The sequence below is a fragment of the Ochotona curzoniae genome, unplaced genomic scaffold (genome assembly GCF_017591425.1).
Source record: "Ochotona curzoniae isolate NIBS_2020 unplaced genomic scaffold, NIBS_Ocur_1.0 scaffold_4683, whole genome shotgun sequence".
NCBI lineage: Eukaryota > Metazoa > Chordata > Mammalia > Lagomorpha > Ochotonidae > Ochotona > Ochotona curzoniae.
Window position 1 is genome coordinate 1,931,779 of NW_024467121.1, and position 144,179 is coordinate 2,075,957.

At 38.7% G+C, this 144,179-nt stretch overlaps 1 protein-coding gene across 4 annotated transcripts; it reads right to left on the bottom strand.

Annotated features, from left to right (window-relative positions):
• Nucleotides 1-17,461: 17,461 nt before the first annotated feature.
• On the bottom strand, nt 17,462-99,969 carry MINDY3 (MINDY lysine 48 deubiquitinase 3). Of its 4 annotated transcripts, XM_040968321.1 has the most exons (15): nt 99,645-99,969; nt 86,296-86,375; nt 82,843-82,903; nt 79,920-80,093; nt 76,722-76,773; nt 75,695-75,809; nt 73,734-73,807; nt 72,752-72,831; nt 58,958-59,028; nt 55,022-55,102; nt 36,526-36,598; nt 28,799-28,871; nt 25,919-26,006; nt 21,949-22,020; nt 17,462-18,392 (listed from the first exon to the last, which is right to left on the bottom strand). In XM_040968321.1, the coding sequence occupies exons 1-15, from the start codon at nt 99,736-99,738 to the stop codon at nt 18,243-18,245; spliced, it is 1,338 nt and encodes a 445-aa protein (XP_040824255.1). In that variant the 5' UTR covers nt 99,739-99,969; the 3' UTR covers nt 17,462-18,242. The 4 variants fall into 4 exon arrangements, with proteins under 4 accessions (XP_040824255.1, XP_040824256.1, XP_040824257.1 ...); XM_040968322.1 differs by lacking the exons at nt 82,843-82,903; nt 86,296-86,375; nt 99,645-99,969 and having other exon boundaries at nt 76,722-76,799; nt 79,920-80,001; XM_040968323.1 differs by lacking the exons at nt 76,722-76,773; nt 82,843-82,903; nt 86,296-86,375; nt 99,645-99,969 and having other exon boundaries at nt 79,920-80,009.
• Nucleotides 99,970-144,179: the final 44,210 nt, after the last annotated feature.

The following is a 144,179-nucleotide window of genomic DNA, read 5'->3' on the forward strand; positions in this document are numbered from 1 at the left end:
TTATTCCTGTATGTAATACTACCAAGTATGATTCCTAGATCATATGGAAAGTACATAATTAGCTTTGTAAGAAATTGCTGGACTGTCTTGCTAAGTGGCAACCCCTCGTTGTATCCTCCGTGAATTGGAGTTTCTGTTGTCCCATACCCTCGCCACCATTTAGTGGCATGGGTGTTTGGGAGTTTTGTCCATTCCATTAGGCATGCAGACAGATCTCACTATAAGCTGATTCCATTTATCTTTTGCCTAGGTTTCCTTTTTAAAGAATTAATCATTTTCTTCAAGTCCTCATCCCCCCCCCTAGATATTAAGGCCTTTAGACTGTCACTCTCAGTTTTAAGAAATGAGATTAAGGTTTTAGATTAGAGAAGGCATCCATCAAGGGCATTTAGTGGGCATTGCTGGAAGACATTGATCAGCAGTACCTGATGTCTGTCCCCACCACTGTTATTTGCCATTTGACTCTATTAATGGTCATGTGGCTGTCCTCCTTCCTGCTGGTTCCTTAGTAAGAATAGTCTCCTTTACATGTTCCGTTCTCTACATAAACTATTTTAACTATCTTACACCACTAATCCTAACCTGAATCCTAGCCCCCTCGAGAAATGATTAAAACATACATGGCAAAGTAAAAAAAAAAATAAAATATATACTTTTACTAATAAGTTTATTAAGAATTAATAAGAACTAAAAAGAACTCCCCCAACCTGTGGGCAAAGGCCTAGGTTGCATTGTACCCACACAAGTGTTACATTTCTGGGAGGAAAGCAGCTAATAGCTGCTGGGCATCCTGGAACTGTCCTGGGTCCTTGTGTGGTGCATGCTGGTCCATGAATCCTAGGGGTGGGGGATGTAGTGGGGTCTGGGTTGGGAGGCCTGGGTTTCCCTCAGTGGAAAAGATGAAGCAGTGGATGGCAGGCCCAGATGCACACAGAGGATATGGCAGCCCATTGGGCCTGCAAGGGACATCTGGTGTCACAGCAGAGGAAGGAGGGCAGAACAAATTGGACAACTACCTCAACCAAGCAATGATAGCAAACATCTGGATGAATGGAGACTCTAAGGTCAACTGTGTCGGCCAATGGACATTGGAAGGATTTCCTCATCCTTGATTGAAGCCTCGGAACACGCTCCACATTAGGGACCCTGAGTTGGTCTCAGGTGACCATTTCCCATTCCTGGGTACTGGAGTAGTTGGGAGGCTAGGTATGGCTTCTCCCCTTATCTTCTCCCTTTACCCAGATATAGGAAGAAGAAAAAGAAAATTTGGAAACAATGGTCTCACTCATTTTCCCCTAGCACTTCATCCTTCTCATCCTGATCAACTAGGTAAACATAATAAAAATTAAAAATTTAAAAAAAATTGGAAAAAATTCATGAATATGACACTACCGGGTACTTGATTATCTAGAGCTGACTGTTCGGGAAGAAAATCAGTTCACACCCTTATTCTGTAAGCCAATCTACACTGAGTCACAACCATTTGCTTTGAATTTTGGATATCCTTGGAGTACCTGGTCATGTTTTAAGAAAATATTTGTATCTGGACTTCATATTCCCAAATTGTGATCTGAGGTACAGCCTGGGCACTGAATCTTTAGCTTTACATCAGAAACACGGAGAGAGCTTTTTTTAAAAGCACAGTTGCCAATGCTTTTCCAGACCAGGTAAATCAAAATGTGTGCTTACAGGTCTGGCATGGTAGCCTAGTAGCTAAATCCTTATCTTGCAACCGCCAGGATCCCATGTGGGCACCAGTACATGTCTCAGCTATTTCACTTCCCATCCAGCTCCCTTCTTGTGGCCTAGGAAAGCAGTAGAGGACAACTCAAAGCCTTGGGACCCTGCACCTATGTGGGAGACATGGAAGAAGCTCCTGGCTTCTGGTTTCAGATTGGATTGGCTCCAGCCATTGTAATCACTTGGGGTGAACCAGCAGATGGAGGATCTTGCTCTCTATATCTTCTTCGCTTTGTAAGTCTGATTTTCCAATTTAAAAAATCTAATTTGGTCAAACAATGGAGTTGTTTTGATTGAGAACTTGTCTCCCATATTGGAATATCTAGTTTAGTCCTAGCTCTGCTTCTTAGGATACAATTTTCTGCTAAGGTGCAATCAGGAAAGCCACAGTTGATGGGTGAGGTGCTTGGGTCCCTGCCCCTGCATGGGAGACCCAGTTGAAATGCTGGGTTCTTGGCTTCAGCCTGAGATAGCCCCCACTAATGTGAGCATTGGAGAGTGAACTAATGGATGGAGGGTTTTTTTCTCTCTCTGTATCTCAGTGTTTTCTTTCCTCTTTCTTTACCTCCTTCTGTTGTTCTACCTTTCAAACAACAAGAGAATAATGAATGAGTGAATGATTTAAATACACACATATACAAACAACATCTTTCCACTTGTCATTCCCTCTGCCTGGAATGCCTTCCTCCAATACTACCTCTGAGCAAGCTCATTTTTCCTATTTTCCTGCCTAATCCCTCCCTCTCACCCTTTCCTCTTGTTTTCTTCATAACCTCTGTATGTATTACTATTGTCATTAACATGATTAGAAATGACCATCTTCGCTCCGACTAGGCTGCAGATCCCACTGGTTTATGTGAGGGCCGAGTGTGTGCTGGGCAGAATCAGGCTGGACTGCAACACCCATTGGTTCGCATGGAAAACAGGGCTGGAAACAGAACCGACCCAGCGATTGCAACCACCAGCTGATTGGAGCAATGGACTATACTGGGCCCTGTACTTGCAAATACACACAAGAACGTGGTCTGGGTTCACCTCAAACAAAGTTTCTTTAGGGATCTCCCCAATCAAATTGCTGGACTCAGAACCCTAACCATGAAAAGACAGAGGACAGAACAAATCAATCAACTACCCCAGCCATATGTTGGCAGTAAAAAACAGGGCAAATGGAGACTCTAAGATGGACTATGTCAATCAGAAGATTCCTCAACGACCTTAATGTGCTTGGAATGGCGAGATTGGCAGCAATTCATTACTGTTGAACTATCAAAACCACTTGAGCAAGACTCTTAGAGTATGACCCACATAGGGGACCTGGGATGGGTGGGAGATTGGGTGGGGCTTCTCTCTTTATCTCCCCATTTATCCCAGATATAGAAAAAAAATGTGGAAATAATAATCTTACCCACTTTCCTGTAGTCCTTGAACCTTTGTGCCCTAATTAATTACGTAAAGATTGTCAAAAATAAAATTTTTAAATGGGGGAAAAAAGTCAATTGCCACCCCCAAAAGGAATGACCGTCTTTGCTGATATGGTCATAGTGGGCCTCTCTCCAGTAGAACATAAGCTCTCAGAGGGCAAAAAATGTGTTTTAGAATCTACAGAGCCTAGAGCTTAGAGTGGTGGCTGGCACATCGTGGGAATTAAAAGAAATGTCAGTTTGATGATAGATATACTTGGAATTGAACACATCCTACCAATAACTCATCATCCTTAGCTTTTTCCCTTACTTTACATGTTTTCCCCCTATAGTTCCCCTTCTTAATTTCCCTAGGACCCAGTACAGTAGCCTAATGGCTTAAGTCCTCATTCTGAAAGCTGGGATCCCACATGGGTGCTGGTTCCAATCCTGGCAGCCCTGCTTCCCATCCAGCTTCCTGCCTATGGACTGGGAAAGCAGTTGAGGACGGCCCAAAGTCTTGGGATCCTGCACCCACGTGGGAGACCCAGAAGAGGCTCCTGGCTTTGGATCGGTGCAGCTCTGGCCGTTGCAGCCATTTGGAGTGAATCAGCAAACAGAAGAACCTTCTCTCTGTCTTCCCTCCTCTCTCTGTATATCTGCCTTTCCAATAAAAATAGGACATTTTTTAAAGATTTTATTTAAGAAGTTCGGAATCACCTTTGCTCACTCTTTTTGTTCCCCATACCTAACACATTCCCCCAGCCAAGTTCCGCTGACTGGCCTACACTATACTTTCCCACAACCCTTCATCCTTTCTCTTTAGTCACGCGACAATCCTTCATCCTTCCTCTGGTCACAGCCTTCACCATTGATCTGTTTTCCCTTCTATGGTATTTCTATATTTTCCTAATGTTCTAATGAGTGATGCCAGAGTGATGTTTTCTAACACTTCCTTTCAAATTTTTATGCCCATATAGGGTACAATTCTGTTAGGAATTTGAGGCATGTACAAAAATGCAACTTTTTACAACCAGTGCTCAGAAAAGGCATCAAAAATTGAATGTGATTAGCCCTTAGGGTGACTAATCAGCTATTTATTATTATGTATATGTTTTGCTGTTGAGGCCGGTATCCTTGAATTTCATCCAGAAATTGCTAAGTAAACCTAGTGAATGATGTGTCCTTGGTAATTTGTTAGTATTTAATTTTGAAATAATAATTGCATGGAACCATATGAAGTATTTCAGAAAAAAGTTAGAAGGTAAAATCTGCTTTCTCTGTCTAGCATTGTATGCTATTTGGTCCCTTGAAGTGATTAAAATGGAAATGTATGGGGCCAGCACTGTAGCAAATGAAACCTCTACCTGTGATGCTGATGTCCCATGTGGATGCTGGTTTCAATTCCAGCTGCTTCATTTCAGATCCAGCTCCATGCTAATGACTTGGGAAAACGGTGAAACATAGCCCAAGTTCTTGGGTTCCTGAACCTATGTGGGTGAAAAATCCAGAAGTTCATGGATTCAGGCTCATTCAGCTCCAGCTGTTGTATCCATTTGGGGGAAAAACTGGGGACTCTACCTTTCAGGTAAATAAATCCTAGAAGTAAAGAAAACCACCTTAAAAAAAAAAAGAGAGAGATGGAAATGTACTTTGACTTGGTGTTAACATATTAGGTGTCATTGGCTTACTTTCACTATCCTTTTGATAAGTTTCTCTTTTTTGTGGCTCTTTGATCACCAGGACACTGCTAGCTTGTTGTGTTTACTCTAGCCCAAGGACCTGGTCCAGGTATATTTGTGGATTTTGAGTTACATTTATCAGGATTTCTTGCAAAGTTTGTGTAAAATGATTATCTGGATCAATCCATGCATGAATAAAGTAGCAAACTTGATGTGAGATGCTGAATGTGACCTGGTGCAAACACTCCCTGAGATGAGTATGGTAGACTGTGACTCGTACTCCCTGCTGCTTTCAACCACGTGTAGTCACCTCCCCCAGTCTGAGCTTTTTGTGGCCAGTGGAACATCAACCGCTGTACATGTGAATCTTCTTAGGCTAGTTGTCCTCTTAGACTAATCTGTTCTAGACCCTTGCTTCTGGGATATGGGGAAGCACCAGCAACTCCATAAGGTTCATTTAGAAAATAATTGCTAAGCTTTCTACTCAGTGAAGTATTAAGCTTTTTTCCTGTAATGTGAATTTGAAATGTTATCTAAAAAACTGAAAAGTGGGGGAGGGAATATCTCCATGTTCATATAATTGCATGTACAAATCACAACTAAGTAAAATTTAAAATACGTTGAGGAATCAAGAACCATGGTGGATACAACCTTCATTGGATTCTCTACTGGCAGCCAAGACCAGGGCCAACTCTACAAGCAAGGCCACTTGGAACTCTGGGTTACCCAGTGATCTCTTCAGTCTAGTCTGTGAAAATGTCTCTCCTCTTAGAATACTTTGGCATGCACATGTGATTTCAATGATATTTATTCTTCGTTGTAGAACTAATGATCACAGTCTTAATAGAAAACCATTATACAGCCTTGCTGTGACCGAGCATAGACAAAGCTAGTTGATGTCATTAAGGTTTCATATTTTCTCAACCACTAATTTTGACTATAGTTTTCCCAATTTCCTTTACCTATTCCTGGACTTAAGTATTTTACTTACTTCTAATTGACACATACATAATTATGGGATGAAGTGTGATGTTTGATATATGTTGTGAGATGATCAAATTAGGATAATTAAGAATATGCATCAATTTATATCCTTTTTGTGGTAAGAATTCAAAAATTGTATCCTCATTAACTTAAAATGTATGTTATTATTAGCTGTAGTCACTTTACTCACAGTAGAAAACCAGAACTTGTGCCTTCTGTGAACTGTGCCAGTAAACCCAGTTCCCTCATCCACCTCCCCTTCCCACCCTTTGGCAACCACTGCTCTATTCTCTGACATCTGGATTTTTAGGGTTCACCTATAATTGAGATCATGCAGTGTTTCTCTTTCTCTAATGAATATGTCCACCTCTCATACTGTTCTCCAGGTTTTACTCAATGTTGTGGCAATAGCAAGATTCCAATGTTTTTAATGGTTGGCATTATTCCATAACATGTGTGTCATATTGTCTTCTTATGTTGGTCACTTAATTCCATATCTTGGTTCTATTCAAAAGTCTTGCAACAGATGACAGATGAATTTCATTTCTTTTGGGCATATACTCCATAATATACCTCTAACATTTTAGGGTAAATGTGGAATATTTTTGTGCTAACAGTTTTGCTAATTTATGTGAAATGTGTGTTTTCTTCAAAAGCACAAAATTTAGATAATTGACATGGAAAGTGAAAAGTCTTTAATAGTGCCAATTTTTTTTTAAAGAAATCACATTCCTTTAAAGAAAACCATTTCTTGGGGATCACTAAAGACCTATATAGTTTCACTCAGTGAATCCTACAAAAAATATAAAAATAACAGCACAATAAAATGGATTAAAATATTTTTTTTAGAAAATAGGAATCAAATGCTTTTCAACTCATTTTTAGAAACTAGCATAACCCTAGTATCAAAGCCTGATATGTACTGGGAAAACTTAAACTTAGTCCCAACTAATACAGGTGAAAAAAACAATTAAATACATAGCAAATCAAATACAGAAAAAATGAAGATGATATGTAAATTAGATTTTCTTCACTATCTCTTACATTATTCAGGTGTATTAACATTGCACCTTCATTTATTTATTGTAATGATGGCAGTTCTCACCTTACTTCTAATGTGGCAACTCCCCGAAGTATTTCTTACAGAGCTGGTCTAGTGGTGATGAGTTCCCTTCAGTTTTGATACAGAACAGCTCTATTTCCCCCTCCCCTTCCCCACTCTGGAGGATACCTTTACTGGGGATAGGATGAGTCACTAGAAATGCTTTTCTCTTAGGAGTTTGAATGATCCACTCAATTCTCTCTGAGCAGTTAAAATTCAGCCAAGAAGGCTGCCATTAATCTAATGAGGATTCCCTTTTAAATTTTTGTAAGTGACTTTATTCTTTTCTTGTCTTTAGAATATTTAGAATTTTCTGTCTGGCTTTTTTTTGAAAGGAACTTTCATGGTTTAATCTATTGCAGTTTCATAGAACTATGCTTATGTCTTTTCCAAGATTTGGAACATTCTTAGCAATTATTTCATTGAGTAAGTTGTCTGTCTTCTCCCTTCTCTTCTCCTGGAATAATGATAATGTAAATGTTGGCCCACTTAATGGTGTTGCTAAGCCTCTAAGGCATTGTTTTAAATTATTTTGGGGGGCGATAGGTGGGAGATAGCTGACTGAATTTTCTTTCTTCCTTCTTACTCTCACTCACTCACTCACTCTCTGCCACTTTATCTTTTAAATACACAGTAAGAATGGGAAAGTAGCAGAGCAAGAGAGATCCTCCCATCTACTAAGTCACTTCTGAAATGGCTGCAATGGCTGGAACTGTGCCACGGCGAAGCCAGGAGCCATCAGTCTTGTAAGCACATTAGCAGGAAGCAGAATTGGAAATGGGGCAGTTGGAACTCATACAAGCAGCCCACTTTGGGATGCCAACATCATAAGTGGGAGTTTAAACCTGCTGTACCACAACCTGACCCCTGATTACATTATTTGAAAAAAAAAACCCTATCTTTAGGCTCAGAAAATGATTTAATTCTCTGACAATTCATGCACTTTCATTTCTGTGTGCTCTGTTGCTAAGGAGTTATTGTCTTTGGACGTGTCATGTTGGTTGTTTCTTCATGCTTCTTGTGCTACTATGTTGGTTTTTGTACATCTGGTGGGTCTGTTGTTTCAGCTGAGTAGGGTATTTTATAGTATTAGCTGATCTGTCAGTGATGTGCCATGACACTCTGCTGGTTTGGTCCAGGTGTGTGGTTAAGAGTAGTGCTTGTGTAACTTCTTCAGTTATTTTCAATGTCAGGAGTAGACAAGTGTCTCAGTGGCTTACCTTGCAGAATTGTAAGATGGCATTGCCCGTTGGAATTTAGCTCCCTTAGGTAACACAGGTTCACTGGCAAATCTCTACATAGGATACCTAACTGGGGGGGGGGGGGACATTAGTTTTCTGTGGGTTGTATAAGTGTGGGGCCACACCTGTTGCCAGTGAATGTAGCCTGACAACCTGGTAACCTGGTGCCTGTTAGTGTGTGAGGACAGCACAGGTAACCTCACAGGGTCTCTGAAGGATGGGTGCTTAAGGTATTCCGACTAGTTGCTTCTTAGGGCTGAAGATGCATGAACAAGGTCAAGTATCTGCTAGTCAGGGCTGTCTTGGTGAGTTAAGCTTCTGAGACTAAACTATCCACCTGCTTCCTGTGATCATAAGAGGTTGGGCAAGCTTTCTCAGTTGTTTCCCACGTGGCCTGGTGAGTCAGGCCAGTTAGATAGCACTATTTACTATTTGATTGGTTCCAGGGTTTTGGGTGGTGGAGATAAGTGCTTGTCTGATTCCCTGGGCCTCTGTGATCCAAGCCATGTAGGCTGGTTTCCCACTTGTGTTGTGGGGCTGAGTGTGATGGGAGAAGCCACCAAGCTGCTCCTGGAGCAGCTGAGGAATAGTGGAGCTACCCAATTTATTCTGGAGCCTCTTCAGCTTGAGTCACTTAATGTATGCCGTCTGTTATTCTTGGGACTGTGTAATAGTGTTGTAGGAACTGGACCAGAGGATGGGATTTCTAGAGCTGCTGGTAGCAGCACTTAATAAAACCCCAGGCAGGTGGGGGCTCAAACTGGCTCCACCCAGCTTGAGCCTAGCTTGGGAGGGAGCAGTGAGAACCAGGCTTTATTTTGGGGACAACATAAGAGGTATGGTAATCCAGCAGCTCCCCAAATCAGGCTTGGGGCTTGAGCACCCCCACGAGATTCTTTAGCAGTAGATGTCAGAAGGGTCTGCATGTGAGTGGAGACTGCAGATGGCTTCCTGCTTACCCCTTTCCTGCCTAGTGAAGTCCCTCTTTGTTCCCCATAATCACAAATGGTAGGAGGGCAGATGCGTTGTTCCTTTCCTTCTGAGGCCACCATGCATCTTACCTTGCAAAATCTAGTACTGTGTCTGCTCCAAGGCCTGAGTAGGGGGCTCTTCCTTCAGCCTGTGCCCCCAGAGGTTGGGAAAGGGGTTCTGAAGACAGTCCCTTGGCTCAGTCTGTGGGGTATGACACCATGGGAGGGACTTTGGGGCTCCCCCTAACAAGGGTTGCACTATGGTGAATCTGGACCTGCTCTGAGGCCTGGGCATAAATCACTCTCCTGTTCCAACTCTGTGCTGTTTGCAGTTGGGGAGCAGTAACATGGATAATTCCTGTCTGCCTGCTTTCTGTTATGTGTCTTTTCCTATTATCATAGATTGATACTGTGCTGGCTCCCCAAGGCCTGTAGGTTAGTATGTGAATAATGGTACTAGTTGGTATCTCTGTAAAGTAGAAGACAAGTAGAGGATCTTAACATAGACTCCATCTTCCTCAGACAGATTCTTAGCTAGAGTAATCATCCTACGAAGCCATACTGAGTTCTAATTGTGTGTAAACACTTGTGATACAGAGATGATCAACATGAGCATGAAAATCCCTGTTCTCAACTATTTACATTGTAGTAGAAAATATAGGCAATAACTAAAATGAATGAGTGCATCAGTTTGCTTAATTGGTGATAGTATGGTAATGACCTAAGCCAGTCATGACTGAGTTTATGTAGAATGGCTTTGCATGCTGCTGCCTTCTCTCTCCCGCAGGGTCAAGGAGCAGCCTTTCACGTGGGGGCTTGTGGTTTTAGGGTAGAGGAAAGAGTACTGGGAGGTCCCCCACCTTTAACCCTTATACCATCCAAGACAGGTCACATGAACAACAGTGATTGGGCAAAGGAGCAAATATTTGGGAGCACAAATATACTGTAACGAGTAAAATACATTAGCCATAAATAACGGCTGTGCAGGAAAATGGGGGAGGGAATACTGGGGTCTTGAAGAAGGTAAATGTAAAACTGCATGGTCAGGGATTGGCTACTTTAGAAGCTGACACTTGAGAGCAGAACTATGAATGGGACGAAAAGGAATCTTGGGGTGGCTGAATAAAAAATTAAAAGTGGAGGGAAAGTAGGGCAAGGACTCTGGGGCAGGAGCCTGCACCGTGGCCTCAGGGAGATGGCTGTGGCTGCGATATCTGAGTGTCTTTGTGATATGGTTACCGGCAAGGAGGTAGGGTGTGAGTGGGTAGAGATCATGTTTGAGACAGTTGTGTGGGGGCACTGGACGGGACGATGATGTGCTCTGATCTGTAGCTTCACAAGTCCTTCCAGGATGCTGTGCTACACAGCCTGCACTAAGGCAAAGCCGGGTGCCAGAATGCAGAGACCTTTCACAGTCCTCCAAGCAAAAGAAAACCGGGAATTGTACCAGGCAGTGCCAGTGTGGTGGCAATGTGTAAGCCTGGCTGTCCTCTCTTGATGGCTGTCACTGCAACTCCTGGCTGGCACCATGTTGCTGTGGATCTCCTCCCTTTGGTGCGTTCCCAAATGCTGCCCCATCAAGGATGTTGTTTAGAATGTGCTGGGGGGCTTCCCCTGCCTCTCCTAGGGTGATGGCTGTCGAAACAGAAGCAGAGCTGAGCTGGAAGAACTAACTAGAATATTTTAAGTCTGGGTGGCCAGGGAACTATATTGCAGAAATTGTTTGGGTGACCCCAAAGACTCAACACCCAGGTATAGTGCTACTGGCAGGTGCTTAAGTGGTGAACTCAAAGAGGGCCCCTCGAGTCATGGAATGCATGAGGGAGTTGCTTTGTAAGAGCCTGGCCATTCTCTTTTTGTCTGCTCAATAAGCAGTCTGTATTTGGTATTTGGTTACAGTGATGAAGAAATGGCTGTGACGTGTGCCATGTTTCTTAGAAAGGTATATTTCTGCCCGCACACCCCACGTGGGTAAGTGCAGTATGTTTCATCAAAAAGAATACTGCGTTGTCAATTGGCTTGTGAACTGATAATTGAGCATCATTACTATGCCTGCCGTTTACTGAATATTTATTATGAGGCAGGAAATTCACAACATTTACAAGCTTCACCCTCTGTACAGGTGATGAGAACAGCATGGAGTCTTGGTGGCTCATCCAGGGTGACCTGACAAGGGAGTGGTAGGCTTTCCTTTGCCCTCCCAGATGCCCACCATGTTGACTCCTGGCTCAAAACTCCTGCAGTGAAATGTTGTAGATCTGTTAGGATTTTGGAGCCCTCCCACATGGGAAAAGATAGTACCAAATTTCCTAAACCATAGAAATGAGTAGATACAAAGTACAAAGGCTGATTTTAAATGTGTAGGGTTGGGCTTTGTGGTACAGAGGATTAAGTTGTCAGTTGGCTTATACACATCTGCTGTCACAGCACCAGCTTGAGTCCTGGTCATTCCTCCAATTCAGCTTCTTCCTGATGCACCTAGGAGGCTGTAGGTGGATGGCTGAGCTGCTTAGACCCCTGCCACCTGTGAGGGAGACCAGATGGAGTTCCAGGATCCTTGCTTCAACCTGGCTCAGCAACGGGTGTTGCAGCAGCTTGGGGAATGAATAAGCAGATGGAAGATCTTTCTCTCCTTTTTCTTTTCTGATACTCTGCCTTTTAAATAACACACACATACATACATGCATGCATTTTTTTAAAAGCATGGTAGTAAGCAAATGATTACAAACAAATGCAGCAAGTAAAAAAACCACTATCTTGTTTTGCTTTTCCAGAGTAATACAATGTTGACAGAGCATCATATTATTTCCCTATTACATTTTAACAAAATTATATATGTATTTATAGACAACATGTTTTTATTTAATTCCACCAGGCAGCTGGGATTTGCTCACATTTTCTTTTCCACACAAACTATTTAGGATTAGTCAATTGACTTAATATGTAACATCAGTTAGTGTGAACAAGAAAAGACCAACTGACATGGGAGAAAATCCTGCATAATGTAACTGTTATGTTGATAGAGTTAGCACTCAGCAGGGGAGATGCACAGTATTAACTTTGATTTGGAACCCAGTTCCCAATTTTTGTACTGCTAGTTTGACTCAGATCAAAATGCTTTTATGACAAACTTTTTCACACTTGGAATTAAATTATATGATGTGCAAAAATTATTTTGGAAGTAACTCGTGCTTTTTTTCATTAAGTTGATACCTATTGTTTTAGACTTTGGGCTTAGCCCACTTTAGTACACATATGGAAGTGTCTACAGGGACCAATGGCAACGCTGTGTTCACCCCATTTTCTCTTCATCAGAGAGTTGAGCAGAGAGGACAAAGGTTTGTTGATTAGTATACTGTGTGAAAAGTGAACAGCTTTTAATTACATTTTTTTCCATGAAGTTTTCAAGTACCCATATGTGGGTTAACTTTTTTCTTTAATATTTTATTTAATATTTACATCAATGTTCAATACATTCTTGATAATAACATTTTCATTATAAGAGACTCAGCCCTTTGTTAATAACCAAAATTAACACTACAAGTCAGAAGCAAGCAGTGAGCAGCGTCATGGTCTTTAGTGTGCTGTGCTGTGCAAGGCCGTCGGATCTTGGAAGGTGTGGGTGACCTTAGTGGTTGTCAGGACTTGGCACTGCTGTAATCACAGGAGTCCTGAGAACCAAACACCAAGGCTGGGCAAGCCAACCTTGCCACTAAGTACGCCCTACACTGATTATGTGATTCTAGGCATTAACTTCATCTTCTAAACTTCAGGTGCTCCACCATAAAATGGGGAAACTTACAGGATTGTTGAAGAAAATCTTGTTACTGGAAGACTGTGAAATCATGGGATGTGTAATTAATTAGAGGACTGAAGAAGTAATGCCAGAGACCCCACAAGAGCTAATGCTGAAATTTGTCTTCCTTAATTGCTCTTATTTATGTTGATTGTTGCCTCTTACCTATCTGACTATTCTTTCATAATGGATGCTTTGCTTTCCTCCTATTTCTCCTTGTCAAAATACACTCTCAGGCTTGTTTAAGAGGGGAAACTTGGGGTCCAGTGCAGTGACTCAATAGGCTAATCCTCCACCTTCAAGTGATAGCAACCCATATGGGTGCTGGTTCATGTCTCGGCTGTTCCACTTCCCATCCAGCTTCCTGCTTGTGGCCTGGGAGAGAAGCGGAGACTGGCCCAAATCTTTGGTATCCTACACCTATGTGGGAGACCAGGAAGAAATTCCTAGCTCCAGCTGCTGCCACCATTTGGGGAGTGAACCAGTGGATAGACAATCTTTCTCTCTCCTCCTCTCTATAGGTCTGCCTTTCCAATAAAAATAAGCATATATATATATATTTTTTTAAAGATTTATTTTGTTTTATTGGAAAGGCAGATATACAGAGAGGAGAGACAGAGAGGAAGATCTTCCGTCCAATGATTCACTCCCCAAGTGAGCACAACGGCCGATGCTATGCCGATCCAAAGCCAGGAGCCTCTTCTGGGTCTCCCACGCGGGTGCAGGGTCCCAAAGCTTTGGGCCGACCTCTGCTGCTTTCCCGGGCCACAGGCAGGGAGCTGGAAGGGAAGCGGGGCTGCTGGGATAGAACCGGCGCCCATATGGGATCCCGGGCGTGCAAGGCGAGGACCTTAACCACTTGTGCCACCGCGCCAGGCCCAAAAATAAGCATATTTTTAAAAAACGGACCCTTGAACTATTGTTGCCCACAAACCATCTCTTAGCCTCAGCAACTATCTTAAATTTGCATATGATTTTTAATTGTGATGAAGTATGAGGAAACCTTCAAAAAGTTTGTGAAAAAAAAAATGTGTAGTAGGCATGGATCTTAATTTTCTGCATCAAGATATCTATTTTCCAAGAGCTTTTTGAAGCACTCTCAACTAAGTATGTTAGCATTTGAATCATTTTGGAAGTGCACAATTCAGAAGCGTCAAAGGTTTACAGTGTTGTGCAACCACCAGCACTAGCTCCATCATTTATCCTCACTCTGGACAGAATGCTGTTCCCCAATAAGCACGCATTTGTTTTTCAAATTATTTGAGAGGCAGAGACAGAGGAGCAAGCTCCTGTTGGTGGTTTCACACTTCAAAAGCTCACAACTGACTGGTCTGGACAGAGATGCAAGCTACGAGCCAGAAATGGAATCTAGGTCTCCCATGTAGGTGTCAGAGTCCATTTACTTGAGACATTGTCTAGCCTCGCAGGGCCTGCAACAGCAGAAAGCTAGTCAGGTGCCAGAGCAAGGAATGGAACTCAGGCCTTCTGATGTGGAACGCTAGACCCAATGCCTGTTTCTGCACACTGACTTGGAAAGCCAGAGGGAAAAAAAATGCCCTAAAGTCTCCATCAAACATCAGGCTCCAAGCAGCAGAAAACCTAGGGAGCGTAGCAGAGGGCATCATGATTGACTGCCTCCTCTTGAGCGATTCCTTCTTCCTTGTTTAGGAAATCCCGCCTGCTTTAGTTGTCCATTGTTTAGAAATGGTGCCCTCAAATGCAATTTACTGTAAACTCTGAGTCTAAGTTACTCCAAGGAATCAGTTCTTCTATTCTGTGTTTGCTTTAGGTTCCAGTATGTTGCCCAGCGCCAGCCATTGAAACACAAAGGAAATCAAATGCAGAGCTTTCAAAGTCTTTTTCTTAAAACAGATACATAGAAAAAGACAGATCATCTCTGTGTGTCTCTGGATATTAGTAAGGCTGCAGTAGGAGGTCATCACTAGATTGAGTTTATTGCAGATTATGTGAAGAACCCAGCCAAGTGCATGCATGCCATCTTCCTGGATGCCCAACATCAGGCTTGGAAACACCTTTCCCCATGCCTGGTTAGCAGGGGTATTTGAATCACTTATGGGAGGTGTAACTTGTATAGAAAAGTGTTAACTCTTCAGGTTGGAGCCCTGTGGATTTGTATGCCTGGTAGACATCAAGACCATGATAGAAAACTGTACTTGGGGCTGGGGTTACTTTGCCCAGTCTATAACACCTGAAAAAGCACAACTATTCCGATTTCTATCATCACAAGTTAGTGCTGCCTCTTCTTGATTTTCAGGTTACAACCATATGCATTTTTTCAACAGGCTTTTCCTCTCAAAATTGCATTTGTGAAATTCTTCTACATGTTGCATGCATCAAATTAATCATTTCTCATTAATGTGTAGTTATCCATTGTATAAATACTTCACCAGGGGGTATACCAATGGGTAGGCCTTTATAATAACTCCCAGCTGGAAACAATAAAGAAAACAATAAAGGAAACCACACTGAATGTGTGTATATGACTTTTGGTGAACACAAGTTTTTATTTCTTAAGTACAAACCTTGGAGTGGGAGGCTGAATCATGAAGAGGAGGTATCTTTAATTTCGTTAGGTCTTGGTGAATAGATTTTCCAAACGAATTGTGTCCAGTTATGTCATCAGCTAAATACTGAGTTCTAGTTTTTCCTCATTACTGCCAACATTTTTATTATACATTCTTTTTAATTCATTTGATTGAGCTAAAATATAGTGGTAGCTCAATGGTTTTTATTTGATAGCTAGTTAAGTTGAATACCATTTCAATACAGAGATCAGCTGGTGCTCCTATCTTGTGAAATACAATTTGATTCTCATCCATCTTTAAATTTGGTTCCTTGTGGTTTATAGGATTTTACACATTCTGGATACACGTCTGTCATATACTTAGTATAGCTATCTTTTTCTGGTCCTTGTGTTATTGTCCTTGTACTTACCTGTCTTTTAATGAATAGCTCTTAGTGAAATTAATTTATCAGTCATAATGGATTGTTTTGCATATCTTCCTTTAAGAAATCTTGATTATTACAACTGACAAAAATATTACCTAGGTTTATATTTACTTCTGAAGTTTACAAAGGGTTTGTTATTGATTTCAAAGTAATATTGTGCATAAGTGAGGTAGAATTTAAGGCTCATTGTTTTCCATTGTTAAGATTTATTTTTTATTATTTTTTTATTGGAAAGGCGGATAAACAGAGAGGAGAGACAGAGAGGAAGATCTTCCGTCCGATGATTCACTCCCCAAGTGAGCGCAACGGTTGATGCTATGCTGGTCTGAAGCCAGGAGCCTCTTCCGGGTCTCCCATGCGGGTGCAGGGTCCCAAAGCTTTGGGCCGTCCTCAACTGCTTTCCCGGGCCACAGGCAGGGAGCTGGATGGGAAGCGGGGCTGCTGGGATTAGAACCGGCGCCCATATGGGATCCCGGGCCATGCAAAGTGAGGACCTTAACCACTTGCGCCACTGCGCCGGGCCCTGTTTTCTAGTTTTTTAAAAAAAGATTTCTTTGAAAGACAGTTTCAGAGCGATAGCAAGAGAAAAACGCTATTTTCCATCCTCTGGTTCACTTCCCCAGTGGCCACAGTGGCCAGGGTTGGGCCAGAAGCTGGTATTCCATTCAGGCCTACCACATGGGTGGTAGGAGCCCAGGTCATCGGGTCATCTCCCTCGGTTATACCAGGTGTTATCAGCAGGATCAAAAAAAAAAAAAAAAAACTCAGCTGTGACTGGAACTTGCACCCATGTGGGATGCCAGTATCTCAGGAAGGGGCTTAACTTCCATTATTTTCAAACACATGAGTAAAACTTCATTAGCAAAACCATTTTTTCTTAACTGTAGTAGAATATTTGTTGAAAATCAAGTGTGTTTCCAAACTGTTTTTTTCCAGTTTTCCATCCTTGTATGAATACATTTAATTATTATAATTGAATATTCAGTTTATCAAATTAACAAATTTAAAAACTAGATGACACTTTGAAAAGCATTTCATTGAGCCTAAATTTCAGTTTGGGAAGGAATGATTTTTTATAGTTGTCATAGTTGCCAGCCTTTAAGTCTCTGAGCATTAAGTATGTCTCAGCTGTATGGTTTAGTGTTCAGCATAGAAACTTGCTGGCCTTGCTCTGGCTATTGTGGCCACTTGGGAAGTGAATCACCAAATGGAAGACCTTTCTCCTCTAACTCTGCTGTCAAATAAGTATGTAATCTTAAGAAACAAAAGCCTCTTTCTAACTATATAGATTTGAAATTGCTGGGCAACATAACCTATCAGAACACAGCAGTTATCTCTCTCAAATAGGAAACAGAATGAGGTTTGTGTATCTTTGTCCAGCAGTCTTGACAGTGGCCACCGGGTTCTCGGGCTTCTGGCTGTGTGCTAGCAGAGCTCTTGGATAGGTGGCAGTTGGTCTATTTGTTGAAGGCCCCAAGTCCATGAGGTATTTGCTGTGTTCTGTGTTCTGAGTTGGTGGACAGAAGCATTCTAAAATATTTTAAGTCATTAATGTAAAAAAAAAAATCAAAAATATAAAGAAAAAAGTGTTTATTTAGGTCAACTAGGATAATAAATAATGCAATTTACTAATGTAATAACAGATGTCCTCATGCACTTATCACATTTTTAAATATACAAGAAGCTGGCTTACAGGGCTGTTTGGAGAAACTTGGAAAAGTATATTTGGCAATACAGTGAAAGTTTAACAGTGTTAAGACTAGTAAACAGATTCTTTATCATTCTTAAAAATATATCACTTGTACATTTGAGTAAGAACTAATACTTTATAGATTTTATTTTTTGTAAACATGCCAGACTTAAGCCAATTGTCAAAGGAGCTTGGTTAATAATTTATCAATATTTCTAATAGACAAAGTTCAGAAGAGAATTAATTAACTCTTCTGCATTTCCATGTGGCAACTGATATATTGCAAGCTAAATCATTCAAACAATAAAATATGCTTGAATGAATTAAACCCAAAGTTTATAAACAGCAACTTTTATATTTAATATAGATTCAACAGAATTGATGTTTGCAATTTAATAAGTAAATGATCAATCATCTGTAAAGTGATAAACTTTGATAAAGGCTTAATTTTGTTAGTAAATTTCACACAAAGGGCTAAAATAGAATAATTTTAACATAAAGCTTTAAAAGAAATAATTTAAACATATCTCCATCACTGAAAATATGTCTTTGTTATTTACAGTTAATCAATGATACCAGTGTTTAGTTTAATGTAGCCAACTGCCAGTCTTGAATCTTCCTTTCAGCACCTGTCATTATGATTTTCCTTTGAAACACTCAGATTCATCAGTTTAGTGAAGGAGAGCGGTCTGCGGTCCACAGCAATTCAATGTAGGGCCATTTGGTTTGGAGACAGCGTTTAATGGGCGTGTCATCTGTCTGCAGCATGGGATCTTCAAACCCCATAACAACTGCAGTCCCTTCTACATACATTACCTGGAGAGCAAAATAAAGCCACCATGGTTAATTGATATTCTCAGCAAATTCCAAGGTGAAATAAAACAGTTTTGACAGGCTAGTAAATTTGGGCACTTTTGATTTGTTGTGGAACTTCTGCTTTGAAAGAAACTGTGAGCAAGAATATTTGCTTATGATTAGTATGAAAATAAATTTGTAAATTAATGACCGTTTACTTCCAAGCTGACCAGATATCATGTTCTAAGGAAAAACACGTCAATCACAACACACTTTATGATAAAAGAAAATTATCCCCCAAGTGGTATACAAATTCAGAAGACATTTTCTTGTATCAGCATATTTGCACAGTTTCTACTGGTTTAATACTGAAGCACTGAGATGTTTATGCTGCCTCATGAAATGGAAAACTATATAGCTTCATATTCTGAAGCTATCATTCTTTCAATTTAATTACTGTATTCTCAGAGCAGAATACAATTTGCATTTTTTGCCAATTAAATTTGTGAATTATTTCTTTAAAATTCGCTTTTGTAATGCATGAAAAATCATGAAGGAAAAAAAGGATTTCAACCAGGCAACTGCAATCACCAGTATGTGTGAAGTCTGATGCAGGAAACGACTGACGAGGCACATGTACGAGTCGGGTCTGTAATCAGCCCAGGTGAGGTTTCTTGGGGTACTCCCTAACTGTACCACTAGACTCAAAACGCTAGCCATAGACAACATCAAGAAATGTGTGGTCTAACTTTGGAATGCATGTGTTGGGACCAGGTTTCCTCAATTGCTGATGCCTGTGCTGTGGACAGCATGCCCAGGTGCACACGGGGACAAGATGGCCAGAGCTCATTTAGCCCTGCAGAGGATGGCAAGTGCCATGTCAGAAGATGGAGAACAAAACGAGCTGGGTAACTCTCCCAGCTGAGTTCTGGCAGCAAGTGTCTGGGTGAGTGGATGCACTGGGGTGGACTCCATCAAGCAGTGGACCTTGGAAGGATTTTCTCAACATTTTAGCAACAAAACACACAGACTCTTGGCACTAAAGATCACTCAAGCAACACCTTTGGAACCTTATTCTCTATATCAGAGCTTCTAAGATGACATCAAGTGGGCATCCCCATGCACAGGTAATGATGTAGTTTGGCAGATGGGAGCAGTCCCCCACTTCCCTCCAGCCCCTCACCCCACCTGCCTACATAAAGGAAAAAAGCATATTCCCACCCATCTTCCCCGATTTCTCGACCCTTCCCACCCTAATCAGTGGGTCTCATGAGTGTGCATCCTTGTCAACTGTGTAAACAATCCCAAAGCAAAAACAAATTTAAAAAATCAGATGGTAGACAGAGGTTAACACACTTTATATGTGATAGCTATGATTATAAACGGGCAAGTAAATGCCAGAACAAATCAAAAGTATCTATGACATAACACAAGAACAAAAATTTTATCACATCAAGGGCTCACTACTGAAGCACTGAGCCATTTATCTCTTGTACTAAGAGAAATTATAACTCTTTATACTTCAAAAAGAACAGACTACTTTCAATGCAAGGCATGTATAATTATTTTCACATATCAGTAGCTCATACACATACCTGTAATTATGTACAACTAATATAAAGATAAAACTTGATTGCTTAGTCAAATAGCTTATATTAGCGCAAATGGAAGTTCTTTTAAAAATGCATTAAATAGAAAAATATACAACTAAGCTTATATTTTGGTTTCATAAACCTCATTTTTTAGGAGGCTCTACAGACATCATTTGAAATGTTTCGAGTCCACACTGGTTAATATTAGTTTCTAGAGTTGATGAAATAAATTTATTGCCAGCACAGCTGCTGCTTTTCACTTCCCCCAAATAAAACTACCTTATCTGAAAAGCTGTCTACAAAGCTTGGATTGCAATCTCTTATACTTAGTAAGACATGATCAAATACAAAAATTTCACTTATTCATAGCAACATGGCCGGATCTAGCTTTGACTGTCATGTGGTTTAAGCTTTCTCCTACTTCACCAGCTTTTTTCCTTTTATTTTCTCAAATATTTTAAAAAGTACCTTAATATGTGTTCTACCATTTTTTTCTGGCTCTTGTAACTTTAGGATATAATATGCTCTACTTTATAATTTTTATATATTATTGTCACTGTAACATTTCGTTTTCTTCAATTATTGGTCTTTAGGTTAATAGGTCACTTTTCTATAATTTGAAACTTACTATATACAGGTAATGTGGCCAACAGACCAAGGACAGGATGCAGACTAGAAATCAGGATCTCGGTGCCAACCTGTGCTCTGCCAATGACTTGCCGGGTGCCCTTGGGTAAGTCACTTTTATCTCCCTGTCTCAGATGTTTCATCTGTGAAATACGGATAACAGTTGCCCTACTGCACAGAGACTGTTTACGCAAATGATGACTTGGTTTTGATCAAGTGATGATTCATTCCAAATCAAGGCTAAACTTTAAATTCTAGGCGAAGCACTCATTAATGTACAATAGGATGTCCTACATATACTAAATTCTAATTTCATGAGAAGATCTCTGAACTTAAAAAAAAACTTTCTTATGTTTCATTATGAAAATAAAAGTAAGCACCTTTTAGATTTGGCATACCTAAAATTATGTATTTGATTTACATTATGATCTATTTTCAATAGCCATCTGCAAATTAGAAACTTCTAAAACCAGCATGGATCCAATTAAAAAGGAAGGTCAGGCATTATTCCTTCAACTATCGGCTATTTCTACTCCATTACTTGAATAGATGAACATAACAGCCACATCACATGTGCACACAAAAAGGGTGAACTGGTGTGATCCCTCTGGCTAAGCCAGGTGACTAATGTGGAGATGGATCACTCTGCGCCTGGCACTGATTTCCATAGGAAAGGAGCAGGCGTAATGGGGGAGCGCACGGGCTCCGACTGACAAGCAGACAGAACCCCTGCTCTGCCCCTGCCTGCTGCTTGACTGTGGGTGTCTACCTCTCTGTGCTTCACTTGCCCTCTCTGTAAAATGAGAATGTAAAGTACATAGCAGAGTTCCAGAGAAATGGCCTGTAAATGCTAGCCATTATGCTTATTTATTTTAATCCTTTAATTTATCTCAGTGAAAACTTCACACTGCCCCCTTTCTCCATTTACATGGGTAACAATATTCACTGGACTAACTATAAATGTTGATTCAGAAAAATGTACATAGGTGAGGGTAACAATGTGCATATAGATCAAGCAATTCTATTAAGTTGAAAATCCTGCTCCAACTCCAAAGTAGAGTATCAAAGTAGTATCAAAAAGGTCATAGGAAATATCTGATATGGATAAATGATGCCTGAATTCCAAACTTATTTGCATCAATGACTTGTTTTTTAATTCCACTTTCCCACAAACTTTTTGAAATATCTTCTTACTATACTAGTCAAATCAAAATATGACCAGTTCTAAATTATGTTGTAATAGAAACAATTCTGGAATAGTCTTTAGATAGCAACTCTATATATGGAGTGAAACACTGTTATGCACTCATTTCTTTCAATAACCCAGTTGAAGATAAATTACATGTGAATTACCATACCTTTTCATTATAATTTGATTGCTTCAATCCATTGTAGTGGTAGACAGTAAAAGATTCTGGACCACTTGAGCCCTATACAAAATAAAATACTATTAAAACTTTAAATTATATCTTAATATCAGGTTAACTGCTAATAAGCAATTAAAAGTACAGTGAAATCTTTTAAAATCCTCATCTTTTGACTAAAGAATCATTTTATGAAGAAAAAAATCCCTCAACTTAGAGTTAACTACTATAAACCTCTAATGCTGGAAGATTTGCTTCTGAAGATGACACTGCGAACCAGGAAAGTATAAATTTCCATTATAAACTGTCCTGCAGTGTGTTTTTTAACTATGAGCACACATTACTATATTTGTAAAAGCTTATCCATTTTATTAAAAAGTTTTCCTTTTATAATAATTTATTCTGTTTAATATAGAAAAGCAGGAGTATTTTTACTCAAGTTACTAACATGTACCAATATTTCCATTTTGGTAAATAATACTGAACAAGAAGTTTCTGCTCCCAAAAAATTATTTGACTATTGTAACTTTTAATTAATGAACATATGTGGGAAATGAGAATACAGACACTCTTAATCTAGTATCCAGACCATTACCAGTTAAATCCCACTAAAGATGCTGGGCTCCCAGTGACTTCCTCCCACGCCCTTGACAGAGCCTGCCTGCACCTACCTCCCCTCATCCTCGTCTCCCTGGCCATATCTGGTGGATAACAAAAGCCATCCAAGCAGGATCAAAGCCCCCCTTTATGAATTTTTTTTAATTGCAACTAAAAGAAGAGAACTACTGACTAGTATGGTTCGTAGAGAAAGATGGACTGCGAGAATGAAGGTAACTTTAGCCAAGGAGCAGAGCGAGACTGCAGACAGCATGCCAGCCTCTGCTCCTTGAGTCCCTTCAGGGGCTTGTCTCTTCAGCCCCTCTGACACTCCCTGCCCATTTGTTCATCTCCTTCACTCAAGTCACTGGCAACCCAGAATCCTAAAAGAAGGCAGGACTTCATCTAGCTGTGCAGTCTCATCACCAATGATTTACTTTTCTGAATTATTTTAGACTAGCATATGACTCATTTCCCCATGAAAAGAACTTTCATTGGCTTTTTTCATATTCATGATCTTTTTAAACTCCTCTCCACAATATCCTTTTTCTTGTTTCTCATTTTTCAAGGCCTGGTTCAAATCTCGCTTTTTCTATACAGTTTTTCTTGAACATTCTAAGTGGGTTCTTGACTGCTTTATAAATCTCTGTAACTCAGCTGTCTGAAAAGAAATCCTCTACTTTGCATCATCTCTTCTGGTGTTATTTTTGAAAAACTACTTTAAAATCTTAACTGCTTTGATTCCTGTCTTACATTCCCAACTAAAACTAAAGCTCTTGTATAATTTTTATATTCTGCTCTAAATACTTTACACATAAGGAACTAATTCATGATTACTCTTTAAGTTTCTTATGTATACAGGTCAATGCAATTAGGTAACTAATTTAATTCCTAAGTTTTTTTAAATTAAAATATTACTAGATAACTAAATTTATATTCTCTAGTTTTAGCTTAGTAATTAGCAGTTGGTATAAAATATAGGAACACCAAAAAAAAAATAAAAGTTACATAACACAGTATTCAAAATGTTAGATTCTGGCATTAGGGAGAACTATGTTGAATTCTTGAATCAGTCACTTACTAGTTGTGTGTGATCTTTAAACAATTCTACTTTCTCTAACCTCCAACTTTCTTATGCCGAAGTGGGGAAAGTTCAAGACACACGGTGCCCATAGCATATACTCAATAAAGGGCAGACAAGCTATTATTCTTAATATAAACAAAAGCTTATGAATCTTCCATTTCTTCAACCTGCACCAGCCTCAACATCATGGCAAAGAAATGCTGTTCCACAGTATACAATTTTGAAGCATCTGTTAAGATGACTGAAGATGAATATTTTCCTACCCTTTTTATTCCAGGTTTAAAATTTTACTAAAATTATTCTGATTAATCACCATATTAATCAAAAGCAATATATGAATAACAGCCAAACTCAATGTGTATGTTGCGACTTCAGAGAAAAAAACTGACACGGGCCATGATTTTGAATGTCTGACTCAGAAGGGGTCTGAGCTCCTAATAAGTGAATAGATGGCAATGTGACAAAATTTCCTTTAAAGCAACTGTTTGCAAACACAACCACCATTAGAATCCATGTGCACATCGTGTAAGACACATGGTTATGCCACCGATTCTGAGTCCCTGCAGAAAGGGAGGTGACACCAGATTCCAGTATTTCTAACAAATTCTTAGACAACACTTCCGAGTCCTTTGCTCCAAGCCAAGAGCAGGACCACATGCTTTCAGTAAGGACAGAGCTATAAAAGGGCAATGAATTATACTGCAGCAATGAGATAAACCAGGCTACAGTGAAGAATTCAGTTAGAATAACAGGAAATAAGCAAACAGTGTCATGAACTCGAAGTAGACACAGTATAGCCAAACGGAAATGTCAACTGTATGTAGAAAAGGGTTATAATTTTTTTCATCACATTAAGATACTGCAAGTAAAATGTTAATCCTTTATACAAAGAAGTTATGCTAATTATGAACATCATCATGTAATAACTATCACAGTAACACCTTGTGTTATAACTGTTCACTGTGTAAATCTAAAGATTATCCAAGTACTTTTCAGAATCTTCCCAGAGTTAATTAAAAACAAATATTAACCCTTTATTTTATAATACTCATGATGAATAAATGTATTATTTAAATGTTCTAATAGCAACCTTGAACATAAAATTTGGGGCTCGGCGTGGTGGCCTAGCTGCTAAAGTCCTTGCCTTGAATGCGCCAGGATCCCATATGGGCACCAATTCTAATCCCAGCAGCTCCACTTCCCATCCAGCTCCCTGCTTGTGGTCTGGGAAAGCAGTTAAGGATGGCCCAAGGCCTTGGGACCCTGAACCCGCGTGGGAGACCTGGAGGAGGTTCCTGGCTCCTGGCTTCAGATCAGCGCAGCACCGGCTGTTGCGGTCACTTGGGGAGTGAATCATCAGATGGAAGATCTTCCTCTCTGTCTCTCCTCCTCTCTGTATATCTGACTTTCCAATAAGAACAAATAAATCTTAAAAAAAAAAAAAAAGTAAAATTTGTATCACTGCTTTAAGTTTAAAATGCTATTTATAAAGCACTTCCATGATATCAAAACATATTAAATTTAAAAAAAGCTTTCTAAATGGTCCTAGTAGTTGGAATGTGATTAGTGTTATACAGCATTAATTTTTCTAATGTCAGAAAATAACTTTCCAAAGCTTAAAATTCCAGTAGCCCATAGTGACAGTTTTGAATTTTACTTCACTCATCTTCTCTACTCTTAACAACAAAAGCAACAGGTTCAAAAGACAGAGGGTCCTTCCCCCTTTTTTAAAAATGAATGCCAGAAGGTATTCATTTCTCAGAAGGTAATTTCAATCTGAGATATAAAATGAAAAATTTAATCATTTTCTCATTAATGCATCTTTTACAAAAAAAAGTATAGAAATTGTCAGGAATCTGGCTAAGAATCTCTCAGAGCAATTTAATTTAGACTGATTAAGTTTGTCTGATGAAATGATGATATGGCTGACTAAATATTTTAGTTGTAAAATCCTTCAGTTAGATATGAAACCAAAAAGAGACAAGTAGAGAGAGTAAGACTGGCTTACTGATAATGCAAACTGAACCAAGAATTTTGAGAATTATATTGATTCTTAATAACTAAGGTCATTGGAAGGCAAGACCCAAAATGAAACAGCACAGCTCCATTCACAAGATTTCTCCATTCACAAGCAATTCATCTGAAACTTAATTACTAGCATTTCTTACTACCTTCTCCCCAAGTATCTAAAAAGTCTCATATTTGATGTAAGTATATTTTAAAAGGAGTAGGGAAAAATGCAATCATACTAGAATGCAAAACAACAAATGTTAACTATATTACCTGATCAGGAAAAAATTCTTGAAGAAATGGACCCAACAGTATGATTCCTAATCCTTCTGGATCTAACTTATTCTTCATGAGATTTATACTATAAGAAGAAAAAGAGAAAAATAGTGGATAGCAAAGGGGAAAAAACAAGGTTTGCTTTTCTTTTCTGATTAAAACTGGTACTATAACACATCTGCCTGCCAAAAATCCCCAAAACAGTCCTTTTTAGAACCGTAATGACAAATACACAGGAATGACATTTAATTTGCCAAAACTCAGTTATTTTTAAACCAGAGAAGTCATGAGTATGACTTTGGAATATTGTTCCTTATTAGGCAAAGTAATTTAAAAACCAAGACATAAATTCAGGCTTGTAACCTCTTGAAGGCGAATTTTATTTGCTTCTTAGGTATGCCTAAATTTACAATCAAATAAAGTATTTAGTTTCTTCAATATTTATTTGATACATCATTTTTTAACTCTAGTTACCTTACAATGATCAAAAACATCTCTTTCAAGAACTAAATTAGTTTTAACATTCTTAGATAATGTAACTTGGAGGTTAGAGATAAGATGATTCCTCAAGAGCTACAGTACAGTGAATTAGACTAAGTGGCCTATACTGTATGGCCCAGTGGCAGCCTAATATTAGCAGAGATGCTTGCATAGCCTTTACCATTATGTGTTGCCAAGGCTGCTGAAAGCACTGTTGTGTGTAATTAGAAATAGGGCAGAGAAAAATGGACTGCAGCTAGAAGGGTTCTAAAACTGAAAATAGTCTCAAGTCTCCATATTATCTCCAGCCATATTTAACTTGGCACTTACAGTTTATTGTCACAAAACACAATGTGTTGTGTTTGGGGGGGCTTCAGTTGGTCCTGGCTAAACAACTTCCCCTGGGGCAATGTCTCCCCTTGGGTTCCACTGCTGTGAGTGAGTGCTGGAGAACAGAAAGAGGTCAGTGGCAAGGACCAGATGCAGTGTTGGTCAGTTACAAGGAATTTCTTCCATACAGGGAACTTAGGCTATTCTTACAGCTGCAATGCTTTATTTTGAAGTTAACCAAAGTTGCATCTATTCCAGGGAGCTTTCTCCCCTGTAACTCTCAGGCCCATTACTACCTGGCATAGTATGAGGCACCTGACCCTAAGAGATGGTGGGGCAGGCCTGTTACTATCAATAATCCTAACTTTATAACCATCAGGTGATGTGTCTCATATCTCACAAGGGAAATGACATTTTAATAGGTCTGAATAAGTCAAGGAGGTTATGACTTGAAATATGTTATGACCTGTCTTCATTTGCTTCGTGTACTTATTTAATCTTCAGAAGGGCTCAGTTTATGAACCATCACACATTATAAAATGTGACTAGAGTAACTAACAGTCCAATCTTTCAACTACTTCTAGAAAAATAGACTGAATCAGTTATACTAATTTTATAATACAAGGTGTTATCCAGTCTAATGATCAAGGAAAATTATGTAGATGATATAAAAGATTTTAAAAACAAAAATTAATCCTTCTTCCTCTTCTCCATCTTAAGAATCATTTGTAACCAAAATTACCTCCGCTCAATTTTTTCTGCAAATTACAACAGTGTAAACAACATAGTTTCTACATGGAAATCAGCTGAAGAGAAACATAATTAGTGTTACAACATTTGCTGAAATAATTCAGCTCTTTCTGAATTTCTTCTCTTTAGGCTGGAAACTATAATGTCTAAATATTGAGATTCAATAAAGTCATGGCTCTAGATAGTAAGACCTTAACCCAAATGTTAGCTTAAATAAAAGTATACACTTCATAATTTTAAGAACAGCACTTTTAGCTGTAAAGACAGAATAGCACTAAATTTTACAAATGTTTTATGTTACCTATATTATATTTTTCCAGTAAACTAGTCTGTTCTTTGTCAAAAAAAAAAAAAAAAAAAAAAAAAAACTTCCACAGGGAAAGCAAATTGTACAGAAACAGAAAACGTAGGTCTTAAGAGATCATTTCACATCTGATCACTACTTCCAATTTGGCAATTATTTCCTCATGGGTAAAAATTACAAATCCTACACCTATGAAGGAAATTGTATGTGCAACAATGTATAAACCATAACAGAATAATGGCAAGATTTTAAGGAAATATTGAAACATTTAATGTTCTGTAGTGTTGCAGCTCAGGGTTTCACATCAACTAATCCAATCACTTAGCAGAGGCCTGGTGGTCATTTAAACAGAACTATCATTATTTTCCCTTCAGCCATTAGCAATTTGTTTAACTTTTTTTTTTTTTAGAGAAGGTCCCGGAGCAATGGCTCAACTAGCTAATCCTCCCTTTGCAAGTGCCAGGATCCATATAGACGCCGGTTTGTGTTCTGGCTGCTCCCTTCCCATCCAGTACCCTGCTAATAGCCTGGGCAAGCAGAAGAGGATGACCCAAGGCCCTGGGACCCTGTACCCACGTGGGAGGCCTCATGAAAGCTCCTGACTTCGAAATGGCTCAGCTCTAGTTAGTACAGCCATTTGGGAAGTGAACCAATGGATGGAAGACCTTTCTCTCTGTCTCTCCTTTTTCTCCATAAATTTGCTTTTCCAAATGAAAATAAATCCTTATGATTGTATTTAAAAGCTTAGAGGAAAAGACACTAATCTTTTGTACTTCTGAAATAAAACAGAACAGTGAGTACTGTTCTGGAAAGGAAATTCACTTGGAATATACTATGCCTCAGCTGTTTACACAAAATTCATGTGACTTTGTCCTAATTCGCCTTTGTACTTTATATAAACTGTTCTGATTTGCAGATGCAAGATTAGGATTACTGTTAAAGGTTAGCATGTATATGTTTTAAACTTAATAGAATCTGTAATTTGAGTAAGTAATAATTCTTATTTAACTTACTATTCAGGATCTGAAACAAGATCCAATGCTTTCATAACGTCTTCTAAAAGTGAATCAGGGATGAATCCATTTTCTGGGGGAAGAAAACAAAAAACAACTGCAATTAGAATGTACTTAAAGAAACACTATTTTTACTATCAGATTCCAAAGAGTTAAGGTATGCAAAGAGTTAAGAAAGAGCATAATGTTTGTTTTCAGACTGAAGACTATTATTAGATATTTCCTTATACTAGTTTTTTTGGCACACAAACATTTTTCAAGGTTAGTTTGAAATTTTTAAAAAAAGATCGTAAAATTTCTACCTGAGCACTCCAATGAAACTTTAAATTATTTTTCTTTGCATAGCCTTACAGATTTCTACTCAAAATCATAACAGTTTAGTAATCTTATATATATTTCAATCAACCAAGTAAACCTTTTAATTTCCAGCAATAATCCAATTAAAAGAATTCTCGGGGTGAGTGTTTAATACAGTGACTCAGGACTTTACCATCCCATATTCGAATGCTTAGCTGAAGTAGCAGCTACTGCAACCCAACTCCCTTCTCATGCACACTTGGAGAGCCATCAGTGATAGCTGAGCCACATGTAGGTGACTCAGATGGAGTTCTGGGCTCCAGGTTCACCTCTGCCAGCCCTGGCTGCTGCTGCTTTAAAGAGTGAAGCAGAACATGGGAGATGAATGTACTTTCAAATACAAATATAAAAGTTTCAATTCCTGACAAATGCCCCCTTTTTTTTAAAGCAATGTTATTCAGTTTCTCACAATAGTATTAAGTGATCCACTCTTATTTAGCTAAGAGGCGATATAGGACCAGAAAAATCATATTCATTTAAATCAAAGGAATAGATTTGGAGGAAAGTAAAACTTGAAATACAAAGCAGAGTCAGTTGTTGATGACTTTTTCATGGAAAATAGTCCTCTGGGTTTTGTTTTTTTAGTTGGGGACCAGCTTGGTGAGGAAATACATAGCATTGGTAAATGGTGAATTTTGATGATGCAATAGAATGTCACACACACACACCCCTCTTACAGGGGCGTTTGAAGTGATAGCAGTTTTCAACAAGCATGTCATTTATTCCCTTACATGTACAGTGCCTCAGCTGCCCTACGCTTTTACTCATTCCTGAAGACTGTTTCCACTTGGAATGAGCTTTCAACAAAATCTCTTTTACAGGGACTAGACAATTAGGAAAATCAATCTTGCTTGGGAGAACATGATGTCCAGAAGTCCTGCTCCTGTAATCAAACAGCACAATAAAAAACGCAGTTGCTCTTCCATGATGTGCAACTACATACTCTGTTCCTACCAGAAATGAGGGTGTTGTGACTGCAAGATCTTTTCTATTCTGAAATCTCACAAACAGTAGTTTATTCCTTGATGTTAAAAAGCTAAAAACAATGTAAATGTAAATGTTTAATTACCCTAAAAAATGAATTTGTTAAGCTACCAAAATTTAAGGTTTAAAGAGCAAATATCTTGCTTGAAGGCATCTGTGAAAACATTCAAGTATTTTTACTTTGGGAACTCAGCTTTGGTTAGTATGAAAAGTAGAGAAACATTTACTTAGTCAAGTCACAGACTGCTCAAATGTAAAACAGGCTTTATCTGGCTACCAGCAGATAGGAACAATTACCTGGATAAGTCCCTGCATTAATGGACTATCATATACATCTATCTTGTATCGCAGAGTTTCTTAGGCACTGTGTAGCATGTATTTTAATGTTGGCAGCCTTACACTAGAAACTACAGCCTGCAATTCACCTGCCACCCTCAGAAACAGTAAATTGGCTATATAAATAAAGATAGATATGAAAAATAAGTGGTTGTAAAATAATGCTTACCATACACATGATTAATGTGAAACTTAAATATTCCAAATCATTTTAAGGTAACTTTCCAATCTCCAGCTCAAATAGGCATTATGAATTATAATAAGGACTATCAAGTCAGAGACTACCTTTTGTATATGCTAATATAATATTTTAACAATTAAAGGTACAAAATAATTTCCAACACTTCAAAAAGCTTAACCTGTAATTCAAGACTAGAAAAGATTTCAAAACTGCTTATATTTTTAGGACATGTATGTTGAAATGTCATTTTATTCATTTGTATCAGCAAAGATAAATTACACAGAAATGGATGAAACCTAGTTCATTTAGTATTTAGTCCAATAAATTTCTAGACATTATGGCAACAGAAACATAAGAAAACTTCACTATCGCTAACAAAGGAAATATGAGAGCACAACTTGTAAGTATGCAAGTAAATCTAAGAAAAATTCAAAGAAAAATTAAACCTTGAGTGCATTATTATAAACTAAGCACATGATACAAACCAATGAGATTACAATAGTTTGATTATATTTAAAATATTTTAGAAGAGAGGAAGCTGTTTCTGAATTTTAAAAAAATAACAAAAACAGCAAAAACTGGATGGCAAAAAGTGCAAAGTACCTAGAGGATGAAGGGAACAACTCAATATGAAAGAATGCTGATGGAGCAGAGGGCAAAGTTAGCAATCTCATGGATGACAGCTTTACTTCATAATTATGAAAAAAAAAATAGAAATGCATTGTAGGTGAAAAAGAAATACCCACTGTGATTTCTGATTGAAACTATAGGGAGTAAATGGAGAACTAGCAAGTATCTTTTAACGGATGAGATACCTAAGCTGAGAACTTCAGGAAGACAGGAAATAACACAAAAGCAGAATTAGCAGAAAGGACGGTGGTTTGTGTCATTTGAGTTAAAAAAATAGCTTCTAAGGAGACAGGAGAGGAAAAGTACTTGGAATTGCAATACCTACCCGTCCTGCACAGGAGGATAAGAGATGTTTCTTCGGAATACAAAAGAAAACTAAGATTTAATTAACCAGGTTGATACTTTTTTTAAAAAAATCTTAATTTTACTAAAGGGTGTATTATATTTAACAGTCTATTAAAACTTTGATAAGATAAACTACAACTTACTAAAATACTTTCGTTGATAAAATCATGTGACCTTGTCCCTAGGCAAATATCTTCACATTCCAGCTTTCACCTCTTTGCTTCAGTCATTACAATTGGTCAGCTCATCCAGCTTCCCCAGCAAACGCTGAGCTGCTGGAAGGCAGTCCAAATCCCTACTTCAGGGCATACAGTAAGTGTCCAATAATATTTGTTACGTTGAGTTATTCAAAGTAATCCTAACTTCAAGTTCAAACAGTGCTCTATCCAGGGACTGTGGCTAAGCTAAAGTCAACTTTTGTGAACTGTATGATTATCTTCAGAAGAGATGATTAATTCACGGCTTGTTTGATAAATTCACTAGCATGTGGCAAAAAAAAAGTTACAAAACAAGTAAAACACGACAGATTGGGTAACAAACAGAAAACCAAGGATGATGCCATAGTAAACTGAAAACAGGTAGCCACAAAAGAGTGGGAAGACAAGCAGCAAAGATACTAGGAGAAACATGATTTATTCAACAACCTACATTTACATATGGCAGATCTTTTTTCTTTTTTTTGGGAATCAAACTATTTTCTAGTGTCTGCACTAATTCACACTCCTACCAACAGGTCCCAAGGTCCCCTTTCTCTGCACCCTTCCCAGCATTTGCTGTTTACAGTTTCTCAGATAACCATCCTGATGGAGTGCAGCTGAAAGCTCAGTGTGGTTCTCTGCATTTCCCTGATGGCTAGTTTTATCATACATGGGCAATTTTTTCATACATTTGCTGGTCACCTGTATTTTTCATGTGAGAACTAGTAAGGTTCTTTGCCCATTTCTTTACTGAATTGGTTGTTGCTTTACTGAGTTCGAGTTGTTGGTGGATTCTGGATATTAATTCTGTCAAATTAGTAGTTTTCAAATACTTTCTCCCTTTCTGTTGGCAGTCTCTTCACTATTGATGGTTTCCTTTGCTGTGTACCAGCTTCTGAGTTTGATATAATCTCATTGGTATATCTCAGCTTTTCCAACAGCTTTTTCCAACTTCGTAACTGCAGATCTTAAATTTAGATCTTTGATCTTGAATTGATTTCTGTATATAGTGAGTTCCTACCATTGAGTATATACCTAAAAGACATGAACACACTGTAACAAAGAAATATCTGTCCAGCACATTTATAGCAGTGCTGTTCACAACAACTAAAAGATGGAATCAACCAATCATCCATCAGATGAATGAATAAAGATGTTATACATGCAGTGGAATACTACTCATCTATAAAAAATAAAATTTGGGTGTTCATGCCAAAGCATAGTGCATTCCATCTGGGCATTGGTTTGAGTCCTGACTTTTCCACATCCAATCCAGCTCTCTGCTGATGGCATGGGAAAGCAGCGGAGGTTGGCTCAAGTACTTGTGGACCCTGCACCCATGTGGGAGACTTGGAAGAAGCTCCTAGATTCAGTCTCATCCAGGCCCAACTAACCATTTTGGGAATGAACCAGCAGGTGGAAAATCTCTCACTCTCCTTTTCTCTCTGTAAATGTTTTAATAATAACAATAATAATAAAACTCAGAGGAAAAAAATTTCTGTCATTTGCATCAAAATGGTTCTGACCGGAGGATACTGAAATAAGTGGAGCACAGAAAGACAAAATACTGCATGTTCTACCACATGTTGTAACGAAAATAAAACAAATGCCTGTGTGTATCAGCACTGTTGCAAATAGTTTTGTCAAACTGTTAGCAACCATATACAAGTTTCAATGATATGTGACTTTGTGCAGTCCTTGCAAATACTGCTCTTGAACTGTGATTTTTCACTTGAAAAAAAAAAAGTCCTCCAAAACATAAAATCTGCATTTACAACAGGACAATGTTTACAGGTAACATTCAATGAAGCATTGAAATCACTCAGACAATATGTGAACTTCAAATTAAAGTGTTTTTTAAAGCAAAATATTTTTCCCTTGCCCAAATATGACTGCTTTGTAAACTGTAATTCTATGAATGAGGAAGTGGGACAAAAGCAGAATAAAAGCACAAGCTATTAAATGCATTCTGATAACTCTTTTAAATATTACGACGCTTTTAAATACAATGACCATTTTAAATGTTATGCAGGGTTCAGTGTCTTGAGATTACTTTAGTCCATGCCATATATTTTTGTCTTTAAAAATTTTTTTTGGCCAATAATGTGGTTCGGCAGGGTAATCCTCTACTTTACAATACCAATATCCCACATGGGCACTGATTCTAGTTCTGGCTGCTCCACTTTGGAACCAGCTCCCTGAGTATGGCCTGGGAAGGCGGTGGAAGATGGCTCAAGTACTTGGGCCCTGCAGCCATGTACAACACCCAGAACAAACTACAGGCTCCGGGCTTTGGATTGGCTCAGCTCTGGCTATTACAGCCATTTGGGGAGTTAATCAGTAGATGGAAGATCTTTCTCGCCCTGCTCCTATCTGTATATCTGCCTTTCAAATAAATAAGTAATAAATCTTAAAAAAATATGGTCAATTTTTAAAAATATGGCCAATTTTTAAGAATATGGTCAAGCCCACTGAAGAGATGAGAAGATAGAGGCTAGCAGCTTACCTAACATCCCACATCTAGTGACATCTGCAGGCACTATAAAATTTTTGTTTTATATCTTTGATTGTACTAATCAATTTCCATCCATATCCTAGTGTACGAAAATTGTTATAAAGCAAGTACTTGAATACAAAGCACATATCCAAATGTTTCCTACTCCTTTTCTCTACCAAGGGAACATCTTTAAGCATCATTTTAGGGTTGGTTTGGAAGAAGAGGCATATTCTTTTAACTTTTCTTTACTGTGGAAGAATCTTCTTTCTTTTTCAAAGACAAAGGAAAGTTTTGCTAGGTACATTATCCTGGGCCAACAATTTTTTGCTTTTAGAATCTGGTATATGTTGCTCCATTCTCTTCTGGCCTGTAGAGTTTCCTGTGAGAGGGCTCCTGTGAGTTTAACTGAAATTCCTTTATGTCAATCACTGAAACACCACACCGTTGTGTCCACTGTTTTCCAGTGTCTTTCAGTCTCCAGGTACTCCTCTGCTATTGTTCTATCCTCTTATTTCCTGGACTGTGCCCTCTCTGCTTCACACTGGCTGATAATTCTCTGTCTGTTTAAAAGTGTCCTTAGCCTATTTCACCATCTTGATTCTCCCTAACTTCTTAGCATTGTAAATTTGTTTTTCTTTCTGTGGTTGATTTTGTTGTGGCTTTTCACTTGGGAGGATTTATAGTGACTGTGTAGTGGAGACTGCCATGTCCAGATGGGAGGATATGGTGCAGTGTGCCTATTTCTGAATCAAGGATGGACTCCCAGTGAAACTGTTGGATGTGTCTTGACAGTGGGATGCTAGACCCTCTGCCACTGTTCACATCCACAATGATGAACTCTTACTGTTTTAGGAACTATGCTGTTGTAATGATATGGGAGAACGAAGCGTGTGTGTGTGTGGGGGGGGGGTGTTTATTGCAGGAGGTAGGGGAAATACCAGGGCCTATGGAACTGTATCATAAAATAATAATAATAAAATGGAAAAAAATTTTAAATAATAATTACAGTTTCAGAATGGGTAGAAACATTTCCCAAACAAGTCCTGAAATAGCAGGCATTTCTGTGTCTATGTGCAATTTGCTCTAAATAAATCTTTAAGAGACTATGCCACGGTAACTCATTCAACACATATTATTAATTTCCACAGTCATTCCAATAATTTCTTTCCACTACTATTACTTGTATTTAGTAAATTCTACTTTATCATTTTTTCTTGTATCATCTTTTTCAATCTAAGCCAAATACCTTCCTGGCTTTGCACTGTATACAAATTGCTGAATTACCTTCTGTGAGACAGACAACATCCCTCTCTCTTTAATTCCACTTGCCTATGTTGTCTTTCTCTATTCAAGTCCTCATGAGAGCTCTTTTAAGTTCTCGGTAGTCATAATACTTTCTAAATCTTTTATTACACTTATTACATCAATTTTATTTTCATATTAACCTAAAGTTTCTAAAAACAATTTTGTTAAGTTTGAGTATTCATTCAAAATATATTAAAAATTAAGTGGTCTAAGAAAAGGTGTATTACTAGAATTTGCATGAATCAAATTCTAAAAGGAGAGAACATTCCTTAAGAGTTGCATTTCAAGACAGAAGAAAACAAAGACATTGTCAAAGTCAGGAGTCAGGAACTGCATATGGGCCTTCCAAAAGGGGGAGAGGAGCCCAAGTACATGGCATCATTCACTGTTTTCCCAAGTACATTGGTAGGATGCTGGATCAGAACTGAAACAGCCAGGACTTGAACCAGTACTCTGATATGGAATGCCAGCATGACACACAGTGGCTTAAGCCACTGTACCACAACACTGGCCCTTCTTCAAATTACCTTAGTATAATCAGTTATACAGAAAACCCTACATTATCTGTTAATTCACCCTTTACTTAGGTACAGAAATAAGGAAATGACTTAATTTTCCAAGAGTTTACTCAAAAGGTGCTATTTTCCCAACATTGAATTAAGTCAATGAAGCTACAATACTCCAAGAATCAAACCCTTTTCATCACAGAATTTGATGAGCACCTGTGTGCTCTTTTATTTGATCCTCTTTTCATCATTTTCCTTTTAAAATCTTCAAATGACGCAACCTATACTTTATTTAATAATTCAGATCTTTAGAAAAAAATTTTTGTAATTTTGTAATTACCATTCTTTCAAATATATACCAGAGAATCAATGTTAATAAAATCTTTTACCTTCTGGATCATAGGTTTGAAAAACTCTCCTGGCTTGTTCTGAAGGAGCCTCAGGGGCAACTAAAGCCATATCCTGAAAAAAGTAAAGAGCATTCTGTCAACCAGTGCAAAATATGGACATGAAAAATAAACAATACAAATATTAGTACCATGAAGAAGTGTTGACATCGGAGTCAGAAGACTCGGAGGCACATTCATATTGCAGGTGTATGACTAGGGAAGTCACCAGCTCTCTGTAATGTTACATCTGACAAACAGGAATAATGCCTCAGCCATAGAAAAAATTTTTAGAGTTGTATGTGAAGCTTTATATAAATAATTCAAAGAGCTAAAGTCTAAACTTATACAGGTATGTGTTATACAGTGAATTATTACAAAGTACAATAACCTATGAATTTATTTCATATTACTGCCCATTTAGGAAATCCATAACAAAATACGCTGCAGTTTTCAAGTATCTAAAAAAATCTATGACAATAAAGTATGACAGAAATCTAGGGTGATAAACTTGAAAAGTATTATCTTAACAGGCAATTTACAGCATTTATGGTAATATTCAAAATCAAATTTTGTCTCAATTTTAATTTTCCTTAAGTAAACAGCCTATATGAAAAATTATTTGTCTCTTTGAAACAAATTTTCTACAGTACACAGTATTTTTATCAAAATGTTAAGCAGAAAAATTTGTTACTTTGATTCTTCACAAAACTTTACTCCACATACTTCAGCGACTATTGAATTCCACCTGACTAACATGAATTCAGGAACTAGCTTCTTGTTATTTATCTATGGTCACAGCTTTGGTCTGGAGGCTATTGTCTATAATTGTGTTCACTCCAGACAAAACTTATCAAAGAGCAAACTTTCAATTTTGCATATCTCCCAATTTGAATTATCTTAAGAAGTTATGGGAGTATACATTTAAATAAAATCTAAAATTTTGTTAGCCTATGGGTTAAGGGCTTATAACAAATATACTTATTACTTTTAGACCTACCCAATCATCATTCCCTTAACCTGTTCACAGATGAAGGAACACACTACTTGAAGTAGTTCTTGCTAAAATGTAAAATAAACCTTCTGATACTTCATTACTTCAGCAAAAGGTAGTATTATAAAATCATTTCCCATTTAACCATTGCTTGGCAGGATCCCACTTTCAACGTAAATTTGCTGATTACACCCTTGTTAAGTGAGCTGTTTTCCTGTGGTGTACCTTTAAGTGTTTTGCTTATTTAATCATTTAGTTTTTAACTGTTGGATACTTGGATTGTGTCTAGTCTTGCTAGGGAGGCATCAACAATTTGTGGAAAACTCCCACTATCTTTTGGCTCCATTTTCCCACGACTTTTTGAAGCCCCCTCATGTGAACAGCACTGTATCAAATAACCTTAAACACAATGAGATTATTGGGTAAAAGAACAAACACATTTGTAATTTTGGTAGATGATGTCAGAATCTTAGATTGTTATTCTAGTCTACTTTGAACAATATTTCTTAAAATTCCCTGTCTTCTAATATATCACCAAGACAACCTTTGGCATATAACCAACCTTTTGCCAAAGCTAGGATTGTAATACTGGCTCTCAAATTTATGGAACAGTTGCTAAGACTGAATTATTCCTAATCTTCTTTGGTTGCCACATTAGCACTCTGGAGGGCTGCTGCGATGGTACAGTGAGTTAAGCTGCCGCAGCAGCACCCCTAACAGTGTCACTTTGAGTCCACATTCTGTTTCCAGGTTTGCCTAACTTGGCAAGAGAGGATGAGGCCTGCCACCAATGTGAGAAAGCAAGCAAGTGTTCTGGCTCCCAGAATCAGCTGACCCAGACCCGACTCCTGCAGCTACTTTGAGAACAAACCAGAAAATGGGTAGATATTCATTTATTTATTCATTCTTTCTCTTTTGCTCTTTTTTCCCTCCCACCTTCTCCTTTTCCCTTTTTTCTTCCCTCCCTCTGTCACTTTTTCAAATAAATTAACAATTTTTTTCTTATACTAAAAACTTTAGTCCCCTATCTTTTAACCCCATTTTTTTTTTTTCAATTCCACCCTTAGGAATAGTGGCTGGAATTTGTGAATGAATAGCATAACAAATTCTGGCTCAGGAGAAGGCAGTGAGCTATAGACAAAATGAGGTGCAAGAAAAGAGTAAGACAGAGTCATTCATTCTATTTCTCATCTATTCAAGTGTTCACAGAAGTGAAAAATGAGTTGTAAGCCGTGACTTAGGATTTTTAAATATTACTTGAAACTCTAATCTAGGGCCCGGTGCGACAGAGTAGAGGTTAAGGTCCTTGCCTTGAACGCCTCAGGATCCCATATGGGCGCAGGTTCTAATCCCGGCAGCTCCACTTCCCATCCCGCTCCCTGCTTACGGCCTGGGAAAGCAGTCGAGGGCGACACAAAACCTTGGGACCCTGCACCCATGTGGGAGACCCGGAAAGACGTTCCTGGCTCCTGGCTTCGGATCGGCACAGCACTGGCCGTTGCAGCCATTTGGGGACTGAATCATCAGATGGAAGATCTTCCTCTCTGTCTCTTCTCCTCTCTGTACATCTTCCTAACAAAATAAATAAATCTTGAAAAAAAAAAAAAACCTCCAATCTAAAGAGAAGAAAAGTGAATATGAAGTTTTTATTGAAAACAATGTTTTGGGGGATGAGGTGATGAAGAAAACAAAGGGAATATTACTTTAATATTCCTACATGGTGAAGCTTTGGGAAATTACTACTGTTTATCAAGCTGAAGGAGCCAAAAAAGATTCTAGAGGTTTCAGCCACAAAAGGTTTCACATGAAATCCTCTGTCATTAAAGATGGCAACAGAAAATACAAGAGGCCAAAGAATTTAAAGCAAACTATCTGATGGGTTACCTCTAGGCTTTAAGTGTTATAAACAAAAATCTATGCTAATATACAAGAGAATTAAAGTAGATCTTAATGAAAGTAGTCCATCTCTTGCCTCTGATTATGAATACATAAAAAGCTTTTAGAATATAAAGTATCCTGTTTAAATGTCATTCACACTAGCTATAAGCTGTCGCTCAGGTAAAGTCCAAGTGTACTCTAGTTTAACCAACACTCATTTACTGCCAAGGACAGGTAACTTTATCTGTAACGGGCCAGAGTAAGTATTGCAGGTTTTGCAGACCTTTTGTTGCGTCTCAATAATAAAACCGATCACCATGGTTATGCTCCAATGAAACTTTATTTTACAGAATAAGTGATGGCTTGGTTGGCTTGAGAGTCACTGCTTGCTAAACCATGATTTACAGAATATATTACATACTTTTCTCCTAGTGTTCTAACACTTATTGAAACATGGCTTCCTTTTTTATATGTGTCAAGGAGTAAAAGATGGGTAATATTTATGAAGAGAAGTAAAACAGATTATCAGAAAGAAAGATGCAGGGAAATCTAGCTGGAGAAACAAAAATAAAATGCAAGAAAAACATGAATTCAAGAAAAAACTCAAGAGTTAAATATGACAGGAAAAACGGATAAAAGGAGTAGTTAGAAAGGGAATTCAGCTTTAATGCATTTAATTTTGGACTTTAAAAGTTTTCAGGTAACAAACATTCACGTAGAACTTACAGAGCTATCTTAATGCTTGGCACAGTGTGAAAACTCACTGTTTACAACTTTTACGCTTACAGGCCATCAGAAACAGAACGCAGACATCAGAGAGGGCTGGTAAGCCTGTCAGGCAAGCTGCTGATGAAAGCAGCATAGTTCAAATAAGAACTGAATATCCTAAAACAGGAATCCAGTCAGCTTATTAAAGTTAAGAAATGTTGAAACCAGTATGTTAAACCCTCAGTGTGAAGACATAACGGTCAGCACTATCACACCACAGCTTAAGTACCTAAAAAAAAAAACCTACCTGCTTTCCCTTATTTATTTAATTAATTAATTGATTGATTGGTTTGCAAGATAGAGGCAGAGATACAGGAAGAGAGAGATGCCAGTCTGATGGTTCACTGCCCAAATGGCCAGAAGCACCAAGATTAGGCCAGGCTGAAGCAATGAGCTTCTTTGGGCTTCCCAAGGGGATGCAGGAGTCCAACCCCGTAGGCCATCTTCATTGGTTTGCCATGCACAGTAGGAGAAAGCTGGATTGGAAGTAGAACAGATAAGACAAGGAATAGGTACCTGTATGGGATGCTGGTTTTGCAGGCAATGTCTTAACCCACTATGCCACAATGCCAAACCCTCCCTTTTTCCTCTTATCACACAACACAGCAGTACTGTCAAGGTAGATACAATCACCTAATATTAAGTGCCATTACTATAAAGAAAATTGAGTCTTTGGTCTCATACTGCTAAGCAATTTGCTGAACTCCTTAAACATTAGCTTTTTAAAATCAAACCACTTATTTTTACATGTTTTTACATCGTAGGGAGAAAACAAAAGGAAAAAAATAGTGAATTCCAGTGAAGAAATTCTAAGCTTTCATGCATGTGTTCCAAAGTGATACTGGCTTACTTTTATGAGTGCTCACAAAAATTTTTTGCATGATTATAGAAAATTATTTCTTTTTTAAAAGAATGTTTAAGGGAGAAGACGGTTACCAATCTTTCTTCAGCTGCTTCACTTCCCAAATGCATGCAGCGATCAGAACTGGGTCAAGATGAAGGGTGGAGCTAGGAACTCCACCGCAGTTTCCTATGTGGGCAGCAGAAGCCCAAGCACTCCTGAGGCTGAGAGGTCCTGACTGGTGGCTGCCAGCTTCCCAAGGAGCGGCCTGACTGGTAGTGCCACAACTCTCGCCCCATAAAATCACCTCTTATGCTTTTTAAGTTTTATATAAACTTTAGTTGCAAAATGCCATTCCTGATTGTTTTATGAAGTGATTTAAAAATCACAAATTCAACCACTGATTTTGACAAATTAACGTAAATGATTCTCATTATAAAGATTTGTAGCAGAATAAACCTTCTGGCAAATCTTGCAATGTATTAATAGGAAATGTATATTATTACTATTCAAACTTCTTCCTTTTTATAAAAAAAAATATTTTTATTGAGAAGATAGGTCAGTTTCACAGAAAAGAGAATGAGAGAAAGATCTTCTATCTGCTGATTCACTCCCCAAGTAGCTGCAATTGCTGGACTGAGCTGATTGAAAGCCAGCAGCCAAAAGGTTCTTCCAGGTCTCCCATGTGAGTGCAGGGTCCCAAGGCTTTGAGCCATCTTTTACTGGCTTCCCAGACCACAACCAGGGAGCTGGATGGGAAGTGGAGCAGCTGGGACACAAACTGGCAACCATATGGGATCCCAGAGCATGCAAGTTATTCAGACATTGAGCCAATGCATCGAGCCCCTGCCGTTCAAATTTTCTATGCAAAAATCAAATACAGAATTACAGTCAATAAAATTATATGACAAATTGCTTCTACAAAAGAGGTGTTCTAACTACCATATGTTTTATTGTTCATAAAATGATTTAAAGGATGAAGTAAAATAGAACTTCAATAACCAAATGCATGGTGGCTGGTGTGGTGGATCACAGGCTACTCCCCCACCTGAAGTGTTGGCATCCCATATAGGACACCAGTTTAGTCCCAGCTGTTACACTTCTCATCCAGCCCTCTGCTTGTGGACTGGAAACGTAATGGAGCTGTGGCCATTTGGGGAGTGAGCCAGCAGACAGATGATCTCTTTCTCTCTGTAAATAAGACTTTCAAATAAAAATAAATCTCCTTTAAAAAACCACATGGTGTAAAGATTGATAGGAAGATTTTCTATCCCTTTGATTTTTCCAGTTCTAAGGTTCCATTCAACAACAGTTTTTAGGTTTTATGTTTAGTCAATTTCCCCAAATAACCATATCAATAATTTAAAAAAATACTGTCAAGCATATTAGAAGACAAAGACACAGGCTTTACACTTCATGTTACAGTCTAACAGAAGAAAAACAGCTGCTAGTGTTTTCTTCTATATGTGTGTATTAGTAAAACCTCTATTTCAAGTTCATATAAGCATGCACTAATCCTTCATCCCCCCACCAAACTACAAAGCACTGAATTATAAAGAAAAGCAATTACAATGATATAGTTCTAAGTTATTCATGCTAACACTCTTGTATTTTTTTTCATCCCTAGTTGTAAACATACAACAATTCATCGCTTATTCCATCTGAAACTCTAGGTAACCTCAGTAGGAAAATGTCCTAAAACTGACTCAAACATTTAAACTGCTTTAGAGTCTTCTTTACCATTAAAAATGTTTTCACTTCTAAATGTAGTCATCTACATTAGTCTGATATGACCAGATGCTTTGTTGAGAGGAACATTAAGAGTGAACAATTCCCAATGGGATATAGGGCAGACTGAACTAGGCTGTACACATGCTGACAAATCAGAGTAGGGGTAGGACAGGTGGGGTTATTGGGGATTGCTCCCACTAAGCTACGGCTCCCAGTGGTTGGTGTGATGGCAGAATACATGACAAGCAGAACCAGGACGGACTACAACACCCATTGATTTCAGTGGAAGTCGAGGCTCAAGACGGAACCAACCCAGCAATTTGCAACCACCAGCTGAACGGGGACCAGAGAAGGTCTCCCCAAGAAGCCATTAAACTTATCTGGACTATAAGATGCTGGACTCTATGCTTGGTTTATGCTTGCAATGAAAAAAAATCTCAACTGAACTTGAACTGTGGTTACACAATAAGGTGGAGGAATCCACCATGGGGGGGGAGGGCGGTTTGGGAGAGGTGGTGGGAATCCCAGTACCTATAAAACTGTGTCACATAATACAATGTAATTAATAATAATTTAAAAAATTAAAAATATATATGTAAAAGAGTGAACAATTCTAGGGCTTACAACATGGCACATCATATTAAGCCATTACTTGCAAGGTCAGTATCCTGTAACGCATGTCAGTTCCAGTAATAGCTGCTCCACTTCCAATCCAATTTCCTGCTAGCGCATCTGACAAAGCAGTGAAGGAAGATCAAGTACTTGGGCCTTGCCACTCTTACGAGAGACTCAGATGGCACTTTGATCCCTGGGGTTTGGGTTTGTTCAAGCCACAGCTTTTGCAGATTTTGGGGGAGTGAACCAAAAGAGTTCTGTCTTCTTTTTCCCACTCTATTATCCTGCCTTTCAAATAAATCAATCTTCTTAAAAAATTACTATTTAGCCAATTGACTGGTCAGCGACAATTAGTAAATACTGCTTTTAAAATTGTCTAGCCTTCCCCAATCCTACTTACTGGAAAAGTGCTACTGAATGAGGAGTGCAGGGACAAGCTGTAGTGGGACTATCCAATATCCCAACAATGATGAAACAAATATCTCTCTTTCATGAAGCTCTGTCTGCCCTGTCAGTATAATTCACTGTTTGGCAGAACCTTTTAAAATGTTGTAACATTAGCCGCCCTTCTAAACATCTACTGAAACATAAGGCCTATGTCCAGGGAGTTGGCTGGAATTAAGTATTTCACTACTGAAAAGGCCTTTAAAGTTTATTTAATGTACTTTTCATCATTATCAAGAGCAATCTGCTATCATGAATATTCAAACAAGTTCTGAGAACCTTACCTAACTTCAGGACTGATCACACATATCACATCATAGGTGCAGACAACCTACTGCTACAAAACCAAGAAGTAGTACATAATTTATCTTTAAACTGTAATTACAATTTTACTCTAAAATCACAATCATGTTTTGTACTGAATCTTTGTTCACTGATTATTCTTGTGAAAATGCTTTAAAATTTTTAGTTAAATGCTTTCAAAAGAAAGGTCTTTAGTGCCAGTGCTTAAAAAAAGAATTCAATAAATGTCCTCATATGGAAATGGGTAACAGGCTGATCTATTTTCTACTTTTCCATTATTTTGCTGATAGTGTGCAAAAGATTTAGACAACTGCAACACATCTGGTTTTTGCAGCTGTAACTAACACCACAGACTGGGTACTTAATAAAATGAGGTTTATTTAGTTCACAGTTCAGGAGGCTGGGATGTTAAGTAACCAAAGTACTGTGTGTCTTAAGGATTCAACATGAGGGCCTTCCTGGTGTATCCTAACACAGTGCAGGGCACCCCACGGTGAGACACGGCAAGTAGGGTGGCTCACGTCTCCCTCATCTTATTAATTCACTTATGCCATCCCAGAGACCCCATCCTCAGACTTCATCTAATCTTAATTATCTCTCAAAGACCCTACCTCCAAACTATCATTAACATAGGATTTGGGGATTAAGTTGGCAACACGTGAACTCTTGGGGACATGTTCAAACCACAGCAGCACCCCATGTTGTATGGTGCTGATTTGTGTTCCAACAGCTGAGAAGTCAAGGTACGAAACAGAGTTACTCAAGGTTCTTCCTCCAGAAAAGCTATAAACGCACAAGTGGGAGGACAGAGGGAAGAAAGATCTACTCCTCCTTTAATTGTTTATCAACATCAGTTAATGAACTTCTTCCTCTTCCTATTACAGCTGTACAACTTTAGTTATGTTTAATTATGTTTCAGTCTCTCAACTAGTTTCTGCCGGAGGATTCATCCCTAATGAATCCATTTTCTGCAGACTCTATTATACATCTAGAATGCTATCATTTATGGATCATCTTTTGGAGAATTGAGAGAATAATCCTGAAATCATTTTGTTCTCTCATTTATATAAAGAACCAGCTGTGAATAGCTATTAATATTTTAACTCTTCTTTCATTAAGAAAAAATTAGCCAGTAGAAGTTACTGTTTTCTGGGCACATGAAATAATTATCCGACTTTTTAAAAGTAGAGGAATAGACAAACACCTTAATAAAAAGTTTAAATAAGTCCAACACAAGCTACTTTCTTTGCAAGATAAGACTCTGTTTCTGGAATTAAGTTATGGTTAAATCACCCATAAATCTTTATTGGTAGACAGAATTACTACTCCCAGTTAGAGTTCCCAATGGGTTCCACTGTGGACTTAAAACATTTTGGAAATAACAATCACAATCTGATCATGTACAGATTTTTCTGCCACTAAGTAAGTAAATAATAAAACAACCATTTACATTGCATCACAGGTGCTGGGATGATTTAAGATATGTAGCAGGATGTATGTAAGTCATGTGTTACTATTATGCCATTTTACATGAGATCTGAACATACACAGATTTTAGAACGTGTAGGGTGGGGAGGGTGTTTCCTGGGACTAAACCCATGTGCATATCAAGGGAAGACTGGCTGTTCTTCCCTTTCTTCTAAGAGAGTTATTTATCACTGCCTGTTGTTGTGAAGGGACTTGAAGTACCTCTGTGGGAGGGACCTACTTCCTCATTCCACTGACATCACGTCTAGCTAAATGGCTTGTTTTGGCCAGAGAAATCCTGGAAGCAATAACATGCTAGCTGCTTCTGCAGAAATTACTAAGTGCCACTGTCTGTTTTTGTCAGAAGTCTCATTCTGTTCCATATTAAATACTGTACATTCCAGGGGAAGACTGTTCCTTTAGGCCAGATCTTGGAACGAAGGAGAAACATAGAGTATACCTGTAGCCAACATGTAAGCTTTGGAGGATGTGTTTTTTGATTGCAGAGGGAAGGAGTGTAGCAGTAGTGGTGTTCTAGTATGAGCAGAATAGAGAATTTAAAGATAATAAAGCTGATTCAATTGAACTTCCTTAAATCATCATCACACACAGGCAATTCCAAACAAGGTCAGTGGTCATTCTTCTTCTGTGGAGGTAAGACTATTCCCATTGCCTGCTTCTTGAATATCACAGAAATTTGGGGGGTGGCTGCTATGGCAGCAAACTGACAAAGGTAATGAAACATCCCATGTCATCCCATGGGCATGCCTCTGGCCCATAAGCTTTCCTACTACTTTAAACTATTTTAAAACAACTATAGAACTTACGCATACAATACTCAAAGCATTTTAAAAGACATTTATAGAGATGCTTTCACTGTTCACAATTGGCTTTGTATTCATGCCTTACATACTCACATTTGGCCTTTCATATTAAGATAATCTTGCATATAGTGAAGATGATTGGGCAGTACATCTTTATATTCAGGCTGGTCAGACATCCCAACTTTTGCTTCCATCTTAATCTCCCAATGTATGCTTTAGCTACATAAACAGAAGTTCTCCATAGACAGTATGAATGTTCACATCTCTCTCATTTTTCTTCCCTTTCCAAACTTTAAATACAGCTTTCACATCATATATAATGCTCTTTCATTCTCATCCCTTTCCACCCATCTACCTTGACCTAGCATGATTTGTTTTCCAAAGAAAGGAGGACAGTCAACAGCTTAGTCAGAAGATGTGAGTGAATTCTGGTCGTAGTAAGATGGGATGACTGACTGACTGACTGACTGACATGGGATGCCTGAACTGTATTAAAGTACTGGAAAAATCTGTCACAAAATGCTCATCTGTGAATTTAGTCTTATACTACATCCCATGCATTGTACCTAGCAGAATGGCATCTACACAAAAGCAAATTTTCTTATTACAGTAACTCCATAAAAAACATTTCCTTTCCTTACAACTGTCTTCATTACATGTAGACATATAACTATATTAAAGCATGACTGTTCAACTTTTTATAGTTTTATTGGTCTTAACTGCAGTAGTCTTTCTAATGTTACACCATAACAAAAACACAAAGCAGCCTGGGATGTGAAAGTAATTCTACCTAGACTCCTGGGAACTGACAGCACTGTAAGAACAGTTCCAGCTCTCAGAGGACCAGTTAAATGGTTTGTTTTTCTCCTGAATGGAACTAAGCTTCTTTATATATGGTTACTGTTTAAATGCTACTGTGTTTTCACGTGTTCTTACCTGAAAGGAAAACTGCTTTATCACAGAAAAGGTCAAAGGTGATGCGCTGTATATGCATAAAGAGTATTTTTATAACCATAAAAGAACAAGAAAAGGATGTAAAACTCATCTCTTCAACTTCAAAAGCAAGTCTGAAATGGATTGGCAAGGCATTTAGCCACTGATCTTCTGAAGCAGAAACTAGACACTATAGGTGGGTTCCAGCTGTTTCATGATATTAGATCAGCAGTTGTCATCCCATACTGACACTCAAAGACATAAGGAAAACTTAAGCTACCACCTTATTTCATCTACTTTCTTATGCTAATATGAATAAAATGTAAAACTCTCATCTTGAGTATGCAATGAAAAATTAATTTCATAATTGATTCTGAGTTCAAGGGGAAATAAAGAAAAGGACCCAAATAATTTATTCATAAAACTCAAATATAAAAAAGATAAACTCAAGAGAAAAATAGTGGTAGGAGAAAACAGAAATATTTGTGCATTGAAGTATATAAATGCTTCATTATGAAAAGATCTGGCACCTAAAACAATATTTAACATGTTATGAAACATGTTCCACATTATGAGTAGTTTGAAGTCTTTAAGCATCTGCTTTTCAGAATACCTTTCTTCATCTGTGTAGTAGGTTTCCCAGCTTTTGGACTTATCAAAGCTACATGCTTTCTGAAGGCCCATGCCCGAAGAGTGCCTTTCCTCTCAATGTACATATCTAAAGCCTTTGTTCCATGAGAGCTCAGATGACACGTGGAAAGTTCTCTAACCTCATTAGGAATTAGGTTTCCTTCTCTGAAGAAGTCTATTTACGTACTACATTTCACTTGGCCCACATTCTCTCATGAAAAGGTGGGAACCTTCCTGCATGATTACTTTGAAGTTTCTGGAAGGTTCCTGCATCAAGATTCTGTGATATCTGCCCCTTTCAACAGTGATTATAAAATTCCCATTAACATCAGACTCCTAAGACAGTATGTCAAGAAATATAATACCAGTTTTGTTTCCATGGATCCAGATGTTCAGTAAAATGGGGGCGGGGGGGAATTGTATCAAGCAGAAAATAATATTTATAAAACATGGAAGGGGTTTGCAGTGGTAGCATTTCAAAGTGCCTGTGGCACTGGCATCCCATATGGGTACCAGTTCCAGTTCTTGCTGCTCCACATCTGATCCAGCTTGTTGCTGGTGGTCTGGGAAAGCAGTGGAGAATGGTCCAAGGCCTTGGGACCCTACACCATGTGGAAAGCTGTGAGAAAGACCCCTGGCTTCCAGGTTCAAATAGGCTCAGATCTGGTTGTTGCAGCCATTTGGACAGTGAAGTGTCAAATGGAAGATTTCTCTTTCCCTATCTAATTCTAACTCTGAAATAAAATAATCTAAAAGGGGATGAGAGTTGCTAAGGCCTGGTGAGGTAGCCTAGCAGCCAAAGTCTTCACCTTGAATGAGCTGGGATCCCATATGAGCGCGGGTTCTAATCCCAGCAGCTCCACTTCCCATCGAGCTCTCTGCTTGTGGCATGGGAAGCCAGTCAAGGACTGCCTTGGGACCCTGCACTCATGTGGCAGACCTGGAAGAGGCTCTGGGCTCCTGGCTTTGGATGGGCTCAGCTCCAACTGTTGTGGTTACTTGGGGAGTGAATCGTTGGATGGAAGATCTTCCTCTCTGTCTCTCCTCCTCTCTCTGTATATCTGACTTTCCAAGAAAAATAAACAAACCTTAAAAAGAAAAAGGCTAGAGTTAAATTTTAAAATATTAGAATGTTACAATTTATCAGCCTTAAGCTTTATAATCTATTCATTTAAAGTTTAACTTTGTGCCATCAATTTTCAAATAAAACTGTCTTGTGAAAAATCTCTTCTGATCTTACTGGATATTTTAAATCACAAGTGACAAATTTACTAAGAAAACAGTTTAGCACCAGAATTAAAAGTCAGACGTTTACAATAATGCTCTCTTTAAAAAGTGTAATTATTTCAAGTCTTAAAAGTGAAATATTCAAAGGAAAAGCCACATAGTTAAGAGGTTATGTCTGAACAGCAATAATACATTATCCAATCTGAAATCAAGAAAATAAATCTAGACATAACAGAGTACATAGATGGTTTGACAATATTTCTATTTGATAATATGTCTGCTTAATTTGATAAAGAGGAAAAGCAAAAACTAGCTCTGCTATCTACCTTCATACACGATGTAATATGCATTAAGGGTTATTTTTGACTTCGAAACTCAGACATGCACTGATTTCATTTGGCCAAAAACTACGTAGCAATCTTCAGCCCATCCTCCTTCTAACTACAATTATTTAACAACATGTTTACTATATGATTTTTCATAAGCTAAAACCTCTTTATTTTCAAGGTTTTTTTTCTTCAGCAAAAATTGAGTAACAACACAGTTCAGTGCTACTCTAGCCAACGGAGCAGCAGTGGGAAATAGACACAACCTCTTTTCAAACAGCTTGATACTGAGATTAATGTATGAGGCAAGCAATAATACTATACATATATACTATATGTATTTACTATTGTATATAGTATATACATATGTGTATATATATATAGTATGTATCTAGTATCCAGAATGGTAAAGAATTCAAAAAGACAAACAACCCAATTTTACAAACTGCAAGGGGGCCCGGTGTGATAGCGTAGCAGTTAAAATTCTCACCTTGCACGCAACAGGATCCCATATGGGCGCCGGTTCTAATCCCAGCAGCCCCACTTCCCATCCAGCTCCCTGCTTGTGGCCTGGGAAAGCAGTTGAAGATGGCCCAAAGCTTTGGGACCCTGCACCCGCATGGGAGACCCGGAGGAGCTCCTGGCTTCAGATTGGCTCAGCTCCAGCCATAGCAGCCACTTGGGGAGTGAACATCGGACGGAAGATCTTCCTCTCTGTCTCTCCTCCTCTCTGTATATCTGCCTTTCCAATAAAAATAAATAAATCTGTTTTTAAAAAAATGGCAAGGACTTGGATATTTCTCAAAATATACAAATGGCCAGAAAGCGAATGAAATGACGCTCATCATAATGAATCATTAGAAAAATCTATGTCAAAACCACAATGTACACATATACTAGCATGACAGTAACAACAAAAAAAGAAAACACAAACTATTGACAAAAAAATATATAAAAACTGGATTCTTTCCAGATTGCTGGTAGGAATGTAAAACAGCCTGGTTCCTGTGGAAAGCACTTGGATAATTCCTCAAAAATATCCAACACAGAATTAGACAACCCAGCAATTCTACTAGATTTATATTAAAACAAATTGAAAACAAATTCTCACACAACTATTTGTAGCTGAATGTTCACAGACCTATGCAAAATGGTCAAAGCGGGGAAAGATCTGAATACCTACCAAGATTTCATTATCTGAAGAACAGATAAAGTGTGCTTCATGGCATGCAATGACATAACATTCGGTCATAAAAGTGAATGAGGTATCAATACATGGGGTAATAAAAAACATTTTGAAACTTGGAACAACAGTGGTAGTTGTGCCGCATGATAAATGTACCAAAAGCCACCAGATTGTTTATTTTTAGATGATTAGCTTTAAGATATGTGAATTTCATTCCAATTAGAAAATTATCCACAAACCTATCAAGAGGTGGATAAGGGCAAGAGAGAGAACTTGTAAGAAGGAATACTGGGAAATGAAATGAAGGGAAAATGGTTCAGATTTTAGAAAACATGGTCAAGGAAGGACTCCCTGAGGAAATGACATGTGAATAACAAAGTAAAAAAGGGAAGAATCTTTTATATGTTGCCATATGAGATAAAGTTATTTTAAACAAGGGAACCAGTTCTGAGGCAAGTGTGACTAAGTCAGACAATAGGGAGGAACAGAGTAACAGAATGGGAGGAAGTGAGACTTGGAAGCTATTTTAAGGAATTAGGTTTCACTCTTACTGGAAAAAAGTCATGAGGGTTTTGAGTCAAAGATTGAGTCAGCAAGCTTCCATTTTAATAGGAATATTTTCTTTGCTTGATGGAGAACTATTCTGACTCCCAAAGGACTATATCTCATTTTCAATCAGTGACACTCATTGATCAGGTCTTTCTTCTAATGAACAATGGAAAATTTCTAATTCAGAAGTCAATGAATCTTATTTTGTTTTTATCACAAACATGATCACAAATGTAATCTTGAGCAAATCACTCTGCTTTTACTTCCATATGTGGAAGGACACAAACAAAAATAAAACCCTTAATAATACTATTAACACGAAGATTAGTGAATTTAAACTTGGTAAAACAAATGAAAACCATCCTGAAATTTTGACAGATTTTTAAATGGTACATAGCTCTCTTAATAAAAAATATTTTAAAACAAAACAGAAAAATTGTTAGTATAAGTAATCTTAAGAAAGATGTACTGAAGCAACCAACAGAATGGAAGAAATTACACAACTGATAGGAGACTAACATCTAGGATATACAAAGAGGTTCAAAAATCCAACAACAGCAAAACAAACCTGTGAAGAAACAGGTGAAAAAATGAACATTTTTCAAAAGAACAAATTCAAATGGTAAAAGATATACAAAAAAATGCTCAAGCCTCCTATCTACTATGGAAATACGAATAAAAACCTACACTCCTATGGAAGTTAGTATGAAGAGTACTAAGAACTGAAAAATTAAATATACTTAAAGTAAAATAAAATGAAATCTAAATGTCAATTTTTTCTGGTAGAAAAAAATGCTAGAATTATGAAATTGCTCAATATAACATTACTTTTATGGTATGTACGACCTGAGTCCTTGTATGTCTTGCATATAAACTGTTTCTGGAAAATTTGCAAGATAAAATTTGAAGACAGAAGCCAAAAAGATCACTTGATAGCAGAACATTTTTAGAGGTAGCCATGAGATTATACATGTGTTTTATCTGTGAATATTTAGCTACTATATACTTTGGCTATATACTATATACTATATACTTTTCTGTTTATATACAATATAAACAGAAGCACATATTTGTGATTGTCATAAGAAAAATGCTTTTAAATAATGAAAAATGAAGTGTTGCTAATTTTATCTCAGGAATAAATCTCTGAAGATTAAGCGTATCTACTCCTAACACTCTAGTCTTGGCTTGCCTGAAATATAACACAATTATTATTTATGTCCAAAGTTATTTTTTAAGAAATTCATGAAAACGGAGGCAGTGAGCTGGCCAGACATGGCTACAGCATCCCTTGGCATGGGTGTGGACTAGGTCTGAGGTGTGCCAGACTGGACTACACTCCAGCACCCACTGCTGCTTGTGAGAGTCAGGTGGCTAGGTCTTGGTATCCGCTGACCCATGTGAAAGCTAGGTTTGGGAGTGGGCCAGGCCAAACTGGGCTGTAGCACCTAACAGTAAGAGCTGGAACAGGTATGGGCTGGTCAAACAAAGCCACTGTACCTGCCAGGTCGGACTGAACCAAGCACTCATCAGCATGTATGAGATCTGCAACTGGGAGATAACTTGAACTCCTCTGTCAAGACACAGTCCCTGCAGGTGAGTACAAGAATCAAGACTGGGAACAGCCCAGACCAAGCCAGGTTACAGTACCCACTGTCACAGATGGCTCACATCTATGCGTGTGCTGATTTGGTCAGCTCATAGCACCCACTAGCATATCTGAGAACCAGGACTGGGTAGAGGACAGGCTGGGTTGGGCTGCAACTTCAGCCAATTCACATTAGGGCCAGGACTAGGGGCAGGCTAAGCTGGGCTAGGCTGCAGCACCTACCAGCATGAGCTAGAACTGGGGGAGGCCAGGCTGAGCCACGCTGCAGCACACACCAGTGAGTGCTGAGGTGAGACATGGTAGACTAAAGACAGCACCCACCAGCACACATTACAGCCAGGGTTTGATACGGGGAGTGATAAGCCCAGTAGGAGTTGCTGCAGGAGCTCCCCTGCTGGGCCACTTCTCCTTCTGGTGAGCATGAGAGCTGGCACTTGTAGCCCTGCCCACCCCTCTCTGCTCCAACACCCATTTGGCCTGCATGTGAGCTGGGTTAGGGGAGAGCCAGGGTGGGCTAAGGGATTATATCCAATTTTGAAAACCTGCGATTCAAAATCTTACTATCTTCTATATTACTACTTTATACATATACATTTACTAATTTTTCCATTTGGACAATGAACAATTGTCTAAGAAATAAATTCTATGTAGAAATTGGAACTAATTTTATCTCCTCAAAATTTATGGCATTACGACATTTTCACTCTGGAATTAGAAGTTGTTCTATTTCTACAGTTCCCATTCTGAACATCTTCAATTCCATTTTAGGGAAAAAACAGCAAAAATCTTTCACACTAAATGTAATATATCAGTAAGATTCACACATTTAGAACTGTACTTTGTAAGCTTTCACTGCTTGAGGTAAGTTTCCCTTGCCCTAAACCTACTAGTAGTCTTTCACCAGCACATTGAAAGCAAATACAGTAACTCAGTCATATAACAGCATTGTCAATTTACACACATCATAATTCCTAAAAAGTCAGATTTACTTTGGCACCTCCCTAGAAGCTAAAATCCTCATGCAGTGATCAGGAAAGGGCATTGGAATTAAGAAATTCCAAAATTCCAATTTTACATTTTCCCCTCTTTGTTCCAATATGCAACAAATCTACATATGATATCATAAATGTCTAATAAATCTATGCTGAAAATGATAATGACTAAGAGGTACTGAGTATTTAACTTGTCCTAGACACTGCTAAAGATTGTATATTTAAGCCTTACAACAATTCTAGAATCCAGGTATCATTACTAATCTGTATTTTAAAGGCATGTGAGAAGTCAGGGAGATAATAGGAAGTGGCAACACTGATACTCAAAGACTGTCAGAAGAGTTGTGGAAAGCATTACATAGAATTAAATGTTAAGATTTGGAAATAGAGCCCAACAGTATGGCCTAATGGCTAAAGTCCTCGCTTTGCATGCCAGGATCCCATATGGCCGCCAGTTCTATTCCCGGCAGCTCCACTTCCCATCCAGCTCCCTGCTTGTGGCCTGGGAAAGCAGTTAAGGATGGCCCAAAGCCTTGGGACCCTGCACCCATGTGGGATACCCGGAAGAAGTTCCCGGCTCCTGGCTTCAGATCAGCATAGCATCGGCCGTTGTGTTCACTTGGGGAGTGAATCATCAGATGGAAGATCTTCCTCTCTGTCTCTCCTCCTCTCTGTATATCTGACTTTCCAATAAATAAATAAATCTTAAAAAAAAAAAAACAAAGATTTAGGAATAGGTTTTTTAAAAAAATGGTGAAATAAACATTCAAATACTCATTTATTTCAATACTATAATCACATATGCATTAAAATGTGGGAAGTATTTTAAGAGAGAAATACCTCTGATCCAATAAATAGCAAAATGTTTTCATATTTTATATCAGGTCATATTTTTAGCCTATAAGAAAGCAATCTGAAGTTTTAAAATTATTCTCATTATGTAAGAAATTTCTAAAAACAATCAAAAGTCAAAGCATTCAAGTCAGAAAAGGTAAAAACAATTAAATGACATTTTACTAAAATGCTTCCAAAATTGAAACAGTTTCATATATGACTATTAATTTTCTACAATTTGGAACAATGCATATTAGGATTTGATTAAGTTTTCATGAAGATCCAAACTAAATATGGACTTCATGACTTGTCTGACTTCATACTTTACAAATCCTGTTATAAGCATACCTTGGCAAAAAATACGGTGAGATGAGTTTCACTGCCAACAATCCAAATAGGAAATTTTGGAGATTTCAAGTAAGAACCAACCTAGAATAAACGTAGCAAAATAAAACAAATCAAAAGTTGAAACTACCTGTTAAATATCTGCCAAATAATACCTGAGACATAGCTAAGATGTCCAGTTCACATTTAAATGGAATAGTGCACTGTACCATAATGCCTGATCCACAGAGAATCAAATGCAAACCATAAACATGAATGCTCTAAAGACTGTCAATACTAAGCTCATACCACAGCTTTATGTAAGAACAATAGTACAGATTTACACAGCCAGAAACAAACACAGCCTAAAAATCATTCCTAACTTTGGTGAAAGTTCCTAGAGACAATGACCACTTCTATAATGCTATCATAATACCTGAAACTCTAAAGTTATAAGCTTAACAACTCTACATAACTTCATATTTTACATATTTTTTCAAAAATATGTAAAAATCCATCTTTACTGCCTGCATTCAAGATTAAATATGTAATATACAAACAAGTACAGTATCAAACATTTCAGAACATGATTTTCTGTGAAAAAACGAATACTCAATAAAACAGATTCATAAAACTCATGTTGCAATAATCAATTTATGAAACTCATGTTTACTATAATCAATTTCTTTTTTGAAAGATTTCTACTCAATTATTTTATCAATTTGAAAGAAAGATAAAGAGACAGAGCTCCCATCCTCTGGTTTGCTCCCCAAATGTCGACGGTGGCTGAGCCTTGAGCCAGGCAGAAGCCAAAATCCAATTTCCAAGGGTGTGGTGGGACCTGAATCATTACCTGCTGACTCATGGGGTACGAACCGGTAGGAATCTGCATCAGGAGCAGAGCACACGCTGGAACTCAGCTATTCTGATAGGAAATGTGGGTATCCCAAGCAGCGCCTAAACTGCTCCATCTGCAATAGCATAATCTCAGGGAACAGGTATCTTAACTTACAAAAAGCTAGTCTTACCAAATTGCTGATTTTTCTTTTCTCACAGATTTCCTATAATTGGAAAAGTCCAAGTGATTACTGACAACAATCAGGGCTAATACTATTCTCTATTTAGTCAGCAACCCTACTTCAATGACCACAATGGTCCTGTGGAATTTATCCTTATCACCAGAAAACATATTCTCTTTTATACTCATAAATGGGAAAATAGTATCTTTGTTCTATGCTAGGAGGGACACGTAATATGTGCTAATATGAAATGCTAAACTAGCAATGTTTAAAGGATAAAGGATAGACAGTAGGAAAGAATAAAAAAGAGAAAAGAAAATGGAAAAGCTCTGGGTAGTTTCAGAATAGGCTATCAGAGTGCTTCAATTTATACAAAAAGAATGTGAAAAAATGCACATGATTAGTGTCTGCCTTGAATATAGAGCCAGAAACAGAACTTCTGTTTTCTAAACCTGCCTCCGATGCTGGTGGCTTTCCATCATATTATGCTGCCTCTTGGGTGAACAGTGTAAATCTGGTTTAATTTCAAGTTCAGAAAATATTTGTATGTTTATACTCACATTTATATACAAGTGTGTACATACTTAAGATAGAAAACAAAAGGAGAGTAAGATTTCATAGAGTAGGATCAAAGAGCAAATGAATCCTCAACTCCTAAAACTTTTTGTAATAAAAACTAAATACTAAACAAGTGTAGTTGTTTCGAAAAAGTTTTGATTGTCCTTCAAAAAAATAAAAACGTACAATTACAATATGATAAAACAATTTTACTCCTATCTATATGGCAAAGAATTGAAAATACATGGTCACAAAAACATGCAGATGAATATAATAGTGATATGATAGCAGAAAATAGAAACAAGCAGAACATTGATCAAAGATGAATAGACAAAACTGGTAGGTTATATAGCAGAATATTTGGTCATAAAAAAGAATGAAATATTAATGCATGGGTAAACAGTGAAAACATCCCACATAAAGAAAACAGACAGAAAAGGCTACATAGCTTTTGACCCATTTATATAAAATGTCGAGGAGAGGCAAAACCATATAGAAAACGTGATGCCAGGGGCTGGAGATGAGGGTATTTAACTGCCAACGACCTTAGAGTTTCCAGGGTCAGAAAAACACCATGTAATTAGATACTGGGAATGATTGCACAGCCTTGTGAATATGATAAAACTCACAAAATTATACTTTTAAATGGCAAGTGTTATAGATGTGACTCACAGCCAGTATTCTCTCTTGGTGAGCATGCATGTGAATGTGTGTGTATGTCCGTGCAGAGACCGAAAGATTACTTCATGTAAACATGGTCAAAATTATAGGCAAAATGTTAAATAAATCTACTTGAGAGGCAGACAGACAGGAAGGGAGAGAGTGACAATCTTCGGCTTCAATCCCTCGATGGCAGCAGCAGCAGAGGTGGGGCTGGGCAGGGCCAGGCTGGGCCAAAGGAGGAATGCAATACAGCTCTCCCTTGTAAGCAGAAACCCAGTTAGGTGAGCCATCATTGCTGCCTTTGAGGGGCCACATTGACAGGAAGCTCAAATCAACAGTAAATACAGATACTGCAGGTATGCCAATATTTCAGGTACTCAGCCAACTATGCATCTCAAAGAAGCTTGCTACACTATCAGAGAACAGGGAAGTGTTTAGATTTATAAAACCATATACACACATATTTTATAAAACCATATATTTATAAAGCCATATATACATTTTATAAAACCATATATACATCTAAAAACATATACACACCCAGATTTACTTTGTACTTAATATGCAAGAAAAGACTGAGCAAATCTGAGCATCTGAGAGGATACCAGTGAGACTGGACCTAACAACAAGAAAGAACAACGCAACTGACAGCACAGTGTCCAGATGATCAGGATGTTACAGGCTACATGGAAAATGTTACCAATCATAAAATCTCCACGCCATGTCCTCCTTCAAAACACCTGGCCACAGTTCATGTGTACATACACATCTACTTTTAGGACGTGTGTGTGCATGCACACGTGTACTGTGTTAAAGGGACACAGATGGATGCCTGTTTGTGTCCTAGCTGCTTTACTTCCTGATGCAGTCCCCCACTTATGGCAGCAGTGGGTGACTCATGTCACGTCCTTGAGAACCTGCACCCAGGTGGGAGACCAAAAAGAGGCTCCTGGCTTTCAGCTTCATACCAGCTGAGCTCTGGCCATTTGCTGCCATTGGACCAGCAGATGGAAGACCTTCTCTCTGAAGAAATCCCACCTTTCAAACAAGAATAAATATATCTAAAAAAATAAGTAAATAACAAAATTAGATTGCTGTCTTTGTCAAAATCATGGGATGTTCTTAAGTGCAAACCAATGGTGGTTTAGTATTATCCAGTGGTTATTTCAGAAACAACAGGGATGCAAAAATGAAAGCTTTATTGCCATTCCAAAATTCAGCACACATGTTAAAGAATTTATAAAATTAATGTTGTGAAATGTTTGGGGATATTTTAGTGTGAAATCATTTTTCAGATGAAAGAGTTAAAAGCTCAAATTCCAGGCATTTTAGTCAATTATCTCATTACCTAATAAAGTATTATCAGTTGTTTTGATAAAGCACATTTTTTTGTTCATTAAAAAAAAAAAACCTTTCTTTTACCTTAGTTAACCAAAAAACTTATTTATATTTAGCCATTGATGTATTTATTTTTCTTCTACAAATTTTTGGATTCAGCCAGCCTTCTCCCCACTCCCAACACCAATAGATCTAGCAGAGGAAAGAGTATGATCGACTAGCTTGCTAGCTACGCTTAAGAAGATACCTATTTAAGGTGAGAACCTGAAAGGACATGAACAGAGGGGTATATAGTAATAGTAAGCTAAAACAGGGACAAAAATAATGTCCAGGAATTAGTCAGGGAAATAAAAACATCAAAGTACTTCAAAAATTATTTTACCTTACAATATCTTAAAGCTTCCATTAATGTCAAGAATCCCACAGATGCTTGTTCATGTATACCAAGAAGTTCTGTAAAAAAATTAAAACACAGTATTGTATTAGTATATATATAAACCTGAAAAGTACTTGTATGCATATACCTAAGGGTAATTCAAAATTTCTGGGGAAAAAAAATCAGATTAAATGACAGGCTTATTTTGGTGCATAGTGTCTTCATAATATATTATTTCACACTAATTTTTTGAAGACCCCTAAGCACAAATTCCAAACTTTTTTTGCATCAAAATATATTGATCTTCTAGTTTCTTCTTTCCATGACCTTTCTAATCTGTGTTTACTTATTTGACAGGTTCAGAGAAAGACAAAGAGTACAACAATGTGCTCCCATCAGCCACTTCACTCCTTCAAATGCCCACTACGCCAGGGAGCCTCAGGGAGCACAACTGCAAGCTGGAAACCCAATCCAAACCTTTGCAGGAGGCGGGATCCAGTGAGATCTAGGCTTTGCATTAGCAGGAAGCCACAATCAACAGCTGGAGATGGGCAGGAAGCCCAGGCCTCTAACATGGGATGTAGCACCTCACTGCTAGGCCAAACGCCTGCTCCTTACTATAGCACGACTTCCACTCAAAGCTGTGCTTGTCTTTGTGGAACTGCAGCTATGGAAAGCCTGACATTTGTTCTCCTGTTACAAAAATTTCCCACACACTCATTAACAGGTTACACCAATTCTTCATGCATTACTACTTAATCTAAATGCTATTAGACAAGGTGAGTAAACCTGATACTTCAGATTATTCAATATATTTGGAAAAATTTATATCCAATATTAACTTTTAAAAGAATATTTTCTCTGAACTGCAGGGAACTCATGGCAAAAATAAAGAAAACAATATTCAATATTCTTGCAAAATTGTAACTGACTTTGATTTTGAAAAACAAATGGCTATGCTAGTAAGCAGGGAAATGTGACAATGGGGAGCATAGGAGATTCTGTGCCATCCTTCTTCCCTGTGAACAGTTTACTTACTAGATGGACACAAAATGATCTCTGTCTTATAAGGCCTAAGAATTATTACATACACATGTGCGTGCGCACAAACACACATGAAGGTATGAAAGCAACAGCTTACAGTGTAAAAGAAGCATCCACAGAAGTGGTAACATTTGAATTCAATCTTAAAACACATGTCGGAGTTTTCCAGCCCCGCAAAAAAAGGCAAGAAGAGAACCCAAAGCAGAGGAAATAATCAGGAATGAGAAGCCAATGTAATCAAAGAATGAGGAATTTGTTAAAGCTTCTTTAGACATTTTTAGCCTGGGGAACCTGATAAATAGCAATTAAGTAAAAGAAATAATTTGGAAAAAGTAGATATGGAATATTGTGAAGAAAGAAGAAAGTATTCGGTTGTAGAGAAATGAGGAGGTTGGCACTTTTAGAAATAGTAGCAAGAAAGGGACAAACTGGAAATACAGCAAATCTGGGACTGGATATGGAAATCTGGGAATCACCAGCACAGTAAAAAATTATTATGAATGTGGGTAAGACAGAACCAAGAATAGAGAATAAAAAGTTAACAGATTATTATGTAACAGAAATGCAACTATGATGATCCTATCTTCTTATAGGTTTGTATCCTTTTCACAATCTGATTATGTTTCTGTGAGAATATTATGTCTCTCAACCAATTAAATAGTTAAGAATAATAACTAGCAACCTACCGTATATATTTTGCCGTATATATCCTAAGGAACAACATCTAGATAGTTTAATTTTGAGGGGTGTGTAAGTCAAAGTTGATCAAAGGTATCTGTATTTCATTGCTAGCTTCTTACAAAAATAAAAGGATTGTGATGTGGACTCATCTGAGTCCACACAACCCTCTTCTCAGGATACATGAGACCAAAATGATTTTCAAAGTCATTTAATTACTTTTAAGAAATTACTTTTATAATTACCTTTTTTTATTTCTCATAATTTTACAGTAGACTTTTATCAAAGCTAAATGTGCTATACTATAACAGACTGAATTCATAAGTAGAAATAAAAGCCCAGCTATGCCCCTGCACTTATGAGGCAGATATTAAAGAAATTTCAAAACTATTTGAAGATGTCACTTTCCACTGGTTATTTTGTTTCAGAAATTTATATTTTTTAAAATAAACATCTTGTTTATGCAAGGGTACTTCAAAAGACTCAAGGCAAGATGGGATTAAAATTCTGTTGCAAAAACTGATAAAAATCAGGCATAGTTTTTTTCACTACTTGCTTTTTCTTTCATGAACTTCTTGAAGATTCTTGTATGAATGGATTTCAAAACTGTTTTTTACTGAAACAAACATTTTCAAATTGCATTTTCCAGTAACTTTTTAAGTATTTACATATTATTATTTTAAAAATCACTTCATATTTTTAAATATGTCTGTCTTAATTTATAACATAAAACTTGCTTATCTTTTTTTGCTTCTAATTTATGTAAGTAAACCTCTTTAGTTTCTTCAGTAATTTTTATGAGTATAAAGTTCAAGAACGAAAAAGTCTGAGTCTTGGGATTAGATCATTCAAAGGCAAGCAACTGACTGGAGAAACATCCAAAACAGGAATAGAAACTTTAGTTTTGGAAACCTTTTTTCTCTGTTTCTGAAACATAAAAAGTACTGAATATTTTAGTTCTAGGAATACGTATATTGAGGAATTTAATTTCTAAAGTGAATTACCACCACCTAGTGTTATAATTAAATACTACATCATCTATTTCCTAAGAATTTTAAACAAATGTCTAGAATAAAATACTAGAATAAGATTACATTACTAAATATAATAAACTAATTACTCCTATTAGGTCAGTAATTATGTGCTTAGTTATCAAGTTTGGATAATGAATTTTTTAAAAGATTTATTTATTTTTATTGGGAAGCCAAATTTACAGAGAGGAGGAAAGAAAGAGAGGAAAAGATCTTTCATCTGCTGGTTCACTCCCCCAAACAGCCACAAAGGCCAGAGCAGAGCCAATCTGAAGCCAGGAAGTAGGAGCTTCTTCTGGGTCTCCAAGGAGGGAGCAAGGTTCCCAGGACTTGAACTACCCTCTGCTGCTTTCCCAGACCATAAGGAGGAAGCTAGATTCAGGTGGAGCAGCTGGGACATAAACTGTTACTTAAAGAGAAGGATTAGCCTGTTGACCTATGGTGCTAACCCTTGGAAAATAACATTTTAATATCCATTTTGGAAAAACAATTTTTATACCACTCTATAATACATTAAGGATATAACTCTCTCACATTATAAATCATAGCATTTTCACTAAGTCTCAAAGTCTACATTTACAGGAAATACTAATAATTTCATTACTATACTAAAAATTTAGTTGGCAATATCTGCTTGTTAACACAAAAAACAAAGTAAAATGAATCATGCAGACTCATCCAATTTTTGACTAAGTATCCAGAAGTGGTATGTATTAAATCAAGTACAATTAGCACCAAAAACAAGGATTATATTCTTCAGCCTAATTACAAATTGGTTTTATTCTTTAAATCCACAACTGAAATATGTATCTTACAGTATATAACATGCTATTTTGAAATCCGCATACATTGGGGAATTACCACCAAAGTGCTAATTAAAATACACATTGCCTCACACACTATTCTAGAGTACATAAAATCTGCTTTCTAGGTGGTTTCCAAAATGCAATTTTTTAAACTATACTCGCCATCCTTACAAAACCTTGAATCTATTTCTTCTAACAGATATTTTGTGCCCTCTGACAGCTACCTCAATTCTGGCCTTCCCTATCCCTAATAACTACTATTTTATGCCTCCATGAATTTGCTTCTATGAACTTATCATTTTTAGATTATTTCATTATATTTTAAAACTTTGTTTTCTTGACCTATCACTTAAGATCATCATGATTAGTCCCTACTCTGCTGTATCTGTTTGAGACAGTGATCCCAACTGCGTCTCTATCTGCAGAATGTTAGATTGTTGAACACACCGGGTTCTTTAAGTTTTCTTTCCACTCCACTCTCTTCTCAACAGTGACTACAGAAATTTCTTTTGAACTTTCAAATTTGGTGCTAATTTACAAACAAAGTAACTGTACTACATTTATCTTAACAATACACCCTGAGTGCCAGGCATTGGAAAGAACAATAGTAACTATAACGGAGGAGAACAAAGATAATACAGAAAAACACAGATGAGTAGATCCACTCAAAGGCACCTTAACAATCATGTGTAAAAGAACAGAGTAGGTTTTATCAGGCAACCTGGTAACAATTCAATGAATATTTGAAAATAAAAACATTCAGGAAAAATAACACTTAATCCTTTCTTATATTAATTTGGATAAAATATTTGTACTTTTCAAATATGTATACAACTTAGCCAATTAATTGTAACTCATTTTAATTAATAAATATTATAGCTCAAAAACAATCTTAATTGTAACAGCACAGATTTTATCTTTTTCTTCTCTCATAATTGAGATATTACTATGGCTAGGAATCACCACACAGATAATTTCAATTTGTATATAATTCTTAAATACTAAAAATTTAAAAATCTTTATCATTACGATTCTTTTTTTTTTAAGTTACTGCAGTTACTTTCCAGCTTCAAATTTGGAGGCAAGTTTTCCTTAAGAGGATATCAAGTATTGCTATCTCTAATTCTTGATAATCTGGGTTGATGCTGTGGCTCAACAGACTAATCCTTCTACCGTCAACTGCCACCACCCCAACTGGATGCAGATTCATACCCAGCTACTCCACTTCCCATCAGCTTCCTGCTTATGACCTGGGAAGGCAGCAGAGGATGATCCATGTCCTTGGGACCTTGCTCTCACGTAGGAAACCAGGAAGAGGCTCCTGTCTCCTAGCTTAGGATCAGCTCAGTTCTAGCCAGTGTGGCCATTTGGGGTATAACCCAGCAGATGAAAAATCTTCCTCTCTGTCCCTCCTTCTCTGTAAACCTGCCTTTCCAATAAAAGTATATCTTTTAACAAAATGCTGATAAGCTGCAATATTAAGTCCCACTTGTTCATCACTTGATAGTAGGTATACTACCAACTCAAATTTTCAATCTTCCATGGCACATTAACACATTTATTAGGAAAGCTATACTGTCACCACCAAACATGTGACAGAGTACACACAATAATGAAGGAGTTATTTTCTTTAGGAAACAATTCTACTAAAGGAGAACATGAAAATAACTGAAAAAGTTCAGGACACATCAAATGCACAATGATGACTTCAAATTGCCTTTTAAATGCTTTCCATTGGCCCGGCGCGGTGGCGCAAGTGGTTAAGGTCCTCGCCTTGCACGCCCAGGATCCCATATGGGCACCGGTTCTGATCCCGGCAGCCCCGCTTCCCTTCCAGCTCCCTGCCTGTGGCCTGGGGAAGCAGTCAAGGACGGCCCAAGGCCTTGGGAACCTGCACCCGCGTGGGAGACCCAGAAGAGGCTCCTGGCTTTGGATCGGCATAGTATCGGCCCGTTGTGCTCACTTGGGGAGTGAATCATCGGATGGAAGATCTTCCTCTCTGTCTCTCCTCTCTGTATATCCGCCTTTCCAATAAAAAAATAATAAAAATAAATCTTTAAAAAAAAAATGCTTTCCATCACAAGATAGAGTAATGCCCAACTCTACCCATGGAATTAACATTAAGCTGACACCTAAGACAGAATCTTTTGTAATCAACATCCCATTACTTTTTGGTTGCATTCAAAATGACCAAAGAGTAAGTGACAAAAGTTATTTACACTTTAAAAATGGAATAAAGAATGATTATTTTTTAAAATATGTTTACAGAGCTACTAAAAAAAAAAACTTGTATTTACTAATCAGTTAATTCCTCAAGATTACACAAGAAAAGGCCGGGATAATTGGCATGACACAGAAAATAATATTACCCAGACATGGCTTCTTTCTCTTCTGTTTCATCAGTTTTTTCCCCTATGCATCACAAGTACATCCACACTGAATTAATTAGGCCAAAGAGACTACAATATTGATTGATACTAAAAAATAACAAAGCAACCTTTGTTTCTGAATGAGTTGACATCTCTAATACCACAAAATTAAGAATGTTATAATAAAAATAATTTGCACATATATCAAAGAGTAACTACAAAATGCCCTGTAAAAATCCCAGGGAATTTCTTCAAAATAGAAAAAGCTAAATCAAAGAAAGCTTCAACTCAGATTACACGCAGAAGTACAAAATGAAGACAGATAGCAGATACAAGGGACGTATCACAAAAGATTTAGAGAAGCTGGGCACGGAGTTTGGAGTGTATTATAACTGCATCCGGAATCCAACCATCAAATGGTTTTAAACAGGACAGAAACTTTATCTGACTGTTTTAAAAGTGCCACTCTAGCCTCTGGGAAAAACTGAGGGAGTGAGAAAAAATATAGTTAGGGTGATTTAGTTCTTTTGCAGTTTATACATCCTCTCAAAGAAGGGAAAATTAGTTTTATTAGCTAAAGCAGAATAAAGTACATGGATACAGAATTCACATGATTTGCATGATAAACATGAATTTTTACTAAAAATATTCAAAACAATCAATGGAAAGAATATTGTAAATACACAATTTTTTTGAAATATCTAAATTTAATATACCTTTAATCTAAATCCTTTTTTTTTTATTATACAACATTTTATTGTGTGTATCTAATAGCCTGAGAAAGAACATAGGAATGAGACAGTGATTACTAAGGTTCAAAAGACATAGGAAGAAAGTTTTAAAAATACATACAAAGGAATATTTTGGAACAAGTTTTCTGTTTGGTATTACATTAATAGTGGTATATTTCAATAACTGATCAAAATTATAAGATATATATCTCATATCAGTGATTTTTTTTACATTTTATTATTATTAATACCATTTTATGATACAGTTCCATATTCCGTTATCCCCTCCCAATTTCCTCCCCACCACCTACTTCCTCTATATCATTACTAAAGTATAGTTCTTCATACACAGTCATATGTTCATCATTGCGGGCATGGACAATGGCAGAGAGTCCAGCATCCTATTGTCAAGATATAGCACACAGTTTCATTTTAAGTCCATCTTTGTCTGGAAGTAGAAATGCATACTACACTGCATCCTCACATCTGGATGTTAGTCTCCATTTCACAGCTACTGTACATCCCCTTAAATGAAAAGTCATAATACAAAATCAACAATAGAAATTTACAATGCCATGAAGTTAAATGACTTATTACTAGACATGACACTCTCCATTACACAGCTACTACACATCCCCCTAATGAAAATCCACAAAACAAAATCAACATCACGAAGAAAAAAAGAAATTAACAACACCAAGGTTCCCAACGCTTTGAGCCATCCTCCATTGTTTTCCCAAGACATAAGTAGGGAGATGGATGAAAGTTGAGCAGCCAGGACATGAACCTGGCATCCATCGGGATTCTGGCACTTACTGGTGGGAGGATTAGCCACTTAAGCCATCGTACTGGGCCCCTGAGTTATGTCTGTTCTACTTCTGACCCCGCTCCCTGTAAATGTGCCAGGGAAGTCAGTTAAGACAGCCCTGGTACCTAGGTTCCTACCACCACATGGGAGAACTACATGCAATTCCAGGCTCATGGGTTAGGCCTGGCCCATCTTTTACCGTTGCAACCATCTGGGTATTGAACCAATTGATGGAAAATATCTATCTGCCTCTCTGCCTTTCCAACACACAAATCAATTTTTAAGAATATGCTAGATACAAGAAAAGAAAATATTTAAGTACTGGTACTTAAACATGGCAGTTGGTACTGTTAATAAATGGCTGCTACTGATACACAAAGCACATTCTTATTATCAGCTGCAATTATTCTAAAGTAAATGAAACACCATTTTCCTCAACTAAAACATATGCATGTCTTCTAGCAACTTGTCATGATATTTCACATTAATTGTGTCAACAGGTTTTGCTTGAAAAACCCAGCAGTCATTTGTGCTTTATCCTCATATATCTAATTTGTTGCCGAATCCTAGACTCAACACTCATGAATTCTTTTATAAGTAGAATGGCACACACAAGCCACTGTATTACAACAGAAAAGGATAAACCTTGTGTTTGTCAAAATGTTAGAATGTTTACATCTTTGCTGCTTTGACTTGGGGCAAATCAACAAGTTATTGGAGCCTCATTTTTCAACAATATATTGAGATCAAAGATACTACATCCAACATATATTGTCAGACTTCTGTCACCCACATGGGGGATATGGATGGAGTTCCAAGCTCCTAGCTAATGTGATCGTTTACGGAGTGATCAAAAGGATAGAAGATCTCTATCACTCTGCTTTTCAAATAATATCCAACAAAAAAACAAACACTGTCACAAAACACACATATACTAATTCTTCTGTTGCCATGTCTATTACCACTTTATTACTTCTCATCTGTGCAGGTGTCAAGGTTTAGTTCTGAATTTGTCGTTCTACCCAATCGCTTCCCTCACAGTTCATATTTTGGGTTTACAAGAGCTACATTACTTCATTGCTCCATGCTTTTAGTGACTCGCTCTTCTTAACGCTGGTCAACTAGCTTAAACTTGTGAATATTTACGACCCTATGGGACCCTAAATCAATTTTATGCTCATAATCTCTCTTTTTTATTGATTTCCTTCACAAATCCAATTCTATTGTTTTTATTTTTTTTAAAGATTTATTTTTATCACAAAGTCAGATATACAGAGAGGAAGAGAGACAGAGAGGAAGATCTTCCGTCTGATGATTCACTCCCCAAGTGACCACTACTGCTGCTGCTGTGCTGATCTGAAGTCAGGAGCCAGCAACTCCTCCAGATCTCCAACACGAGTGTAGGGTCTCAAGGCTTTGGACCATCCTCGATGGCTTTCCCAGGCCACAAGCAGGGAGCTTGCCAGAAGTGGAGATGTCGGGATTAGAACTAGCACCAATATGGGATCCCAGCAAGTTCAAGGCAAGCACTATAGCAGCTAGGCCACTGCGCCGGGCCTTCCCCACTGCTTTTAAAACATGACTGCACATGTAACCCTTACTAGGACAAATTGTAAATTTTATGTTCAGATCTTACAACCTAGAGACTGTAATTTAATGGGCCCAGTGGAGTCGGAGCATTAACATATTATTAAGTTCTCCAATTAAAGAAGGTATTACTTCCATATTTTAAAAGAAGGAAAGTAAAGATCAGTGATTTCCCTAATGATGGATTTCGTTACTCATTTGAGAGGCAGAGCAACAGAGAAAGAAAAACAGAGCGAAGAGATTGAGAAATCTCCATTTGCTGATTTATTCCTCACACATCAATAACTGAGGGTAGATTAGGTGGAAGCCAGGAGCCAGGAATTCACCCAGGACCCCACAAGGGTGGCAGGGATTCAAGCACTTGGGCCATCATGCCTTCCCATGGGCATTAGCAGAAAGCTGTATTGAATGCATTGCAGCCAGGACACTCCAACAGGATGCTGGCCTCATGTAACAATTTAACTTGTGCCACTGAGCCAGCCCCAAACCATTAAGTCTTTATTTTCACTTTCAATACCACATACTTACTCCTTGTATGTAACAGAAGGTAAGTTCAATAAATGATGAATTAATCTAAAGATTTTGCAGCATGGTGACTAAAACCACACCCACATTCATGTCAACACCCATCCAATTCCTTTTATTTTGCAAGGTAATTATCCCAAAGTGATTGCTCAGTGGTGATATTTTTTTTAGAAATATTTAGAAAACCATACAGAGCAAAATCTTACCATTTAAGGTAATATTCACGAAACAGAAGAAGAGTTTATATATAACAAACAAACCTTCAAGCATTGGTTAATGTATACTGCAACAACTTCCCATGGCATAAATATTCTATGGCAAAAAGGGCCTACCAGTCTATGGATATGAGAGGCAAGGTGTCTATAAAGTCTACTAAGAGGATAATTTTGGTTTAGCTGTAGATAAGGCCTGAATCTATAGAATGTGAAGAAAGGTGGACCATGACAGAAGCAAATGCCACAGCAATCCACAAAGACAGAGTAGAGAGTTATAGCTTAGCGTTTGGTAGAACAAGGAGGTAGGCTAAGTAGCATACGACATTTCAACCAAATTTCTCTAATCTGAAATGACATGAGGATGCAGAAAACACCAAGAGAAAGAGAAAGGGAGAAAGCAGTGAAAGGAGGTGCCTAAAAACAAACAAAAAACCTTCCTACTCCTCAGGAGAAACTGGCAGGATTAAATGCTTCTGTTACTAAACAGAATGGCAGTTTAAGAAAGAGAGGAGCAATCTGCATAGTTATTTGTCCAAAAATGTAACTCAGTTTTGACATTTACCAGAAATCAGCAAAACTAGTTTCTCAAACTAATCACACCACTAAGTGAATGATACTGCACAAGTTACCCGATACAGGGAAAAATCAATTTTTGAATTTCTTACACAGAAAAAAACGCAGATTTGAATTGAAATAGAGCAATTTTTAGACTTCCATTAGGTTACTGATTTTTCCCTTAATACTAAATCCTTTTATGTTTCTATTAATTATTTAACTAGAATTTAACAAAAATTAAAATTAAGATGAACAATCATTTGAAAATGGGAATAAAAAGTGGTGACTTACGTTTCCAAATGTGATCTGCCATTTAGTGACAGTTTTATCTAATTATCATTTGGGGAAAAAAGCCTATTAAATTTGTTAGCCACAGACACTTTGAAATTTCATGTACTATAGCACATACTTCAGTAAGAGGTACATGGTATTCGAAGTAAATGCAATGATTAATAAATGAATGACTTTAGACTGACTTGAGAGTAACAAATTGAAGGTCAGATTCCAACATCATCTGGCGCTCTGGAGGACCAGGGTAGATGTGTGACAGACTAGGCTGGGTCTCAGCCCTTACTGAACCATGTGTGAGCTGTATGGGAGTATGGAAGAGCCGTGGCTGGGTTGAAACATCCAACAGTAAGAACCAGACTGGGTTGAAGGCCAGTCAGGAACAGCCACTGTTCCTGCTAGGACAAAAGGTGAACTGAGTAGGGCTGACCATGGACCCACTGGTATGCGCGAAATCTGGCACTGGGAGAATTTCTGATGGAGGAGCCTGGACTTCTCTGGCAAAACACAATCCCTGCAGGTAAGCGCAAAAAGCACAATAGGAAACAGCCCAAACAGGCAATGGAAATTATCCCACTGGCCTACTCATGGCATGGGTTGGGGGCAGACCAGGCTGAACCTGTTCACATCACCCGCTGGCGAATCCAAGCACCAGAACAGAGTGTGGGTCGCGCCAGGTTCAGTTGAGACACATACCAGTACACATTAAGGAATGCCAAGGTGAGATGAGCCGTACCAGATGTGGTTGCAGCGCCCAAACAGCACATGTGACAATCAGGGGGAGGAGGCAAAGCCGGCAGGGGAATGTGGGCTCCCCTGCTGGACAACTACTTCCACTGGAAAGTGTGAGTTGGGATGGGGGCAGATCAGACTAGGCAGGGCCATAACACCTGTGGGCCTCATGTGAGCGAGATAAGGGAAGGGCTATGGTGAGCTGACTGTTCCAACTGGTGCAAGCAAAAATTAGAGTGGGTGAGGGCTTGGCCACATTAGCTGGCAGAGGCCGGCACTGGGAGCCAATTCTGTCAAGTCAAATGCCAGAACCTCCTGGAGAGTGCCTAATCTGGGAGTCGGTGTAGCCTAGTAGGGAAATCGTGGGCACCTTCCTCGGGGCTGCCACTCTCACTGGAGAGCAGGAAAGCCAGGAGAGGGGCAGGGGTGGCCGGACAGAAAAGCACCTGCCAGTAGGCGTGTGGGCTGGATAGTAGGTTGGTTGGGTTGAACTAGGCTTCAATGCCCACTGACATGTACGAGAGCTAAATTGGATGTGGGACAGACTGGACAAGCCTGCGGTACACACTGGCAAGCATGGGAACCAGGGCAGGGAGCAGGCCTGGTGGGGGTTATGGGGAGTCGCCCCAACTAGGCTGCAGCTCCAACTGGTTTGCGTCAGGACTGAATATGGAGTGGGTAGGATCAAGCTGCACTGCAATACCCGTTGGTTCCAGTGCAAGACAGAAATGGAAACAGAACTGACCCAGCGATTGCAACGACCAGCATGTGTATAAGCCGATTGGTGTGATGGACAGTGTTGGACTCTGTACAAGCAAACTCATACAAGAATCAGGTCTGGGATCATCTCAGATGAAGTTTCTTTGGAGATCCCTCCAACTGAATTGCTGATCTCAGAACCCCAACCACGAAGAGACTGTCAGCCAGTGGACTCTGAATAGGTTTCATTGTGATTGGAACTGCGAGACTGGCAGCAATCCAGAACTGTTGAACTATCGAAACTGCATGAGCAGGACCCTCAGAGCATGCCGCCCGTTGGGGATCTGGGATGGGTGGGAGGTTGGGTGGGGCTTTTTCCTTTGTAACTCTCCTAAACCTACATACAGGGAGAAATGATAATATTAGTGTGGAAACAATGGTATTACCTACTCTCACCCTGTAGCCCTTGACCCTTTGTACCCTAATCAACTAAGTAAGATTATTAAAAAATAATTTTTAAAAAAAGACGAAAAAAAAATTTAATCCACTATCACATTGTTCCAAGGTAAGAGAGGAACCCATGCACTATATCTTCTAGATTTTATATTAGCATGTAAAATGGTTGGTTACAAACATGTAAATGTGTTGTGGTGAGGAAGATTGTGAAACAAAAACCTATGCATGATACAGTTGATCATAGACATTAATGTATAATTTGCAGTTTTGTAATATTTATCTTTGATACATGGGATTAAAATCTGATCCTCTGATAAATAAACTATGTTTTACAATAAAAAAAAAAAGTTGATAGTAATGTGCCAACTTTCCTTTACTGAATGGAACGGCCAAAATGTTTTACATTAATGTCCCCAGCTAGAAGGAAATAAGTGAGACTAGAAGTGGAAGTTGTGATGGAGGGGTTGGTCATTTAAAGTCTCAGGCAATATTCAATGTCTCAAAATGCTGAAGCAAATTATGCATATCACAACAAAAGACAAAGCTACCAAACTCTCTGAAAGCAATGATTTCAAATAAATATTCTGTAGTTCTCCATTTTAAGCAAAGAATGAAACAGTAATTCTGGATTAATGTCTTACATTTATACATATTAAGAGACTTATTACTTTTACTAAAGACTATAGTCCTTCCATCTCAATTTTATACTTGAGAAGTAACTTGATTAAAGTCATATACTTGGGGGCCCAGTGGCGTGGCCTAGCGGCTAAAGTCCTCGCCTTGAACACGCCAGGAACCCATATGGGCACCAGTTCTAATTCCGGCAGCTCCACTTCCCATCCAGCTCCCTGCTTGTGGACTGGGAAAGTAGTCGAGGACAGCCCAACCTTGGGACTCTGCACCCGTGTGGGATACCCGGAAGAAGTTCCTGGATCCTGGCTTCGGATCGGCATAGCATGGGCCGTTGCGCTCACTTGGGGAGTAAATCATTGGAGGGAAGATCTTTCTCTCTGTCTCTCCTCCTCTCTGTATATCTGACTTTCCAATAAATAAATAAATCTTAAAAAAAAAGTCATATACTTGGTATTTAAATCCAATACTGTCTGGCTTCACCATTTATATCTTAGTGGTATGGTAGTCTAGAAACTGCACAGGAGTCTTCTATTAAAAAGCACTTACTTTAATCTCTAAAAAATGTACAGCCTTTTATTAGCAATCAACTATATTCTAAAATATTAATCCTAAGAGGGAGAAACGTAACAAAGAATATACTTACTCATGCCTGAGCATTCTTTATCACCGTCCCATACATTAGAAACAGCATGTCCGGTCAGTAAAAGATTAATTAAACTTTGACTATTAACAAAAATTAAAAGTCAATTAAAACATGAACAAAACTAGCTTTCAAATCAATTAATTGCTATCTTAAAGATAAAGCAAGGACGTTTTAAAATTATTTTTTATTATTCTCCTTGATACATTCTTACAAGTAAAGGGATTTCTTCACCCACCCGCCTTTCTGTCTTGTTATTTCCCACCCCCACAACATCGGTCCTCATATTACTATAGCATATTACAGAATATTATTATAGTATATTGCAACATATCATTAAATTATGTTGCTTAAAAAACAAAATTAGGGAAAACCTGATTTAGCCCACTAGATGTACCAAGCTTTGCTAAATGTATTATTAAATGTCACACATTTACTGTTCCATCTATTAATATAAATTTATCAAGTTTACTCAAGATACTGTAGGTAAATGGATTAAGAAATATTATACAGACTTCAATATTCATGCAAAATCTTTAAAATATATATATTAAAACTGTTTCGCTTATATGGAATAGATCAGTCTTAACCTCTGAGGTAAAAAGTTCTAAAAAGAAGAGTCGTAACATGGCTTAACTGTCATCCTTTCATCGACTTTTTGTAAAATATAGCTATAAAAAGCTTCAGAGGGAGGGCAGATTCAAAGAGGCAACTTATTTTCTTGTAAACAGAGAATAGACAAGAATATACTTATTTATAGTAAGTCAAAAAGTAAACTACATCTTTTAAAAAAAACTTTATAAGCAAAATTTAAGGCAAAATTGAGTTGTCATCTTAAAATATTTGCCACAAATGACATCCGTTCATAAAGCTCAATTACAAGCTAACACTACACAAAGCCTGAGTGCACTACTGCCGCAGCCAGGTTTAGCTGAAGTTTCTAAATACTAGCCCAGGGAGGAGGAAACCGACGTCAGCTAATTACCTGCCATGTCCGTACACAGGATCTATTAAAGGTTCACTTGCATCTTCAATTTCATTTTTTATGTTTTCAATGCCCTAAAGAAAGCAAGAATGTATCAGATTTTAAAAAGAAAAATAAAAGTTATGGTAGCATTTTAAACAAGACCAGTTTGTAACATAAATTAATTCCTCAAAGAACATGTTTTTTTTTCTCTCATGGGCTCCATTTAAAGAACACAACTAAACTGCTTGATACTGGACCTAACAAAAGTTAATCATCATTTAACTTTTGGCTAAATAGACATGATGGTTATTCAAGAAGCTTATGAAAAATGAAATTAAAATGTTTATTTTGGAGTAAAAATTGTTGATCTCTATGTGTCTAAGGAATCAACAAAACAGCTGGAAAATGCATATTATGAAAAGACTATGCAATGATTTTTAAAGATTTTGCACATCCATATAAATCTACCTTTTAATTCCATTTTATAATGAACCTTATAAATTCACATACAAAAGATAAAGAAAAAAATAGGCAGTTTTTTCTGATTAAGCTTTCTCTCAAGTATTGGTAAGTTGGGGGCCAGTTTTTTGGTGCAGGTTAAGCCACCACATACAATGCTGGCATCACATTTGACTGCCTCTCAAGTTCTAGCTATTCCACTTCCAGCTCAGCTCCTTGTTAATACACCTTGGAAAGCCAGCAGAAAAATGGCACAATTGTTGGGCATTGCCAACTCAGGTGAAAACCCTGAATGAAAATCCAGGTTCTTGGCTTTCGTCTGGTCTAGCCTGGATTATCCTCGGTAGTCCGGCCATTGTGGCTGCTTGGGGAGTGAATCGTTGGAGGGAAGATCTTCCTCTCTATCTCTCCTCTTCTCTGTATATTTGACTTTCCAATAAAAATAAATAAATATTTTTTAAATGGTAATTTGAATATCTACTGAAGGGCCCAGTTCTGTGGCCTAGTGGCTAAAGTCCTCGCCTTAAATGTGCTGGAATCCCATATTGGCACCCAGTTCTAGTCCTGGCAGCCCCACTTCCCATCCAGCTCCCTGCTTGTGGCCTGGGAAAGCAGTTGAAGAGGGTCCAAAACCTTGGAACCCTGCACCCACGTGGGTGACCTGGACGAAGTTCCTGGCTCCTGGCTCGGGATCAGGATCGGCACAGCACCAGCCATTGTGGTCACTTGGGGAGTGAATCATCAAATGGAAGATCTTCCTCTCTGTCTCTCGCCTTCTCTGTATATCTGACTTTGCAATAAAAAATACATCAATTTTTAAATATATATACTATATATATTAAATATATATATATAGACAAAATATAATTAGGAAAGCAGAAATCTTCTTTTTATTTATTTGAAAACCAGCATCCAGATACTTTTAAATTCTTCAAAAGGGAACTCAAACACAAAAAGTTCTAGATACTGAATGCGCTGAAGTACTTAACCTCACCCCTTCAAAAAAATGACACAGAAAAAAAATGTATTGCATTCACTTAACCTCAACCACTGGTTCTTTTTCATATGGAAAACTTCAGCACATCCATCAACCCTTATTCATATCAAATGGTCACTGAATTGCAACCAATAAAACTACATACTTTCCTTTATTTATCTAACTTGCAAGACAGAGAGGTATACTCAGGCAAAGAGTTATCATTGGCTGGTTCACACCTTATTGCCCACTGGGCTGGGGCCGGAACTGGCCCATTAATGCAGCTCTCCTACGGCGGCAGACGCCGTATCATGTGGCTGACTATGTACTAGCAAGAAACTTGAACTAAAAGTAGAGGCAAGACTTACGGCCCAGCACTTTCATATGGGATATAAGCATTTCCAAGTATCACCTTAATCACTATTCCAAACACCCACACCCAAACAGGATGTTTTATTTCAAGATTTAGAAATAGTAAACATAAAATTACTCATCAAAGCTTGAAAAACCAAACTTAGAGGAAGAAGTATCTTCTTAAACAAACCTTTGTAAGTAACACAGAATACAGAAAAAGCAATACTCCAAATTTGTTTCCCCACATTGAATACTGGTCCAAGACAGCATCTTTTAATTCTGATAAACTTCTGAATGATCTTTTTCTGAGAGAAAAAAATAATTACGCATTAGTATCATCATGAATTGATCCTATTCAAAAATAGAAACAAATTTTAATCGCCTTACACTTTAACATCTGCACAGCACAACAGATCTGTGTAAGTGTCTCAAATACAAATTCAGCTATTATACACACAATTACTACTGACAATTACCACTACATATATAGCATACCACTAAGACAGAATGCCTACTTGGCAAGGACTGCTTTCATTCCTAACATGAACTGTCTGGCATCAAAACATTTGTTAATAACGTAATTATTTTGATTATTTGATAATAGCTCTCTTACAAGTTTTTAAGAACAAACAAATTTAGTTTCTGAGTTTGGAAATCATCTAAAAATATATTATAGATTTTAATATATATTTTAAATATATCTAAAAGCTAAATAAAAGGCAAGCATTTCCAGCTTCTGAAAGAAATCAATTACAACTTTAAACCAAACACCTTCCATAATTTTATCAACAGTCATCCTTACCTTTTATTTTGTAACAAAGTTAAATGTTCTAATAAAAGTATGGGCACTTTTAAAGAAAATTACAGAAAGAAAACTTGGCAGATGAGAAATAACACTATCTCACATTTACCTCGCAGAACTTCGTTCAGAACACAACAACATTAAACTTTTTTCATTGCATCACTGAAAACACTCTGAACATTTTTTAATAAAGCATCTTTCAATATTTTAGGATATAGAACAACTAAAGTATGTATTTACAAGTTACTCTTTACTCTTTTTGACTAAAAAGCAAATAAATCCTCAAGCAATGGATTTAAAATTCATGTTTAAGTAGTGCAGTCTACAGAAATCTAAGACCTTTTCCATAGCATGGAGACTTAAAATGGCAATGTGTGCACAAGGTAAGTATTTTAAATGTTCCAATGTTACTTACTGAATTAATGCATGAAATCGCTCAAAGCCAAGCTCTTCGACAGCCAAGGCAGCTATACATAAAAGACACTTTTCAGCACTACACATGGCAAATAAATGACACAAGATACACACAGCAGGCTGTAAATATTTTCAAGCAATCAAACTTTCCCTATTCCCTTACTCTCTTAAAATTGTTTATTTTCAATTTTACTATAACACAAACTTATATTTCAACACTTTAGTTACCATTATTGTAAGTAAAAATAGATATAATATTGAGAATGCAGAGGGGCAATTAAATATCAAGCACTTCTTTTCAGATTCTAGGACAAATTATAAAACAGGTGAAATTATTGACAATCAAGTGCTTCACACATCAATACAATGTGTCCTGCACCTTTAAATAATCTTTAAATGTACAGATATAAATGAAATTATGATAGCTCTGTCATCTTCCTTTATAATATAAAATCCTTAGATGTAATGCTTACTTATTTAAAATATTTTATAAAAAGGCATAGCACTTTGAAATTACACAGGTTCAACAATAGCTTTAAGTTTGTTTCCTCATTTATTCTTTTAACCATTCCAAAGTTTTAGTAATTTAAATTACATTTACTCACAGTACAGATGTACATACAGAAAAATCAAAGGAAGCATCTGAATCAGAGGTGAAGGTTACCTTCACTGGGCCAAACCTTTACTGTTTTAAAGGTCTGACTCTTTTTAATGCTCATAACACTTTTACCTCCATTTTACGGAAGAATTTTAGGCACAAAGAAAAATTCTGTCACAGGCACATAGCAAAAAACATAAAGGCCTGAGATTTGAACCCAGTTATTCAGGGTTCCAGGGAGATGAAGCTATAATGATAACCTCAAAATATTTTAATCCATGAACAATTTCACATATATTTTACACTTAGAACAAATATATACTCTCACAAGTCACTTAGGAAAACTTTCAATTATAAATTCAAAATTTTAAGTTTTTACTTTCAATTTGAAATGTTACATGATGTCAGATATTTCAAAACCTAGTTTTAGTTTTCAAATCACTTCTAAAAATCTCTTGGCTTTCATGGGAAACAAACTGAAATTGAACCCGAGTACTCACTACAGCAAACAACTGTGCATTACCAACAAGCAAAAACAACACACATTACACAAGCCAATGAAATTAATGCTTGTACAGAATGTAATATAATGAAGGGGGAAACACTTCACATTTAAAATTTCAGGATAAAATAAAAATTCTACGGAACCCTTTCCCAACTGTGCTAAATGTTCTGCAGTGCTTGATTATCCTAACAACACTAATTATACTATAAAAGTAAACACAGACAGAAATTTAGAGAAAAGAGGCAAGCAAAATAAAAAGCTTAGCAGGCAGGGATGGTGGAAAATAAAACACAAGAACAGAACATTGCTGGGAATAAAGGAAAGAGGAGGTAAATAGATTGTTACATGGAATAAGAATTTTAATGTGAGTTCTGTTTGTCATATGTAAAGTAAATTCTAAAACCTTCAGGTCAAAAAAACACTTCAAATGTACACAATATTACAAATAATTTTAAAAGTTTATTTCATGTCAATTTTTAAAATGAAGCACAAGCTAAATTGGGAAGTTACTAAAACGTGTCTTTTGGAGGCAAATTGAAAATAATATGCCCATATAAATTAGTTACTTAAGCACAAAAGCTAACTCATTAAAAGGCCATTTCTTAACCTATCACTACAGATGTAAGAGCATATTCTATCACAAGCATACCGCATAACAAAGGTACTAATGACAAAGTTAAAAAAAAAAAAGGCTCACTGTATTTCCATATAGTAACAAACAGGTTGGCTCTAAGTTCATATTCTTGAAAACACCTTTTGTTATTTTATCAAAAAAATAATAAATTATTCATTTCTCAATATGTTGGTATCTTGATCAAAACTGCTAAACATATTTACATGTAACCAGAAAAAGCTAGGAAATGCTTTAAAAGCAATCATAAACGACATTTGACCATCATTCTTGTGAATATTATCCATTAGTTGTCTTTGTCCTTACCAGCTCTAGCAATGTTAATTTTTTTATGAAAAGATATATATAAAAGTCACAAAAAGGAAATAAATTTATTTGTTTAAATTTCTAAAATTACTTCTCGCAAATGCACTACTATTCGAATTTTTCCAGGTGTAAGGCATTTACAAAGGAAGAAAAGAGAAGACACTGACAGCACAGGGATTTCCCAGCTAAGCAGGCGGAAATGTTTTACAGATAATCTTATATGGAAAGCAACACATTTATAACAATGAAAGAAATTTATAAACAATTTATAAACCAGATGCCTGGTTTCTTTGAAAACTAGTAACCTCCTCAGTTAAGTACTTGGGACTACCAATTATCAAAAACCAGCTATTAACAATATTATCCCTGAAAACCAGATCAGAAAAGCAATTCTTATCTACTTTAATACCACCAGAATTTTCCATTTTTCTGCTCACTCCAGCAAATTTTTAGGTCAATCACATTAGACTGTCAAAAATCAAAGACCAAGAATAGATGAGCATAATTTCTATAAATAATGAGAATAGTTATTATTTCACAAAGAGAAAAATTCAATCAAGGCATGATGAACTTAGGGCTTAAAAGCTCCCTTAAAATAATCCATGTTACAACAATGTCCTAAAAATTCATAAAGAAGACAAATATCATGTAATGGAAAATGTTATCCATCAATGCTCTTAGAAGCAACTAGTTATTTAAGAAATTTTCTGACATAAAAAATTCCCTTCCTTTCTAACAAGGCATCTGAAACAGAGGACACTTAAAAGAAATACAAAGAAAAAGGGATTTAAGAAGAAAGTTCACCTTGTTGCAAAATTTTTTTTTAAATTCATGGTTTATTCATAGTATACGTTTTTCATAAACTTTCCAAAGACCATACATATGTTCTTTAGACTTTCTAAATAAGCATTCCACACTCAAAAGACATTGTTATCAGGGAGAGGCTCACTGTAACTTAAAAAATTGTTTTGAGAGATGTATTTTTTGCAAAATTATCTTTCAGTAATTGAAATAACTGAAAAAATTTTAAAATATTAAAGTTCATGAATTAACCTTAAGCTACAAAGACTAGGAAAGTTAGAAATCTGTTTTTCAAAATTTAAGTTTTTTTAAAACAAAAGTAGAAGAAATGATTTCAGTAAATAAAAATGAATCTTACAAGAATGTTCCACTTGGCAACTAGATTCTGCAGGACTTCCAGAAATACTAGCAGGTTCTTCAGTCGTCTTTGCTCTTAACCATGAAACCAAGCAATACGATCCAGAGTTGTCACAGCAAGCACTTTCTAAAATATCACATAAAGTGTGACAAAGGAGTTCCTTCCGCTCTTCCTCTAAAAATAAAAATACGCATTACAACGGTTTTATCTGAAAAACAAAAAACCCTGTCACACAAACAATATCAATATAAGTTAATTTAATGATGGAAACCAAGCATTTTCAAATGTGAAAAACTATGTAAGCAACAGCTTTAAAATTATGTTTTAGAAAAACCTGTGGTTAAGGGTTAAAGCTACCTCTAAGCACTGTTATTTAAAAACAAAAATTCTGAAAAAGGCAGAATTAAACATCATGAAAAGAAATGCTGCTGGGAATAATCAGATAATTGATCATCCCTGTCTTAAAATGCTAATGCAGCATGTAAGTCATGAAGTTTCCTTCACTCAACCACCAACTACAACAACCTGCTAAGATCCTTTCAATTGGTGAATTAGTCCGCAGTAGACTAAGTAGATACGTTCCATAAGAACATCATAAACACATACACTACCACAATCTGTGACACCAGCAGGGCAATAATAACTAGACATTCACATTTTTTGGTGTTTGCTTTTAAGATTTATTTAATTTTATTGCAAAGCCAGATATACAGAGAGGAGGAGAGACAGAGAGGAAGATCTTCCATCCGATGATTCACTCCCCAAGTGAGTGCAACGGCCAGAGCTGCCCTGATTTGAAGCCAGGAGCCAGGAGCCTCTTCCGGGTCTGCCACATGGGTACAGGGTCCCAAAGCTTTGGGCCGTCCTTGACTGCTTTCCCGGGCCACAGGCAGGGAGCTGGAAGGGAAGCGGGGCTGCTGGGATAGAACCTGTGCCCACATGGGATCCCGGGCGTGCAAGGCGAGGACCTTAACCACTACACTATCACATTGGGCCCTAGTCATTCAGTTTTGAGGCTATATGAACAGTGAGAATTTTCAGAAAATAGTACAAGTATTCAGACCATTTTTTTTTCATATATTACCCACTTGCTGATTTCAAATTGATTACTTTCCAAAACTAGGACCACTTTCTGAAATTTTCACATAAAAGAGGTAATATGTGCAAACCTTTTACATAAAATGTTAAGAGGTTCTAGTCTTTCCTAATGGAATATAAATTCTCTAATGGCAGGAATTATGACAATGATAGAATCACCACCACAGCATTTGCAGGATTTATGACAATGCTCTGCAAAGTTGATGTAGTTCCACAAAAAAAAAAATTATAAAGTTTGTGGAAACTGTCATTAATAGTACCTACTGAATGTTTAAATACTTTTCATGATTACTATATTAATTTTTTTTTAAAAAAAAAAAGTAATACCTTGGGTCCAATGTGGTAGCATAGCAGCTAAATCCTCCCCTTGCATCTGCCAGGATCCCATTTGGGCAATGGTTCTAATGCCAGTGGCACCACTTCCCATCCAGTTCGCTACTTGTGGCCTGGGAAAGCAGTCGAGAATGGACCAAAGCCTTGGGATCCTGCACCCATGTGGGAGAGGAGACCCAGAAGAAACTCCAGGCTCCTGGTTTTGGATTGGCTCAGCTCCAGCTGTTGCAGCCGCTTGGGGAGTGAACCATTGGACAGAAGATCTTCCTCTCTGTCTCCCCTCCTCTCTGTATATTTAACTTTCCAATAAATTTTTTAAAGTATTTACCAAAAACAAGAGTAATACCTTAACTCTTAATTTCTAAATGAGTAGTAGATTCTAGCATTATGACTTAGAATGGAGGTTGTTATGTCCTCATATACAAAACTGGGATTGTAATATATCCTACTTCTTCCAGAGGGCACTGTGAGATTCACATGAAATTGTGTAAATAAAGGAAAGATCTTTGTAAACTGTCAAGTGGAATGCAAATGTTTGTTATTATCAAGTAGCACCATTCCTATTTCTGACTTAAGTCATGTTGCAAATACTGACAGTTTTATTTGCAATTCTATTCAGAATTAATTGCATTATGAAAGGCATTATTCCAAAAGAGGCAGTAATAGAATGAATTCTGAAATTTTCTCAAAATAATTAAGAATAAGTAACAAATTTGCTACTGTCGATGGTATGCTATCATTTAACATGTACCAGTGTTCACAAGAAGTCAAAGGCTTTTTCCCTTATACATATTATCCTTACATCCCTTTGCTAGGAAAATCTTCAAAATATGGAGTCACTACTTAAGAAACTTCCTGGAACACTTAAAAATAAGTCTCACAAAAAAAAAAAAAAATCCGCACTGATAACCTAACGGTTAAGATTCCTGTGTCACATATAAGAGTGCCTGAGGACACTCTAGGCTCCAGCCTCCCACTACTGCAGACCCTGGGAGGCAACAGTGATGGCAGGTAACAGTTCCTGCCCAACCTGGGAGACCTCAAGTGAGTTCTGGCTTCCCTGCCTTGTCCCCGACTGGGGTCATTGTGGGCATATGAGAAGTAGGAGGTCTTTCTGTGTCTGTCTCTGCCTCTTAAAATTAAACTGAGAATGGAGTAAATGCTTGACCATTTCATTTATTTATTTATTTATTTATATCATCATTCAAAAGACAGAGACACACAGAGATGTCCTAAAACCTGATTAACTCTCCAAATGCCTGCAACAGCTGGCAACAGCCAGGTTAAAGTCAGAAGTTAAAACCTTAATCCAGTTCTCTAATATAGATGACAAAAACATAACTAATTGAACCATCACCTGCTGTTTCAGGATGCAAAATAGCAAGAAGCTGTAATCAGGCATAGAGCTGTGACTGTAACCCAGGCACTCTGAAACAGTTTGTGGTAAATGCCTGCCCCATGGAGTCAAAGTTGTAAAAGATAGCCATCATACCTGGACAATCCCTCCAGGAAGACTTCTCAGAACAAAACAGGAGCTTCTTCAAAAGAAATGCCTTAATATAATTAAAGCAATGATATTAATAAATGCATTATAAATACTTTCTCATATTACTATTTTAAAACTGAGAAAAATTAAGTTGTTTTCTCTTATTCTTTGGCGTATGTATAACTCAAATGGGTTTTTCCATAATCAATAGCAGCTTCATACTCTTTACTAAGAACATAGTAACACAAACTTAATTCTAGATCTATAAAATGTTCCTACAACACATTTTCCGAGACACAGAAAAACAGATTCAAATAATGGGCACATACCTAGTAATTACAGAAACTTACTGCTTCATTCCCAAGGTGAAGACCATGTAAAAGAGCAACCAGTCTACACTTTTCTTAGATTACTTGAGATAAAAGAAATCTAGATAGAAAAGTGTTCTGCTACATTAGCTTTGGTCTATGACACAAGAATACTTTAAGCAGAACTTTTTTCTGTTTTAACTGAAAAATCTGTTAGACTAAGAAAAAAAATTGAACTAATTTCTAACTTTTCTCTTAAGCTAGTCAATTATGTTTCACTGGTTATCTGCTACTGTCAGTTGAGGGTAATACATTTGTTAATTTCTCAAAGTGTAACTTGCATCTAAAATGCATAATTGAAAACGCAGACTCTTAAGCAACACGTAAGAAGGCTGAATGTCTAGGACAGAGCCAACAAAATCAGATTTCTGTGATAACTCATAAATCTGACAGTGTTAAGTACATAGAGCAGGAGTACTGCTCTCAATCAAACAAATTATAATTCTATTGCTTTACTAAGGGTAACTAAGAATCCAGGCATTAAAAGGTTGCATTGCGGATTACATGAAAAAAACCACTGTAATATACTCAGCATATTACCTGGCACCTAATGAGCATTCCTTTCAAATCATTTTAACAAATAGTAATATACTACAATATTTTCATAGAAGTAAATCAAGAGCTTCCGATTTTCCCCCCAAATAACCATTACCCTAAGATGGAGTAATGCAAATACACTATAAAATTTTGGCAGTAAAGGACATGTATTACTTCACCATGATATAATCACCATAATCATTTTGAGATACAGTTCCTTTTTACATACTTATTTCTAATTGCACTGCAAGTGAGAAATACATGGGTATATGTTTTCCATTTGTTCATTTTTTCTACGAAATTAATAACAATCATTATTAATCTATTATTTCATATTAAGTTTCATTACTACACATTAGATTGTTGAAAATATCCCGTTACCATAAATAATTGAGCTTTTAAAATACAAATTTTTCCACTTTAAACATTTCTTTAGATAACAGTTGCAAAATATAGCATCAAAGAATATTATTATGGTTCTGACTAGAATATAAAATTTCTTCCAAAAAAATGAAAGCACAAATGTGTCCCACACAGTAGCATGTGATCACACCATCCCTAGATGTACCAGCAACAATTTTATGGTTAAAAATTAGAAAACAAAATAGTATCTAGTTGTAGTTTTGATTTTCTTAAATTTCTAGTGGGACTGAGTATCTTGACTCATTTCCTGTCCAGCATCATTCTATCTGTTTCAACGCATACTTACCTGCTTTTCACCACTGAGGTCTTAGTAATTACTTTTGTATCTATTTCATAACGCATTCATTGTATTAGACAAATTCCTTTATTGCTACTGTAAGTACTTTTCTGTATGATTAAATTTTAATTTTTTACATGGTTAAACATGATTTCAGGAATAGTTTGATATGTGACATAATGTAATTTACTTTTTTTCCCATCACACTGCCAACCAGTTAAACTGATTAGCATTAGGGAATTCCATCACTAATCTGAGTTCCTGCTTTATCATGATACAACAAATCTGTGATATATTGTTATATGTAATAAGATCTAGAACTATTATCTTGTTAATTCTTTAACCTCCTTCTAGCAATGGTATGTCATTACTTATCATTTAATCAGCTTAATATCTAGATTTGTTCATTTCTTTCACACTCTCAATGTGTTTAATTGACTTTATAAATGAAAATTCCTTCACTAAAAAAACTTACATGTCTTTTAAACTAAAGTATTACATCAAAGTTACACAAATACAGGTTTAGGATTTTGAACAAAACTATTCCCTGTTGCAATACACATCACTTGAAAATATAATAATTTGGAAATACACTGGATTTTAAGTGCACATGGTATATACCAGGCATTTAACAACATTAACTGACTTTGAATAATAGCAATTGGGTATTATTACTAACCAGTAATATCCATAGCAGTATCCATAACCACTATATCCATAGTCTGATTATATGTGCAAAAGACAAAACTGCAAGCTCAGATAAGATCCTACTGGCAATCAAAATTTGCCTCAATTACTTATGACAGCTGTAACTACTAACTTTTAAATTCTTTGTATTCCATGACTCTAAAATATGAATCCTTAAATTTAGAAATAATTTTACTAATTAAAGATCAACTTTGCTATTTGAATATTTAAAATGACAAAAATTTAAATACCAAGATGACTATAATCTATAATGACTGTTATTTGAATAAATCCAAGATTTTTTTTCCTTTAGAGACATAAGTTTTTAATTTAATAACGTAAGTCTATGCAGGATTGAGTTTTATAGACAAACTAACTATGACAGTTGAAGACTGTATTCTTTATATCCAATGAATTAATGTCAATTTAAACATATTTTCAAAACATGATTAAAACTTAATAAATTTGACCTAATAGCAACTATTGATTTTGTTCAGAATTGTTCTACATATTACAACGCATATTAATGCCATTCAGACACTGCAAATAATAGTAAATTGAAAATCCTTGAATAACAATTTATAGCAAATCTCCCTTCAAAGCTTAAAAAGGTATAAAACAGATTCAAAGTCAAAAACATGTAGATAAAACATACTTAACACAAAGAAAATATTTTTGTTTTTTAATTTCTGCTTAAAATCAGTTGCCACTGATTTTATTTAGAAAGGTCAACACTATATCCTAAAATTATATGTATTGCCAACTTATTTTGAAAATTTAAAGTTATAGGCCATGAAAATATTAACTTCAACTTTTTAGAAAATTCATATTGATAGAACTGAATTACATTTATTTGGAGTATAAAATGTTATCATCCATCAAGATCTTCATCAAAGGATAAGTATTTTCTATATTTTAGAAGGTGAGGGAAAACCCATTACTTTTTCTTGAAAATGAGTGCCAACAAGATAATAATCAACAACACATATACCACATTCATATTCATTTTTGTTAAGCATATGTACAGAAATTTGCATGAGCAAAAGTTAAAAAGTTAACTGGTCACGGTTTATGATTACTTAGAGTACAGATAATAAAAACAAAAGGTGAAATAATGAAATATTTGGATGCATCCCCCCAAGGAGTTGGTAACATAGTCTATTTTACCTGAACAGGCGCAATAACAGCACAGGGGCCACCTTCAAACTGTTCCAATGCAGAGCCCTCTGATTCACTAAACACAAACCCTAAAATGAAAGCAGGCAGCAAAGATTAAAAACATAATTAAAGCAACAGTTAAAATAATTTTCAGAGAAATCACTTACAACAGCAAAACATATTCAAGGCATCAGACTTATTATTTCAGGGTTATAAGTAAATCCTTTGAAAACAGCCAAGGATCTGTTTGTTCCTTGCCCCAAAATCACACAACCTCATATATGAGTGTCCATGCACACACACAAACTCATACCCAGAATACCCTTTACCAAGAAAAAATGTAGACTCAAGTTAAAAAACACACAATAATTGTACTTGCCTTCAAGAAAACTGGTCTACTGAACTCAAACATAACTTTGAGGGTCTTTCTACTTAGCGTCCTCTGATTACTAAAGCCTTTCAGTCACCTTCTCTGAAGCACAAATTGTATCACAGAGAATGTGTTCATACTGATAATCTTACTAATTTTTTAAAAGATTTAAGCATTAATATTAGTTTCATAAAGATTTATTTTATTTTCATTCATATTTTATTTCATCTGCAGAAAGAAGGAGAGACAGAAAGATTTTCTTTCCGCTGGTTTGTTCCCCAAGTTCCCAAAAAAGTCAGAGCTGAGTTAACCTGAAACCAGGAGCCAGGAGCTTCCTCCAAGTCTCCCACACAGGTGCAGGGTCCCTAGGCTTTTGACAGTCCTCAATTGCTTTCCCAGGCCACAAGCAGGGAGCTGGATGGGAAGTGGAGCAACTGGGACACAAACAGACGCCTATATGGGATCCTAGCACGTGCAAAGCAAGGACTTAGCCACTGAGTCATCACGCCAGGCCCAACTCTGTATTATTTTAAATATTATCTAATCATCACTGACTGAACAGACAATAAAAGCTCTTCAGAGGCCCCAAAGGCAGGGATTAGGAAAATTCAATTACTGTCTGGTGACCTTGAGAAAATCACTTTACTTTCCTACACCTTGGTGCTTTTATCCTGAACAATTCCGCCAGGTTAAGAATCCATAAAATTTCATTAGTAGTTACAATTCAGTTATCAGTTATCAAATATTTAATGAACATCAAATGATGTCAAAATAATCATCTAGGATATATACATAAAAGTAAAAATTCCTGGTCTGGAGGAGGAAACTATCCAGATGAAGTCAGATCTAAAGCCAGTATTACTAAAATAAGTGAAGAAAGAAGACAGAGCTTTGGGTACAGAAATGAATGACTTACTCCACCTTATCCATTTTTAACAGATGACTCTTAGGCTGATCAGAGGTAAGGATAGGCAAAAGAAAATCAAAGTTGCCCTCGGAGGCCAAGAACTCTGAGGTCACCCACTCCCATTTGGATCTACCACATGGGATGGAAGAAGTCCAAATCCTCCCTTGCAGGATCCAAGAGAATCAGAACAACAGCCAGAAACCCTGAGCAGTCCGCAGAAACAGAACAGTAAACTTCCTTCAGGGACTAGGGAGGGGAGCTCATCTGGTTCTCATTTCGTTCCAACTTTGAATCCACACCCTCTCTGGCAGTGACCATCAGGATCGCTCTGGACACCCCTCAAAACAAACAAATACCCAAACAAACAAAAAATCTAGAATAGATAGGCAGAGAACAACAAGCAAAGCCTAGAATCAGACAGGAAATGGTCAGCGTGGATTCACTTATACCTTACTAGGTGGGACACAAAGACTACTCACTAGGGCATGAATATTTCTCTGCACACCCCTCCTTAAAATTGTTCTGCACCTAAACTGTTGACACATGTGTTGTTAGAGTTAGAAGCCAGTTTAGACTTCCCCCCCGCCCAAAAAAAAGCCAGGTACAGCAGAATTATGCTTCAGCCCTATAAAAAGCTAAATACTACAATGAAAATAGACACGAGACAGCTGAATAGTAATCCATAGCCATTTTAAGGTGTATAGAACCCGGCTGTATATAAACTAAAATCGAAATGTCAATGAAGAAGTCACAGGATGTGGTTAAGAACTTGCATTCTTTTTAACATATTGGTTACTCAATACTATATCCACTAATTCTATAACGTTGTAAATTGTTGGTGATGTTATGTTGGGGCTTTTAATTGATCAGGATGATACTCTGCCAGCTCTACCTTCAGACCAGAGATGGTCTCCCCAACAAGCTGTTGAATTTATCTGGACAATAAGATACTGGACTCTATGCTTGGTATATGCTTGCAATAAAAGAATCTCAACTGAACTTGAACTGTGGTTATGCAACAAAGTGGAGGAATCCACCATGCGGGGAGGGTTTGGGGAGCGGACGGGGGAATCCCAGAACCTATAAAACTGTGTCACATAATGCAATGTAATTAATAAAAAAAAAAAAAGAAACTCAAGGAAGGAAACCATCTTTACTGAAGCTTTTGTGGGGCAGGAAAAGTTAGTGAATTCATAAGAAATTTAATGTAGATAAAGGCAGTATCTAAAGTAGGACAGAATGGATGATAAATTGGAGGAAGGCACCAAATACTGCAAAAAAAAAAAAAAAAAAAAAAAAAAAAAAAAAAAAACATGATCCACCCACAAGTCTTTAAACCAAGGATCCTAAGATCATTATAATCTTTGTTTCTTCTTCTAAAGAAGCAAAACACAGAGAAAGTTGATTCAACAGCCCTAAAAGAACACTTACCTAATAAAAAGCACTAGCATAAAGAGAAACTGAATTAAAATATTTCTAGGGTAAAACGAAGATTTGATTAGTATGTGAGGCAAAGTGTTGGTGCAAGGAATTGGAGCCGTCTCTGAAATTCCTAGGCTGAAACACTAGGTGAGATAAGAAATGCTGGAGAGAATTTCAGTCCATATCATCCTCTCTCTTTTCCTTCACTCTTTGAAAAAAAGCATGTATCTCACATATCCAGAATGAAAAAAACTTTCTCAAAATTCCAACAAAATCTCCAACTAGCAAGCCTTCATCCTTACCCTCCATGAGCCCATCTAGTCATCTATATGTATTCGATTCAAAATAATCCAGTTTTCAACCTATGTGTCTACCACGCACTGTCACGCAAGTTCACCAACAACTACAGGTTATTTCTCACTTCTTATTTCATTTACTCTCCTAGGGAATTCTTTACAATACTGACACCAGGGGACCTGTGTGGTAAACTAGTGGCTAAGGTCCTCGCCTTGAATGCACTGGGATTGCATAGGGGCACCGGTTCTAATCCCAGCAGCTCCACTTCCCATCCAGCTCCCTGCTTGTGGCCTGGGAAAGCAGTCGAGGACGGCCCAAAGCCTTGGGACCCTGCACCCATGTGGGAGACCTAGAAGAAGCTCCTGGGTCCTGGCTTCGGATTGGCTCAGATCCGGCCTTTGCAGCCACTTGAGGAAGATGCATGGAAGATGAAGATCTTTCTGGATCTCCTTCTGTTTATCTGCCTAGCCAATAAAAATAAATAAATCTTTTAAAAATATACTGACCCCAATTTCTGATAAATGCTTGTTCCTTGTATTTTGGTCCTACTCATTCCAAAGTGTCCTCTCCTTAATCAGCTCTTCTTAAATGTACTTTTCCACAGGTCTTGTTTCAGGATCTATTTTTATTTTTCAAATATTTATTATTTCAAAGGAATAATTACAGAGAGGACAAAGAGCGACAGAGATCTTCCACCTGCTGGTTCAATCCCTAGACAGCTGGAATGGCTGGAGTTGGGCCAGTTCAAAACCATGAGCCTGGAGCTTCTTCCAGGACTCCCACATGGGCACAGTGACCCAAGCTTTTGGGCCATCCTCCCCTGCTTTCCCAAGCCATTAGCAGTGAAATGATCAGAAGCAGAACAGCTGGGACTCGAAAAGGCACAGGATTAACACGTTATGTCACAGTGCCACACTCTATGTTGTCTAATGTATGCATTTTCCCAAGGTAATTTTCTGTATTTCCTAGATTTCCATTACTAATACAGCTTAGCTCCAGTTTCCAGGAATGTTCAGGGACCACATTCCTTAACATGGGTCTGTATAACCTGGCTTCTGCCTTCTTCTACTTCACTATCCTCTGCCATTCTCCCCAGTTACCCTCCAGGCAGACCGAGCTGCTTTCAGGTTCTCAAATATTCTATTTCTCTCTGGTTTCTCATCTTTTATACATGACATCCCTTCTGCTTGACACATCTGCTAACCCTTTCCCTAAAAAAAATCTGGCCACTTTTTTAGGCTTCACCCTAAGATAAGGTCCTCTTAGTTCAAGGCTCCCAAAACTATGCTGAAAATGTACATTGCCATCCCATATCTCTGGTCCATATGTCAATTTGAACTACCATCATCTCTCATACTTCCAACAAAATCCTCCCAATCCACCCTATTTCATTCCCAACTCTGATTTAGTTACCACAGAGTTGCCAGAAAATATTTTAGAAATAGAATCAGATTTGTCACATTGTGTTAAAGCATTTCGGTGGCTTCTCACTGCAATTAGAATGAAATCTAAACTTTTCATGGCTTAAAAAAGATGATGCATGATTAATCCAGTGACTGTCACTTCCTTCTATCCAAATTACTTATAGTGAGACGCTAGGAGCTTCCAACTGTCCAAAGTCCTCCCCTGTTTGGGGCCTCGTCCACTCTTTCCTCTGCATGCAATGCTCTTTCCCCTGCTCTCTTCATACAGCTAAGCTACACAGGGTTTGGCTCATTAACTCTTCAAACAGCTGTGTTCTAAGTAACCTAAGTAGTCCACTGTTTTTTTTTTTAAGATTTATTTATTTATTTGAAAAGTCAGATATACAGAGAGGAGAAAAGACAGAGAGGAAGATCTTCCCTCCAATGATTCACTCCCCAAGTGAGCACAACGGCCCATGCTATGCCGATCCGAAGCCAGGATCCAGGAACTTCTTCCAGGTCTCCCACACAGGTGCAGGGTCCCAAGGCTTTGGGCCGTCCTCGACTGCTTTCCCAAGCCATAAGCAGGGAGCTGGATGGGAAGTGGAGCTGCCGCGATTAGAACCGGTGCCCATATGGGATCCTGGTGTGTTCAAGGCGAGGACGTTAGCCGCCAGGCCATGCCACCGGGCCCGCCCACTGATGTCCTACACAAAACCTATATTTATCATAATCAGTAATGATTATTTACTTGTTTATTGTCTGTCTGGCCTCACAAGTATCTTGCCCATTTTCCTCAATACTGCTTTAACGCTTGTTCAAGTTTGGTAGGTGAAGTGAATAGGAAATATTGTTTTTAGGTATACCAAGCTTAATTTCAAAAATGTGAGAAACCGGGCCTGGCGCAATGGCATAGTGGTTAAAGGCCTCACCTTGCACACACCAGGATCACATATGGTCGCCAGTTCTAGTCCCAGCTGCCCCACTTCCTATCCAGCTCCCTGCCTGGGAAAGCAGTTGAGGACGGCCCAAAGTCTTGGGACTCTGCATCCGTGTGGGAGACCCAGAGGAGCTCCTGGGTCCTGGCTTCGGATTTGCACAGCTCTAGCCATAGCAGCTACTTGGGGAGTGAACCATCAGATGGAGGATCCTCCTCTCTGTCTCTCCTCCTCTCTGTATATCCGCCTTTCCAATAAAAAATAAATAAATAAATAAATCTGTTTTTAAAATGTGAGAAACCATTTGGCAACATATAGAAGTGAGAAACAGGGGTGTGGAGCTCAGGGTAGGAGATGGGATTGCAGACAGCAATCCCTGTATTCTACACATGTCAGATAAAGTGAGTAAGAACATGCAGGACAAAGGTAATGAAGTTAGAAACACTAAAAAGCAAGCAGAGAAGACTTAGAGATTAGAAAGAGGAAAACATAGGAGTCATAAAAACTAACACTCAGAAGCAAATTACAGTTCACTGTTAGAAGTGCTACTAAGACAAGAAATAAATTAAAATACTGGATTAAGTACTTCACTGGGAATACTACAAGTATAAATTTGGAGTGTTAGAGAGAATAGTCAAATTTTAAAGGAAAAAGTTGTGTGATTCAAATAAGGAAAATGAACCAAAATGAACTACTTTCTATACAAGTTTTGTAGAAGGGAAATCGAATGATAGTTGAAAGACAGTTGCAGAAAGAATTCTATTTATGTATACTGAAAGATGTGAATTTAAAAAGAAACGGTGGAAAGAACGACTAGACAGGAAAACAGAAGTTTGAAGACCCCAAGTGATCCTAAAAAAAGAGGCGATAAGTGTGGTATTATAATGGTAGGACTGGCCAAAAGTAGAGGTACTCAAGCACGGTGCCCAGACCCCCTCCTCTGGAAGTTCTGGAGATCTTTCCAGGGATTCCAGTAGTGGTGACAATGATTTCCAAGGTAACATTAAAGCATTACTTGTCCTCTTCACGTTGTGGATATTCACAGTGATGGTGTAAATGCAGTGGTATCATTGTACTAGTAAACACCACCATGATCATATTTTCTCTCTCTCTCTGATACACATAATTTTAACATAAAATACTCTGCTTGATATAGTGAAAATGATTGGCTTTATTAAATACTGAGCTTGTAAGCTGTTTTCTTAAAAATATTCTGTTAACAAAATAAAAATTACCCATAAAACACTTCTGCCACATTCTAACGTATGATAACTCATTAAAATGAAAACCATGGTTAAAGATTGTATTCACTTATACCAAAAGAGTGAGCCAGCAGGCGCCCCTAGTGAGCAGCTTCACAACCAACTGCCTGCAAAAACTAGGAATCCTGGATCTCCATCCTGTTCTCATATGGGTGGCAGGAATTCAATCATTCCAATCATTACTGCTGCTTCCCAGGGTTGGCAATACCAGGAATAAACCAAGTACTACTAAGCCCAAGTACTTGGAAATGGGACACAGGTACCCTAATTGGGGAGTCTTAACTGCAATACCAAATGCCCAGCGCCTTCACATACAATTGAACTGCAAGCTAAACTAGCTGCCTTTTTTTTGTAAAGAGGACCACTACTTTCCTTTGGAAGTACTGTAACGAACTACAATTATTCAGACTTGGGTGCATTTTCTCAGAAATGCATTAACTGAACTCAACAGTAAAAGAAAAATAATTGGTAGCACTTTTTGATAAAATTTCAGTCTTTCAAGCAATGACTGGGAAACTTCAGTCCATCACTGTTCAGTGTGATAGTTGCTCAATACTTACAAATTTTTCAGATGAGAACACCAGTGACAGTAACAAAATAAACAGTGATTCTGATAACTACAAAATGCAATATATTAACATTTGCAAGGTCATCATCAGCTGGTGTGCCAATAATTTCCATACGACCAATGCATGGCTTTACAAATCAATGGATAAGATCCATCCACAGAAGACAAACCAGTAGATTTCAATTTAACAAGAGTTGAAAAGTTCATTGATATAGCTCAGATTACATATTACAACTAATCTCTAACATACAACCATTTGAGTTTAGGAGTCATATCAAAAAAAGAATACCCATAATTACCTCAAGTGGCTATTAAAATACTTCCACATATCCAATCACATATCTGTTCAAGACAAGATTTTCTGCATATATCTCAGCCAAACATATTACAACAGAGGCAAATACGAGAATCCAGCTATTGCCTAATGATCTAGACATTAAAGAGATTTGCAAAAGATTAAAAACAATGCCGGGGTCTTACTCGCTTTTAAAATTTTCATATTAAAATAGTAAGTAACTTTTGAGAACATTAAGGATCCCTGAAACGAAGCAGGAGAAGAAGAAAATAAAATGTGACATCATCGGCCTTGGAGACAAAGGATCTCTTAGAAGGCTTTCAGGTTAACCATGTACACAAACAGGAAAGGGAGTCAAGGATATCTTAGAAGGCTTTCAGGTTAACCATGTACACAAAGAGCAAAGGGAGTCAGAGTAAGGGGAGTAAGAAGGAAAGAGAACTGTGGAAAATGTTGATTCTGAGAAACAAGAAAAGCTGACAAGGGTAAGAACCAAGAAGACCACTGAAGGCTTAGCTAATGTTTAAGTGCAAAATGTATTTGATGCTGTCCCCAACTTTCTCCAGCAGTATACAGCATCTTTGGAGTTGGGTAGTGGAATAAACAGAAAGCTGAAAATAATTGAGATGGATGGATGGGACAAGTTTTTAAAGATTAAGTGACAATTAAGGATGTTCAGTATCACTTTAAGACCATTAGTTTATGCTACAACCTAGGAACAAAAGATAAAGCCAAGAGGGTTTCCTGTTTGCCCAATGATCATGGGAAAGATCCAGATTATGCCCCAGTACAGGAGAAATTAGGCTCTGTCAAGATTTCAATGCACAAAAGAGTGAATGAGTAGTAAATTTCTGCATACCTTAAAAACCCTACTAATGTAACTTTCAAAATCCCTGGCTATGGCTTAGAGTTAGAACTGCCCAATTTGTAATACTGAGCCACTTTTGTACTTTGTATATTAAAACTGCATGGAGAAAACTTGAGGCAAATATGCTTTATGTCAAATTTTATTTAATTCCAGTAAACATGTTTGAGCGTGTTAACTGATAAGGAATAAAGCCTAAATGAGAAAGTCAGATAAATGAAAATTAAACATACCAAACAAAAATAAGACTATGTTCATTAGGCTTCTCCTTTATAATAAAGTTTATCTAAAAATTTTTAGGACAAAGAGTCACTTTATTTGTCAAGTATTTTTATATGCAGATTACTTCCTCCTTTTTGAAAGGAATTATTGCAAAATGTTTTCTTTTTCCTTTTTGATGAGAAATTACCCATCTAGCATCTGATCCAAAATACACAATTCTGTATTACTACAAGAAGACTTTCTCAACTTGACACTTTAAAGCGCAATTAAGCATAAGCCATGACTCTCTTTGCAATTTTCCATATGACCTATTATACATATATACTATTTAAATCAGTTTTATTTTCATGGCTTATCATACATATAGATATTATTGAAACCAGTCTGACAAGTATAGCCTACGTGATTCTGGTCTCCTATGTAAACACAAGCCCATAGGAAGACCTGATTTGACTATTACAAGTTATGTGATCTCAACTGAGGCAAATAATATGAACCAAGCCTTCGTTCATAAAAATGAGGATGACTATATTTGTCCTTTGCTAGCTTGCATGAATGTTTATATAAGATTTTTGAAAACTGTAAAGCATAATAAAATGTAACATATGACACATTAAAATCTTCAAACAAAAAGTCTTTGAAACTTTCCATCCAGCTGCCTCCTTGTGGCCCAGGAAAATAGTAGAAAGCCCAGAGCCTTACGACCCTGCACCCATGTGAGAAACCAGAGACTTCTGGCTCCTGGCTTCAGATCGGCTCAGCTCTGGCTATTGAGGCAACTTGGGGTGTGAATGAATGGATGGAAGATCTTCCTCTCTTTCCTCTCTGTATTTCTGACTTTCTAATAAAAATAAATATGTTTTTAAAATGAATAAGCTCATTAATTGTAAACAATACATGGTACATGTATTTTTCTACCTTACATCTGGTTTCAGCACATATATATATTTTAAAATTCTAATTTATTGGGTCCGGCGGCATGGCCTAGCGGCATGATACCCCAGTGGCTAAATCCTCTCCTTGCATGCTCCAGGATCCCATATGGGAGCCAGTTTCTGTCCCAGCAGCTCCACTTCCCATCCAGCTCCTTGCTTGTGGCCTAGGAAAGCAGTCAAAGATGGCCCAAAGCCTTGGGACCCTGCTCCTGGAAGAAGTTCCTGGATCCTGGCTTCAGATCGGTATAGCATCTGCCATTGCACTCACTTGGGGAGTGAATCATCAGACAGAAGATCTTCTTCTCTGTCTCTCCTCCTCTCTGTATACCTGACTTTCCAATAAATAAATAAATCTTAAAAAAAAAAAAGAAACTACTATGGAATTAACTGTCAGATATGCTTACAAATTTTGAATTTTAAAAAACAGTATTTACGTCAATTACGCCTTAGGTATGTTAGATATTAAAAAAAAAAACTATTTTAAAAGAAATACAAGCTTCCAAGAACAATGACACCTTTGAAATAATGAAATTCACAGCATTAGAGGAAAAAAAAAACTTACTGGTATATAGTTTATAACTTCAATATAATGTTAAGTCTGCTCCTTTCAATAAATGTTCAAACATACTTCAAATTTTTAAACCCAAATGAATACGTATTATTCTTTGCCTAAACTGATCTTTCACTGTCCTTAAGTCATTTGTTCAATCTCATTGTTTTATATAACAAAAGCTATCCATAACTGGAACCACCAAAGCCAATGGACCTACAGCCCTAGTCCTTCAAAACACTGAACTGCCAAAAGTAGCAAAATTAGGCTGATCAATTTGTAGGTGAAACAAAAATAACTTAAAACCTGGAGGAAAGGGAAAATGGTTTCTAAGTGTTTATAGTCTGTCAGAGGTTGGCAAAATACAGCCTCCATCTACTTTTATACAAGTAGTAGTTTTGCAATATAGCCACACCCACGCTTTTGCTGCAACAGCATAATTAGGATTGAAATAGAAGCCACTGGATGGTTTCCAGACAGCCAAACACTAAGCCAGACAATCAATAGAGAAAACAAATTCTCAGAAGTCAAATGCTTTATTTAAAAATTAATCTACATGGTCAGTCTGACCACTTTCCACCATCACCCCCACTCTCCTGGTCCAAGCCACCATCTTGTCCCTGGATCGCTGCAACTGGCCACTTTGATGCTGTGGTCTAACTCGATCCACTATATTGTATTCTCAGTAGTCAAACTGTATCCATGGTAGCCAAATCAAGCCTTTAGAAACTCAGATCCTGTCTTTTCCTTGCCCAAAGTCTTCGCAATGACTTTTAGACAGTCTTACTTGATCTGGACCACATTATCTCTTACTTCACTTCCTGTTACTCTCTATCCCCAACCCCCTTCATTCCTTCGCCAACCACACTAACCTTGAACACCAGCCCTGGAATATTTTTTGTTAAGTCTTTTATTATGGCTATTCTCCATCTGGAACATTCTTCAGACATTTCCATGACCAACTCAGTTAGTCTAAGTGTTTGCTGAAATTTATTGTTGAAACTAGGCCTATCTAGAGTATCCCATGCAGAACTCCCTATTCCCTCAGCTTGGAACTACTAGAGATGGTTAACGAATGCTATGTTATGCTGATTGTCCTCACTCCTATTCCACCTAGTCTCAATAGGAAGTAACTGGAACAAAAGCAGAAGAGTAAGAGATGCTAATGAAATAAAAAAAATATACATTTTTTTAAATTAAAAAAGACTACAGGTAATTGAGCACACAAAAGCAGAAAGCTATAGGGATTAAATTTGCAAATTAAAAAACAATATCCAGGGAGAAACTGGCACTGTGGCACAGTAGCTTAAGCCTCTGCCTGCAGTGCCAGCATCCCATATGGGCACCAGTTCTAATCCCAGTTGCTCTGCTTCCACTTGCTAATGTGCCTGGGAAACCAGTGGAAGATGTCCCAAATCCTTTGGCCCCTGCATCTACATCGGAGACTGTGAATAAGCTCCTTGTTTCTGGCTTTTGACCAGCTCAGCTCTGCAACCATGTGGGAGACCCAGAAGCAGCTCCTGGGTTCCTGGCCTGTCCAGCTCTGGGCAGCCACTGCAGCTATCTGGGGAGTGGACCCAGTGGAAGGAATATTAATCTCTCTTCTCTGATAACTCTTTCAAATAAAAAATAAATCTTAAAAAAGAACGCCAGAGTTGATGGTACATTTATAATGAAGCAAAGCAAGGTCTTGTGCATATTTCTGAAATTCCTAAGGACTGCCACAGTGATAACAAGCAAAGCCTTCTGAGATTGAGTGAATGCAAATACCTATGAACATACCAATACCAGTAACTGGACCCCATTCATTCAGATGTGATTACTTAAAAATTACAAGGTTGGCTTAAAATTTAATAAATGTCCATATTAACCTACGACTGTACTCTTTTACAGAACAAAAAGGAATCTTTCCTTTTGAAACAGTATTGATTAAATTGAATTTGGAGGGAGGGAGAATTTCTGTAAGACTAAAAGGTACTAAAGCATTCTAAAGTGCCATGATAAAGTTCTATTTAGAATGTTACCAAACAATAATAATTCCTTGTAATTGTCAAGGCAAAGCCAGAGTGATCCTTGGTTTAGTCCTCCATTAAAAGCTATAGAAACTGATAGAACAGCTACCATTTACAGAGTGTGTACTGTATGCCAGGTACCGGGCTAAGCACCTGAATGTATTTATGGGTTCTTCAATCCTCACAACAACCTTAGAAGTCTGACACTATCTGTTACAGACAAGGGCACCTGGGATCACCTTGACAAATGAATGCCTCCCTGATTTGTCCTTGAAGCCGCCCACAGTACAAATACAGTCAAGGCTGACTAGCCTTAATATTGACCGACTACAAAGGAAGTAAATTTTTCAATAACTATTCATGATTAGCATAAATAGGAGGTAAGTTTAAAAAAAAAATCTGCAAAGGCAGGTTTTCAAGATTTCAGAAAAATCAATTAACTGCTTTAATGTGTGAAAGAGCCAAACTAACTACATGCAGTGCTTAAACATGGAGGCCTTGGAATTCATTGACAGTTGTATCTCTCTGAGTCTGGCCTGTCATTTAACCTTTCCACTCTTTCTTCTCACCTGGCAGATAAACAGGGTGGGTCAGACAAGCCAAGATTTTTTACCAGCTGTTAAAACAGACCTATCTGGGAAAGAGGAGGGATTTTTTTTTCAAAATACTTCTGAATGTTTGCTATATAACACACATTTTGAACTAGAGATTTATATGTACTATGATCACACCTCCCCTGCTCCCCTTAGTAGGCATTTTCTATATAATTGTTTATAAAATAGTGCTTTCCGAGCAGGCATTCCTGAACCTTTCCTCAGCTGCTCCTCATCTGCGGTCACCTGCAGTTAGATGAGAGGCAGGTTTAACCTCGGAATGTAAAGCACCAGGGATCATTCCTCCTAGAAGGCGTCTGGAACAGCGGGCGCGAGGATTCGCCAGCGAGCTAGGTGATGAATGGTCTTCGGAAGAAAACTTGTGATCCAAGTGGTGAGAGCCGCCCAGGAAGCGATGGGACTCACAGAGCCATTTTGCAGCGTCCCCATGACAGGGATGCCTGGGACCGCGGAACACCTGGCTACCGAGCCCACCCCGCAACCGCACACAGGAGGACAACACCAACGCCGCAGCAGCTTTCTAGAAAGAACCTCCGGAATTTCCCGGGCTCCGCCGACAGACACCCCGCTCCCCGAGGCGACCACCTTCCCGGGGACCCAGAGCCCAGCTCCCCCGGCGCCCTCTCGGGCGGACGGAACGCTCCGGGAGCGCCCGGGCCAGCGCGGGGCGGCCAGGCGCGCGGGTCCCGCCCCGCTACCTTGCGTCCAGCGGCAGAAGATGGTGTCGGAGAGCCCGGGGCTGCTCTTGGTGCCCCACACCAGTTCCATCAGCTCCTTCGTCAGTTCGGACATGACCGAGGACAGGCGGGCGGGTCTTGGCTGTCAGGACTCCTGCCCTGGCACATGGGGAAGGGGCGGCTTCGGAAGCAGAAACTGCGGGACGAGGCGGGCAGGAATGAATTCCAAAACCGGGGCAAGAGGACAGAGCCAAGGCAGAGAGAGCTACTTGCACCGACCGCGCCTGTCAAGCTGTGTCCCGAGCGGCAGCCAGGAGTTTCCCTACCGGAAGTGTCCAGGCCACTTCCGCTCCTCTTTCACGCTCACCCCGACCGTGAGCGGGCTCTCCCCGGAAGCGGAAGTGGGGGGCAGAGAGCGCTGCGGAGGGCTATGGAGGCGGCCCTTGAAGCTGTGAGAGGTGCTTGGGTGCGGTTTGTTGGGGTGCTGGATTTTGCATCCCGATGAAGACTTTTCTGGATGCCAGAACATTCCTGTTTCACCCCTGGAAGGCACCGCTCTGGTCTCAGCTTGCAAGTTCTGGATTCCAAGCTGTTAGACATAGACTTTACGACGTTTGCCTAAAAATTCGTAATATTCGTTATACAAAGCTAGAGTTTTAAAACATTGGTTGAACCACAGAGAGGCCACATCTTTCCCTATGTAGAAAGCTGTCCCTCTATCCAACGCAGTCTGCCTCTGTGCCACTTACACCTGAAGGAACTTGTACTTTTCATCTGAACTAGCTGGTGGAGTGTGCCTAAAAACAGGTGTCATGTAAAATTACAAAACTGTTTGCAGGAAAAACAGATTCAAAGCAGCCTGTTTGTAAACGGTGTAACATTTCATCTCCAAAAAGGTAGCAGTGAGGGGGAGACAGAGTAGATGGACCACACCTGAGCTTAAAGTCAGGTTTTACTCATCTGCTAGCACTCAAATTGAGTTCATTTGAAAACTTAACATTTGTGCTGCTTGAAAAGAAGTATGTTGTATTTGAATTTAATATGAAATAGGAAGTCTGATATTTTAAATTTTACCTTTTTGTTTCTGAAAAGTAGGGAGGCATTCCAACTACCTTGGAAGAAACAACTCCAATTTAAAGCCCTAGACTCCATGTTAGTATATGTTTTCCTACGCCTATCAAGAAAACAAACCTTTTTATAAAATTTATTTATTTTTATTAGAAAGTCATATACAAAGAAGAGAGGAGAGAGAGAGTGAGAGGAAGATCTTCTGTCCACTGATTCACTACCCACCCACCCCCCCAAGTGACCGCAATGGCTGGAGCATTGCTCATATGAAGCCAGGAGGCAGGAGCTTCTTCTGGGTCTCCTACATGGGTGTAGAGTCCCAAGACTTTGGACCGAACTCGACTGCTTTCCAGGGCCACAAGCAGGAAGCGGGATGGGAAGCGGGCCTGCTAGAATTAGAACCAGCGTTCATATGGGATCCTGGTGTGTGTAAAGTGGGGACTTTAACCACTAGGCTACCACACTGGGCTCAGAAATAAAATGTTTAAAAGAAAAATCCACACTACAATTAAATTAATAAATTCTAGACTGATTGTTAAAATCTCATACTCATTTATTAACAAAAGGTTTTCATTTATATGTATGCCATTTGTCCTTAAATAGCAGTGGTAAATATGTCAAAATATCTACTTTGCTTTGCATCATCCTAACCTCAAAAGTATAATTTTCCTAGTAAGCATATCAAGTTTCAAGTCCACAATGGTCATGCCAAGTATGGCATAGGGTGTGGTTTCTTAAAGCATTGCCTTCTAACAATATATGCTGAGAAAGCAGTTAAGTTGTTAGGGCTGGGTTACTTTGTACAGGGCTGCATTAAGTAAATTTTTTGTTTACTTTTTTGCTTTTTACCTTTTTTTCTTTATTATTATTTTTCTGGTAATTTTACATAGTTGATTAGGGTACAAAGGCTCAAGGGCTACAGGAAAGTGGGTAAGACCATTGTTTCCACACTAATATCATGTTTTTTGTTTCCCTGTGTCTGGGTTCAGGGGAGAAACAAAAGGAGAAGCCCCACCCAGCCTCCCACCCATCCCAGGTACCCAACGTGGGGCATGTTCTGAAAGTCCTACTCAAGTAGTTTTAATAGTTCAACAGTTCTAAATTGCTGCCAATCTCACTGCTCCAAGTACAATGAACATTCTTCAGAATCCACTGGCTGATATAGTCTCTTCATGGTTGGGGTTCTGAGATCAGCAGTTCAATTGGAGGGATCTCCAAAGAAACTTCATCTGAGGTGATCCCAGACCTATTCTTGTGTGTGTTTGCCAGTAGAGGGTCTGACACAGTCCATTGCCCCAATCAGCTTATGCACATGCTGGTTGTAGCAATTGCTGGGTCAGTTCTGTTTCCAGCCCTCTCTTCCATGCAAATCAGTGGGTGTTGTAGTCCAGCCTGATCCTGCCCACTTCATACTCACCCTCGCACAAAGGAGTGGGAGCTGCAACCTAGTTGGGGCGACTCCTCATAAACCCCACCAGGCCTGCTCCCTACCCTGGTTCCCATGCTTGCCACTATATACCATAGACTTCTTCAGTCTGTCCCACATCCCATTTAGCTCTCGTATATGTCAATGGGCAATGAAACCTAGTTCAACCCAACCAGCCCCACTATCCAGCCCACACACTTACTGGCGGGTGCCATTCTGTCTAGCCACCCTGCCCCTGTCCTGGTTGTCATGTTCTTCAGTGTGAGAAGTAATACAAGAGGGAGGTGCCCACTATTTCCCTACTAGGCCAATCTCACTCCTGGATCATGCACTCTCCAGGTGGTTCTGCAGTTTAACTTGACAGATTTAGTCCCCAGTGCCAGCCTGTCAGCTGATGCTGTGGTAAAGCCCAACCAACCCTCACCCACTCTAATTTGTGCTTATACCAGTAGGACCAGTCAGCCCAACCTGGCGTTTGCCTGGTCTACCTCACATGAGGCGCACAGGTGTTGTAACCCTACCTGGTCTGGTCTGTCCCCATCGCAGCTCACACTCTCCAGTTGGAGTGGTTGTCCAGCAGGGGAGCCCACATTCTCCAGTTTTGCCCCCTCCCTCCCTGGTTATCCCGTGTGCTGTTTGGGCGCTGCAGCCACATCTGATACGAGTCACCTCACCTTGGCATTCTGTAATGTGCACTGGTTTGTGTCATGACTGAACCTGGCCTGACCCACACTCTATTCTGGTGCTCGGATTCACCAGCAAGTGATGTGAACTGGTTCAGCCTGGTCTGCCCCCGACCTATGCCAAATGTATGCCAATGGGTATATTTCTCTGGCCTGGCCAGGTCTGGGCTGCTCCCTATCATGGTTCTTACACTCACCTGTAGGGAACTGTGTCCTGACAGAGGAGTTTTCCAAGCTCCTCCATCAGAACCTCTCCCTATGCCAGATCTTGCACATACTGGTGGGTCCATGGGTCAGCCCTACTTACTCCACCTTCTGTCCTGGGCGAACATTGGCCTTTCCTTGCTGGCCTTCATTCCATTCTGGTTGTTACTGTTAGATGTTTCAGCCCAGCCAAGGCTTGTCCATACCCAGACACTGCTCACACATGGCTCAATAGGGGCAGAGACCTAGCCTAGTCCATCCTACATCTACCCAGGTTCTCTAGAGCACTAAATGATGCTTGCACCTAGCCTGGCGAGGTATAGTTCACAAGTGTGAATTCCTACCCTCAGTTCACATTTGTGCCAAGAGAGATGGCGCCCGCACTCTGTCATGGGAACTCCAATCCAGCAAGGGTGTACTCTCACAACTCCCCAGTCAAGCCTGTTCCCAGCCCTACATTATACATGTGCCAGTGGTTGCTCTGACCCAGTTGGCTTAGCCCCTCACCTGTCTCAGCCTTTGCCTTAGGTACTATGGCCTAGTATCCCTGGCTCATGTAAAAATCTAGCTCAGCATGACCTGTGCTCTGAAGAACCTAGGCGTTTTCTGCCTTTTGTGATTCCGCCTTAATGGCTTGGCTGGAGGCTGTGTGAACTTCAGGCCTGATAGTCTACCTGGCAGGTCACATAGGCAGACCACTCCTCAGGAAGGAGGTACCTGGTGTTTGATAAGATTCACAGCCCAATAGCTTATCAATTTGTACTTTTTGAAAGTTGCTTGTTTCAAACCCACCAATAGAAGCCTGCTAAATCATGACTGTATAATTAATAGCCCGAAATGTATAAGAACTGGGGGGCTTGGGCTCTCTTGCGCTTTTGCTCGCGCGCTTTTGTCCTCCCTGGTGGATCCTAGCAGCCTTGGCTGCGGCTGCGCCTCCCCCGGCCAGCCATGCTGGGCTGGGGGAGCTGGCTGGGAGACCTAGGCTAACCTGAATAAACCACCTTTTTGCCTTAGCACCGACTTCAGACTTGATGATTATCTGGGGATTTCAAAAACCGGCACAACACTCCATCCTGATTTCTGTTCTTTCTTGTGATTTAAGGTTTGTTTGGTGCTACCCAGTTTGTCCCCTTCCAGTTGCAGCTTGGCCCACCCCACATCCTGGTTTTGGATGCACATTCGTGTGCTGCTGCCTTGACCTGCCCAGACTGTTGTTGGTTTCTTTACCTGTAAATGATGGCTGGTTCCTTGGTCACACCTAGCTCAGCCCATCACCACCCCAGCTCGCAAGCTAACAGGACTTGTATTTCCACAGGGTTGGACCCACACTTCCCCCACAGAATCTACCCCTAGACCTGGTTCTCTCACATGCTGGTTAATCTCTTAACCCTGCCAAGTGTGACCTGTGCACTGCTGCACCACTCAGCTACTGGTCCCTAGCCTTGCCAGACAGGCCCCCATTCAGAGCATTGGTGTGGACTGGTGTGTGGCAGTGAGTGATGCAGTATGCCAACAGCTCATCTCAGAATTCCCTTTTTTGCTGGTGAATCAGTCTGGCCCAAATAGAACTTAGGGACTCTGCCCTGCAAACCCCCATGCTTGCCAGAACGTTCTGTGACCCCATTACTCTGAGTCACCCAGAATTCATCTCTCACCTACTAAAACTGCCTTATCCATGGATGTCCCTAGGCAGCAGTTACATATCCTAAAAACCCCAGAGCTCAACCACCGGGTGGCCAGCAAGTAGATCCTGGCACCACTTGGTGCGCTGCCCAAACCTAGGACTCACCACCACCTTTCAGCAGTGATTTTTGCCTGAATTCCCAGCTTTGGGTCTGGCCTGGCTGGGGCACTCCCCACAGCTGCCACACTGCAGGGAGCTGCTTTCACCCCAACCCCTGGGCTAAACACCTGGATTAAGTAAATTTAAACACATTGTTCCTACAACTCTACAGGATTGGGGTTTGTACTCAGTGTGAAAAGATGCATTTGAATCATTTTGTTCCTTAAACTTCTCTACAAGATTCCCTAAGGCACTCACTGGGATAATCTAATTATAAAACCTGTTAGTCTGCATTTGGATACTGTGGTTTAGGTAAATCTCTTAACTGGCTACACCTTGTTTTTTTCGTCTCTAAAGTAAGAGGACTAAATTGGAATAATCCCTTAAGATCCTGTTCACTCCAGATCCATTCATTTTTTTAAAATCCATTCATATGTGGTCACTTTTTGTGGGAGTCAACCCTTTAACCTGTTTATGTGTATTATAGTACATAACCCCACAACTGTGTGATGTAGGTATTACAATGTTAATGTTGAAATGCTATTTTCAGTATGTTTAAAATGTAAAATACAAACATTGTAACAATTTACCCTATATTTTAGTATACATCTATAAAAGTTAAGACCCTTTGCTATGTACTCATATCATTATCAAATAGCACATGCCAAAGGTAACTTAATATCAATCATCCTAAAGTTGCACAAAGCTGTTTATTTTATGTACATTTTTAATGTAGAACAGTCTCACCTCTTATTATAGTAATTTTTTGAGCAATCAGGGCCATACACATTCAAAAACTCATGTGTATGACTGTTCCATGCAGTGGTGTTTGCTTTATCCTTTTACTGTAGCTCTTGGTATTTCTTATAAATTGAAAGTTTATGTGTTAATATTGTATTAGATTTAGTTTGAACAAATTAAAATAATGTGGTTGAAAAATGGATCTTTGTAAGAGCACCTTTTTTATTCCTTTAATGAAACTACTCAACATGAGTGTTTTTAAGAAGTTACAGTTTTATTTTGGTTTCAAGTATGGAGGCTCACTATTCCACATCTAGTGGCCTTATCAGACTAGAGCAGTGTCTGTGGGGGCTGGGCTGTGACAGACGAGGAGTGTAGGACAGGCACACGTTGAATCGGGAAGCTGAGAGAGAAACCAGGTAGAACTCAGCTCAAAGAACAACCCTTTACTAAGAACCGCTTTTTAAAAAGATTTATTTCCTTTTCTTATTGCAAAGTCAAATGTAGAAAGAGGAGGAGAGACAAGAGGAGGAGAGGAAGATCTTCTGTCCGATGATTCACTCTCCAGTGACTACAATGGCCAGTGCTGCGCCGATTCGAAGCCAGTTCGGGAATCAGGAACCTCCTCATGGTCTCCCTCGTGGGTGCAGGGTCCCAAGGCTTTGGGCCGTCCTCTACTGCTTTCCCAGACCATAAACGGAGCTGGATGGGAAGTGGATCTGCCAGAATTAGAACTGGCGCCCATATGTAATCCCAGCGTGTTCAATGCAAGGACTTTAGCCGCTAGGCCACAGTGCCGGGCCCCAAGAACCACTTTCTGAGAGCAAGACCCTGAAGACCAAAAGTCCTCCCCCTACACCCACCTCTCAGACACCATGGTTAGATGAAGTCTCCACGCCGAATCTATCAAACCCTCATATTAAGAAGTTAGAATTTAAACACAGGCTGGATTTGAGGGGAGTCAATTTCTCTTTGGCGTAATACTTAACACTAAAGCAATGTGTTTCTTAATGTTTCAAATGTTCGCCGTCTAGTTGTGAGTTAATTACAGTCAAATGTCATTAGCAAGTAGTTTGCAGGCTCACCCTAGCATAGTATCAATTCAGTTCTCTGTCAACATTTTATCCCATGGTTAAGGACTGGGTGAAATTTCTTGCCTGTGAGTAATTTCTTGTTGAGAGCAATCAAATAATAATGCCTTCCCAGGGCATAACCAGGGAGCTAAATGGGAAGTTAAGCAGCCAGGACACAAACTGGCACCCATGAGGGATCCCAGGGCTTGCAAGGGGAGAACTCAGCCATTGAGCCATCATGCCAGGCATAGTTTTGAACCTTCAAAAAATAAAGAAATTGGGAATTAGACCCCAACTGCCAAAACATACATGCTTATCCCAGACTGCTGGGGAATATCCAGTTCGCTGGTTTATTATCATTGTCGTTGTCATTATTATTAATTTTGGTTTTTCTGAAGATTTTGCCTAAGGGAATATTCATTACTATTTTTTTTTTGCACATGTAAGTATTCATCTGTATTTTCCATGCTGCTTTTAAATATATTTGCAGTTGCTTATTTAGTCTGGCATTTTCCCAAGAAACAATTCCTAATGTTCAGTTTAATGTGACTGCATACTCTATGAAAAGTCTGTGTTAACAATGTTTTTCTTCTAAAGCTTAATTATTTAAAATAAATTAATAATTACATATTCCCATACATTGGTGCTACGATTAGCTTTTCGAAAAGCCCTGTGCCATTCTGCAGAATGCCAGAATGAAGGAATTGATACGATCAAATCAAAGATGATAGAGCGAACTCACTAGTGTATTAATTGTCAGTGATGTGTGTTCTAATCTTTGATTTGGCATTCCAATCAATATTTGATTTTGTATTGTCACTTCAGGATTTCAATTCTGTCACTCTACCAACAGGTGGTGCCATTGTATCATAGTTGAAGTTTTGAGCAAGAAAGTTTCATAGTGGTACTTGAATGAATCTCATTTTTGAACAGATTACTGTGACCAATTTTGTACTCTGAGAAAGTTCGGTTTTTGTATATTAGAAGCTTATTTGAGGGGCTGGCATTGTGGCACAGTACATTAAATTGCTGCATGTGATGCAGGACTTTCTTCTTGGTTCCAGTTTGAGTACTGGCTGCTTCAGTGGCAATGTATCTTCCTTCTATTGTGCCCAGGAAGGCAACAGGTGATGGATGATTCAAGACCTTGGACCCCTTCCATGCATGTGGGAGACCGAGAAGGAGTAGCTCTGATTTCAAGCTGGCCCACCCTGGCTCTCGTGGCTGATTGATGAAACTCGAGATGATGTGTTTCTGTCTCTCCACTCCCCTCCCCAATATTCCTTCAAATAAATAAGTAAACCATAAGAATTGAAACTGTTAAAATTGTGTTTCTATACAAAGTTCACTATCTTCTTCTATTTTGTAATTTAGAAACTGTGGGACATGCACGTGCTATTTTCTCTATTAAAAATAGCCCCAAATAATCTTTTTTAATAAAATATTTTGTTTTGGGCTCGGCGCGGTGGCACAAGTGGTTAAGGTCCTCGCCTTGCACGCCCGGGATCCCATAATGGGCGCCGGCTCTAATCCCATCAGCCCCGCTTCCCTTCCAGCTCCCTGCCTGTGGCCTGGGAAAGCAGTCAAGGACGGCCCAAAGCTTTGGGACCCTGCACCCGCGTGGGAGACCCAGAAGAGGCTCCTGGCTTTGGATCGGCATAGCATCAGCCGTTGTGCTCACTTGGGGAGTGAATCATTGGACGGAAGATCTTCCTCTCTGTCTCTCCTCTCTGTATATCCGCCTTTCCAATAAAAAAATAATAAAAATAAATCTTTAAAAAAATTTTGTTTCAATTTTTATTGGAAAGGCAATATACAGAGAGAGGGAGATACAGAGCTAAAGACACTCTGTCTGCTGATCTAGTCCAGCTGCAGTCGCTGGAGCTGAGCCAATCTGGAGATAGGAGCTTCTTCTGGATGTCCCACATGGGTGCAGTGATCCAAGGCCCAGACCACAGGTAGGGAGCTTGAAGGGAAATGGAGAAGCTAGGATATGAACCGATGCGCATATGGGATCCTGGGCATGTAAGATGAGGACTTCAGCTATGAGGCTACGGTGCTAGACCCCTAAGATAATTTTTATAAAAGGTGGCTATATGAGTATATTCCTTTATAGAGAGAACATGTGTTCTAAATTCTATTTTATTTTATTTTCCATTTGAAAGGTAGAATATTAGAGAGAAAAGGAGAAGCAGGGAGATCTTCCAACAAATGACTCACTCCCTAAAAGGCCATGGCCAGAAGCAGACTGGTCTGAAGCCAGGAGCCTAGGACTTTTTCTGGCTCTCCCACATGGGTGCAGGCTCCAAGGATTTGGGCCATCGCTTGCTACTTTTCCTAGGCTACCGGCAGAACACCGTATTAGAAATGGAGCAATTGGGACTGGAATCAGCACCTCAATGGGATGCTGACACTGCAGGCAAAGAGTTGGCTTATTATTTCACAACACCAACCCTGAGCGCTAAAATTTATTATCATGGCAATTTTCATTTGTTTCATATTCATTATCATATTTAAAATATTGTTAGTAAAAATCTCTGCATTTTAAAAAAGCAACTGCTCTATTTTTCTCTAACACTGATCAATAAGTTCTCTTTTTTTTTCAAAAAGATTTGCTTATTCGTTTGTCTATTTGCAGGTGGAGGAGAAGGAGAGAAGCACAGCTCTTTCATCTACTGCTTCACTCTCCAAATGCACAGAACAACCAAGGATGAGCAAGGCTGAAGCCAGGGACTCTATCTGGTTCTGGTCTCCCAGCTGTTTAGCACGAATTTAAGTACCTGAGCCAGCATCCGCCGTCTTGCTGGAACATTACTATGAGTTGGGATTGAAGCTGAGTTGTTGGAATACCAACTGTCACTTCAGTACAGGATATAAGTATTTAGAATGCAGCTTAATCCACTGTGCCACAATACCCACCCTTGAGCATACTTCTTACCCTAAGGAAAGCAAGACAGTACCCAATGCCTATTCATGACTGTTCTTTCACAAATGTAATTTGTAACATTAGTCACAGTTCTGCTAGGAGATCCTATTGCAGTATTCCCAGCAGTATCAGAGGTCTCTTTGATGTTGCCATAAGCCAGGTAGGGAGAGCTCGGGGTGGGTAGCCATATGCCTCATCTTGAACAGGACCAAGAGAGAACGACACGGGCTCTGTTCCATTCCTAGTTATGCCTGTGCTGCTTCCTCAAGGGTGGTTGTCAGAGTCACAGCACGCTCACAGGACACGTTCCTGAGAAGTTGGCACAAGCCACTGACAGAGTAGTGGGAGGCCTGTTGTGATTCTCCTTGGGGGTTGCAGCAATAGCTAACTCTTCAAATTAATTAGTCCTGCATAGCTGATAGGGATGATCTGGGGGGGAAAAAAGCAACTGGAAAAATACAGTTCTTCAGCAATATTGAAAGTGTAAACAACGTGAATAGCAAGAAATGAATCAAACATATTTAGAGTCATTTGAATCAACTAGATGAGTAGATCAGCAGATGGAAAACTCAGCTTCAATGTAGACAAACAATATCATTTGGGAGCAGAAATCCCAGTTAGTCCTATAAGCTAAACGATGTGATTGTCAATACTCTAAACATGTTTTATTAATAAGAGATAGTGAGTGCAACTCTCATTTAGTAGCACATTTTCACACTTTCATTCCCATTTTTTTCCTCAGCTTTATTCTCATTCATTTTATTACAGAATTCTACAGTGTTTCTTTGTTCATAGTTAAGGCAAGATTTCAATAATTGCACTATAAATATTGAAACTTAGACTAACAGCTGGATTTCTCTCTCTCTTCATAACGGAGACTGAATAACAGTTACTAACATATTGCTCTGTGGGAGAGCAAGTGAAATGAAGAGGATAAAGGCAGTGAATAGAACAGTACAAATGTCACTTGTTGTTACATTGTGACAGGTTTGTATACCCTATCCTTCCCAAAAAAGTGGTCCAACCGTGTTCTTTCACCTTTGTTAGAGTTTATATTGGGCAGGCAGAATCTCTTTTAACTTCCATATGTGATATTGTAAGATATGGGAAAAAAATCTTTTGCCTGCCATAAACACAAATGAGGGAAAATCCTCAACTCATTTTGTTAATATATAATTCCTTTCTACTGTTGCACTTTTGCAATGTTTGTTTTCATCCTAGGCTGTTTTATGAAGAACAGTAGAATATACATTTGTCCTTTATCCTTTATATCAGAGAAGGTGAGTGGTAAATTTCCTTAGCTTAGGTAAGATTTTTGTGTTCTTTCTTTCTTTTTTTTTTGATGAAGAATGCTTACTTTATTACTTCAAAACTCACTGTAAGGCATAGGCAGAGTCTGCTTGCAAGCACAGTGCTGTTTGCCTTACATAGACTTAGATGGCATACAGGCACAAATTATCAGAGCACAAATATAGTATTATATCAGGTAAAAAAAAAATCACATGAAATACCCTACAGTATTTTGCAGAAGTTCTTTCCTGTGCAAACTTTTTCACCTGGTTTTCCTAGAAAAACTTGCCAAGAATCAGAGATAATAGCTAATGAAATCAGAACATTTGTTATCAGAATACTTTTAGAAGTTTCAAACTTATAAATTATTACTACTAATTTATATAATGTAAACCAAATACTTAAATATATAGAAATATTTCACCAAGTACTGTGAATATTGCAGCATTAGAGAGAGATGCAGAGACCAAAATCTTTTGATTGATAGTTCATTTCCTAATTAGCCATGATGCTGGAAGCCTGAGATTCCATCCGAGTGTTCCATGTGGGGACCAGAGGCAGGGGTACTTGGTCCATCTGCTGCTGCTTTCCCAAGCACGTGAGCAGGGAATTGAATCGCAAGTGGAATAGCCAAGACTGGAAGATACAGGAATGCTGCATCAGAGAGAGCAGGTGAACCGAGTACACCACGATGGTGGCCCTTGGTCTTTTCTTTCCTTAAGACGTTCTAGTCCTTGATAATAGAAAGCATACAAAAATATGCAAAGTGCTTATTGTATATTTCAGGTACTAATTGGAACTGATGAAAATAGATTTTTACTGTTGTTGCTGTTGAAGAAAACTGACTTGCAAGAATGACAACTTACCTCCACTGGGAAATAAGGAAACAGCAAATCCCACAACGTTGTTTTGCTTCCAAAGCACAAGAATAAATGCCATTTATTTAGAGAAAATTATAAAAATCTATTATTTCAGTGCTGGAGAATAACAATTTGAATAATTCTCTCAGAATACAAATTTAAGGAATGCAGAGAAGGTAGAGAATTGGGAATGAAAATAAAGATAATGGGGAAGAATAATTTCCACATAAGACAGGAAATAACATTTATTCTTTGCTTGTAGGATAATATCTCAGTCTTAGCAGATACACAAGTATTTATTGAAAAATTTACTTGAATTTTGAAGATCAGCAAATAGTTGGAAACGGTGTGAGTCAAAATGATGTCATCTGTGAGTCATGGAAACGTTGGCTTAAAATGACTTAAAGCATTTGTGACAACAGCTCACATAACTGCAAGTCCAGCAGTGAGGTGTGGGTCAGTATTAGTTGATCCAGTGGCTCAACAATGTTAGAAAAGACAGACATATCCTCATTTTTGTTAAGATTTAGTGAAGTTGGGCCCGATGCGGTGGCCTAGTGGCTAAAGTCCTCGCCTTGAACATGCCAGGATCCCAAATGGGCACCAGTTCTAATCTCGGAAGCTCCACTTCCGATCTGGCTCCCTACTTTTGGCCGGGGAAAGCAGTTGAGGACGGCCCAAAGCCTAGGGACCCTGCACCTGCATGGGAGACCCAGAAGAAGCTCCTGGCTTCGGTTCGGATTGGCACAGCACCGGCCATTGGTGTCACTTGGGGAGTGAACCTTCGGACAGAAGATCTTCCTCTCTGTCTCTCTTCCTCTCTGTACATCTGCCTTTCCAATAAAATAAATCTTTTTTAAAAATGCTACTTCCTTTCTCAAATTCAGTCTGACAAAAAGGACTTTGCTCTTAAACCTTTCCTTTGAATTTGGTGAACGTAGTTTAATCTTCTGAAATTTGTATCTATTCATTTAATTTAAAAGAGAGAGAATTTCCATTTACTGTTGGTTCATTCCCTACATGACTGTAATAACCAGCGCTGGGCCAGTCTGAAGGCAGGAGCCAGGAATTCAGTCTGGATCTGGTCTCCCACGTAGGTGGCTGGGCCGTCACCTGCTCTCAGACAGCAGCGTGCCGTGTTAGCCGCAGAGCAACCGAGGCTTCCAGTGGAATGATAGAGTCTCAAGCAGCGGAATAACACACTGCTCCACACTATGGGCCCCCATAAATTAGGCTTTTCAACTTGCGTTTGTAATCAACACTGAAACATTAGGCTGTGATTATGTTTATCAGTAAATTGTAAAGGACACAATCTTTAATCACAAAGCCCTAAAATAGAAATAAATATAAACTATAATATAAATTATAAATTTATTGTATGTAATATGATATATAATATATAAATGACATAATAAACATACAATATGCAATAGGTATACTATATAAATAAATATAAATATATCTATATGGAAGTATACATTAAATAGAAAGTAATAAGAATTAATTCTTAGAATACACAAAATGGCATCTGCATAATTTTTGGCCAAAATGAAAGTACAAGCTTTATGAAATATTAGTTAATTTTGTGCTTAATGTTTACTATACATGCTATGGCATAAACCTGTGAACTAACCTTACCATTCAAATATACTTACTGAGAGAATATTGAAATACATCAAAAATTATCAAAAGGAGGTATAAATAAAGAGAAAATCAGGAAACAATGAATTAAAAACAGTGAGTAGAAATACTAATTTTAAAAGCCTTTACTTGTTTATTGAGAGACTGAAAGACAAACCACGAGAGACAGAGTTTCCAGTGTTGGTTCAGTCTCCGGATGTCCACAGTGCAGTCAGGAGCTTGGGATTCAGCCCAGGTCTTTTGCACGTGTGGCAGGGTCTCAATTACTTAAGATGTCATCTGCAGCCTCCAAGGAATCAAGAACTGCATGGGTATCCAGATACAGACATAGCTGTCTTCGAAGGTGACTCTCCCTGAAATACTGAAGCTTAGACTAAAAGCTAGGTTTCTCGTAGTCTCTCTCCGCAATAGAGACTAAGATATTGCTCTGTGGGAGAGCAAGTGAAGAGGACAGAGTGTGCGAGTCAGGCCTGGGTGTTGGTCAGCCCGGATAAAGCTGCTCTGCTTGTCAGCAGGTGTGTGTGTTGGCTTGGACTGGCAGACCAGGCCGGGCAGGGCCAAACCCGTCGCACACTGGCATATGCAGGAGTCATGTTGGAGTGCGAGCCATGCTTGGGTAGGCTATCGCAGCTACCAGAAGCATCTCAAGGGAAGGCTAAGCCGGGTGGCAAAAAGGTGTTCAACATTCGTCATCTTTGCCTCGGTCTGCCTGCTTAACTCCATGATGCATGTGGTGGATTATGTCTAAGCTGCCACTCCCAGCTTTGGGTATTACAGCTCATCCATGTTTAGAAACTGGTTGGCGTGTTGTAAATTACACTTCTAAATCCCTGCAGATTTGGGATAAGATTATATGAATGTTATTTGTGATGTCTAGTGTTTCTGCTATGATCAGAGGAATAGAACTGAGTCATTACATAGGCGGCTGCTAGGAGTCCACTAGGCTTGAGGGGTTGATAACATTCCTAGGAAAAGCACAGGCAGTAAGGTTGAGCAGAAATCTCATGGATTTATAAATATACACAAACATATTCCAATATAAAGCTGAAGTACCTCTTAATCTTCATTGGAATAATTGGCAGCTTGATATTCTCCCAAACTCTGGAACACAATTAAAATTTTTATTGAGGCATATTCAGTATGTATTCCTTTAAACTTCTTTTTTCTTTCTTAATCTTTGTCTCACTCTCTGCCTCAGATCTCTCTGTCTCCATCTCTCCTTCCTAGCTACACAACTCACACACACCCACAAGGCACATTTACGCACTCACATCCTCACTAACACACTCACACTCACATTTACACTCACACTTAAAGCACATACACAAATTCACATTCACTCACAGTCACCCTCACCCCCACACAGTCACACTCACATTCACCCACACTCATACTCACACTCAATCACTTACGCTCACACACTCTCACAGTCACACCCACTCATACCTGCATTCACATTCACTCACAGTCACCCTCACCCCCACACAGTCACACTCACATTCACCCACACTCATACTCACACTCAATCACTTATGCTCACACACTCTCACAGTCACACCCACTCATACCTGCATTCACATTCACTCACAGACACCCTCACCCCCACAGTCACATTCACATTCACCCACACTCACTCACCCACACTCATACTCACACTCAATCACTTACGCTCACACACTCTCACAGTCACACCCACTCATACCTGCATTCACATTCACTCAGACTCACACTCACACACAAGCACTCAGTCACACTCATGCACTTACATGCACACATTCATCCTCATCCACACTCACACACTCTAATTCACACTCAGTCACCCACGCTCATATTCTTCACACACTCACTCAGATTCACACTCATCCACATTCACTCACAAGCACTCAACTCATCGTCACACTCACAGTAGCACGCACACATCCTCACCCACACCCACTCATACACACTAACTCACACTCATTCACCCACACTCGTATTCACACTCAATCACATGCTGACACACTCACACACAGTCACACCCACCTATACCCACACTCACTCAGACTCACACTCATCCACAGGCACATTCACACTCACACACGGCTCTTCAGATTACGTGATTACTGTACAGTCTTCATGAGATTAATATCTTCTCTTTCCCAGGCATACTCCACAAACATCCTCTCCTTTCCATACAGCGTGCTGCACTTCACATCCCCCGTCACCTCCAAGCACGCCCTGCGGAGCACACACCCAAGGGACTGCCGACGGCCAGCGTCATTCTGAGATAGCACAGGGTTAGGAACATCATGTTTCCCCCGACACATCCAATTCACTTCTACGTATAGGAAATGGCTAAAAGATCCAAAATAAAGCAATAACATGGTTTAACACTAGATGATGTGTGTTTTTTCAGCTCCGTTTTATTAGTCTTGCTTGTTTTTTCTAGTTTCTAAAATTACAAAGGTGTGATAGTTAAGAAACCAGCAAAGATATGATACATAAAGCAATTTTATCTTGTGCCAGGGATTCTGTAATGATGTTATATTCTTATTTCATTAGAATTTTATACCAAGCAGAGCAAAACCTCAACTTCACATGCATGTGTAATATGTATCGATATGTAGTGGTTTAATACACACTTATTTTGAATCTGAGCAAGTAAATAGAAAAAACACAGAAAAGTTAATTCCATAGATTACATGGAGCCAAAACGGAATGATCTATACACTGAAGCAACCAATTACTAATTTTTTTAAAGTCACAAAGACCTGGTATATAATCATTGTTTGACACTGATTTCTGCAAGAAAGAACTAGTAAAAATATTAAAAATAAAAAAATTTAATGTTGGCAATAATTAATATCCCTTATTCTGCAGAAAATGGATAACAGTGTAACAAAATCTACTTTTTTAGTATATAGTGTACCATTCTATACATGGAAATACATACACACACATACACTATCCAACTACTCTATATACTGCAGTATACATACATGTACAAAACTCTACATACATATACATGTATTGATGTATGTAGGTGTGGGTGTATACATATGAGGAAAAGTTGTTCAGCATTTGTCATCACGGTCTGCCTGCTTAATTCCATGATGCATGTGGTGGATTATGTCTAAGCTGCCACTCCTAGCCTTGGGTATTACAGCTCAGCTATGTCTAGGAACTGGTTGGCATGCTGTAAATTACAGATTACAATGTGCAGACTTGAAGCTTTATGCTTACCATGGAATTTCATTCTTGCCTGTTCAAAGCATATTTTCTCTTATTGTTCTAGGCTTTTCTTTCAAAATCCCAATAATTGAGAAAGTCTGAAGAACTTTCATGGTTCCTGGCAGCTGCTCCTCCCCAGCAGTTAAATGTGACTTTATCCAATAACTGTTCTTTTTCCACTCATTTTGGTAAAAATCAAATTGCCCAAACAATGGCTGCTAATATGCAAGAATCCCTCTGCTCCCACTGCTGGTCACCGTGAGTGATGCCCTTCTGTTTGAGCTTTAGAAAATCCTGCATCCTTGTTCAAGAGTGGTCACTTCACAGGAACCTTCCCCCAGCAGGCAATGTTCAGTAAAAGCCTAGGGCTGCCCGTGCTCTTTCCAAAAACACGAATAATGATGAATAGAGTACTATTAAAAATTTCAACGATACAACGACTTTGATTTGAAGGGATAGCTGTTAGAAATAGCAGAGTGTGGTCCAGGGCATGGATGATGTTGTTCTTTGCAGTAGATTTACGTCTTACACGAAATGTTAGATTAGGTCCTTAGCACCAAGGAAATCACTCACAAAACGGCTCTCATAACGCTAAAGCGCTTGGCAGACAGCAGAATTTCAACCAGGAGACAGATGCTCTAGCTTGAACCATATGTTTGGAAATTGGGATCCTTCTGACATGCTAAGTGAATTTTCTTCTTGAAGACTGCTATTTAACTATCAAAACTTTGAGCAAGCACCTATTTATTCATTCTCTAAAAGTTGCAGTATACCAAACTGAGGACTTCAGTAGCGAAACTTTTTGAGAAAACATATCTAACAATTGTATTTCTTAATGTGAGCAGGGCTTGGCTTTTCAATCTGGGGAATTATACAGTGGCCTGAATTCTTAGAAATTTGCCTGAACAGCTTTTTGAGGGGCCAACTCCCAACCCTTACAAGTTACTCTTGAAATGATGCAAAATATCCACTAAGTATCAAAAAGTAAAGTATCATTCCTTAGGACTATTCAGCAGATTTGAGCTTTTCAGCACTTTCGTGTGGGAAAGGTATCGCTACAGGGCCACAGGGCCTCTATCGCTACAGGGCCACAGGAATAGACATGCTGAGCTCCTGCAGTCCTGCTGTCTGCCCACGTCGTGCACTGGGAGTCTGCCTCGTGTCACAGCACTTACAACTAGTGGGAAGTAACTGAAATGTTTAGATTCAGAGAGTATTTTCTTGTTTGTGTACCAAGGGCTGAAGAAGCAGAAATAGTCTCTGCTTCTTTATGCAGTTTATGAAAGATGTGTTAGGTGGGTTTTAGGGTAAAGGAAACTGTATGGGAATAATATGATGAATAAAGGATTATTTCATAAAGAGTTTGAATATGAGAGAAAAGCAGACGCATGGGGCTGACATCCTGGGATAGTGGATAAAGCTGCTGCCTAAAAAAGGCAGAACTTCCTATGACCATTGGTTTGTGTCCTGGCTATTCCACTTCTCATCCAGCTCCTTCCTAATGGTCCAGAACAGTAGTACAAGATAACCAAAGCTTTTGGGAACCTGCATTACTTGGGAAACTTGAAAGAAGTTCTTGGCTCTTTGTTTCTGCTTGGTCCACTGTTGGCTGTTGCTGTCATTTGGGAAGTGAACCATAAGATGTAACGTCTCTATTTGTCTCTCTCTGTCTCTCTTGCTCTCTCTCTCTCAGTGAGTTTTCCAAATAAGTAAATGAATATTTTTAAAAAGAAGGGGAGATATAAAATTGATTCCTAATTGTAGGTTGTTATAGCATCTGATTGGGAAAACTCAAATTTCCCATCTAGGGTAGTACTTGAAGTTAGAACACGACACGGATTCTTCCTATGATTAAGATAGAGTCTGGTGAGGTGCCTTGATCCCTTTTGTATTCTTGACACTTAACTATCAGGGGATTTTGAAAGCCCATAGGAAAACTGGAATTCAAGGATAAGTGCTTAAATCTCAAAATTGCTTGAAATGCATGTATAGCTTTTCATAATACTCACTTTCCACAAACTTTTTATAGTATCCTGCACACAGTTGCCTGAAAATATTTTTAAGAATTGGATAAAATAAATTTAATTTTAATTGGATACAACAAATTTAATTTTGAAAAATTTAGTCATTTCAGGAATTAACTTACAAAAGCTCATTATTATTATATGGGAAGTTAACACTTCCCATTATTATATGCCAATGTCTTTTAAAGATTTAGCTGATTTCATTTTAATTAAAAGTCAGATATACAGGAGGAGGAGAGACAGAGAGGAGAATCTTCTGTCCAGTGATTCATTCCCCAAGTAACCCCAATAACCAGAGCTGTACTCCAGACCCAAAATCAGGAGCCTGGAGCCCCCTCAGGACCTCCCACACGGGTGCAGGGTCCCAAGGCTTTGGGCCATCCTCAACTGCTTTCCCAGGCCACAAGCAGGGAGCTGAATGGGAAGCCAGGCTGTCTGGAATAGAAACAGTGCCCATACAGGATCCGAGAATATGCAAGGCGAGGACTTTAACCACTAGGCTACCGTGCTGGACCCTGAATAAATCTTTTGAAGAAACAAAAGCCTCAGGAGACAGATATATGTCTGGGAACAGGAGGAAAGACAGAACGGATGAATAAGTAAGAAAAGTGATGGACTAGAGCTCCTTGACTTTTTGAAAAATCTTCTCTGAGAAATAGTCCTTCATCCATTACAGTTTTGAAAACAACGTATTTCCCTAACAAGAAGCATCTTAATGAGAACCACATTAACAGGAGGTGTGGGTCCAATCTTCTAAAGACTTGTTTCTTTGTAGTTAGTAAACACCCAACAATTTAATAATTTTTTTTGGTTTCTGTGACTTAGCTAAGAGGATTCTATATACAGAATAATATACACCTGCTTGATAATTCATGTCAACTATACACCTAAGAAAAAAAAATTTTTAGATACTTACATAAATCAGTTCTGGGACCAAAGAAGCAAACACATTAAAATTTATTTGCAGCTCATGAAATTTTTTCTCTGGAAGCAGCAGGCGGTATAAAACATGAGATTTTAAAAAAAAAAAATGTGTGCCAAGCTGTAATTCTAGTCTACAAAAGAAAGCTTTTGAGGGGAGGGGGTGTGGAGGCGGTAGTTGAGATCCTGGTAAGTGTAGATGAGAAAGTTATGGCAATTTGGAAGTGTAACAGAGTAGATTCTGATAAATGAGAAACCTGTTCCAGCATCTCAGTGCAAGAGATGCCAGGCAGAGTCAGATTTCTCCAGCATCTAAGCAGGGATTGAATTATAAATCAGGCTCCTTTGGAAATCGCTTCAACACTTTTGGCTACGAGGTCTATACCTCAAATGCAGAAATAATGATAATAGTGAGTAAGCCTACGTATGTTGTAGCTGGCATTCTGCTATGTATTGCGAGTGATGATTTCAGTCTGAGTGACTGGTATTGGTGGTAATCTCATATCTTTATTCTTAGTAATGACTAAAGACTGTATGAATCACAGAATGAAGTCAAAACTCCTTCCCAGTGCCTGGAGCGAAAGCATAGTGGCTAAAGTCCTCATCTTGAACACACCAGGATCCCATATAGGCGCTGGTTCTAATCCCGGCTGCCCCACTTCCCATCCAATGCCCTGCTTGTGGCCTAAGAAAACAGTCAAGGACGTCCCAAAGCTTTGGGACCCTGCACTCATGTGGGAGACCTGGAGGAAGCTCCTGGTTCCTGGCTTCAGAGCGATGCAGCACTGCACGTTGTGGCCACTTGGGGAGTGAATCACCAGACAGAAGATCTTCCTCTCTGTCTCTCCTCCTCTCTCTGTATATCTGACTTTCCATTTAAAAATAAGTAAATCTTAAAAAACAAAAACATAACAAAAAAAACTCATTCCCGTGGGACATGCAAGCCCTCTGCCTTCTGATCTGTTCAAATTTTGGAGTCTCATGCCATTCTCCACCTGGATTCTAAACTAGATCCTAAACACTTTTCTTCCACCACTGCACCTTTCAAAGTCTCCACTGGGGCCCAGCGTGGTGGCCTAGCAGCTGAAGTCCTTGCCTTGAACGTGCTGGGATCCCATATGGGAGCCAGTTCTAACCCTGGCAGCTCCACTTCCCATCCAGCTCCTTGCCTGTGGCCTGGGAAGGCAGTCAAGGATGGCTCAAAGCCTTGGGACCCTGCACCCATGTGGGAGACCTGGTGAAAGTTCCTGGTTCCTGGCTCCAGTACAGCGCAGCACCGGCTGTTGCAGTCATTTAGGGAATGAATCATTGGATGGAACATTTTCCTCTCTGTCTCTCCTCCTCTCTGTATATCTGACTTTGTAATAAAAATAAACAAATCTTAAAAAAAAAAGTCTCCATTGCTGCATTCATCACAATAGGACTGATTTATACATCATGTGCAGGAACCATGTTTTATTTATTTATTTTTTTAAAGAGTTATTTATTGTTATTGGAAAGGCAGATGTTCAGAGAGGAGCAGAGACAGAGAGCAAGATCTTCCATCCAATGAACCACTCCCCAAGTGACCGCAATGCCTAGAGCTGAGCCGATCCAAAGCCAGGAGCCAGAAGCTTCTTCTAGGTCTCCCACGTGGGTGCAGGGTCACAAGGCTTTGGGCTGTCCTTGACTGCTTTCTCAGGCCACAAGCAGGGAGCTGGATGGGAAGTGGAGCTGCTGGGATTAGAACCGGTGCCCCTATGCAATCCCGGTGCATTCAAGGCGAGGACCTTAATCATTACGCTGTCATGCCGGGCCTAGGAACCATGTTTTATTGACCTGTGTATGAGAAAGCACCTGGCACATAATTGGAATGTCATAAATGTTTGTTGTTTTAATGGATAGATGCTCAATTTTAACAAAACATAACTGAATTGTATTCCATGAAAGAACTTAAAGATCCTCATCTTTGTGTAATCCCATTCTCTCGAGGTTAGTGGAATGTCACATAAGCCTCCTCCAAAAGTCTTGTGGAAAATTGCCTTAAAAGATTTTAGCTGGAATCAAGAACTGGTGATGAGACCCAGGCATCCAATGTGAGATGCACATATCCTAACTGCTAGGTCAAATGCCAGAAGCCAAGAAAGAATATTTTTAAGCAGCTGTTTGAAGATGAAGAAATGAATGGCAAGGTCTGTAGACGACCGCCTGCATGCAGACTTGCAGAAGACTTGGGAATAGTGGGACAGGGACAGGGTTTTGTGGTCCTCCTTTTGCCCTCTTACCTGCATTACATCCACTTCTGCTAGACATAAACATGTTTCAGGTAACATTTAACAAGAACGAATTAAGGCATATCAAGTAATGGACCTGCCAGGGTGCCTACATTTGTACTGGACTCCCATTGACAAGAAACCTGTGGATGTCTTACAGCAAGCAGAAACAAGTCTAAATATGATGATCGTGCAGGAGTTGGAGTTAAGACTTTGCTTGGCTATAGCGATCAGTACAGTGAATGTTAAGACCAGAGGTAGGCTTTGGAAGTGTGAATTTATTCTACTGCAGGTGTGTGACAGAGAGAGAAGCCTAGCTGGAATTGAGCTTTGGTTAGGGATATGAGCAAGTGAGGCCAGATCAGCTGGTGGAGAAACTGAATTCCTGGCAAGACAGAGATTGAGCTGATCTAGTAGGCAATAGGGAGCTAGTCATTTTGTTAAACAGCTGCTGTTAATTAATTAAAGATACTCTAGAGTCAATCAGTTGTGCAACAAGTTAATGGAAGAAGAGTTTCGTTTATTAAGGAATGTTTGCATGACAAGATGCTTCCCTACTTGTCTGATAAGACGCACACAGGAGCAACTTTTAAAAGTATAAATTGCTGGGTCCCTCTTGTGGCACTGAGTTTTAATGAGTATAGAATGGGAACAGTATTTTTACAAGCTGCCCAAATGAGCCCTGTTTATACATAATTCTTTTATAGGTAATTATAAAACATATGAAGATATTTTAAAAGTCAGTGTAAAAAGAAATAAAAAGCTTAATTTATTTTGGTGCAAAATATTTTCAAATCCATAAGTAGTAGAGTTCTTCAGAAAGTTAATTCAAATGTGTATTATTAAAATTGCCTGGGATTCAAATTATTTTTATTTACTGAAATAAGCTTATTTTAATAAAAAGGAATTATTCACTTATTTATTTACTGAGAATGCAGAGTTACAGAGAGAGAGAGAGAACGAGCTCTTCCATGCAGTGGTTCACTCCTTGAAAAGGCTGCGATGGCTTGGGCTGGGCCAGGCCTTAGCCAGGAGCCAGGAACTCTAATCTGATCTCAAATATGTACAGCCAAAGGCCAAGTGTTTGGGTTTTGGTTGCCTTCACATCTGTGTTAGCAGGGAACTGGATTGGGAGCAGAACAACCGGGTCTTGAAACAGCTTCCATATGGGATGCAGGTGTTGTAGCAGTGGCTTAACTTGCTGTGCTACAATGTCAGCACCCCCAAAATTCTTTCAATATTTTTTTCCCATGAACTTTGAAGTTTCTTTATGTTTAATTACAGAGTTAATGTTTGCTCTCTAAAGAATTTCAGCCAGATCACACAAAACAGAACCAAAAAATTCCACAATTTTCATAAGAGATACAAATGAACACTTTTTAATGGAATGATAGAGTATTTGGGACATGCTCATAAAAAATTGATTGTTTATGTGAAATTCTTATTTAACTGGATATATTTTATTTTTATTTATTGTATCTGGCAATCCTGATCACAAACACATAAAGTGGAGGATATGGCAGTCCATCAGAACCGGCAGAGGATACCTGGCACCACAACAGAGGACAGAACAAATCAATCAACTAGCCCAATTATATGTTGGCAGTGAAAAACTGGGCAGAGACTCTAAGGTGGACTATGTCAATCAGTGGATTCTGCAGCGACTTCATGATGCTTGGAATGGCAAGATTGGCAGCAATTCATAATATTTTACTATCAAAAGCACTTGAGCAAGACCTTCGGAGCATGCCCCACGTCAGGGACCTGGGACTGGTGGGTGACTGGGTGGGGCTTCTCCCTTTATCTTCCCTTTTGCCCTAGATACAGGAGAAAAAATATGGAAACAATAGTCTTACTCACTTTCCGGCAGCCTTTGAACCTTTGTGCCCTAATTAATTATGTAAAGATTGTCAAAAATAAAGAAAAAAATTAAAGACTTAATAGAAATTGAAAAGAACAGAGCGTGATATTTAAGTGCCTTAAAATACTTCTTTGACTTGCCAAAAAATAATTATACTATTAAATTGTTGTTGATGTTTTGTTGGGGCTTTTAATTGATCGGGATGCTATTCTGCCAGCTCTACCTTCACACCAGAGATGGTCTCCCCAAGAAACCATTGAATCTATCTGGAAAATAAGATGCTTGACTCTATGTTTGGGCATATGTTTGCAAAGAATCTTGACTGATTTTGAACTGTAATACTGCAACAAGGTGGAGGCATCCACCATGGGGGGAGAGCATAGGGGAGGGGTTGGGGGAATCCCAGAGCCTGTGAAACTATGTCACATAATGTAATGTAATTAATAAAAAAAATCAACAATAACAACAAAAACAAAAATTTATACAATTAAGAAAATTCTCTTGCGAGCTGAGTATGGATCTCTTAAAATAGGAGTATGATTTTGGGCACAGTGTGGTACCCTAGTGACTAAACCCCTCATTTTGCATTCGCTGGGATCCTATACGGGTACCAGTTTGAGTCTTGGCTGCTCCGCTTCCATTCCAGCTCCCTGTTTGTGGGCTAGAAAAGCAGTAGAGCATGGCTTGCACCTGCGTGGGAGACCCTGAAGAAGTTTCTGACTCCTGGCTTCAGATCAGCTCAAGTCCAGCCATTGCAACCACTTGTGGAGTGATCCAACAGGTGGAAGATCTTTCTCTTTGTATATCTGTTTTCCAGTAAAAAAATAAATAAATAAATCTTTTTAAAAAAATAAATTAAAATTTTAAGATATATATATGTGCTGAAATCAGATGTAAGGTAGAAAAATACATGTACCATGTATTGTTTATAATTAATGAGTTTATTCATTTTAAAAAGATATATTTATTTTCATTAGAAAGTCAGATATACAGAGAGGAAAGAGAGGAAGATCTTCCATCCATTCATTCACACTCCAAGTTGCCTCAATAGCCAGAGCTGAGCCGATCTGAAGCCAGGAGCCAGAAGTCTCTTTCTGGTTTCTCACGTGCATGCAGGTTGTAAGGCTCTGGGCTTTCTACTATTTTCCTAGGCCACAAGGAGGCAGCTGGATGGAAAGTGGAGCAGCTGAGATACGAACCAGCTCCCATATGGGATCCTGGGTGTGCAAGGGAAAGACCTTGCCACTAGGCACTGTGCTGGGTCCGTGATGAGTTTATTCTTAGCCCTTGGCTTTAGTAGGAAAGAAAAAAATGTTACGCAGATATTATTTCTTTTGAATGAAGATATTCTGTGTATGTACTAAAGAATATCTGTGCCACTGGTTACCTTAAGCCATAAAGAGGAAATTTTTCTGCAATTTTTTAGGCTTTTGGTTCACTGATAAAGAAAAACAAGGCAGCGCCCAGTTCAATAGACCAGTGACTAATATCCGCTCCTTGTACGCACCAGGGTCCCACATGGGTGCTGGCTTATATCCTGGCTGCTCCACTTCCCATCCAGCTCCCTGACTGTGGCATAGGAAAGCAGTGGAGAACAGCCCAAAGCTGTGGGACCCTGCAACCCCATCGGAGACCCAGAAGAAGCTCCTGGCTCTGGGCTTCAGATTGACCTAGCTCCAGCCCTTGTGGCCACTTGGGGAGCTTCATCATTCCTGATCTACCTGTGCTGATTTCCGCACGCGTTCTGAAGGAAGCACCAAGGCTCTGTGCAAAGTCTGGACGTTTGGATAGATTTTCTTCAATAACCATCACTGCTTAGCAAAGCATTCAACCAAGTGCTGCTGATTGTTTTTTCTGTTCTGATTCCTGTCCTGAGGTAGGCCATAATCAAGGATTTTTCTGTAATAATCCTTAGTTCCCAAAATGTGATGAGGAATCCACTCCAATCTTTTATCAAATGATATCATACTTACACACTTTCCAATATATTTGAACAAAGAACATTTTACAAGTGGCCAATCTTTTTTTTAAAGATTTATTTATTTTTATTACAAAGTCTGATATACAGAGAGGAGGAGAGACAGAGAGGAAGAGCTTCTGTCTGATGATTCACTCCCCAAGTGAGCACGACTGGTGCTGCGCCAATCTGAAGCCGGGAACCAGGAACTTCTTCTGGGTCTCCCACACAGGTGCAGGGTCCTAAGGCTTTGGGCCGTCCTCGACTGCTTTCCCGGGCCACAGGCAGGGAGTTGGATGGGAAGTGGAGCTGCCGGGATTAGAACTGGCGCCCATATGGGATCCTGGCGTGTTCAGGGTGAGAACTTAAGCAGTTAGGCCACGCCGCCAGGTCCGAGTTTTAGTAATTCTCCTGTCCATTTAGTTAATTATTTCTACTTCATTACAGTAGAATAATATGTTTCCACATTATTTCTGATTGTCATTAAACTTTTTAAATATCAGATATCTGGTTCTTACCTGTTCAGCATGAATCCAGATGTTCACCTGCTGAACAGGTGCCAAGTTTTCTTCCTATCGTAGATCTAACTTTGGAGAATAAATTTGGAATAATTCTGTAGGGACTGTTAGTCACAGATGGCTGAGTGATAATGATTCCTTAGATTGAGAGTTCTTTAGGATTGCCACACTTGAATTTATTTTAATAATTTTAAACACACTACCCTGAATCATCTAAGCGAATGAGAGTGGTCTTTTTCATTTTCAGAAAAGGATAGAATTAGGTTATATATTCTTAGTGTGATTCTCCCTCTTACTCTGGTTTCTTTTCAAGAAATGTGCTCCTTTCCTCCAAGCTATAAGAATTTTCTTTCTTTCATATTAGAAAGAATCCTTCTTCCTGCTGGAAACTTTCCTGCGTATTTCCAAGCTGAGCTCTAATGCTGCTTTCCTTATTCATCATCCTTGTCACATGGCATTATCATTATTGGCTTTTGCATCCTTGGAGGCAGGAACTGTTTCCCATCAATCATTCCATCTCCAGCTCTTAGCAGAGTGCCTGGTATTCATAGATGCTCATTATACAATGGAAGCAAGTTGTAGGATGAAGAAGGGATTTATACTCTGTCACTTATGCTGCCCAGTGCGGGATAAATAAAGAAACTAGAACATTGTTTAGTCATTTTAGTTAAGATAATTTTACTCATTCGCTTCACAGGCTATTATGGATTGAACAGGCTTGGCTCCCAAAATGCTTGAAGTCTTGGGTTACTTGTTGAGCGGTCAGGGATGAGACTTGATATAACTATGGCAGTTGGCAGGTGGGGCCAATAGGAGGTGTTTAGGTCCTTGGGGACTTGTCCTCAGGAGGTAGTTCTCCCAAAAGTTTGGTTATGTGAGCCAAGTTGGTCTAGCTTCCACTCTGCTTCCTGGCTCACCACAGGATTCTTTATTTCTGTTTTTTTTTTTTTTCAAAGACTTACTTATTTTTATTCAAAAGGCAGATTTTACAGATGGTGAAGAGAGAAGTCTATTTTCTCTGGTTTGCTCCCTAAATGGCCACAACGGCCAGAGATGAGCTAGCTGGTCCAAAGCCAGGAGCCAGGGACTTCTTCCTGGCCTTCAAATTGGGTGCAGGGGCCCAAGAATTTGGCCCATCCTCTGCTGCTTTCTCAGGCCATAAGCAGGGAGCTATATTGGAAGTGGAGCAGCTGGAACATGAATCATATCGATATTGGATTCTGGGGCCAGCAGGTAGAGGATTGGGTTGTTATGCCACCATGACAACCCCCCATTGTATTGCTTCATTGCGCAGTCTCAGCTACAAGCTGCCTCAATCATACAACAAGATAATGTGGGCCTCCAATGATGAATTTTCAAAGTGTCAAGCAAAATGAACTCTCTCCTTCATAAAAAACTGTTCTCCAGTATTTCAGTGAAAGCAAATAAAAAGTTAGCTAATACAAGATAAAGGAGTTTTGTACATTTCAATTCACAATATAATTGGAATACATTTTTTTTTAAAGGCAGAGTTACAGAGAGACAGTGAACTGTTTACTGGTTCACCGCCCAAATGGCCATATTGACTGTGACTAGGCTAAGCTGAAGCTAGGAGTCAGGAGCTTCCTTTGGGCTGCCCAAATGAGTGCAGGGGCCCCAAGTCTTGGAATATCTTCTGCTGCTTTCCCAGGCACACTAGCAAAGGGTTGAATTGGAAATGAAGCAGCCAGGACTCGAACCAATGCCCAAATAGAATGCTGGCTTTACCCACTATGCAACAGCTCCAGCTGTGAACAGTTTCTAAATGCCTCTGATTACGAGAGGTTAAAACTTTTGTTTCTGGGTCCGGTGCGGTGGCCTAGTGGCTAAGGTCCTCGCCTTGAAAGCACCAGGATCCCATAATGGCGCTGGTTCTAATCCTGGCAGCCCTGCTTCCTATCCTGCTCCCTGATTGTGGCCTGGGAAAGCAGTCCAGGATGACCCAAAACCTTGGAAGACCTGGAGAAACTTCCTGGCTCCAGACTTTGGATTAGCACAGCATGGGCCGTTGTGTCACTTGGTGAGTGAATCATTGGATGGAAGATCTTCCTCTCTGTCTCTCCCACACAAAACAAGGAGATGAGATGCGCATATGAGATGCTGGGATCCTCCTCTCTGTATATCTGACTTTGCAATGAAAATAAATAAATCTTTAAACAAAACCTTTTTTCCCCCTGTTATTCATAATCTAGGGCTACAGTGAAATCTGAGACTGCATTAACCTTAGGATGATTATTGTTGGGATGGACTCTTTTCATGAAAGGATATACCCAGAAAATGGTGAGTTAAGACAGGAGGAATTCTGGGAGCTCACACAGGGCCTTAATGTTGATAAAGCAAAGGATGTGGCTACTCATAGGACTATTATGAGCTCACTTGTTTTATTAAGACAATAAAGGAGAACCTTGTGAGTTTTGAAGATAACTACTCAGGCAAGTGCCTGCACTCTCCTCTAGCCCCTTTATCTCCAAACCAAGCCCAGAGGAAGAGGAGAGCCCTTGTTGTGGGGCCTTATCTGTTTATATTTCAAAGCAAACAATATGATGGAAAGAATGGAGTCCAGTTGTGGTGGTCAGGTATAATGGTGCTAAGAGCAATGGCTGTGACTGTAAAGTAGGTATGTCCTCTGTGTGATATTCATACTGTTGAAAGACCGTCTTGGTCAGCAAACAAATGCCCACTACAGCAAAATTTTCCTTGCATTAATTATTTTGAAGGTACAGTTAAAGGAATTCTGGACTTCAGGAACTGCATGGAATGGCACAATAAGATAGCCTCTTCAAAATCTTTGCATAATATTAACCCAACTGTGGGTGGGCTGTGTACCAGATTGCATTGCTTTTGCCACAGATTTGCCTTAATATATAAATTAAGTCAGGGTTATATTTGCACAATGAGACATTTTTCCCAAGGGGGAATGTATTTTTTTAAAGCACTAAATCATGCCCGGCACAGTAGCCTAGCAGCTAAAGTCCTCACCTTGAACATGCCAGGATCCCACATGGTCGCTGGTTCTAATCCTGGCAGCCCTTCTTGGCATCCAGCTCCCTGCTTGTGGCCTGGGAAAGCAGTTGAGGACTTGGGACCTTGCATCTGTATGGGAGATCCAGCAGAAGCTCCTGGCTCCTCGTTTTGAATAGGCTCTGCTCGGGCCGTTGTGGCCTGTCTCTTCTCCTCTCTGTCTCTCCTCCTCTCTGTCTCTCCTCCTCTCTGTCTCTCCTCCTCTCTGTCTCTCCTTCTCTCTGTATATCTAACTTTGCAATTAAAAATTAAATTAATCTAAAAAAAAAAGCACTAAACCACTTCCCATTTGTAGCAGTCTTTTTTAATATTGTGGAGAGATAATTACGTATTCATTATCTGATAGCCTTTGGAAATTATTAATTTAATATGGTCAGCAAATTTTATATCAAAACCATGGAGTGAGAATATGTAGACATTTTAATAGGTTTTGTTCACAGGGTAAACTTTGCCACAGATTGAACAGATGAATTTTATTAAAAGGGGATACTTTTAGGTAACAACACACTGGATTGGAAGTGGAGCTGCAGGAACATGAACAGGTGCGCATATGAGATGCTGGGATCACAGGAGTCAGCTTAACACACTGTACCACAATGCTGGTCCTGCAAGGACGTTTTAATTGCTCCCCGCAAATATCTAATAAAAAGCCAAATTAAAACTGAAGTTAAATAATTAAGTAAACGCAATAATTTAAATATTAGACACTTTCATTGAGTGTGTACTTGTACTTTTTAATTTTTGTTTTAATTAGACTTTTAGTTTGTATCTTCCTGATTTTGCAAACTTTGTATTTCTTTATTCGTTATACGAGTATTTTTTCATATGAAGTGCTTATTCAAATCTTTCGTCCCTTTCAGTGTTTAGGTTGTTCACATTTTTATTGTTGATTAAATCTACATGTATAGGTATATGTGTGTGCATGCATGTATCGTTATCTATTTGTGAAGTGTATATTTGTTGCCCAGTTTATGGGGCTGAGACCGGAGACCATCTGTTGTATATCAGTCTAAAGAATCAGGAAGACCTGTGGTCAGTTCAGTCTGGGTATGAAGGTTCAAGAGCTGGGGGCGCTGTTATCCGACAAAGGAGGAAACAGATACCCCATTTTGCAGAGACAGAATTCACTCTTGCTCTGATTTTTACTCTGTTTAGGGTCTCAGCACATGGAATGACGAGCACTAGCCCCGGGGAGGGTGATCCTTACACTATTGATCAAATGTTTCTCTCTTCCAGACACCTTCACAGACACTCTGAGAAACAGCGGTCTACCAGCTGCCTGAGCATCCTCTGTCAAATTGACACACAAAGTTACACACTGTGATAGTGTAATTCCTCCACTTCTGTTTTTCTGCTCCAGGAGTTTTGTGACTGCTTTATGTTCTTTGCATTCCAAAAATGAATAGTAGAATCAGCATGTTGGTTTCTTCAGTAAAGCCAGCTGGACTTTGTATTGGAATTGTGTTGAATCTGAAGATTATCTAACAGAGAATAGATAACAAGACATAAATACATTAAACCCACTCTCTGTTTCTGCCACTTGGCTTTTCATTTCTATAAGCAATGCCTTTAATTTTCGATTTGGGATATCTTGTTAGATTCATTCAGCAGGTATTTAATTTTTCAAAACTGCTGTTCTAAGTAGTATTCTGTTTTCATATTTCACTTTCCAATATTTTGCTGCTTTTGTATGCAGATGCTATTGATTTCACATATTGATTTCTTCCTGAAACCTAGCTACTGTCCCTTATGTACATCATCTTGCTGTTTGCTAATGGCAACTGTCTGTCTTTACTTCACAATGATTATGAATTTTAAAGCTTGCTTCTTTCCTCATTGCTCTGACTAGAAACTTTTCTCCATTGTAGTAAAAAGAGATGGAAGTAGATATTCTTGCTATTTTTATCTCTAATCATAGATAAAGGTTTTATGTCTACAGCCATACCACCATGAACATGCCCGATCTCGTCTGATCTCAGAGGCTAAGCAGGGTTGGGCCTGGTTAGTACTTGGACGGGAGAGAAATGTTTTATTTTTTTAAAGATATATTTATTTTTATTGGAAAGGCAAATTTACAGAGACGAGAGAGAGAGAGAGAGAGAAGGAGAGAGAGACAGAATCTTCCAACTACCGGTTTACTCCGCAGGTGGCTTCAAAGGCTGAAGTTGAGCTGATTCTAAGCCGGGGAGCTCCTTCCAGGTTTCCCATGCAGGTGCAGGGTCCCAAGGCTTGGGGCCATGCCCTACTGCTTTTTCTAAGGCCATATACAGGGAGCTGAGTGGGAAGTGGAGCAGCCGGGGCACGACCCAGCTTCTCTATAAGATTCTGGAGCTTGCAAAGGCAACGATTTAGCCACTGAGCCGTTGTGCTGGTCCCAAAGGAAAAGTTTTAACATTTCACTACTAAAGTGACTGTAATAACAAACTTTTTTTAAAAATTAACAAAGACTGTTTAATTTGTTCAGATACTTTAGAACATCTATTGGTGGTCACATTATTCTCTTTCTTTTTTAATGTGTTGAATTACATTCGTTTGGAAGGTTATATCAAATTTTCACTCTGCTGGTGGGTGGCAGATGACGGGAGCTCCATTCTTGATTTCGGTTTTTCTATTTCTGAAAATAATTTGTGTAAGATTTTAATTAGTTTCCCCTGAGACATAAGAATAAATTAGTTTTTAAAAGCATATAGTCATTTTTTTTTCTCTTGGTCCAAATTTACATGCACAAGGGTATAATTTTTTTGGCTTGTAGGAAAGTATATAATGACATAGACGTTCTTTCATAGATATATGCTATTTCGTTTTTATAATTCTGCTTCCACCACTTTATAATTTTATTAGTTGTATTGATTTGTATAGGCTTGTGCGATTCTTCTGTGTATATGTCCGGTATAAACCAATGAAACCAGAAGACCAGCCTTTTTATCAACTTGTCTTAACTTCTGCTCAGATCACATAGGCTGCCCCCCCCCATGTTTTATATAATGTATCATAAATTATTGTGAACTGTAGTCATCCCAGTGAGCCTGAAACAGTACAACTTACCACATGTTGTCTTCCTGTGACTCAATACCACACCTCTTCAACATTACGCTCGCCCTTCCCACAATTTCATAATTGTTTCAATTTCTACAAATAGGGAAGAAAACCTACAGTTTTTGTCTTTATTTGTTGTTTGTTTCACATAACATAATGATCCCCATGTCCATCCACTTATCTTAAATGGCTAAATAATATTGCATAATATTACAATAATATACATGTATATAAAACACGTCTTGCTTATCCATCCATCTGATAATGGACTCCTAGTTTTATTTCCTATTCTGGTTATTGTGAATAGTGCTGCAATGAACACGGGAGTCCAGATATCTTTTTTTGATGCTAATTTCAATTCCTTTGTATATATATTCAGAAATGGGATAACTTGATCAAATATTAGATATATTCTTAATTTTGTTTTCCTTTGTATTTTTTAAAGACTCCTTTATTTATTTGAAATATAAAGTGTGAGAGAGAGATGGAGAGAAGAAAAAAAAAATGGTCTTGTACTGGTTGGTTCACTCCCCCAAATGGCCTTTCAAAGGCCTGGGCTAGGAGCCCAAAACTCCACCTGTGTCTCCCATGTGGGCAACAGGGACCCAAGCACATGGGTCACTGCCTCACTTTCTCAAGTGCATTAGCAGGGACCCGGATCAGAAGCAGCACAGCCAAGTCTCAAAGTGGCATTGTTATATGGAATGCCAGTGTCACTGGTGGCAGCTTAAGCAAGCAGGACACAACACTGGCCCCCAACTTATTGAGGAGCCCTGATGAATGTTCTCTGTAAAGCTATGCTACTGTGCATCACCAACAGCAATGCATACAAATGTCCTTTTCTCTATATCCTCCACAGTGATTATTTCTGTCTTTTTGGAGTGAGATGATAATTCAGAGTGTTTCTGGTCTGCATTTCCCTGGTAGTGACATAGAGTGGTTTTGAAAAATGTATTCGTTGTGAAGATATATTGCAGTATGCATGACTACTTCCAAATCAAAAATGGACTCCCAGTGAAACTGTTAAATATATCTTGCCAGTAGGATGCTGGACTTTATACCATTGTCTATGTCTACAATATCAGGATGTGCTTAAATAGCAGAATGGTGGACTTGTGACTTTTTCTGAACTATACTATTGTAATAAAATAAGGGAAATCAGTAGGAGGAGAGGGAGAAAGGAAGGGAAGGGAAATTCCAGAGGAGGGGATATCCCAAGTCATACATATTTCTTACTCTGAGAAATGTCAATTTCAATCTTTAAGTGATTTGTTAACTAACTTGTTTCCTTGTTTTTTTTAAAGTTCTTCATATATTCCGAATATTAATTCTTTCTTGGATAAATAACCTTCAATTATTTTTCTTCCTATTCTGTCAGTTGACTCTCCACTTGGTTGCTGGTTTTGTTTAATGCCTACAAGCTTCTTGATTTGCCATATTGTTATTTGCTTATTTTTCCTTTTAAGAAAAGGTGTGCTTTCTGGGGTCTTCCAAATCGTTCCAATACCCTCTTCATAAAGAGTTTCTCCTGTTTTCCATTCAGTAGTTTCAAGCCTATCATTTAGCTCTCTCATCGTGTTTGAGTGGATTTTTATATAGGGTAACAGATGTGCGTTTGTCACAAGGCTTGTTTTGGTCTTCTGCCCATGAACATCAAATTCTCAGTATACCCCGTACTGAAAAGGCTATCCTTTCTCCTGTCTGTGCTTTTGGCACTCTTGTCACGGATTAGTGGGCTGTGTGCCACTTTAATAAATTATATTTTAAAATGAATGTTTCAATTTCATTTCATATATAAATTATATTTTTAAATGAATGTTTTCAGGATATTGATAAAATATGACTTACGGCCTGGTGCGGTGGCCCGGAAGCTAAAGTACTCACCTTAAACATGTCGGGATCCGACATGGCTGCTGATTCTAATCCTGGCAACCCAGCTTCCCATCCAACTCTCTGCTTGTGGCCTGGGAAAGCAGTTGAGGACAGCTTAGTGCTTTGGGACCCTGCACTCATGTGGGAGACCTGGAAGAGGCTCCAGGCTCCTGGCTTTGCATCTGCTCAGCTGTGGCCATTGTGGCTGCTTGGGGAATGAACCATCTGATGGATGATCTTCCTCTCTGTCTCTCTTCCTCTCTGTATATCTGACTTTCCAATATAAAAAAAAATGCTTAAAAAAACATGACTTACTATGTTCCTTTATTCCCTTATTTGTAACTTCCTTAAAACTTTTATACAACCTATAGTAAAATTTCTATCCCTGATGTTGGTAATTTTATGCTTTCTTTGGTTTTGCTTGATTGATATTCTTTAGTATTAGTCCATTCTTGGTTTACTGATCATGATTATTACATTTGTATTTAATTTCTTAGATAAATTCGCTCCTTCTTTATCTTAGTCACTGATAAGGATCTTTGCTTGATTCTGACTCTGGGTCTACCGAGCCTAAAATATTTATTGATGTCTGATTTATTTGATGAATATTTTCAATGGCCAGTGTTTAAATTTCTTATGCATTTTAAATCATGCTAGTCTGATATTTTCTGGTTTTTTTAAATATATATATATAAAGGGCCTTAGAATTTGCAAACAGAGATCATTTTACATATTACTTTCTAAATTGGGTTTTGAATTTTTTTTTCTTGCTTAATTGCCCCCAGCAGGAACTTTCAGTACCTTGATGCAGTAAGAAAAAGTGATCATCCATCCCTGATCCAGACTGATCCAGATTGCAGAGGAAAAGGTGATAGCATCTCGCCACTAAGTATGACATTTGCTGTGGATTTTCAAGTGTGGCTTTTGTTTTGTTGAGACAATTCCCTTCTCTTCCCTGTATATTGATCGCTGCTTTTTTAAGTCACAAAAGGGTGCTAAGCATAGTCCTTTCTTAAGTCTCAAAAGGGTGCTAAGCATAGTCCTTTCTTTCTGTATCAGCTGACATGATCACATTGTATTTCTATTTCCTTCTTCCGTTCTTGTGGTCTGCTGCATTGATGGGTTTTCTTATGTTGATTGACCTTTGTATTCCAGGAATAAATCTCACTGTAGTTCGGTAGTATTTTGTTGAGTATTTTTGCATTAGTGTTTAAAAACAGATTGTCCTATATATTTTTTATTTCAATTTTTTTTTGAAGGGAGGCTTTTATGTTAAGGAAATTCTGGCTCACAGAATGAGGGTTTTTTTAAAAAAAAGATTTATTTACTTCTATTGGAAAGGCAGATATACAGAGAAGAGAAAAGACAGAGAGGAAGATCTTCCATCCGATGATTCACTCCCCAAGTGACCGCAACGGCCGATGCCGTGCTAATCCGAAGCCAGGATCCAGGAACCTCCTCTAGGTTTCCCATGCTGGTGCAGGGTTCCAAGGTTTTGGGCTGTCCCCAACCACTTTCCCATGCCACAATCAGGGAGCTGGATGGGACGTGGAGCTGCCAGGATTAGAACCGGCACCCATATGGGAACCCTGCATGTTCACGGCAAGGACTTTTGCCGCTAGGCTACTGCACCAGGCCCACAGGATGAGTTTAAGAGTATTCCATATTCTACAAATTTCTGAAAACTTTCAGGATTGATTCTTTAAATGTCAGGGAGGAACCAGCCTGACTTATGCACCAGGAATCTTCCACGTGGGTGACAAGAGTTCAAGTCCATGGACTTGTTACTCCCCAGATGTGTTGGTGGGGAGGTGGATTGAAACAAGAGGAGCCAGGGCTTTAACTGGCACTGTGACAGGAGAAGCTATAGAGTAAGTAGCAACTTGACTTCTTGTGCCACAATGTTGGCTGCACCTTCACAATGCTTTCATGTCTTTTTTTTTTTTTCACCTTTTCTTTGGAAGACTACTGAATAAAGAATGGAGAAAGAATGCTGATCATGAAAAAAACCTGTTACATGGTGAAAACATGGTCATGCAATCACAACCTTCCTCCTGCAATGTCAATAACCACAATATTAGTCTTAGTTCTCCATGTATAAATTAGACTAAAATGCATAGAGTAGTACATCAGAGATGTTTCTACCAGCTACATCAGCAAGTGGGATTCACGGAGTGGATTTTATTATGTAAGCATATTTCTCAATGTCAAATCATGAAATGATACAAATCATCTTATGATTTTCTAAACCCAGTATCTTTGTATGTGACACAAATCTGCTGCCAGTATGTTTTGAGCCAGTTTGTCATTTATGCATTTAAATCTGATCTTAATGTTCTATGTGTCTCCTATAGATAGCAAAGATATTCCTGTCCACACTGGTACAGTTAATTTGGATTCTGATTTTTAGCATCACATTTTTAAAACAAAATTTTAAAATTTTCTCTCATCTGAGCACTAAGGGGTTTATTTTTAGGTCTGAAGATTGAATTCCAACAGGATATGTTTAGAAGTCTTGTGTAGCAGCTTTCTGAAAACATTTTATTTCATCTTATTATGAAAAGTATAAACAGGTTATGGCTCAGAAACAGGTGCTAGAAGATTCAGCTCTTTGAACTTCATAGGACTGCCTACCAGCTGTGCAGGCAACTGCTCATGTGTGATTTCAAATAGCTCTGAATTAGAATCCCACATTTTCACATAGTCTTTCTCTTCTGTTTGTTAATTGGCTCTGGGCATGGTAGCTTCATTCACACGTAAAATATAAAGCAAACCATTCCCAACTCTGTCATCGCATTTCCACAGGAAACTGCATGTGTAAGCCAAGGAAATTTTCAGAACGAAATTTTCACCAGTGCAGTGTTTTGCTTTTAGCGTAGTTTAAAAAGCATAACGTTGTTTATTGAGCATATACTTTGTATCATGTATTTTTTTCAAGGTCAAGGATATACTTGTGAATATGACAGGCCAGGTCCAGTTTCTTGTAGGGATTACATTTTGGAAGGCAGCTGTGGTAAGTCAAGCGGCCAGGCAATCAATCAAGTCTTTCCGGTCAATGTAACTACCACGGAGACAATAGTACAAGGGTACTAGAAAGTCAGGCGAGGCTAGAAGGTTTAAGGTAGGTGGAGTGAGGAGTTACAAAGAGATAGATACTGATCTCTTCCAGCTGCTTGCTCCTTCTTTTCCTAAATGACCACAGATCCAGGTATGGGCCAAGTCAAAGCTAGGAGCCAGAAACTCCATCTGACATCTCCCGTGAGTGGCAGGAGTCCAAGCATTGAAATCATCTTTATTGTCTTAGTAACAGACAGCTGAATTAAAAACAGAGAAGCTTTGGATGGGAATGCCAGTACCACAGCAATGGCTTTACGAGTCCTTTTCAACAAATAAATACATTAATTAGTTATTTTTGAAAGGCAGAGTTACAGAGAGAAGTGGAAGAGAGAGGAAAGGAGAGAGAATTCTTCCATCTGCTGGTTAGCTCCCCCATGTGGGAGATCACCCCTGGGTCTCTGCCTGCTTGGCCTATGTGGGAGGTCATAGGAATGTGGCACACCATGTCCCAGGGGAAACCACTTGACAATGGTCTTGGCTCACCAAGACCTCAACTTGGCCTGATCACTGGCCATACAGGTTAGAGAGGTGGGCTGCACTCCAGGTTCTCTTCTCTGTCCTTGGATGAGCTGTGCTAGGACATCCTTGATAAGCAACTCTGAGAAATCAGATGCGACCCACAGCCTACCTGCCAGCCACACATGGTGAATAGGAACTGAGGTATATTTGCCAGCTTTGCATGTTGTATGTGACCTGTGACTTGATTGGAGGGTCCAGAGAGACAGACATGACTCCTAGACAATTATGATGCCATTGCTGTGTGGCAGGACTGTGTGGAGATGCCCTTCTGCCTTCCCCCTTTTCTTAGTCTATGTAAGATTGTTCTTGCTTTACAATAAATCGCCATGCTCTGTCAAACTGTCTCTGGTGGTCCTTGCTGCTGCTGAACACCGCTGCCTCACCCCTTGGTTTTGGTTGCTGGTCAGACAACTCGAGAACTGCATTGGTCAGGGAAGGGCCAGGCCAAAGCCAGGAGACTGGAACTCCATTTATGTTGCCAACATGGGTAGCAGGGGTCCAAACTTGAGCCACATTCTGCTGCTCTCCTAGTTGCATTAGCAGGCAGCTAAATAGGAAGTGGAGTAGCTGGGACTTGAACCAGTGCTTATTTGATATGCCTGCTGAGCAGGTGGTGGTGCTAATATTTTTAAGGGTCCTGATTTCAGTCCTTTTAAACAAATACCCAGAAGTTGAGTTGCTGGGTTATATGGCAGTTCTATTTTTAACTTATTGTGGGACCTCCATTCTGTGTTCCATAGCTGCTGTGCCATTCTGTATCTGTACAACCAGTGTGCATCAGCTTGCCACTTTCTTATTAATATTTGTTATCTTTTTGCTTGTCATAACAATACTGTATGGTGCACAAGCATTTATTAAGAGGGCTTGTCTCATGCTAAACTTTCTTACCACACACAAAAAATTGAAATTAGAAAAGAACAGAAAGTGAAGGTAAAAGGTAGATTTCTGTCACTGTGGGTAGTACTTATTTGAAACATGCATTAAAATTAATGGTTGATTTCCTGCAAATCAGTTTCACTTCAGCTTTTGAAATTATGAATATTTATGAAACTAATATTGATCAACTACAATTTTTAAAAAAACAAGCTAATTCTTTTTTGCTTATTTTTCATAAATAATGAAACACTGTGAAATGAATATTGGAGGAAATAAAAACCTATTAAAATTATATACCATTTACCCAAGTTCATTTACTTAGCAGACTTACTACGACTAAATTATTTTGAAAATGACTGAAGGGTTCTATAGATTACCATGTTGATATTTGGAAGACAGCTCATTAGTAAAACAAAACAGAAGAAATAGTAAGTAGCTCCATCTGCTTTCCCTAAGTTAGAATTATAAACCATTCTGCTTTTTGTGTTAGAGACTTTTGTAGACTGATATCTTTCATACATATTAACGTTTCTATGAAATCATAGTTGAGTGCTATTTATATCCGTGTGAGTGTGTGTGTGCATGTGTGTGACTGTCATTCCTCTGATATCTGCATGTTCCACTTCCAACTTCTAAACAACTAGAGGTTGAAAGTATTTGGAAAATAAAAATTTTGCTCCTACTAAACATGTGTAGACCTTACTCCTTGCCGTTACATGCTAAACAGCAAAGTATAACAACATTTACATGCTAAATACATTTTTTTCAAGGTTTATGTATTTCAAAGCTAGATTAAACAATGAGAGACACAGAAGTATTCCATCTACTGGTTCACTCCCCACATGGTTGTAACCATCGATTTGGGCCAGGCTACATCCAGGAGCCAGGATATTGCTCCAGGTCTCTCATGAAAGCAATGGGACCAGCTTCTGCAACTTCTCCAGGCATATTATCACAGAGCTGGACTGGAAGTGGGACTGCTTGCACACTTACAGGATGCTGGTGTTAAAGGCAACAACAGCTTAACTTGCCTCAATACCAGCCTCAGGTATATTTTATTTGGCATTTTAAGTAATCTGAAAATTACTTAAAATATATGGTAGGTTGTGTATAAAATATGATGCCATTTTATACAGGGGACTTGAGCATCTCAAGAGTTTGGCATTTTTGGCAGTAGGCATGAGTTTTTGCAGTGAATTGCACATTGATACAGAGGTCTATGTATGTATGTTTATATATATGAGCATATGGTATGCGTGAGTATGAGCATATTTAAGAATACGTATGTGTATACACATATTTTTAAATGATATATAATTGTATGTATAAAGACTTGACGATAGGTGCTGGTTAACTCCGAACAAAGAGAAAAGATGAGGAAATGGAAAGGCCAGTTGTTTGATTTGAACACTTCCTACTTTGCATGTGTGTTAAAAATTGCGCTGTATTATCTAAAAATGTATAAAGATTGCATCCAAATCAAATTTTTAATAGAACAGGATAAGACATTTGCTACTCTGAAGTGATATCTATATATTTTTATTATAAAAAGGTGTTGTCTTACAAAATCACTTTTTTAAATAACTGACTTATGAATCTTAAAACTAGGAAGTCCCAAGTGGGTCACGGTTTTCCTGCTCTGGGATTACAACTCCTAGGTTAGTTCCATTTTGATGAGCTATGTCATTGATAAAAGAGAGTTCAAGCTTCCCTAAACCAATTAAAATATTTTTGCCTCAGGAGGTAAATAAAAACACATGATAGAACCAGCACAGCCTAGAGAGTGGTCATCAGTATAGTAGCTCAGTATTGAACAGTATTGAACACTATAACAATAACACCTAATAAATCATCCTGAAAGGTACACTGAATAAATTTTTTCAAGGACAAATAAAACATTCTAATGAGGTTCAGAAGGGATGCCTGTGCTGTTTTTATGATCTGTTTTAGAAAGTATTGACAATTTTTTTTCCTGAAGTAACCTTTAGCTTCTTTTAATATATGAAACAGTACTCAAAATACTTGAAATCTGTTATGTTTTGTTAAAGTATACTGTTAATCAAGATGTAGGCAGTTTATAGATCTTTGTGAATCAGTTTGGAACCATATTTAAATAATTTGAAGCCCCTATTGTTAAAAAAATTGTACTATCTTTATCATAAATACATTTATTGCTTAAGAAACAGCATACATTTTATTTGATTTCATTTTTAATATAGTTTCATTCAGTTTGTGAAAGCAAAACTATTAAAATATTTATTTTTATAACAAAAATTATTCTGGTTCATTTTTGCCTTTTTGACTCATTTTTTGTAATAAACTTTAAATCATATAAGGGTTAACAGTTATGATACCACAATTAGAAAATGATGACTTTGAGTAAGGATATGAGATATATGGGTTTTTAATAATTATTTATTTTCATTGGAAAAGCAGGTTCACAGAGAGGAGAGACAGACAGAAAGATCTTCCATCAGCCAGTTCATTCCACATATGGCTGCAATGGCCTACAGTGAGCTGCTTTGCAGCAAGGAACCAGGAGCCAGGAGCCTGGTCTCCCATGAGGCTGCAGGGTCCCAACACCGTGGGTAATCTGCTGCTTTGCCAGCCTACACTCGGGGAGCTGAAGGGGTAATGGAGTACCTAGGACAAAAACCAGTGTCCATATTGGATGCTGGCACTTGAAGGCAGAGGATTAGCCAGTTGAGTTATCACACCAACCTCCGAGGTATAGTGGTTTTAAAGAATTGGTTGCTTAATCGCTCATTTGTTCCTCCATCCACTCATCTACTCTGCCATATTTCCATTCTACATGTGTGAGCTCTTGCTACATCATACATCACTGGTGTATTTTGGACCAGTTGTTAAAATATCACTTAGGATGTCCACATCCCTTATCAGACATCTGACTTGACTCCTGACTCTACTTTCATTCCCAGCTTCCTGCTAACAGGCATCCTGACAAGCAGCAGGTATTCTCAATGAGTATGTGGTTCCCTCCTAGTTGTATGGGAGATCCAGACTGATTCTGGAGCCTCTGGCTTCAGTCTTGTTCAGCCCTACTGTTGCTAATATTTGAGTAATGAAGCAATGGAGGAGATCTTCCTGTCTTTTTGACTCATTGCCTTTCAAATAATATGAAAATGAATAAATAAAATAAAATTTATAATGGGGTAAACAAATTGTTGCTCATTTCAATGATGCATAATTTATTTCCATCCCATGATCTCTATGTAACCATAAATAAAGAATGAAATCTGGGTAATTCTTTTGTTCACTTACACTAGGTCCATGTACTCTTCTGTATTTACTTTGTCATCTTTCAATAATACCTAACACTAAGTTTTATACCATGTAAGAAACATGCCTATATATTTATGTGCCAATGTTGTACCTACAGATCAATTTATTAAATCATCACCTTAACATGCCAGAATTCAGTATGTGGCATTGCCTCTTCTAAAGTGGCCTAAACTATTCTACTCATATAGCAGAACACACTGACCTTTATGTGTTTTTTGTGTTATTAAGTATATAGTAATAAAAATATAGTTAGTATTGGTCTAGAAAGTGTTATAGGGAAACTAACCAAATATCTGAAGTGTTACTTTTGTGCAATAATGCAATATTTTTTTCCAAAAAAACATAGTTGGGATTTGAAAGATTTCAACAAGATGTAAAACAACTTCATGGAAGCTATCGTAAGATAACTTCGCATTTCTTTAAGGAGGAGAAAAAGGAGCAGTGTCATGGCTTGGTGGTTAAATCCTTGCCCTGAGAGCACTGAGAATCCATTGGAGCACCAGTTCTTGTCCTGGCTGCTCCACTTCCCATCCAGCTCCCTGGTGGTGGCCTGGGAAAGCAGTAGAGGATAGCTCAAAGCCTTGGGATCCTGCACCAGCATGGCAGACCCAGAAGAGGCTCCTGGTTCCTGGCCTCAGATCGGCTCAGCTACAGCCGTTGCGACTGCTTGGGGAGTGAACCATCGGACAGAAGATCTTCCTCGCTGTCTCTCCTCCTCTGGATATATATGACTTCACAATAAAAATAAATAAATTTTAAAAAAACCAGGATCTTTTAAAAAGTTTGTTTCTAAGTATTTTCAATGGTGAAAAAATAAATATGTACAACTTAAAATTTAAGCAGCCCAAACTACTCTTTTCTCCTGTATTGCATACATAATGTTGCATATTCAATTTTTTAAGCTATTTTTCCCCTCATAACATTATTCCGTTGAACAAGCCCATCCTTTATTATGTACAGGTGGGAGATGATTGTCTTGGCCTAAGATAGAGCTGTAATTTCATTTCTTCAGAGGAATGGAGGAAATGTGTCTTGCCTTGTTAGATGCTCAAGCTGTAACAGTTCTCTGCCAACACAAGCATGCTTGGCAGAGGTGCCAGTCCCGGAGCCCCTAGGCTGTGACCCGAGCAGGGGGTTTAATGGGGAATTGAGAATACCAGGGACAAAGGAGCCAGCAGAAATGCTTCAGCAGATTCCCAGAGTGTTTTAATGTTTATTTATTTATTTGTAAGGGAGAGGAACATACACATGCACACACACAGAAGTGCTCCTATTTGTTCATTCCCCAGATATGCACAACAGCTGGGTGTGGGTTAGGCCAAGGCCCATTTAATTCAGTACAGGTACCCACTGTGTGGCAAGGATGCACGTGTTTGAGCTTGCTTCTGCTGCACTAGCAGGAAGCTGGAATTGGAAGTAGGGCTCAGACTCTAGCCCAAGCACTACAATATGGATGTGAGTGTCCCGTGAGAGTTTTTAAACACTGCACCACATGCCTGACCTCTCCTTTTTAGCTTTTATTGTTGCGGAGCCCATTACCACAAATTCCAAAGCTTCAAACAGATGCTTTTTGAATATTTCTTTTTACTTTTATTTGAAAGGCAAAGATACAGAATGGAGGGGGAGAGAAAGATAGAAAGAAAAGAGAGATAGAGAGATTTTTCATCGCTTTTCACTCTCCAAATGGCTACAACAACCGCAGTTAGACTTTCCTGTAGCCAGGAGCCAGGACCTTCTTCCAGGTCTCCTACGTGGGTGCAAGGACCAAGGACTTGAGCCAACCTCCACTGCATTCCTAGGCCATAAACAGGGAGCTGGATTGGAAGTGGAGCAGCCAGGATTCAAACCAGCACCTGGAAGGGATGCCAGTGCCACAGATGGAAGCTTAGCTTGCTATACCATGGTGCCAGCCCCATATTTCTGCTATTTCTTTGTGTACGCATAAGCTGGTATGGAGCTGTTAGGTAAGTTTTACTTTTGTGTGGAAGCTTCAGGGAAGAGTCTGCTTAGCTCAAGTGGGTGGTGGAATTCATCTCCTCAGGGTTGTGGGACTGAGGCTGTCACTTCTACTGGTGGTCATCTGGCAGCTGCTGTCAGCCTCCGGAGGCTGTTCACAATGCTTCCACATGAACTTCTGCTGTAGTTTGAATATGACTTGGCTCTGACATGTTCAAGCAAACTGTGAATTCCAAACATCATGCACTGATGATATTGACAGGGTGAATTCTTAATCCAATGATGGTGCCTTGATGAGCCTGGTGGGAAGTCCTGGAGCTGGTATGAGTGTGCCTTTGGAGAGTAATTCTCATGGGACAACTGATGAAATAGGCTAGGTTTGAATTGAGGGTCTGTCTCC

Coding starts and splice junctions, on each gene's coding strand:
- MINDY3 (XM_040968321.1), bottom strand. CDS start 99,738: ATGTCCGAACTGACGAAGGAGCTGATGGAACTGGTGTGGGGCACCAAG. Junction 59,029..72,751: donor TAAAGAATGCTCAGGCATGA/GTAAGTATATTC, acceptor ATTTTTTTACAG/AACTTCTTGGTATACATGAA. Junction 22,021..25,918: donor AAGAATTTTTTCCTGATCAG/GTAATATAGTTA, acceptor TATTTTGTATAG/GGCTCAAGTGGTCCAGAATC.